This window comes from Uloborus diversus, chromosome 4, assembly GCF_026930045.1.
Source record: "Uloborus diversus isolate 005 chromosome 4, Udiv.v.3.1, whole genome shotgun sequence".
Taxonomy (NCBI): Eukaryota; Metazoa; Arthropoda; class Arachnida; order Araneae; family Uloboridae; genus Uloborus; species Uloborus diversus.
In genome coordinates, this window is record NC_072734.1 from 97,388,194 (window position 1) to 97,532,372 (window position 144,179).

Here is a 144,179-nt window from a genome sequence, read left to right on the forward strand (position 1 = left end):
GTATAATAATATCTCTCCCCCGCTCTTTCTCTGTTTATTACGTTGTTCAGCTGCATAAAAACTAAAATACCGTTTTTTCTTAACTTTAATATGTATAAACTTAATACGCAGAAGTTGGATCCTTAAATAAAAGAAAACTCTGGAAAACACTTGTTTTTACGAAAACTATATTTAATTATTCGTCTCTCTTCTTAATATTCTCCTTTTTACGTTACTTTAGTATTGCTACCTTTTCAGTTTTCTTTATTATCTTTATTCATTAAAGTAGCCCCTCACTACAGCGTGCTTGAGGGGACACAGAAATAATCCGAAAACGTGAAACGTGAACCATAAGTCACAAGATTTTACTTATACTATATCCCTCAAAATATTGCACTATTAATAATAAATAATCTTAGTAGCTTCAATATTGCCGAATTATACATAGTAAGGTACCAGGTGCTTCGTTTATTTCATTTTTGCAGTCTACGAGTATATAAAATACTCCTCATGAGCAGAACTGTATAATCATTGATGATTTATAAAAACATTTCAATAGCATAATCACATCGCGTTTGAAGATAATAGTTTAATCACCAGTTGCTGTACTAAGTTTTTTTCCTTTCTTCAGTGAACTTTAATTTAAATCTAGTAATATTCATTAAAGCGAAAAGGCACTGAACTTTAACTGGCAAAATCAAAACGGAATTTATCCATTTCGATCAAACTCCGAAAAACTATAAATTAAAAGAAGCAGGTCAATCCGGTTCCAAATTTGCACACTAAATTGCTGGACTCATTTTTATTCTGATTATTTCCTACGTTTTTCGTTGAAGGCGGGGACTTCAACCTTTTCCTAATGGAAATTGCGATCCAAATTGCTCAAGATTTACATACGGGGGTCGAACCAAATGAGTGAAAACGAGCAGGAAGGAAAAGGGGGAGTTTGAAATGGATCTTTTTCCTTTTCCGAAGTCGGGGAATTAAGGGTTATTCTCTATTGGATTTCGGCTTAAAGTGGCCTTCTTCTAATTTCTAATAAAATTTATATAAAGCTGATTTGAAGGGAAATGAAAGGGTTCTTTATAATGGAAGCTTATTTTATGGATTTGATTTCTTTCTTTTGCCTTGTACAATATTTTTTATTCTTCTTCTTTTTTCTTTTTTTTTGTATATCGCAATGATTTTCATAGTTATTTAACATTATGACTTCTGCATCAAATTAGATTTGGTCACTTCCTTTTCTCAATTTATATTTTTTCTTATTCTTTCCAATGATTTTTCAACAGAATTCATCGATTTTAGTACATTAATATTGCCACAGATTTTGTAAGCAGATGCTATACTCTTGTTTTTATCTGGTAAATTCCTTGTAATTTCACTAAATTTGGAGATCAGTACACAAAATATACAATAATGTCCCAAAATAATAGGCTTTAAAAACAGCTTTAGCAAATATAAAGCTTTTAATAACATAATAAATAACTTTATAATTTTCCATTGAAAATAATATTTTTTAATCGTAACTAAGGTAACAGCATCAGTAACAGACAAGGGTCCAGTAACAGGCAGTCATAACTTTGGATTTAAGTAATAAAAATTTTAGTTGGGTAAAACTGATGTTGCTGTGACCCATGAATACGTTACAACCATCTAGTGTTATTAGAGTGAATTTTATGAAGCAGTATTTATGAGGCAGTGGTGGAAGGTTATGAACAGCCATCATAGGGCTGCCCGGTTATTCATATTCATTTGAACTTATTAAGGTTTTAGATATAAAGAACTTTTGCACATTTTGAAGAGAAAAAGGAATTTCTGTCCAATACTCATCCTTTCCTAATCCTATCTGTTACTGGGTATCATCAGAAATGTCGGTATCTGTTACTGGGGAGAGACCTTTTTTCGAAATTGAGCAACTAAAAATAGAATTAACTAACTCAGAGGATTAAGAATCGGAAAAACGTTAGTTGGGATGTAGTTGCAATAGTTTTAAAAGTCTAAATACAATAAAAGGCTTAGAAAATTGAGTTAACCTGAGAACGATGTCTTAAGCATGTCTGTTACTATTGCCGTTACCCTAAATAGGAAGAAAAAAAAATGAACAAATGCAGTCTCAGGTACAACTGGTGTTTCTCAGTATTTACATTTGATATGCTTTAAAAGATTTTTCAATATTTTTAAATAGCTAAAAAAAATGTTGGATCATTCCACGTCAAATCGCCTAAATTAAACAGTCGGCCATGCCATCATGTCTCCGATTTTGTCCGTTATTTTTTTACGAAAGATATCTATGAGATGAGCTCAAACTAATTTTTTTAGATTTTTTGAATGAAAATTACACTTTGGAGAATTTTTTAAAAAATTCGACTTTTGATCATTTTTCGGAGTCACCGTTTTGGTATAAATTTAGAAAATCTCTTTAATTTCTTTATTTTTCAACCAATTAAGCTGAATTTGGTATCAATTTCAAACTAATACTTTTCTCTTTCAGTGTGAAGACAGAAAGTATTCTGTGAATAGTTGGATGTTGCCACTCTTTATCTTAAGTCAGTTTTTATGCTTTTTCAATTGGAAGATGAAATAAGTCATATCTTAGAAGTACCTGCTACGATCTGCACCAAATTTTTTTTGTAGCGCATTTAAATAATTTCCTTGCTATGTAAAAAAATAGAAGGGTGTTTTTTGTTGTTTTGGAATAAAAAATAAAGTTTGTTTTGCAGATGATGCAAGTTTTCTATTACTTTAAATCCCTTTTAAGCTTAAAAAAGCCCAAAAACTTTTTGGAACAATTAATGCTGGACTGTCAAAGGATAAAAATTGATTTTTATCAATAGTTAATCGCTAAAAAAATGTTCACTTTGGAAAAGAATTGTGCAAAAAACTGTGTTTCAGACTTCAAAAAAAAACGAGCTGATGTGTGCATCACATGACTTCCTTTTACTCCAATTTAATGCTATTTCCCTATTATTGCAATTTTAATGGGATTCTCTCTCTAATTCTTTAAATATCACTAGCAATGGCCACATTGAAAGCAGATTTAAAAAAAAAAAAAAAAAAAAAAATCGCCAAATTTTTCGCCAAGTTGGCGACAAAACTTGGCAACCAAAAGACTGGCGATATATCGCCAAGTGACCGCCAAATTATAACACCACTTGAGTTTGCATCGAAATTAACAATGATTTCCCCCCAAAAAGGTGCAATTGACCCCTTTAGAAACACCCGAATGCAACCAAAATAGGAGGTGCACAACTAGACCCCACTACGAGTCTATGTACCAAATTTCAACTTTCTAGGACATACCATTTTTGAGTTATGCGAGATACATACGCACATACGCACATACGCACATACGCACATACGCACATACACACATACGCACATACATACAGACGTCACGAGAAAAGTCGTTGTAATTACCTCGGTGATGGTCAAAATGGATATTTCGCGTGTCTATACATTCTTAGGCACTTTTCCGCATGTGGTCGAATCGAAAAAAAAACTCAACATTCATTTGGGGGTGAGCAAAATGGAAATTAAGGGCGATTTTTGAGTGAAAATTTTTTCGCGAATACAATACTTCCTTTTTTGTAAAAGGAAGTAAAAAAATCATAATAATAATTTGAATTTTGACATCTTGAATTCAAATTATGTTTGTCGCAGTCACGAGTGTGTGTGTGTAGGCGTGTGTGTTTGTGTCTGTGTCCAGCCATGAGTGTGTGTGTGTGTAGGTGTATGTGTGTGTGATGGTGTGTGTATGTATTCGTGTGTGTGAGTGTGTAGTGTGTGCATGTGTGTGTACATGTGCGTAGGTGTGTGTATCTGGGATGGTGTGTGTGTGTAGATGTGTGTATGTGTGATGATGTGTGTGTAGGTGTGTGTATGTATACTTTTGTGTGTAGGATATCGATTGATTGGCGCAACCTGGAGACTTAGCTCGCTATAGGAGCAGCATTGGGAGGGGCGGGTCGACGGTGGTGATGTAAAGGGAGGCGGGGGGAAAATAAAATCAAAGGAACGATATTCAAAGGCCAAATGAAAACAATAAGCAATGTGATTGCTGAAAAACAAGCAAACAAAAAAACTTTTAATTGAAAGTATACTGAATATTAAGAATAATAATTTGAAGAATAGTGTAAAAAAATATTTCTAATGGCATTATTTTGCTTTTTTTTTTTTTTTTTTTTTTGACATTGAAAGATGCAAAAAAAAAAAAAAAAAATACTACTGAAAAGTTTTCATAGCATAAATTTGTTTGGATTACGTTACACCTGACAATGATCTTCCACACTTATAATACTCATGCAGCGCAACTATAGATTTCTCAGAAGAAGATTATTTTTGCTGATTGAAGTATATTTCAAAATCTCTTCGAAACTTATTGATAGAAATTCTGATTTTCTCCTCTTTTGATGCAAAGGAAATAGTAAATTTTAAAAATAAATGCAGTCCGCACAAGTTTGCTTTACACTTAACGTTTTATAATTGACGAAAGCTATCTGTCGATTCACTTTAAAAGCGAAAAAAAGAATGATGCGTATTGCATCAGTAGTGTAAGAGTGGAAGATCATTGTCAGGTGTTGTGTAATCCAAACAAGTTTATGCTATGAAAACTTTTCAATAGTAATTATTCCTTTTTTTTTCGTTTGTCATTTAATGTCGACAAAAATGCAAAATAATGATATCAGAAATATTTTTTACACTATTCTTCAAATTTTTATTCTTAAGATTTAGTACACTTTCAATTAAAAGTGTTTTTTTTTTTTCGTTTTTTCTTCTTTTTTCTTTTTTCTTTTTCTTTTCATTATTTTTATTTTTATTTATTTATTTTTTTTTTGTGAAGTCTGAAACTTTTTTTTGCACAATTCTTTCCCAAAGTGAACAACTTTTAGCAATTAACTATTGATACAAATCAATTTTTATCCTTTAAGAGTCCACTATTTATTGTTCTGAAAAGTTTTTGGGTATCTTTGAAATTGATGCCAAATACAGCTTAATTGGTTGAAAAATAAAGAAATTAGAGAGATTTTCTAAATTCATGCAAAAACGGTAACTCCAAAAATTGATCAAAAATCGAATTTTCGAAAAAATTCCACAAAGCGTTATTTTCATTCAAAAAATCTTTAAAAAAATAATTTGGGCTTTTCTCATAGATAATCTATTCGTAAAAAAAAATATTAGACAAAATCGCAGACATGATGGCACATGGCAATAAGCGAATTTGACGTGAAATGAACCTGTTTTTTTTTTTTTTTTTTTTTTTTTCCTCGGACGATTTATTACTGCATAGCCCGGTATCACATTTTATTCAACTCCATTTTTTTTTTTTTTTTTTTTGATGCTCGTACATTTCATTGCTTCAGTTCAAATTGAACTCTGATTCTAATGACCGATTAATATTTAACTTTTTCCAAACAATATAGACCAAGAGCTGAGCCCCCAAAACACGATTTATCTCTTTTATGGCTTGTGACCGGTTAAAATAGTAAAAAATGCAATGAAAAAACTTTGGCTCTAATGCCCCCCACTAATTTTGAGTCACACGGCTGTGTGGGTGGATGAAAGGTCAAAAAAAAAGAAAAATATTAAAGTGATGAGTTAAATGGCTAAAAATTATATAATAACATTAAATTAATAAGAAAAAACACGTAGCAAATTTCTCCCCCAGCTATGTTGGGGCAAACGTGGTGCCCCCCAGGGGTAAAGTATCGATTATTAAACTAAAAAAAAAATGATCACTTTCGTGGGGGGGGGGAATTTTACAGGGTATTAGTTTCATGATTTTGATTGCCAAAAAAAATTCCCCCCCAGTAACTATGGGTCAATTTGTCAAAAAAAATTTTTTTGTTCCTCTTTATTTAGTCCAAGTCGAGTATTATTTGAACTTACGCATGACTGTTTAAGTTGCAAAAAAAAACCCAGTTTGAACGTTTATTCGTTAAAAAAAAACTCGTAGCAATTCCCCCCCCCACACACACCCCTATGGAGGGGGTTGCTACGCGGTGCGCGGTTTTACAACGTGGTGCCCCCCCCCCCAGGGGTGGATTATCGATTGATTAAATTAAAAATAAATGATCACTTTCGTGGAGGGAATTTTACAGAGCATACATTTAATTGTTTTAATTTCAAAAAGAAAAAAAAATCTCTCCCCCTCCCCCTCCAGTAACTATGGATCAATTTGTCAATTTTTTTTTTTTTTTTTTTTTTTTTTTTTTTTTTTTTTTTTTTTTTTTTTTGTTCCTCGTTATTTGGTCCGAGTCGAGTACTATTTGAACTTTGGCCTGACCGCTTAAATTGCAAAAAAAAAAGCTTGGATGTTTATTCGTTAAAAAAAACTCGTAGCAAATTCCTCCCATCTATTTGTGGGGGGGGGGGATTGCTACGCGGTGCGCGGTTTTACAATGTGGTGTCCCCCCCCCAGGATTGAATTATCGACCGATTAAATAAAAAACAAATAACTGTCGTGAGGGAATTTCAGAGTATACATTTAATTGTTTTAATTGCAAAAAAAAAAAAAAAATCTCCCCCTACCCCAGTAATTTTGAGTTTATTTCACAAACAAAAGTGATTTAATGTTAAAATTGCAATAACGATTTTTTTTACTTGTAAATTTTAATGCGTTAATCCGATTCGTTAAAAGAATCCTTATATATTATTTCTGTAACCTGTTTTTGGTTTCTACGCGAGATTTTCCTCAATTCCTGATCGATTTCTTTGATTTACACCTTATTTTAAAGCTTATCGTGCAGGCTACTGACGAAAAATAGACCCACGGTCTAAAAATTGTTTTTTCGGGCAAAAAAACCTGTTTTAAAGAACCAGAATGAGGTTTTCGGTTAAATTTATAACTTTAACTTGCACTGTTATCGACAGAGCTGAATAGCTTGATCGGCAGAGCGTTCGACTGGTAAGCAGGAGAATGCGTGTTCGGGCCCACGTCCGGACAATCTGCATCAAAAAATTAGAAAAATATCGCGCATTACATAACAATGAATAACAAATATGAGGGAATGCATGAGGTAGAAACGCTCCTAGCTGTTATGAAAACTTGATGCAACACGGAACTAAATTGATACGCGATTATAAGGATTTTTTTTTTTTAAAGCTTTGGCTCCGGGTAGAAAATTAAAGCATAATGTAAGCGAAAATATAAGTATCAGGTTTAAGATTTTCAGACTACATTGGAATTATTTTTTGTTCGGCAAAATATAATAAATCGTATGTTGAAATACAGATTCTTCTAATGAATATTTGACTCTTTGTACAAATAAAAAAAATACTACCTCAATTTAAAGGGTAATATATATATTTGTCTTCTTTTTGCAAAAAAACAAATAGCATATCACATGTTTACTACCTTTGAAAAGCTACGCTTAAAAAAGAACTTAGTTCAAATTATTTCATATTTCAACCGTTCTGTTAAATGATGAACACGTGCTGCCATCTAAGTCATAACGGTTCAAACAGCCTGCGATAACAAATTGTAAAAATTTTCAAAACTAAAAACCCTTCTCGACAAGAAAAAAAAATTTTAAATTACCTGTGGGTTTTTTTTTTTTTTTTTTCCGGTAGAGCGTTCGGCAATAAACTGTCTGAACTTCGGGCCAGTTCGGGCTGTCCGACATAATAGCAAATTTACAGTAAGATATTAAGCATTGCATGTACGTATAACATACAACAGATAACACACGTAATAAAATAAATGCATTGGGAATGCTATTTGGTGTTTCGACTCCTTTATGCAGGCTACAGTTATCATTCAGATAAGTTGACTGCTAATCGAAAGGTTTTCTTCCTTTTTTTTTAAGCTTTGACTCCGTCCAGACCACTGAGCATAATGTAAGCATAAAAAAAAGTATTAGTTATACCTCAAGGGAATCCTTTTTGTGCAGAGAAACATTTTCATTGTATGCTGAAATGTAGATTTTTCTAATAGCAGTGTTCGAACTTTCGTACAAATGAAAAAATACTACGCCAAATTAAAACTACGAGTTTCAACCAGTAAATCTTTAATTATTTATTCGAATACGATATAAAACATTAAAATTATTATCAACTTCATTAGCAAGTAATCATTTTCTACTCCTTTGCTTTCGGCTGAAAAAAAAAAAAAACATTTTGTCTACGTTCGAAAAATTACACTTAAAAAAACGGACTCAGTTCAACTGGTTTTGGTTTTGAATTTTAAGTGTACGATTAAAAGAAAAACAAGTGCGGGCTTTTAAGCCGTACAGGTTAAAGAAGCCTGCTATGGGAAATTGTTCAATATTCAAAAATAAAAACACTTATTTTTTCTACCGAATTTATTTCTTCTCTAGAATGTTTGTTTCAATCGCTAAGTGAGATCTTCTTCATTCGTTAATCAAATTTCATGTTTTAAGAATAATTTTAAATCGTATCATGCTGGCTAATGACAAAACATAGGCGCATGATCTTATTATACTTTTTTCGACGAAAAACTTTTTTACTGTGTTTTATTAAGCATTCCTTCAATGAATAGCATTCGAAAAGGAAGGCACAGTTGCTAAGTTTGTTGGAGCGTCGTACTGTTAATCAGAATGGCGGCAGTTCAAATCCGTGCCACTAAATATCTCTTTAATGTTTCTTTTTTTTCCGTCAGATGCTCACATGGGCAGGACTATATTTGCCACAACCTGTTTTTTCACATGCAAAATTACTGATTTTTCACATGTCACTCAACCACACTTTTAGTGATATTTAAATTTGCATTGAAAATACGTACAACTAAAAGGGGAGCGATGATCAAATTATCACAACGTTGTATTTAACGAGGTTTTGTTACTGATGTCTTCAAATTACATGCCTTCTCTTGTGCGCTTACTTTTTTCCGTTTACTTTTTTCGGTTTTTCTTCATAATATTCTTTCTTTGAAATTTTTAAAGACCGCAATGCCTTATGAGACGATTCGAAATACAGTGCGGAGTTCTGCACGGGTCGACTAGTTTTTAAAATAATAATTTGGTAATTCATATAGATTTATTTACCTTCATCATATTGGTTGTGATAGTGCCTATCTAGTTTGATAAAAATGTTCCTACAATCTCGATGATCTGCTTCTGTTAAGAACTCGGAAAAATCTAAATCACGGAATCTCAGTTTTCAGTGTTTTCGAATCTTTGAAACTTTTATTCCTTCAAATAAAGTTTCTGTCAAGACATTCAATCTTTTATCTAATGGCTGATGGCTACACTTAAAATTACCCTTTAAAAAACTCATAATATAAAAACATCAAAATTTATTTTTGAAAAAAGGATTTTTTTACGTTTTCAGTTAAGGATGCGGTACAGCGTGCTCCGAAAAGAAAAACCTACAGCTATAACGACTTCACTGTGTTGGCTACAGTTGAACACTGATTTACGGACGATGAATTGCTTCCTTTCATTTCTAATTTAAATTAAAAAAAAAAAATTTTGGGGAGGGGATTTTTTTTTTTTTTTTTGCTACAATCAAATGTAAACTCTGAGAAAATCCCCCCTCTCTACGAAAGTAATCTTTTTTTTATTTAATCAATCGATAATTCACTCCTGGGGGCAACAAGTTCGCCCCATAGCTGGGGGGGGGGGGATTTTCTACCTGTTTTTTTTTTTTTTTTTTTTTTTTTTTTTTTTTTTTTTTTTACCGAATAAATGATTGCAATTTTCTTTTGCAATTTAAGAGGTCATGGGAAAGTTCGAATAGTACTCGACTCGGACCAAATAAGGAGAACCAAAAAAATTTCTTTTGACAAATTGACCCATAGTTACTGGGAGGGGGAGAGATTTTTTGGCAATCAAAATAATGAAACAAATACCCTGTAAAGTTCCCCATCCCCAACCCCACGAAAACGATCTTTTCTTTTTTTTTTTAATTTTAACAATCGATATTCACTTCTGCGGGGGGGGGGGGCTCCCACATTCGCCCCAACATAGCTGGAGGGGGGGATTTGCTACGTGTTTTTTTTTTATTAATTTAATGTTATTATATAATTTTCAGCCATTTCACTTATGTTAATATTTTTCTTTTATTTTGACTTTTCATCCACCCACGCAGCGTGTGACCCAAAAATAGTGGGCGGGGGGGGGGGATTAGAGTCAACATTTTTAATTACATTTTTTTATTATTTTAATCGGCCACCTGCCATAAAACAGATAAACCGTGTTTTGGGGGCTCAGCTCTTGGTCTACAGGGACGATGGGTTCGAACTGAAAAATTCATTTTGTGTGAATTTATATAATTGTATAAAATGTTTGGAACGCCGAATACACGTACATTTTTGAGGTAGACCGTGCAACGCCGGGCAATGCAGCTAGTAGACGCATAATTGCTGTGGAGGGGAGATTTTGTTTTGCAATTAAAACAATTAAATGTATGCTCTGTAAAATTCCCTCCACGAAAGTGATCATTTTTTATTTACTCAATCGATAATTCATCCCTGTGGGGGTTGGGCGGGCACCACGTTGTAAAACCGCCGCTCCATAGGCGTGTGTGGGGGGGGGGAGGGAATTGCTACGAGTCTTTTTTAACGAATAAACGTTCAAACTTGGGGATTTTTTTTGCAACTTAAACATTCTAATAAAACTCGACTTGGACCAAATAAAGAGGAACAAAAAAAATTTTTTTTACAAATTGACCCATAGTTACTGGGGGGGGGGATTTTTTTTTGGCAATCAAAATAATGAAACTAATACCCTGTAAACTTCCCCCCCACGAAAGTGATCTTTTTTTTTTTAGTTTAATAATCGATACTTTATCCCTGGGGGGCACCACGTTCGCCCCAACATAGCTGGGGGAGAAATTCGCTACGTGTTTTTCCTTATTAATTTAATGTTATTATATAATTTTTAGCCATTTAACTCATCACTTTAATATTTTTCTTTTTTTTTTTGACCTTTCATCCACCCACGCAGCCGTGTGACCCAAAATTAGTGGGGGGGCCTTAGAGCCAAAGTTTTTTCATTGCATTTTTTACTATTTTAACCGGCCACAAGCCATAAAAGAGATAAATCGCGTTTTGGGGGGTCAGCTCTTGGTCTAATATTGGCTCTTTGGATTCACGTTTGTGTTGTGATGTACTGTAAAACAACATGCAATCTTAAAATAGATCTGAGCGATTCACAATTAAAAACTTTCGAAGATTCAACTGACTTAAGTAACAAAATGAAATTTGAAATAAACGCTCTTAAAGAAACTTTGACACAGCTTGGGAGTTACACAGCTCGAAAAATAATTTATTGGTGGGATTTAATTTGTCCCTTAAAAGTAATGTAGTGTAATGACAAATTTGTCAAGTATTACATAAAAAGTGTTTTGTTTGCGAGTCTTCGAAATACTGTTCAATTAAAAACAGCGTGGTGATTGTGAAAAAGTTTTTAAATGCTAATTAATTAGCTTTCGAAACTTCGCCCCAACACAGGTTATAAATTTTCAGAATCAGTGAAGTGGTCCGTATGTTCTAAAGTTGAATTAGAAAAATCGATTTTTGAAGCTGTGAAACGTTAAAGATCCTATATTCATATACAAAAAAGCTTGGAAAAAAAGCTTGGAATTTCAAAATAAAAATATTATTTTCTCGAATGTCTTTTTATCCAAAAACTCCACGTATTTTTGCATTTTCCCCCTTGCCACCCCAAAACAAAGAGCATGAAAATTTTTGAGCGATCACACCTGCTTGTTGTTTCTCATTCTTTCTTCTCTTCATTAGACAGCGAGTCACGTGGCTTTATCGTGGTGAATGGACCTTAGTTAGATCTGGCGATGTAAGGACTAGTTCTATTATCTATGTGACTGGTAGATAGCAAGTCACATGATCCAATAGGGGAGAGTTTTTTGGACACTTTTCATATTTTAATTTTTAACGTTAATTATTTGAATGAAATTTCAAATCTAAAAATCACATTAAAATACCCAAACATACTTCTGTGCAATATATTTGTGCAATATATTTTCAAAATTCAGACAGTTTGAAAATAAAATGTTGCCAGCCATTTAAAGTAAAAATTCCAAGCTGTCCCAAGGTACAACATTCTATGGTACCATTGGACAAATCCTGTTGTATACTATGGGAAAATCTTCATGAGTAAGGAAACAGCCATATACTTAAACCAATTTTGCACCAGAAAACAAAATAAAATATTTTTTTCATGGTAGTGAATTAAATCATGAATATTTGATAAGGAATTTTGAATAATGAATTGTGAATTTTTATCTAAGATTAAATGTGTTTAAAAGACTAGATAAGATCAGAGAACATTGTTCCATGCTCCTAATCACATCTTAATTATTAAAAACCATGCATATGTTGTACCTTGGAACGTGTCCTAAGGTACAAAATGTTTGGCTGTCCCAAGGTACAATCACCACGTGGTTTAAGGAAAAACTAAAATCATTATTTTCTCATAAGCAAATTATTTTAAGTACTTCTCTTTTATAACAAAACAAAATTCAGTTGATTAAAATTACAAATTTAAAGACAGGAAATGAAATAAAAATGAAGAAAATATTTACACCGTAAAAAATTTCCGAAACGTTACTGAATATTTCCGTGTAACGTTTCGGGATTTCAAAGGTTTTTATCCCATGGTTGGCACGTTTTTGACAGTCGGAGGTTTTATTCGGTTTTAACCGGTTTTTACTGTCATGTCAAAACACTTTTTTTTTTTTTGGCTCGGTCTTTGACAAAATTGTCAAAAACTTAAATTTGTGTCCAAAATCTGTCTACACTTGATTTTGATTACAAAAATACATTAAACAATTCATCAAAGTTTTATAGTTTTTGATTTCAGACACTAGAATACATTTTAGGAGTTTTAGAATTCTAAAATGATGCCCAGTAAACAATCCCAAGCATAATTTTAATTCAACAGGTGCTCGTCTGTAGAGAAAAAGAGAAATAAATGAAAGAGTTATCATAATTATAGAATGGAAAGTAATTATAAATAGCTAAAATTAAACTTAATAACTCTTAATTTCTTTAATTTTTCAATGCTGTAAGAAGATTGCTCATTTATCTAGTATACTTTCAAACCAACGGACTTAAAAAAAATAGATATATTTATTTAACTGTCACTTATTTCATTTAGTCTCATTCTAAATATTTTTTTCCCTTGCAGAATGCGATAGAAAAATACCAGTTTTGTAGCCTTTTCCCTACCAAGTTTATTTTCTAAGTTTAGAGTGGATCAGTTCAAAACTAGAGAAAATCCTCTCAATAAATGCTGAACAACATGGGCTTGAATGTAAATGCTCCAAGAGTTGTACAAATTTGACAGAAATATTGGGTTTTCTTAGATCTTTCCAACCTTAATGTTGCGGAGATATTCTGAACCGAGAACTAATTTCTTGGATATGATGCAGATTCAGCTTAGAAAGCTATGATTTTTTGTGTTAAGAGTAGTTTTTATTACATAGTAATCTATATTATTTTGCTGGAGACGAACTCTCTTAAGACCTGCACCTTTTGATGGAAGACATTGATTTTCTTCAACAAAAGTTTTTTTATTCTAGATTTACAAAAGAAAAAAAATTATTAAAAATATTTAGCTGACTTATAATTGATCATTTCCTGCTAATCGATTTAGTTTTGCTTTTACTCAAAAGAAAAAGGATATTACATAAGTAATTACATAGAAATATTTTTAGATAGATAAAATTACTTGTAACTATAATTGTTAGTTATTAAAAAAATAAACAGAATCACTTTAAAAACTGGATTTCAGTTTTAATTTAATTTAAATGAAACTTTTTAATTTAATTTTTATTTTACTTAAATGAAAAAAAAATTTTTGATGAAATCATGTTTGATGATGAGGAATCTCATATGTTAATAAAAAATGTCAATATCGGCTGTATTTGAGTTTTTGACGTTTTCGACAGTTTTCGTCAGGTTTTTGATAGTTTTCGACAGGTTTTTGACATACGTCAAAAACTGGTTTTTGGCGTCAAAAACACAACCCTGTTTCATCCACTTCCTGGAAAAATCAAGTATCCTTGTCAAAAAGTTTCCTGAATTGCTGCAAGTTACACGGATGCAGATTTCTCACAGTTGTGAAAAATATTTTTAGCTCCCAGTTTAAAGATTAACTGAGCGTATTAATAAACTATGGGTTTCAATTCGATTACAGTTAGTGCATGCAGATTAAGCTCCCGAAGGAGACGAATAAGTATGGCCTAAGTTGCTTGGCAAGAACTACAGGCAAGTGAAATTCTCGACCTTCTTGCAATTTTGGCTTAACTTTGGCCATGTTCGCAATACTACTTTGGGAACTTTCTCAATAAATCAGGAAGGTGCCAAGTTATTACATTATATCCGCCAAGTTTACGCTTCCAATAACACGGCTGGTTTCAAACGAGAAGATTTCTGAATTTTTCAGGAAGCTTCTGGGATAATTTCAGGAAGGTTACTGAATTTTAGCGGAAAACGTTCCTGGTTTTTGTGAGGTATCTTATTGGCAGAAATTGGGCACATCAGCTGCCCATTATTTTCCAGGAACGTTTCTGAATCGTTTTTACAGTGTACTTCTAAATCATGAAATTTTCTTTCTCTCACAAAATCGTCAATTTTACTCATTTGAGGCCGATTTTTACTATGGCACCATTTAGTGGTGGAGGTAACTATTAGAGATTACAAAAACTTGTCTGCTAAAAATAGATTCTTAGAAATTAGCAGTGTCCAAAGGTACAAACGTCCCAAGGTACAACACTCTCCCCTACTTCATGCGTGTGGCTATTTGTTTTCCTTTTACTTTTTCTTTTTTTTTTTGGTTTTCGTTGGTTTTTTTGAGCAATCACGATTGCTAATTGTTTTCATTTGACCGTCCTTAACGTTGTAGTTCCTTATCCATCTTGGACCGAGAGCCTCTGCAGCACTCCCAACCACTGTCCTCTGCAGGAGCGGCTCCTCTGGTTCTAAGCAGTGTCCCCCGGAATCCGCTTTTCCTGGGCGGCGGCATCCATGTCCTACAACACACAGGCTCATACACTCACTCTCACACACACACACGCTTTTACACACTTTCACACACGCCTACGTGAATACACACAGTTCTACGCACACAAACAAGCCTACACATGCACGAACGCGCACCTACACACACACACACACCTATACATGCGTAACCGCCCCGGAGGAGGGGCAGGTTGCGGGGGGGGGGGGGGCAGGAGCCGTTTCCAGAAACAATAACTCCAATGAATAGGGTCCTGTTGCAACTCGTGGCTGCGAAAAACATAATTTTAATTCAAAAATTAATTTTTCTTTTCTTTTTTTTCTTTTTTCTTTTTTTTTTTCAAGCGATAAATATTTCTGCATCTTACAGCAATTTTTTATTTTTCGTATTTATTTCTGCAGACGATAAATCTTATTACCACTTATTTATTTCTCCTTTTTTATTTATTTAATTTTTTTTAATGAATAAAAGAAGGTAGGGTTTAGTTAGAAATAAAATTAAGGGCTTTCATTCCGAAAAATTTTCAAAGTTATGATTTTGAAAACGAAGTTTTGGACTATCTTTAGTTACTTTTGGTCTAGGGCGAGATTCAAAGTTTATCCTCCAGCAGTTTTTCAAAGTTTAAGCTTCAAAAACGAAGATGTAGATTATCTTTAATTATTTTCGAATTGAATCCGCAATTTATGTCGATCTTCACTGATGTACGCAAGATGGGGGTGGGGTGCTCCGCCGGGAAAAAATTCAAGTTGTAGCTTTCAGGGGTGTTTTGAATTTAAATTTAAGCATCATTAAAAGAAAATTTACAATATTACACTACTGTCTCCAAATTTTCATAATTTTCAGATCAAATTTGCCAAATTAGGTCACTTTTGGAGGTCAAAGTGACCTTTCATCGGGGCACCCCTAGTAGCTTTAAAGTGCAGGTTCAGACAGTATTTTTGAATGTTAGTAGACTGAGTTCTTTCCCTTTGAAATGAGTTCTTTCCTCTTGATGGGAAAGTTCATTCCAAAATCAAAATTTCATTTCCCATCAAGGGTTAATGCCACCCCTTTTCCGAAAAAGTGGGATCAGCCGGGGTGGGAACTCGTGTCTCACCCCTCCTGAATACGCCACTGGTGTGTTGTGTAGGTAGATTAAATTGACCCAGGGAATTCACAGAGATGCAAAATCTCTCCTTTTCTTGGATTGATTCATTTTCACTTCTAACTGTATTCTTGTCAATTTTTCTACGAAAAATTGGTTGTATTGCACTTAAAAATCATATTTTTCGAAATAATCTGATCCAGTTCCCCTCCAAAAGACCAGAAGCCCGCCGAAAGGCTAATAATATTAACTGTTAACAATCTTCTGAAGGGCTAAAGAGGTGAAAAGTTCAAGAACATAATTATTTGGGGTAAGGCGGGAGACTTAGGGGGTACTTCCCCATTGCGAAGAGGTAAACTGAAAGGAGTGAAGACTTAATTTCTTGAACCAAAGAGCTCAAGTCACGTGATAAGTTTTAAAGCTAAGCATGGGAAGAAATCAGGTTTCTTTCGCTAGTTTCACGCAATACGTGTCAACCATTCCTCGTTGTTGAGTCACGTGGCTTGGAGTCTTAATCTCAGCTTTTGCTAAGCCAATGATCGGACTTGCTCCTTCCATTTACTAATTCCTGATCTAAGGTTCCCCCCCCCCCCCCTCCCCCCAAATATTTGAAAATTCATTAAAAACGATCTTCTTTTCCTTTTTTTAATCATTTTTTTTCTCTGGTAAACCAGAGTATATCGATTTCAGTCGTATAAATCTCGTATCTGATAATATGTTCACGTTGTAAAAAATAATAAAATATTGGAAGTGTAGCATGTTGCATAAAAATCGCAATGTAGATCTTTAGCAAAGAAACTTCCATTAATATTTGTTGAAATAGTAATATCATACTGCTAACAAGGACTTTTTAAGGTTAATTTTATCCACTACAAACAAATTATTTATTTATTTATTATTATTATTGTATTTTTTTGTGAATAATGGTTTAAAAATTTGTCCCCCCAATACTCCTTTTAATGTACGTTTTACGTTATTCTTGAACAAAAATTATTTGGACCTTTTTTTTTTTTTTTTTTTTGACTAGACTGTAAGAAAAATTGAAAAGAGAAAAGGTACGAAACAATTCTTCAGCATTTTTTTAAACTTTATTACCTAGCATGCTACACGAAATTAAAATGAAAACTCAGTGCAAATACCTGAAATATAAATTATTTTAATGTTATATTCTAATCACACTTAATTCATTTTCAATCTTAATTACATCTGTGAATGTGTATAACCTTTTTCACAGGTCTGCGATGTGATTCATATGCAAAGGCTGACGCTTCCAAGATTTTTTCCTTTTTTATTTTTTTTTAATTCCAGTTTCACAACGTGAACATGTTTTCAGTTCCGGGACTTAAGCGAGTGAGACCAGTACTCTGCTTTTTACACCCTTGAAAAAAAGAAGAAAAAAAATGTTTTAAAAAAAGCTGCAAAAACGGGTTTTTTGATGATCTTATAGATATTTTAGAGTGGGGAGTTAGAGTGCCCAGAGCTGCCAACTTTTGAAAATCCAAAATCGTAGCAGCATTTTGTGGCGGGGTGGGGAGGGCGCTGCGACAGATTTAAACAGTATTGAACTGTCAACATTATAAATAACAAAAACAATCATAATTAACAAATTTCAAATATGACACAGAAAGTATTAATACGGAATGTATACAGAATAATTTAAGACTATACAATACTGATTTTAAAACTCAATTTTTGATTATTAGCTGTACCTTTCACCCGGTCATCATGTCTTTTTGAAGTAACATGCTTGCGGCAATCATCACGACCACCATGTTCAACTGAAAAATCGCTATTGCAAATAGTACATCTTGCATATCCCGTCTTTTAAGATGAAATGAGGAATGTCCAAATGCTTTTACATTATAATGTTTTTTCCCCCCGTTCTTGGGGTTAATATAACGCTCCCTTACCCTCCTAACTAAAATAATGCCTATGAAAGTGCCGAAAAGTATAAAGGAAGAGAGAGCTATTTCCAAAAAGTTATGGGTGATGGGAAAAAATCTTGGTGATACTTGGATCCAGGAGGTCATTTTTATAGCAATCAGCACCAGCAGGAATAGTATCAGAAGTATTTTTGATGTTATGCAGTGTCATTAATTTGCTCGTAATGAATATTTTATGCTTAACTTTTTTTTTTTTTGGGGGGGGGGGTATGCGGGAGACCGAAATATTGTATAAGAGAAAAGCTTTTTCTTGAATAATAACATTCAACTTCAAGTTTAGATCAGTCAAATTCATAATTTTTTGGGGGAGAGTTAATTATTTTTCGATTTGAATGAAAAATTTGTGTGGCACACGTGGATCTGTTGGAGCAACTTTTATCAATCTAAAGTTTTAAATTCCTCTCCCCCTGTCCCCCAAATAAAATCCTTTTTGATACACCCTGATACTATACACACCACATACTTCAATAATGAAAGTATTGGCTAAAATCTTCTCTATATATACAAAACACAAATCTCAAATTTCTACGTCCGAGGTAAACTCGGAAACTTCCGAACCGATTTTGTTGAAATTTTTACGGTTAATAGATATGTCGATAAATAGTTCCTTTTTATTCGAAGTTTAAATTTTTAACCAAAAATAATTTTTTTCTACTCGAAATAATTATTTTAAAATAATTTTTTTCTATTGTTAAAAAGAACGCATGCGATTAATTGAGGAAAAAAGTTCTTTTTTTTTTTTTTTTTTTGACATTTGCATCGTTGCCATTTTTCAAAATGTGCAAATATTGTATTTAGTGAGATTAGGTTTGAAAAGGTGTACTCCGGATCGCTTTTTGTTTTGTTTATTGCGCATATTAATTAATAAAATGCACGATTATTTCTGTTATTTTTCTGACCACGAATTTGAAAACGGTTTTCAAGCGTCCCACGGAATTCTTTTTTTTTCCCCCCCTTTCTTTTTTTGTTTGTTTGTTTTTTTTTTTTTTTTTTGAAACAATAACTTTTGGTTTTCCTTTTCGTTTCGCTGAATTTGCAATGAGGATTTTAATTTAAAACTTTTTTTTCTTCTGGGGGGGGGGGTGAGAAATGATTATTTTACATAAAATGCTTTGCGTTGTAGTGGTTGTGCATTTGAGTTGAATTTTTTTTTTCGACGGGGGAGCGGTATTTCCTTTTTGTACTAGATGTAATGTGTGTGTGTGTATTTATTACGTTCCTTTTCTGCAAAGGAAGGTGAAGAGCGGTGTTATCGTTTAAACGTTTTCGTTAGAAAGATCGGATCGCTAATCGATTGGAGTTCGCGTGGCTCACTAAACGGCTGGGTTACGGTAGCATAGTCGCTAGGCGAATTCGACAAAAAAAATATACTGGAGTTGCGGAATTATTTCACATTTGAAAGCTTTCAGGGAACTTTTTTTTTGCCTTATCCTTTTCTTAAACGATAGCCTTTCGACATTTCCATTTTTTTTTCTTACGAGGGACGAAAGAGCGGGATTTCCCTTTTGCTCTAGATGCGTTTTTAATTATTCTGTTTTTCCGCTGGGGAGGGGAAACAGCGGAATTTTTGTTAAAACGTGTTCGCTTTTATTATTGGATCGCTTATAATCTGTGCAACGTTTCCCATAAACAACGTTTTTCTTTGTAGTAAGGTCAGGGGGTACCTTGAACGTAAATTTTTGAGTGGGGGAAAATTCTCAATGAACCGATTGAAGCTCCAAATTTCACTGTACGGTGAAATTGCGAAAAAAAAAAGCATTCAAAAATTGTACTGTTGCAAGTCTGTCTCTAAATTCACCGAATCGTCAGACAAAAGCTGCCGAATAAGGACTTTTTGGGAGGATAAAAGGACTTTCAGTGACCTCCCATCGGGGCGCACCTGTTTCCAGACAGGTGACAATTAAATATTTAAATATACTAAGCGGTAGTAAATTTTGTCAAACGTTGAAATTATCCTTGCTCGAAATGGGAGATCGGTCTTATTGACAATCATATGGCAACATACACACAATGGTAGCTGATGTTCATTCGTTTGACATAAATTAGTTAATCAGTATCATGAGTTATGCCGATGCAAAATTATCGGATTTTAATGCAAAATTCTTGTCTCTTTTTAGTAAAGAACCTTCTAGTAACATTTACAGGTTTTTTGGTGGTATTTCTCACCGGCCCCTTTCAAACACGCAATATACCCCGTACGGCAGATATATCTGTACTTTGAACAAATTTTCCTCGGGTGTGCGTTAACGAGTTTTTAGAAATTTATTTTATTTTCTATTTATTTATTTTTTTATTAATACTATTTTATTTTTAATTAACTGATTTGCCGGCAGCCTTGTCTAGTGGTCAGAGAAATCTGACTGCGATGGGGAGGTCCCGGGTTCAAATCCCGGTCTGAGCATGAATGTACTTTCTCTGTTCCGTTCTTGTCCTTCCTTTGTGTGAATGTGTTGTGCTGTGAATGGTTGCCTACCCTATAGACGGGTCCGTAGGGCGTGTGCGGTGTATGCACTGTTAAAACCAGGGGTTCCAGACGAGTGAAAATATTCCCTCTAAGGTGAAAGCATAGTGCCTGAAGGTGCAACAAAGGCTAGAAAATAGAGCATAGGAGCCAGAACATCATGCAATCGCAGAAAGACTCATTGCGCATGCGCTTTTTGCCTTAGACATACATTCAACCACCTCAATATGGCGGACAAATGATGATTGCGTTTGTGTGTCTTTCACATTGAATGAAGTACACTATTGGATTAAAACCCAACTTTTCTAGGATTAATTATCCGAAATTACAAGTAAGTACAGCTTTTGATCACTTTGTAGCTTTTAGGGCTTTCAAACATAGTTAAGTGTTTAAAAGTGCATTTATTGCTTTTCAGTAACCGTTAGTCTTCTAGTTCCCGTTTACCGTTACATCGTGAACTTTCCATCATTCAAAACGCTACTAAAAATATCTGTCATTATTTTCTTGAATACTCGATAAGCAGCTTTTATTAGTCACCAAAAGAACCTTAATAAAAATGTTTCTTGTGCTTCGTAGATTATAACATAAAGCTAGAGAAAAAAAAAATCTCTCTCAGTCTAGCTCTTTTTTTCTTTTTTTTTTGCTTTTTCATTCAAGTGTTAGAATCATTTCCTGTTAGCGTCCTCGAAAGCGTTAGAACTTTCTTTTGGTTTTTTATTTAACTGTTGAAAAACTTTATGTGCATTTTCTTTTGTTACTCTTGATTAACGTTTATGAAACGATTTTGTTTTTCCGTAATTGTAATATCCCTGAATATTTTTGGCTAATCATTTAAATAATCCATAAGCACAGCTATGCTTCATTTTCGGAATACGTCAAGTTTTAGTAAATGTATAATTTCTCACATGTTTTAAATAATTACTCGTTTTTAAATTATAACGTATTTGTGATAGATCTTTGATACAAGTGAAGGGATAGATATTTATTGTTTTATTAATTTTTAACATTACTTTTTGTAAAAAAAAAAAAAAAAAACATCAGAACCCTGAATTTTTCACATGTTTTTAACGACCCCAGAGTTATTATTCATATTATTTATTTTATGATTCTTTAAGAAAACGATAAAGATTTCACCGGTCCGCAAAGTTTTTCATTTGCTTTTACCGCACCCGTGGGTCAAAAGAGGTTGAGAAACACTGAGTTAGAGCACGATCAGATGAATTAACGCTATGAGCACTTCTTAACTATGTTGAAAACTCTGAAATATGATCAAATGCTGTAATTACATGTTTTAATCATTTCCAATACCAAGTTCAATGTGAAAAATGTCCAAAACGTAGAATATCATAAATCAAAACAAAACTATAAAAAAAAAGTACACACTGTTATAACCAGAGGTTCCAGACGAGTGAATATATTCCCCCTAAGGTGAAAGCATGGTGACCAAGGGTGCCATACTGGCCAGGAAGTAAAGCAGAGGTGCGAAAGTAGCAGACAGTCGTAGACAGGGGTGCCAAAATAGCAAGCAATCGCTAAATGACTTGCTGACGCATGCGCTACCGGCATACATTCACCATTCAACCACTTCAATATGGCGGACGAATGATAGGTTGCACTACGCGTGGCTTCTACGTCTTTCACATTGAATGAAGTACACTATTGGATTAAATCTCAACTTTTGTAGGATAATTCATTAAAATAACAAGTAAGTACAGCTTTTGATCATTTTGTAGCTTTTAGGGCTTTCAAACATAGTTAAAAGTACGTTTAATGGTTTTTAGTTAACCGTTTAGTCCGTTACGATACCGTAGTACCGTTAGTTGTTTATTTTCAGGTTACCGTTACTGTCGTGAAAATTCCATCATTCAAAACGCTACTAAATGTATCTATCATTATTTTCTTGAGTACTCGATAAGCAACATTTAATCACCGAAATAGTAACCGCAATGATATTTGCAATAATCAACAAGTGAGAGCCTAAATAAAAATGATTCTTGTACTTCGTGTAGCGAGCGCAAAAATAAAAAAGAAATCTCTCTCCGTCTATCTTTTTCTTTTGCTTTTTCGTTCAAGTGTTTGAATCATTTCCTGTTAGCGGTTATTCGATAGTGTTAGGAATTTCTTTAAATTTTTAACTGTCGAAAAATTTTATGCGCATTTTATTTTATTGTTATTTTGATTGTAATTTTGAACGTTTGAGAAATGATTTTGTTTTTCCGTAACTTTAATATCCCAGAATATTTTTGGCTATTCATGTAAATAATTCATAAGTACATCTACACTTTACTTTCGGTGCGGTTATTTCTCACAAATGATCATTAACTTAACTATGATTATTCAAATAATTACTCGTCTTTAACTTGAAATATATTTGTGACAACTCTTTGATACCAAATAAAGTCTGTAGATATTTATTGTTTTATTCATTTTTAATATTACTTTGTAAAACAAAAACAAAAAAAAATCATCAGTACGCAGAATTTTTTCACAAGTTTTTTACCGCCCCGAGAGTTATTATAATTATTATTATTTATTTTATTTATTTTTAAGAAAATGATAAAAATTTCACAGGTCCGCAATGTTTTTCATTTGTTTTTACCGACCCGTGGGTCAAAAGAGGTTGAGAAACACTGATGTAGAGAACGATCAGATGAATTAAAGCCGTGAGCACTTCTTAACTATGTTGAAAACTCTGAAATATGGTCAAATGCTGTAATTACAAGTTTTAATCATTTCCAGTACTGAATTCATGCAATGTGAAAAGTGTGCAAAACATAGACTATCATGAATGAAAACAAAACTATTAAAAAAAAGAAAAATACACAACTGTATTCAAAAACGCACACAATACGGATGAGGGGGGGATCTACAGTAAGGGTGCCATTTCTCTCTCCGAAGGTTCATTCTTTTCACCCCGGCTGCCTATTTTTTAAAAGGTGCCTGTTTTTCACCCTATTTAGAGGTGCGATTTCGGCTCCGTATTGGGTGCCGCTGGTGAAGAAGCGTTTCACCCCTGAAAGGTGCCGAATGCATCCTGTAGTTTTAACAGTGCACAACTGTATTCAAAAACGCACACAATACGGGGGAGGGGGGAGGAGGATCTATAGTAAGGGTGCCATTTCTCTCTCCGAAGGATCCTTTTTTTCACTCCGGCTGTCTAGTGTTTAAAAGGTGCCTGTTTTTCACCCTATTTAGAGGTGCGATTTCGGCTCCGTATTGGGTGCCGCTGGTGAACAAGCGTTTCTCCCCTGAAAGGTGCCGAATGCATCCAGTAGTTTTAACAGTGTGGAAGTCGCACTTCACACCAAATCATGGTACAGTAGGAAAAGTGATGCAGCGCATCTCAAATTGCCAGTTTAGCTGGTAAAAAACAACAACATTAATTAACAGAATAATAAATATAAAAAAATGTGCAACACTAGGACGCTCGGCAGAAGTGAAAACTTTCATAGGATTAAATTATTATAATTATTTAATTCTATGAAAGTAACAATTGGCTTATAGTAGCTATAATAAACAACGAAATTTTTGCATTGTGTGTTATCTAATACGTAAGAGAGAGAGAGAGAGAGAAAAGCGCTCGCAAGTTCGATTTTTATTTAAAAAAATTTGAAAAAAAAAAAGAATTGACTTCAAAATTGCTCTAAATGAAAAATAATTTTACTCTTTGATCACCATTCGGACTACTTTTAAACATAAGTTTTGATTTTGGCGCAAAAACAATAGGTTTTAAATGACGCGTAATTCTAAATATTTCGTTTATTAGAAATAGCACTCAAACTTACGAAACATTTTAAATTTTACTCTGTGATGAACAAATTAAATGTTTATTTATTATTTTTGTTTTCTCGGTCGTCTTCAACGCCCGCGTTGCGGAGTCTGCGGGGATGAAGTTCGTTTAAAATATATACACCTTATCACAGTTCAAAATCCTAAATGAAGCGAGGTATTTTTAGTATAACTAATCGCAAAAATGTTTTTGTTTTGAAAATAAATTTAAAGATTAAATGCTGTTTTGAATATCTATTGTTTACAATGTTATTAGTATTATATTGTATTATTAAACTCACCTTTCGTTAGGAGATTGCGTTATGTTGCGACGATCATCCATCTTCTGTTAGTTTCATTACTTTTTCTACTATCCCTTAACGCTTAAAGCTGACCCAAGGAGTAAAGAAACAAAATTTCCCCGACTATGCGCGCTTCTGTCGTATGCGCGAACGGAAGGAATACCAGACGAGAGTTGCGCCGTTACGCGCGTTATATCACAAATCGGTTTACCCTTCCATAAGAAGTTATCACTCCAGTAATTAATAACATGAATTATTGCTATTATTATTGAAAGAACCACTTAGTTAGTTATTAAATTTTATTTATGATTTGTATTTTTTTTTTTTGCATTGCATCTTGCATAATTTGCGAATTTATTTTCATTAAAAGACTGAATTTAATAACAGAAGAATAAACTGTTCCTCAAAACAATCATAGTACGTTTTATTAAATTCATTAAACAAATTCTGCTGAGAAATGTTAAATTAGCACAAAAGACAGGTGATTCATTTGATGTTCATTCAAAAAAAATTCTTTCAAATGTGCTCTGTAGGAACCACAAGTCACATAATTATCGTTATTGTTGCTGTTATCATTTTCACAAACCGGATGTTATGGAAGTTTACTTTAAAAAATGGCATTGTTTCACTTGATTGACGTCTTAAAGTGCAAGCCTTTTCTTGATTTAAATTTAAACTTCATTCCCTATTTATTTATTTTATTTATTTATTTCAGCTTCTTACAGAGTGTTATCTGCCCCAGCATGTTCCGAAAACGCATTCGGAGAAAATAGCAAATTATATTTAAGCGTGCCTCGCAATCTGCGTTATGAACAAATCAAATAAACGAAGAAAACCTGAAACGAGGAAGAGGAGAAGAAGGAGAAAGAAAAAACACACACACACATCAAAACAAGAAAACCATGAAATAAAGAATGCGTCTCTATGAATGATACGCTTTAGTTTTCTCTTCCCTCCCCCCCCTCCCTCACACACCTGAAACCGCGATAACTTCACGAAGCCAGGCTCGAAGGCTGATACCCTATAGGTGGCGCTGTGGCTTCATCCTTAGCGCGAATGGAGTGCGAAAGCAATTCAACCAATCACAAGCGTCCGCGGCTACGGACGAGACCACCCCGTTCCTTCTGTTCCGCAGCTAAGTAAAAAGAGTGATAGAACGTCGAGGAAAAAATATAAAAAAAAAGTCAGTGAACATCATTTTAATTGTTGGTCAACAAGGTCTTTTTTTCTCAGCATTGTACAAACTTTGTGATGAGAGAATTTTTTGCCCATTAGAATAGTATCAGGCGAGTCATCACGAGCGCTAATCGAAGTGTGCGTGGTAAAAACCTTCATCATCACCACCAGACGATAGAATTGCCCCATGAGATTCGAACCTTCGGACTTGGGGATGGCGTTCCACCCCTTCTTACTTCCGCCCCGGCCGAGCGACTTCAGCGTGAGTTCCATCCTAACGCCGCCGCATCCCTATTTACCGGCGGCGCCCTTTCACTCGTTGCCACCGCCGCCCCTCTTCCCGAAGCCGCCCCTGACAGCGGAAGACGTGCTGGTGCCCCTCAGGGGCCACCCCCCGCTCAGGGGCCTCGAACCACCTGAAGATGATGGTGTCAAAGATGACCCAAAAGTGACTCTAGAATCCAAAGATCTCTGGGATCAGTTCCACACCTTTGGAACTGAAATGGTCATCACCAAATCTGGAAGGTAAGTCAAAACTTCTTTTGACTCTATAGAACATTTTTTTTACTAGTTAATAATTCTGTTTCAAGACAAGAGTATCTCCATTTTACCTTTTCGATTAATTTCTCTTTCACTGGAGAGCAATTGATAGTTTGTATTTATATTACTTTGGATAATATTTAGTAACTTTGGTTCGATTATTATTGTACTGTACTTTCATTAGAGGGTATTTGATACTGAGAATAAATGTTTTTTTTTATCGCCTGATACTTTCTTTAAGTTCGATAATATTTAACCTGTAATTATTACTTTTATTTTAACCCGATATTATTTAATAATGGTTTAGCCATGATTCGAAATTACAAATACTCTACTAGAAAAAAATACTGAAATTCTGCGAAATCTTCTATCAAATTTTCAAGCAATATTCCAAACCGAAACTTTTTTTCCCGAACTGATATTTTTTGGTGTCAACATGCTGAATTAGTTTAAAGACATGATACAATTAAATTACTCAAAAAAAGAAAAAAAAAAAATATATATATATATATATATATATATATTAATCGGTTTAAAGAAAAAAAACCCCTAGAACCCTAATTTTTTACAAGTAGATAAACTAATAAGTAAATGAAGCAATTTTAAGTTATAGTCCTCCTCACTAACGTTGACATTCGACGCATCACAAAAATCAATTATTTTAAAATGCACGCTGCTTACAAAATTATAAACAAACAACAATGCTTCCAAAATAAAAAACTTTTATCGTTGCTGCTTGATTTTAGTAAGCATGTATTTTTTTAAATAGTTTTAAAATAAACTCGTCGATAGATGAATGCTAACAATCCTGAGGTAGAGTATATCAGAAATTGGAATCCATTTTGGTTTACATATAATGAAATGAAAAAAAAAAAAGAAACAATTTTGATTTCTGAGCAGAAAAAATAAATGAATGCAGTTCACTCGAAAATAATTTAATGTGCTGTTGGAATGGCTCTGGCTTTAATCACAACATCCAATTTTAGACATGAATTTCACAGGATTATGCTCTCCTTCTTTTTGTGACAAATGTTGAGCATTGTTCCCTGAAACTCGTTTTGTTTTGGAATGATTTTGACACGTTTTTAAGGGTTTTTTTTTATTTTGTTTTCTCTATCTCTCTTTTTTCTTGTTCTTCTGATACCTAAAAAATGATATCAAACTTTTCAAGCGTGTATCACTTTTTACCAATACTGCATAACTTCCAAGTCTAAAAAAAATACTTTTGACCTAAACTGAAAGGATTCAAACGCATGAAACTCAGCCTAATGTAACAAAAAACATTTTCTTCATTAAACCGACTAAAATTTGAGCAAAAGTAATTGATGTTCTGGCAATCTGTCTTTCGTCATAAGTTTATTTGGATTTTAAAACATTTATTTATCTTCTTATACTCTATATCCATTCCTAAGCGTTTGAATTTATAACTGAACCTATTGTATGATGAGTCGTTTCATTTTCACTTCGAATTTATAAAACTTATAAGATTTTTAAACAATTTCTGAAGCCTCAAAAGATAAGCTAAACACAGTAAACGTCTAAGTTATTTTAGGCTAAGCTGCACGAAACTTCGATATAATTAATACTCTTTCGTAGTAAGGATGGGATACTGATTAAAACTTCTGGACTTTAGTTTGATTTACAAATATTTTCTAACATGCTGTAAATTTTACTTTAAATTGGTAAATACTAATCAATTTCGTTGGAAGTTAAATTTTTGACTCATGGTGGAGTCGTTTGTAATTTCACTTTAACTCGATTACATTTGTACATCTTAAAAACATTCCAAGAGTTTGAAAATTGCAGCTCAAGAGATCAGTATTTTAAATTCTTTGTAACTAGATCAACTACTAAAAATACATAGAAGGAGCTTTTACATAAGTAACTTCATTATGATTAATTTACTTCAGTTGGTTAAGGATTTATTTTATTTATTTATTTATTTATTTATTTATTTGTTTCATCTGTCTAAAAGTGTATACAGAATACAATAAATTATTGTACAAATTCAATAAATACCTTTTTTCATGAAAAGTAAAGATAATAACAACGTCAAAGAGCACAAATTGCAGTTTAATGCAGACACGTGTTTCTGTGTAAAAATGAAGGCCTTAACATAGTGAGCTTTTGGATGCAAATACATCTGGTAAAAGGCTTGTTTCAGAAAAATTTCTCTTAAAGTGGCACATGGTTAATGTGATGATTCAAAACTTAATTTAATAATTTATACAAACTACCAAAAAATACTTTTAGAAATAACCTCTTTTAGCGCTTGATCTTGCTTTTACTTGAAAAAATTAAGACGCAATTTTGTTTAAATAAAAGAGCTGAACCAAGTTATGGTGTCATTTATAAAGCTTTCTGTTCAAAATTTTAGTTAGTATGACATAAGTGACTTTGAAAAGTAAGTTAAGACATTTGTGAGCCATTTAGAGTAATTTACTGCTTCAACCAGTCGATTCCGGATTTTATTTAGAAATTTGTGTATGGACATTTTTGCTTTAGCAGCTCCTAGTTTTGACGCAATTAATAAGTTTTCAAACTAAAGGTAAGAACTGTATGTCTTCATAAAAATCGCTCAGAGTAAATTCACTAGTAAAACTTGAGCTTGCAATGATTCCTTGAGTTTTGGCTATTTTATATTACTGCATAGTAACATGGTTTCTGCGTAGTCCTATTACTTTCTAAAAACCAAAAAAAAAAAAAAAAAAACAGGGATTTAGGGTTTCAGAGATATAGACAGGGGTTAAATTTGCTTGGAAATTTACCGATGCTTGGTTCCCGCACTTTTTTGTGTTTCTCACGAATTTCTCTACTTTAGACGGAATTCAATCTATTTTAGCATTAAAATAGCTTTTTTCTGAAAATGTAAGAATCCCGCTAATTTTTTTTTTTTTTTTGTTGTTGTTAGAAACTAAGCCCTGGACATAGGTAATATTGGCAGGAGTTTAAATCATTATACTGTGATGAAATTACTGTGACAAAACAGTGAAATCACTGTGACAAAATGTATTACCTTATTTTGATAAAATATTAAAGAATCTAATAAATAGAATTGACTTTGAAAATCCTGATTTGATTTATCTCACAACAGTCACTCAGCACCGCTGTCAAAAAGTCTAGTCAGATTTAGTTTTTAAAGATCTGTTGAATTAGGTTTTTGTGAGTCGCTTGGTTTAACTCGCTTCATTTCAATGTTTAGTTTTCTTTGATAATATCCAGTGAGTTGCTGAAAATCTTTCAACATTTACTAACACTTTTAAAATCCAAGTGGGGAAAAAACGGTGATTTTAACTCTTTCTAACATAGAATGAAAAAAAAAGGGGGGGGGAGGGTGATGCATAATGAATTTCAAAATTATAATCGAAGAACATGTGAAACTTCTTTAAATCCTTCAGAATGGTCTCTTTTCACTTGATTTATTATCTTTTACAATTAACTTGAAAAACTTGTAATCAACTTCAAAACCTCCTCAAACATTAAGGTGAGGAAATATTGGAACTGAGCTAAATAGCAATCTAGCTTCTTTGGAGAAGAATGATGACAGCAAATGAAAGAAACTTTTGTGAACATTCAGAATTAACTCCTTTCTAGTTGATCCAACATTTTGTGCCCTTAACCCAACAAAATTTGTTAATTACTTCAAAACCTCCTTAAACATTATGATAAAAAAATATTGGGACATAGCTAAATAGCAATCTAACTCTTTGTGAAAGAATGAGGGCAGAAAATAAAGAAACTTTTGTTAATCATTCAGAAGAAACTCTTTTCATTTTATTCAACATTAAAAACTCTTAACGTGACAAAATTTGTTAATAACTTCAAAACCTGCTTAAGCATTAAGGTGAAAAAATATTGGAACTGAGCTAAATAGCAATCTAACTCTTTGTGAAAGAATGACCACAGAAAATGAAGGAAACTTTTGCAAATCACTCAGAATTAACTCTTTTCATTATGTTCGACATTTAGTCCTCTTAACGTCACAAAATGTGTTAATAACTTCAAAACCTCCATAGCTAAATATCAATCTAAATCTTTGTGAAAGAATGATAACAGAAAATGAAGAAAACTTTTGTAAATCATTCAGAATTAACTCTTTTCATTTGATTCAACATTTACTACTCTTAACGTGACAAAATTTAATAACTTTAAAACCTCCCTAAATATTAAGAAGAGTAAATACTGGAACTAAACTAAGCAGCAATTAAACTCTTTGAAAATTTCATTGGAGATATTGTAACTCAATTCAGTTACAGTAATAATCTTCCTTAAAACTTGAACTGATCTCGTGTGAACCAATTAAAACAAATCACTTCGCTTTTGAAATCGTCTGTTGTAACTCATTTCAGTAATATAACCGGTACGAATTTTTGAAACTTTCGTGTAGCGTTTAAACTTATTAAAAAATAACTGAATAGTCATTCTTCGTTTAAAAGGAATTGTATATTATAAATAGAAACAATTATTTTTGATGCTCATTAATAGGTGCCTAAAATTAAGATGGAAGAATAGACTTCTGTGTAAACCATTTCAGATTGCTAAATAGTTTACGTTTGATAATTACAAAATAATTAACTGAAATCTCTTGTAATTTTTCCAGCCGTAAGATCTATATTCTTTCTAAATTTAAAGAATACTCAGTCTTTCAGGGAGCTGTCATTAAATTCGCATTCTGATGCACCATGAAGAGCTATATAGGATGTCACAACCAGATTTTTATTTCTCCCTAAAGAAGTGCAGGAGCCCTATAGTCTCCCACAGCTCATTTTTACACGTAAATAGCCCGAATTGTGCGTAAAATGTTAACAATTGCATACAGTTGAAAATAAGTTAAAGAGTTTCTATACAAGGTAAGCACTAGTGCATAGCACATATTTCTCAAGACAGAACCGTAGTGAAACAAGTTAATGATGAAACCAAAATGTACAGTTTGATTAGTTAGTATGCAGACAGACTGTAATGAACACTAGTTTTTTATTGGTTTGGTTGGGCTCTAATTTTATTATTTATTCAAAAACAAGAAATTCCACGAATTATACAAACTCGTCCCTTATATCTTATATAATCAATATTTTACTCCTAAAATTTAAATGTCATACCTGTTGGCAAGAATTAATCTCTACCAAAAGAGGTGCAGGAGCTCTATAGTCCTCACAACTTATTTTTACATGTACTAAATAGCTTGAATTTCGTCTAAAATGTCAAAACTAGCATAAAATTTAAAAGAAGTTAAGTAGCGTAGCTTCTGTGAACTGCTATGCAAGTTAAGCCGTGCCTGCCTGTTGGCTATTTACGTGAGTTAAGTCATACATTTTCGAACAATATTGGCTGGAGTTTTATCTCTATCCATTTATTCATGATTTCTTTAGTTCATTTTCCCGCTTGATTTTTGACTCGGCCTGAAAATTTGATTCAACGAATGCTTGGGATACCTTCCTCAATCAAATTTAAACTTTTATTCGCATTCCACGAAAGATTAATGCTTTGAGCGTCATTTTACGATCTACACTCCTCCTTTATTAACCCTCCGACACTACAAAGAAGGGAGTTATAAGTTTGACGAGACTAATTATAGATCTCTGTAATTCTACATATCTATCTGATGTGTTTATCTGTATCTGTCGGTGGTAGGGAAGCTCCTAAACCAATTATTCAATTTTGATTATTCGGTTTTTGCTAGAAAAAAGAAAGATTGGTAGCGTTCTTAGCTGTCTAATTTTTGTAGAACTTTAACTTTTAGATATTAATTAAAAACCAAAAAAAAAAGCACTGGAGAAAACTTATTCGCACTCGTAATATAAAAATATCAAACGCAAGAACTACATAACTGCGTCTGATAGACTTTGTTTCGAACTTCCAAGTTACATATATGATTCGAAATAGCATTTTCCACTAAAAATTAAATATTTTTTAAGGATATTACCCGCTCAATCGGCAGCAATGTCAATAGGGCCTGATTACTGAATAGACCAACTAGATCATGGGATAGGATTACCCACTTCTTAAGGACCCCCAAATATCAAAAATTGTTTGAGCCATTGACTAAAATTGTGAGGTTTGACTACATGGGGGGACCCGAAAAAACTATTGATTTGGGACCTCCCAATATCTAAACCGGGTCCTGCTGGATGTCACTGTTGAACGGCAAATAATTAAAATACTTATTTCAGCATATAATGTAGGCTTTTTAAATTATTTTTACAATTTTCTCTCTTAATTCTACTTTTATGACAAGCAAAGTTACTAGGTGGGATTATCTTTCCTTTTCCGTTTTTCCCGTGTCATTTAGGAAAAAGTTAAATCTATTCAAATTTTACATGTGTTCTCCCCCGTGACTCTCATCTTAACGAGAAGTCGGCAACCAGGGTCGAGCGATTTTAAATTGAAAATTTAATGTTAGTTCTTTTCTATTGCTTGCTCGTCTGAGCACGAAAAATTACCATGGGCAGGTAAACGGAAGTATCTGCAGAAATGAGTTTTCGAGAAAATTGAAGATATGCGTTTTGGACTCAGTACTAACAATAGTAAAATATTGGAATTAGATGATTTTTGAAAGTTTTTTTTCAGCAGAAACCAAATAAGCGAGCTTGTACAATAAAACAAACGTATAATAAATGAAAAAATGAAAAAAAAAAGCAATTACTGCCCTTTACCTGCACTTGGCAGCATATAATAAAAAAACGCCTTTATACAACAACGTAACATTCAAAAAAACAACTTTGCACAAATGTGAGATAAGTTGCAGATATCTACTTTGAGGTTTCAGGAAACCCCTCTTTGTTCAATACGGTGAAGCGAGCATTTGAATGTAAAGTCATCGGATAAAACATCTTTTGTCGGACACTTAACTTGCACAAGAACATCAAGTTAAAAAAAAAAAAAAAGACGAACGAAGTAAATAAAAAAATTAAAAAATTGCGATCTACGTCTAGTTTAAGTCCAGAAATAAATAAAATAAATGAAAAAGTGTTGAGACATAGACATAATACCATTGTACCTTGCACACATACACACTCATATACATTATGTATCTGTATATCCGTGATTCTGTACATACGACTTTTTGACTACTTATACAAACTTATCAATTCTTTGTTTTCTTTTTCAAAGAAATGATTTAAAAAAAAAAAAAAAAAAAAAACGAACAAAAGAATTTGTTCCTCCTAATTGAATTGCAGAGTTCAGTTTCTTTCCTGGAAATAATCATTTTCCATTCTCAATTGTCTTTTACTGTGCAGGAAATGACAGGTTCGGATTGAAAAACGGCAGAAATGGTGTCAATGTTTCTAACCTTCCCGAAAAAGAGCTCACTCCTAACCTTAAAAAAAATTGTTCTCTTCATCGACAGAAGAAACATCGAAACAAAGAACATCGATTAAACTTCGATCGCTTTTTTTTTCCCTACATGAACTTCGTGATCCTCAATATAGCTATCAACAGATACAGCATTTCGTCCTAGATTTATAGCTAGGCCCCGTCAGTTACCTCAATTACCGCAAGAAAAACACATATGAGGAAAAATATATAAAAAATGAAATCTAATTACCACTGCAGCCAGCCCACTGTGTTAGCCAGCTGCCTCTCCTTCTATCGCCCATGTTTGGATATAGCTTAAGTGGGTTTAACGGAAAAAAAAGTAGATTCGTGTATCATGTGTGCCCTTTAGCTTCGTTGTTATCAAGATGAGATTCTGAAAAAGTAGAAAATCTAATTAATTTACCAAACTTCAGGATTTTACTTGATATTTGAGCTAACGCAGTAAGATTCGAAAGGAAATTATGCATTTACTCTTTTTACTTTCACTGCTTATTCATAACTGCAATAAGCTGCAATTGTAAACAATATTAGTTGTATTCTTAATAATGTTTCAAAAAATATATTATAGGTGTAAGTAATTAAGTGAGATCAACACAATAAATGAAAAATACTTCCCTAAGATTAAACGTTTCACAGAACTTAATGAATAACAATGCAGAAAAGCTTCATGTTCATATTAGTCACTTTAACATTGAAAACGCAACTAGACTTAAAGCTTCAGAAACATTTGTTTGTTTCAAAGAACAAACTTGGTTGCTGAAAAAATCGTATCGAATGATCAAACTTCTGGATTTTGTATAATATTTAAGCTAGCGCACTAAGATTAGAAGGGAAATTATGCATTTACTCTTATTGCATTTACTGCTTATTGATAATTACCACAAGTTGCATTGTAAACATTCAATGTTAGTTGGATTTCTAGTATCTTAAAAGGTATACAGGTATAAGTAATGAAGTAAGATTAGCACAAAAAACGAAATAACCTTTCTAGGTATGAAGCTTTTCAAGTAACTTCATCAGTAAAAAAGCAGAAAAGTTTTACATTCATCATTGTTCAATTTAACATGAAAAACGAAACTAGATTTAATGCTTCAAAATATTTGTTTGTTTCAAAATAAGTGACAAAATCGTATAAACTTCTAGATATTGCATGATATTTTAGCTGACGCACTATGATGCGAAAATGTAATTTTTATTAAATCCTGTTACGTTTTCTGCTTATTAATAGCTACAGTAAGGTACAATTATAAGCAATCAACGATAACTGTGCTCTTAATACAGAAAAATAATTATAGGTTTAATGATGTAAGATCAACACAATTACCGAAATAATTTTTTCTAGGAAGAAACGTTTCAAGTTGCTTCAAAAATAAAAATAGAAAATAATTTACATTCATTGTTCATTTTAGCTTGAAAAATGAAGCTAGTTGGAATGTTTCAGAATCAAAATTTTAAAAACGTTAAAAAGGAATAGAGGGGAGAAAAGTTATAAGAAACTTAACGTAAAAGAAAAGAGTAAAGAAAATATAAAAATAAAAACGTAATGACGAAATAGAGTTAAGAAAATGCATAAGAAACATAACGTAATGAAGCAGGGGTGCCCACCAAGGGGAGGGGGGGGGGCATGGCGCAGACTGCGTCGACATTTGTAACGACATGTTTTAAGGGGTATTTTTCCCTTTTTTGGGGAGGTCTTGCTTTTGGGGGGTCGTCGCGATATTTAAGGGGGTACGCCCTTGCTCTTAGGGGGAGGGTCACCCCTGAATAAATGAATAAAGTAAAGAAAATGTAAAGAAAGAGTGTATGTCCAAGACCTTAATTCAGTAACGATGAGAAAAAGAAACAACAATTTTACACATCACTACGCTCGTAGCATATTTATCTTCAAACGGAGGATCATATAGTAGTCTTTGCATTTATGCATATTAAATTATTAGTGTAATGGGGGTGCAATTTTGTAATAATGCTAATCACGTTTTTGTAAGATAAGTTTTGTTTTCATGAACTACTTTGTTTGCGCAACAAGGTTTTTTTTTTTTTTTTTTTTTTTTTGGGGGGGGGGGGGGGAACAAGATCAACTGCAATTTAATAAAGAGCATCTTGGAGCACACAATGTTATTTACCATCATATATATTCTCTTTTTTGATAACTGAATGATAAAACCATGTTTTCTTCATCTTAAATTTAAAAAATGAATTTAATATTCTTTTTTTTTTTTCTTTCTTTTCTTTTTTTTTTTTTTTTTGTAAACTCAACTTGAACTTAGAGACAACCAATTTCCATTCACACAACGCGAGCTTTGAATAAAGTAAGTTCCAATTTACAAATGTTAAAAATCCAATCTTTAGATCATGATTTCATTTACAATTAAAGTTAATCGACTGCAGTTTAACGGCAACAATTGTTTTAGGGATTTTTTATTCTGTTTCAACTTTTATGTATATCCATTATTCAATCTGTATGCATGCATTTTCAATTGCACATGGGTGTTTTGCAAACTCTGCATTTGGTTTGAAGAAAAATTTACATTTGTCATGACGTACATCTAAAGATCGGTCAATCTTTAATTAACTCTCATTTTTGGCTTCCATTGTATCAGTATGCCATTAAATTTGATTTAATGTTTAATTTTATTTAAACGTTAACTTTTAAAATATAGTCAAACATTAACTCAGCTCATCTTTTTATATATTTTTTTTATTTTTCTTTATAACAATAAAATTAATTAATAGATGTCTAACTCCTCGATATGTTTGAGCTATTTACTTAAACTACATTCATTCGAATATTGATTCAAGTTTAACTAAGCAAGTAGCTTTTGGTTTCAGTAATTTTGGAAAGTTTTGCAGGTGCTGTAAGAAAACAACGAAATTGATGAACCAATGAATTGACATAAACTCCTTGTTTTTATGTTCCGAAACGTCTTTTTGTCTTCGGCAGTCTCGAACACTTTTCTCTTCCTTTGAAAAACACTGTTAAGTGACGTGTTGTAAATGACCGTTTCTAAACAGTGCAGTACCAAAATTGTTAATAGTATATTAAATTGCAATAACGGGGGAACTAATTATGGGGAAAAATTAAATTGCTTTAATTATAAGATCCATTATATAAGAATCTTTCGTGAAGTTTTTAATAACTCAATGTGAAAATGTTCACCTAAGTATACATTTGAAAAGTGAGATCACTACCGCAATAGGTTTACAGCTATACACACCACAAAAATAAGATTGTGGGATAAAATGGAAAGTACTAAGCCTCATGTTGGTGGAAACTAAATGATGTTGCTACCATTAGGGACCTTATTGCGAAACACCACACACATGACATACTGTGGTAAAGATGAATAATACTAAATATCACTTTTATAGAAATTTAAGCGGATCATTCTCATAGTAAGCTTATATTGAAAAACCACAAAGTGTGGTAATGATAAAATCATGCACACGAAGCTATAAATTAAATTTCAGTAACGAAGAAATTCATTAAAAGAAGTACCTGAAATTGAAATAATGATAATACTTTTTGCGTAAGATTGTAAGCGATGATATCAAGAAAATTCGCTGCTAAAAGTTATAAATGAGGTTTTAATGTCGACAAATTTTCTGGGAGAAAATACTAGTATGAGTGTAATGATAGAGGGAAAGAGTGGAGACGAAGTTTTTATTAATGATGGTATCTTTAATGACAGCTGTTAATGAGACTGCATTGAAATTTTTTTGCGACAATTTGTGAATAAGATTGCATTAGTGATAAAAGCTCTAGCAAAATGCTGTGATTGAGATTGTTGAAATTGTATGCTACCATCGAGAAATTTTGTAAACCAAAATTTTAGCGTTAAATAAAACTCTTTCGAAAATTTTAAATGAAATAAAGTGCTTGCACCGATAATGATTATAAATACGATTATAAACTAAAGGATACTAACTTCAAATTTGCATAATTTCGATTTTAATGATAGAGTTAAAGCGTGGAGGTGAAGCTTTATCAATGATGGATTCTTTTATGGAAGATGTTAATGAGAATGCAATGAAAATTTTTACGCCAGTTCGTGAACGAAATTGTATTAGTGATAAAAGCTATTGCAAGATGTTGCGAAAGAGATTATTGAAATTGTATACAATCATCGAGAAAGGTTGTAAACTAAGCGTGTAACTTTAACAAAATCTTTTCAAATAATTTGAATGAAATTTAGTGCATATACTGATAAAGACTATGGTTATGTTTATAAACAAAGGATATTCACCTTAACAGAACTAAAGAATTACATAATGTCGTTTTTATTATTATTATTATTATTGTGACAAGTTGTGAATGAGACAGCATTAGTGATAAACATTTTACAAAATGCTGTGCATGAGATTTAAAATTATGTAGCCATTGATAAATGTTGTAAGTTAAAATTGTAGCGTAAGTAAGATTCTTTTAAAATTTTTCAGTGATGTTTAGTGCACACCGATGATTATTAATATGATTATCAACTAAAAGGTATTAATTGCAAATGAACTATAAATGTATATAATTTTTTTTCCTTGTTTTTTTTTTTTTTTTTTTTTGCAATTTTATTTTTCTAAAAATTACATTCACATATCTATTTTCATGACTTTGAAGCCTTAAAATGATACTATATTATGTTATTTCATATTCATAACTATGACTTTAAATATATTTTGAAATAAAACTTAACGAATTGCTTGAAACCTCATAACTATTATAAGGTTAAATCATTAATGAATATCATGTTTTAATAATTGATGTGCATGAGATGTAAGCTTGAAAGCACTACAGCATAAAGTAAAACAATTTCTTTTATGAAACACAAAAAACCCGATGAATGAAGGATAAACTGACTATAAAGTACCAATTTCTGCATTGCACAGTAGTTTCATTCAGGAGCTTTTTTAACAGAAAAAAAAGATAGAAAAAGAAAAAAAAAAGAAAAAGAAAAGACAGAAAAAGAGAAGATTGGAAAAAGAAAAAAAAAATAAAGCTAAGAGTCAACGAAATTTTTCGCTCATAAATATCCTGAATTTAATCTAATGCAAAAATTAATTTAAAATTTTAAAAACGTATAATAAGCTAAACCCGCCAGATTCCATGTAAATTTAGTCCTGTTTTCATTAAAAAATTCATCACTTAAACAAAAATTGATGTATTACACACAAAATGCTTGCATAATTGCTACGGATTTAGGCATCACTTTTCGTACTAAGCTTGATTTTACGCAACATATTAACAACATTGTTTCAATCAAGGGCATAGAAGGTTCTGGGTTTTTTTTAAACGCAAGACTAAAGATTTTTCAAATGAGCAAGCACTTAAATTGTTTTATTTTTGTCTTGTGAGCTCCAAACTCGAGTACTGCAGTCTTATTTGGAATGTCTATTACAATAACAAAGTTAAAACTCTTGAGCAGATTCAATCCAAATCCTTATGTTACGGAACTAATAATCAAGATTTGTAAACTTATTCTTACTCTCATTAATGTAATATTTATAATGTTTCCACTCTTAAATCACGCCGTGAACTTTTGTGTCTTCTTTTTTTCTATAAGGTTCTACATAATTTAATTGATTGCTCATATATCGATAATTCGATACAACTTGCTGCCCTAAGTAATACTCTTTGGAGTCGTTCTTCTTTTAATTTTTTTTTAACAGACGGAACTATGTTGAAAATTTTTGTCTTTTTAAATTTTACAAACTTTTTAACATTCATAGACGTGATTTAGATATTTTTAACTTGTCATTTTACAATTTTAAGTTTTTATGTTTTAATATTTTAAATGTATAATTTGTTTTAATTGCTATTTTTATATTATTGTTGCCACTTTAACTGGATTCTTTCTGTAATGTGCAATACTTTTAATAAATAAATAAATAATGGAAGTTCTCAGCATGGCATTTAACGAGTAAATTTGTTATTATTATAAGTGTTATAACTGCTTCATTTTTATATGAAGCTTGAAATAAATATGTGGAAAACTAATTATCACAGCTCATTCGCATTATTGCAATCAGAATTTTCTTACACCTACAACAGTTATCTGAAACTGGAAATTGATAAACAAGTAGTTGGAAGCCAATCTTCTAATTACTGTTAATGCTGTACTAATAATTTGTTGATGCAACTATAACCAGGTTTAGTTCTCATCTTAATTCACGCATACTTTTCAATTTTATGAGAATTTTTACATATTTACTGGATTCAGACTATTTATGTATTCAAAATATTTTTTTTGACTATAGGGTTCCCGTACTTCTTGCGCTAAAAATATCCTGACTATATAACTTAATTCAGTGTTTTCTCTGCACATCAAACTAAGAAATCTAATCTGCGAATAACGAAATAAACTACTGTAATATTTTTGTCTTAATTTTAATTAATGATTCAAACTTGTGACAAATAATGAAGAAAAAGGCAAGGGAATGGAATCCAAGGAAAGAAAAACTGACATATAAACCACACAACCGGTGCACCGCCATATTCATCATTTCAAAAACAAAGAAAATGGTTGATGTTGCTCGCTAGCGAAGACTGTAAAAGTTTTATTATCTTTCGTGATGAATTTAACGAGTGAGGTGGAAAAGGTGTAGGACTATGATAAAGTAGCAAATCTTGAATTTATTTTTATTCGTGGCGAGATTTATAAGGCAAAAATTAATGTGATTTTTCTTTCTTGCTGTAGTCTTTGGATTTTAACTATGCTGCGGATAGCTATCTGCAGCATAGTTGTATGTGTGAGATTTTTTTCTTGTTTCATGCATTTAGTACCTTCTTCTTTTCTTTTCTTAATTTTTTTGTAGAATGCCTGAATGGGATTTTCTTTTTCTTTTTTTTTTAGTTTAAAGTTTCGATTTTAAGTTTAAAGTTTTTTTTAATCTCGTCCAGACATCATCAATGTAAACCTTTACAGCATCTGTTTTCTTTTTAATTACGCTTTTATCTTTATCAAACTGGACCTTTCTTTTACTCGATGAAATGCTACTTATATCTTTTGTTTATAAATGTATAATAATAATAATAATAATAATAATAATAATAATAATAATAATAATAATAATAATAATAATAATAATAATTATTATTATTATTATTATTATTATTATTATTATTATTATTATTATTATTATTATTATTATTAATATTACAATTATTATTATCATCACTATCGATGCTATAGAAAGCAAATGTAAGCAGTATTTTTGTTGTTATTATTATTATTACTATTAAAACAAGTATCTGCATAGTGTGCATTATGAGTTGCCACTGCTATTATCATTATTGAAGCGAGAAAAGTACTATTCTTATTAATAATAGCTATAATAACCTACACAAAGCAGTATGACTGTGTAAAACGAATAGTGCAAATATTTCTAAAATGAATATGAATTTCAGAAATAGCTTAGAATAGCTAGAAGAAATAGCTTTCAGAATTAGCTAAGGTAAGCTAGACAGTTGCTGCTTGACGGGTTATATGGTATCAACAGAAAATGACTGTTGCAAGTCTGTTTTTTTTTTTTTTTTTTTTACAGTTATACTGTTTCTGCTTGATCTTATTTTACCGTATCTTATAATATCGAGATTTATGAAACGTAATTTTGTTTTCACGAAAGTGAGATAATTATGACTTAAAACCTCTGTATTTCTTGAGTGTTTGCGCAAGTGACATTGTGTATAATTAATGTATTTGAAACAATAGTTAAGCGTTATGTGTTCTTTGGGGTAAGAGTGGGGGGAGGTCTATGGGAGAAAACCGGTCAGGGTACAATTATGCTTAATACCCTAATAATTTATCAACGCAACAAACTTTTGACTTTCGACTGAAGGTTTTTTTTTTTTAACTCATGCTATATTACGTAATTTTTTTAAATAACTATTACTTAATTATTAATTATTTTAACAGTTAATAGTTCAAACATTCTAATTGCAGGGACCCCTGACAACGTTCATAGTTTTTCTTTTCAAATGTAAGAAATATTCCTCACAGTTATGATGTTGGAATTTTCCGTTTCAGCACTAAACAAGAAGTTTCCATTGCTATCACTACTGGACGAACGCGGGACATAAACGTATTCGATATACGTTTTGTCCACACCCCGGGGTGAAACTGAAAAAGCTAATAGCTTTGTACTTGCTCTAAATTTCATTTTGTATCGCAACTTTCTGTTACATTTGTATTTTTTATAATAATAATGCATTTATGATTAATACAAATGATACATCAAAGCCATTTATTTTTTCTTAATTACTGAAATATGTGATGATAAAATTAGCTAACGTTTTAGAACAGGTTTCCCTTAGCATTATTGTTAAAGCAGCTGCATTTATTGAAAATGACAAATGGTTCATTTATCATAAGACTTTCAGCAAAAATACCTCAAAAAAATTACGATTTTGCTGTTACACTGGGGAAAGTGGTGAGAAAGTTTGAAACTTGAAAAAGAAATATAGGTGCAGGCTTTTCTATGGGTCTGTTAATCAGTTTGCTTAAACTAATAATGCACCTACTTAAATAAACTTCAGAATAATTAATAATTAACTACCACTAACCTCTTCTGAACGTTAATTTACGTTCAGTTTTTTTATTTAGAAAAATGATGCACAACAAGAAATAGATTTTTTTCCCCTGGGAATAAATGTCAAAAAGTTACACTCAATTTAAATCATCTTTTTAACGGTGAGTATTCGTAAAAACATAGTTTAATAAAGATTTTGACAACTTCACTGATTATATTAGTAAATAATCATAATGCTCACAATAGATTAGATACAAAATGTGTTCTGACCATCTGTTGGAAAAATGCAAGAGAAAAAGTACAACTTATTCCTATGTTTTGAAAATAATCACACTCATTAGTATTAACTGAAATTTTTTGATTATTGTGAAATGGTAAACTACTGTTTCAAAAATAATTTATATTGCTGATGTGTTTGAATGAGAAATGAATGTTTGTCAGTAGATCTTTAAAAAATGCACTTTTTTTTTTACTTTGAAATGCATGCTTGCATTTGCAGCAAAAATGAATTTTTAACTAGAATTCAGAATTTTCGCGACATTGCTCAAAGCCCAGTGAGTTTTTTTTTTTTTTTTTTTTTTTTTGTGTGAATACACAGCAAACATTTAATATTTATTAAAACGGTTTCATAGAATGCTGACCGTGCTAAAAACGCTTTAGTTTCAAAATAATACAGCAAACTAAATCATATTTTTCTTTAGTTGGTATGTCCGTATTACAGCTCCTTTCCTTTCATGTAATATTGGTCGGAATTGTGTCATTCTTGCACAGAACTACAGATAACATCTTTCTTTGTATTTATCAATGTAAAAAAAAAAAGAAAAAAGGAAAGAAATGGAGTTGTTCTATTTTGGCGCTTAAAAAGAAATTACACTATAAATCCGGTACTTTCTTTAAAATTAATTGTTATTATTAATGTACAGTTAAAATAAAATACATATTGGAAACAAGTTTAAGTAACTGCTTTAAAAAATAGCTTGCTTGGATGCATCTTACCAAATAGTAACCAACAGCAGTTTTACGAATGATAAAACCACCAAATTAGCCATCTATCAGCTTTTGTTCCGAATTACTTTCTAATAACAGATGACGGTAAAGATTGGAATAATCTGCAAGTTAAAATTAAATAAATATTGGAAACAAGTTGAAGTAATTGCTCTAAAAATTAGCTTCCTTGGATGCATCTTAACAATTAGTAACTCAGTTTTACGAATGATAAAACTATCAAATAAACCATCTGTAAACTTTTGTTTTAAAATATGTGCTTTCTAATAATGATTATGGTAAAGAGTGGAATAATCTGCGGGTTAAAATTAAATAAACATAGGAAACATGTTGAAGTTACTGCTCTAAAAATTAGCTTCCTTAGATGCATCTTATCAAATAGTAACCTACAGCAGTTTTATGAATGATAAAGCCAGTAAATGAGTCATCTATCCGTATTTGTTACAATATACTTTATAATAAATGATGACGGTAAAGAGTGGAATAATCTGCGAGTTAAAATTAAATAAAATAAAATGAAATAGTTAAAATTAAATAAAAATAAATAAACATTGGAAACATGTTCTGCTCAAGTACATGTTCAAGTCGCTGCTCTAAAAAGTAACTTCCTCAGATAAATCTTACCAAACTGTAACCCACAGCAGTTTTACAAATGATAAAACCATCAAATGAACCATCTATCAACTTTTGTTTTAAAATAATTTCTAATAATTGATGACGGTAAGGACAGGAATATTCTGCGGTAATATCTTCCACGCCATGCCGGCATTTCTTCTTAATTGTTCCGGCACTGCTACCGCAGCAAGTGCGGCTATTTCTTTCGACGGCTCAACGACCTTGTGTCGGGTACAAGCTGCTGACTCGGAAACGTTTCTATTCCGCACGTCGCTTTGTTAGGTCGATCCTGTCTAGGTGGAGAAATCCCCGTTCCCCCACTTCGTGAAAAGTGTATGAAGCTACGTAATGCAATTTTACAAACTTGCAGGAAACGAAACGGGACATATGTATGAAGTCAAGGAAACGATGAATTTATAAGATATGAAATCGAATTTGAAACAAATAAAACGCATTTATGAGGCGTGTATAGCCAACAAATTTTTAGTAAACAAAATGAAATAAACAAAGATATATATTACGATTTTTTTAGACATGAAATGGATTTTAGACGAAGTGAAACATATTCACTAAGCGTGTTAAGACAACAAATTTGCAGGAAACGAAATCAAATTTGAAACAAACAAAAGGATATTTTACGAATTTTCTGGACATAAAATCGAGTTTGGACCGAATGAAACACAATCTTGAAGCTTGTTAAGACAGCAGATTTGCAGGAAACGAAATAAAATTTGAAATAAATTAAAGTTTACGAATTTGCAAGACATGGAATTGAATTTGTAAAAAATAAAACGCATTTATGAAGTGTTAAAGCAACAAACTTGAAGGAAACGAAATCAAATTTGAAAGAAATAAAACGACATTTTACGAATTTACAAGACATGAAAACGAATTTGTATGAAATGAAACACATTCATGAAGTACGTTACGGCAACAAATTTTCAGGAAGAGAAATCAAATTTGAAATAAATAAAAGGAAATTTCACGAATTTGTCAGCAATGAAATGAATTTCTGAAGTTTAGAGACAACACACTTGCGGGAAACGAAAAAAAATTGAAAGAAATGAGAAGTTTTGCTAGTTTGTTAGATATTAAATCAAAATTGAAAGAAAGGAACGCATGCATGAAATGTATAAAGAGACTTAATAGCTTTGCTTTTAATGAAATTATATTTGAAAGAAACAAAAAAAAAAAAAAAACCTCAAATTTTAAAGAAATATAACACATCTCTGAAGCATTGTAAGGACACTTCACAAATTTGCATCAAGCAATACATTACAATTTGAAGGAAACAGAAGAAACTTTTAAACTATAACAAAAAATCGTAGATATAAAATCAAATTAAAAAAAGGGCAAGTAATGCATAAAGTGTGTTAAGGGCATAAATTTGCACGAAACGAAATCAAATGTGACACAAACAGTAAGAAATGTTTCAAATTTTCCACATATATCCAGTCTGAAAAAAAAAGGACACATCTGTGGATTCAAAGAAATAATACTAGTTTTCTAGACATTAAATGGAAGTTGAAAGAAACGAAACAGAAGCATGAAATGTTTAAGAAAATTTTATAAATTAGCATAAAACCTATTCAAGTTCGAAAGAAACGTAGGGATGTTTTACAAATTTACTAAATATGAAATTGAAAGAAACGAATATTGAATTTTAAAGATACGAAACATCTGCTTGAATTTTGTGAAGGGACTTAAGAAATTTGCACGAAATAATAACAAACTTGTATAAGGAGAAAAAAGAAACTTTCCCAAATTCGCTAGACATTAGCAAAAGAAGTGAAGCACACGCAGGAGTGTTAGGGGTACTTTTCAAAGCCAAAGATTACCCCCCCCCCCCCCCCCACCGTTCTCGCTTTGAAACCTTCAGGTATTTTTTGATGAACTCACAATCATCCCTGTATAATGCAAGCACAAAGTAGGATTTTTTTTTCAAAGAAAAGCACACGCAGGAGTGTTAGGGGTACTTTTCAAATTTGAAAGAACCAAAATAGAGTGCAAGCACAAAGTAGAATGTAGGATTTTGTTTTTCAACTCTGCTACATGAAATTGAATTTGAAAAAGAACAAACTCATTCTTAAAGTGTGTAAGGACACTTCTTAAGTTTGTCAGAAACGAAATTAGACTTCAAAGAAGTAAATTCAAGTTTTAAATTTAAAAATAGGCACAAACATAAATTTTGACAATTTTCCAGAAATGAAATCAAATGTCCAAGGAGCAAAATGAAAAACGCGCATGAAGAAGTGTGAGAAAACGTTGCAAATTTGAGAGAAAGAAAAATAATAGCTCACAAAACTAATAAAACACGCGTTTGTAGCAAAATGAATTAAAAAGTAAAAAATAATCTTTGTATGATAGTAATTGAACAAACACTTAATTTTAATGCAATAAAAAAAAAATAAAAACCCGTGGGGTGATGTCTATTTACCTTTTTGGCATGGACAATAGGAAAAACTTCAAGACAACTGATAAGACCCCCTCCCCCCACGCTCTTTGTATAACGATAAAATAAAGTGTTTGGTCAATTACTATCATCCAAAGATTATTTTTTGCTTTTTAATTCATTTTGCTACAAAAGCGTATTTTTTTTAGTTTTTTAAACTATCATCTTATTTTCCTGTTTTTAGTTTAGCTTGTTTTACGAAAAATATTCATTTCAACATAATTAAAAATCTTTAATATTCATGAAATCCCCCCCCCCCCAAAAAAAGTGACTAAAAATCTCGGGCAGCATTCGAAACGCGGCCTTTCGAACTCCAAAAAGAATTACTATATCCCTTAAAGTGCAATAGTCGAGCTCTAAAACATTCAACTGCGCTGATAAATTGCCTGTCGAGTAATTGTATAATCCAGCTAAATCCATTTCAGTCATCGATGTATGTGTGCAGAAACCATATTTACATCACTTTGAAAATTTGAGATAGATTTAAATAAAAGTATTGTTCAACAATGGCCTGATCAGCAATGAATTATCACCTATAACCTCAATGAAGGCTCACCTACATTTTGGTGTGAAATTAGTTAAAAACAATAATAACTCTTGTTCTAATTACCTTGAAACAATGGCACAAAATTTGTGTGATGCGGAAAAATCAAAGGTTTTTTATAGATATTTTTAAATATTTTTGCGAGCATTTTTAATGTAATTTTTTTTTAATTTCTTTTTCACATTACTGGAAATTAAACCAAAATATTGATCAAAATTGGAATAAAGCAACAATTAATAGTTAATTGATTAACTTGATTATAGAATACTGCATTGTCATCGGGTCTGACGTAGCGCACCAAATTTCAAAAGAATCCGATCTTAAGAAGTGGGCGAAATTTGAGTTGCAATATTCCGTTACAATATACATACATACATACAGGTGAAGCTAATAAAAGCGTGTTAAAAAAAATAATTAAAAAAACTCAATTCTGCACTCGTATGACATAGCGTATATAGAAGTTTTACAAATTTGCAAGAAACGAAGTCGACTTTGCAAAAACTAAAGCAGAGCGAATACATGAAATAGTATATACTCAAATTAAGTAGAAAGAACATTTTGAGGTTTGTGTTAACATTAAGCTATGTGTAGAAATTAGAATCCTGTGTAAAACCTAAACTGAAATTCGGAATTACTTGCAATAAAATTTATCGGAAAAAGGTATGGAAATTTGAACAATTATGAGGGGTGCCCCCCCCCCACCCCTCCCAAGTTCAATGGCATGCTTTTTAGCCTGCTTTTATTTTTCTTTTCTAATATTATTTATTTATTTAATTATTATTATTGTTATTTTATTACAAAAGTTGACCTACACACTCATAAATAAATGAAATAAAATGCAAGCAGAATAAAAATAAATAAATAGTTTAAGTTAAAAATAAATCAATAAATAAATTTAAATTAATTAATTAATTAGTTAAAATCTGCCGAAAAACTGTTGATGGCACAACTTGCGCCATAATCCCCCCCCCCCCGAGCAATAAAAAAATTAATGTTAGGGTAACACTCCCCGTAATTGGTAAGTCACCTGTGATTGGCACTTCCAACAAATATATCCTAAAATAAGATTCATATCCAATCTTTTAAAAGTAGAAGGCTATATACCAACTGAATGTACATTAATTTTAAAGATTATAACTTTAAGTGGGTAGAAGTATAATTTTGTCCCCTTTTGGATTTTTGAAGTAATGATGGATGCCATTTAGTGGTGCTTCAGTTTTGCTAGTCCCCAGTAATTGGCACATGTGGCAATAGTACTAATGTATTGTGCAATTTGTCATTAGTTTGATTTCTGATACTTTGGTAGCAGTAATATCATATAGGTTGTATTATTTATTTGATTCCTACAGAATCTGTTAAATTTTTAAGAAAAATAATAATTAAAAAAACATTATGTTTGGCCATCACGGTCAGGTATTGCGACTGTAGAACATTGTTTCATTTTTTATGGTCCCTTAGTAATGTTATTTTTTCTGTGGAAACCGCTATAATTCATAAAATCGAAACTGCATTCCGACTGATGAAACAGCAATAATCTCAATATTTTTTCCATGTAATACTCCAAATTTATTTTTAGTCCTCTAAAATACTTTTTCAATGTCAAAATGTGTGATTTAACATTAATTTATGTAAAATTACCTACTTTAAACTAACATTAATATGTTTCATATGATATTAAAATTTGTATGTAATCTAAAAGTAAAAAATAAAGTGATTTTCCAGTTCTATTAACACGACTAATCACTGGATCTCAAGGTGTCATACACTGTGGTATCAGGTGCCAATTACTGGTGATTTTTGTAACTTTTATACATATATTTTTATAAAAATAATCCTTCAAATATTTTTGCTTTCTGTGAACTAAATAGATGCACAGATGTGCATTTTTTGATACAAAAATATATGCAAGTAAATATTTTTTTTCTGAGTATTAAAATCAGAGTTAAGTTTAAGGACGAACTCTTAAAGTGCCAATTACTGGGGTCGTTACCCTATAACTTACACGAGGAATTCTAATTATTTCGCATGAAAGTTTTTATCGTTATTTTGGCAATAGCAGTTTCGCTCGCAGGAAATGCCATGTCTTTATTTTAGCAGTGTTTGAAGGAACTGCTGTTTATTAACAGTATTAATTAATAAAAACCAAAAATTCAAGAAAATGCAAACGTTATGTATTCTTAACTTATCATCGGTTTTGGATAAAACACGACTCAAAAGCACCAAAATTGAGAAAGGAAACGTACTTTTGAGTTGAAAAAACCCTTTTCTGAATAGTTATATTTTACATGATCCAGTTCACAAACTGAAAAAGGGGCATTTTCTACTTTAAAAAAGAATTAAAGGAATAAAAATAGAAATAAAATTATGAGTAACATGCAATGCCTACTTCTCAAGGAAATTAAGTTTTTCCCGCTATTTTCGTTCATTTTTATTTATTACTATTTTTATTTTTTAATGTCTATGAATACTAACATTTTGTTCATTGATAAACAAGATGACTCTCGAAGTAAAATATAAGCTTCAGCAAAACTAATTTCAGACTTCTATATAAAAATAAATTATAGGTAACATGCAATGAATACTTCTCAAGAAAATTAAAATGTTTTTGTTTTCCTCTTTTCTAGTTTTTGAAAAAAAAAAATATGTCTATGAACACTAAAATTTTATTCATTGCTAAACAAGTTGACTGCCGAAGCAAAAGATAAGCTTTGGACTTCAACAAAACTAATTTCTAACTTCAATATGTGTTTCAAAAGATAAGGGTGATGTTAAAGATTATAACTATATCCACTCCATATTAAAGACCACTTATTTAGTGGTAAAATTTCCATCTCTTCAACTTTTACGACTTTAGTACCCTCCATCCCGCAGGGAAGGAAAAGGAACTGTTTTACGTGCACTTTCGACAAATGTTGTAAAACTAATCTTTCGGGTTTTACAGCTGAGTTTTATTTTTATTCGTCGGTTGAATAGTAAAGTAACTTACATCTATACAAACAAAAGCTAATCTCCTTATCACGCGTGCAAACATTTTGGTGCTAGTAATTTTGAATATGCATGTAAATTTAAATACCCCGAATGAATTTTCAAAGCACTGATTTAAAATTTTTCAAAGTAATTTATTTTCTAAGAAAATCAAAAATTTCTGCAAAATGCCATTTATTCAGAAATTAATGGCTCCAAAATAACAAAAGCACAATCGGGAAACGTAAAACCACCGGACTTTGTGTTATTTTTCTATTACCTAATTAACGTACGGTAAACACAGCCAGTGCGTATTTTTTCTGAGAGCTCGCAATTACTCATTTCCACCACTTATTTTCCATTTTCTGTAAATTTTTACTCATTAGAAGGAACTCAGGCTACTTAATATGAGCCGTTGAGAATAAGGTAAGGTAACCACACATTCCCGTACATCAATTGTAGGGCAATGTGGGGGTTACCTTATTTTTTCAAAAAGGAAAAGAGCAATGTATTTTATAATAAAACTTGCACTAAAACATTGCTTTTAAGTTTTGGCAGTAAACTTGTATCTTCAAAAAAAAAAACGTTTAAAATTTTCTTTTATTTCAATAGGGTATAAAATAAAACATTTCTTTGAAATATTTTCTATTTGGTTATAAAAATATTTTTGATCAAATGAATGAGTAAATAAAGGAATGAGTTAATAAAAAAATATATAAAGAAATAACAAGCGACTAAATAAATAAATTAATTAATAGAGGAAAAATAAATCAGTAAATAAAGTAAGTGAATGAATGAATAAATAAATGAATAAATGAATAAATAAATGAATGAATGAATGAATGAATAAGTGAGTTATTGTGTGATGGAAGATTAATAACGTAAATAATGAATGAATACGTAAGTGATTTAATAAATGATTGAATAAGAAAACGAAATTAGCTATTTCACATTGTCCCTTCCACTTTGCTACTTGACTAATTATGAAAACATTTAAAACAAAAAGTAACCTAATATTAAATATATCAGTCCTGCACCGAAAATTAGAAGGTCACAATTTTAAAAATCGAAATAACAAGAACAACGAAATAAGACATGGCATACACAGTGCAACTCTTTTATTATATTTTACACTATTCATTCTTTGAAAAACAAGTAAAAAAGGCTCATCCTAATACGTTTCTTACCTTCCAGAAGCAAATGAAAAATAATCCCTGCCAAACCACTTGACCGCGCGATTTCTAATATAAATATCGACTTGGGAAACATTACGTAAGAATGGGTCTGCCCCCCCCCCCCTCCGACAGTAAGGGTATGTAGAAATTTTTCCAACCCCCTCCCCCTTGGGACCCATACGTAATTCATGAATGCCCCCTTATACCAGAAGGCGTAAAATAACGGTTTTGGATATCCTAAAAAAAATAACCTTCTTTTTTCTCTCTATGCATACTCATAATAAAATTTATTAGTTATTTTAAAATTTTATGTCATTTTTCTGTAATTAAGTGTTTGTTTACTGCAATTTTATCCATTTTCCTAGCACAAGTAACAACTGAACAATGTCAAAGTGCTGTAATATAAGTGTTGGTGTGATATCACTCCAATACAACTCTACACTTTAATGTCTTGTTTAAATTTCATGTAGATTCAATATTAGTTGACGACTATGCACTACTAGTTAGCTCTTGTTTTACACTGACAAAGGGGTTTCCTGTAGCTCGAAACAAGTGTCTGCAATACGTATTGCGATTTGTGCACTTCAACAGTGTTAAAATGTTTTAGCATACAAACAGTAGCTTCATTCTTCGATCGTGTCTCATAAGATGATTTATTATCTACCATTAAACTTTCTATCGATTCAATGGCAGTGCGTGTTGATTTACTATTAACTTGACTTTCTCTTCAATTTATCATAAATAAGTACTTCCTGTGTGCTTAAACTAAAAATTCGCATCGATTTTCCAGCCCATAAAATAAGTGCCAATTACCCATACCATTTTTAATACTTAATGTCCTCTCCTTAAGAACCTTATGAATTAAGCACCAGACAGATCACATTAAATAAAAGACCGAACTTCAAGGTGCTGCGATAGCAGTCATAGCTTCCCAAGTCTGAGAATAGTGGTATCGTGTGATGCGTGTGATAAGAAGGCCCTTAGGTGGAATCACGCCTTTAGTCTAATCTTATTTTTGCCGGCCGCGCCTCTGCTTTATTTCCTGTGATTTTCTCATTAATAATTTTTTCCTCTACACACCACTGACACTGGAGAGCATCTTTAGGAGCTTAGGTACTTTTCATTGGTAATCTGGATAAAAGGTACTCAACCTTTTTTTTTTCTCCTTAGTCACACAAAAGTAAATTGATATTCGTTAAAATTTATAGAATATCCTTGTCATTTTAAATTAAAAAACTACTGAAATAGAAAACCTAAAAATTTACACTTAAAAGTACTAGTACTGGAATGCATATTTCCAATACTTTTAAGTTAAAATCACATTATACTGTATAATTTCATTGTAAAAGAAAAACTAACACTTTCATCGATTGGCGCTACAATCGTTCACTCTTCTGGAATAATTTGGTGTAAAACTTTCATCGTACTATGAGCAGGGCTTAATTTTTATCAAAAGTATCTTTGATTGTGGCCCATAGTCTACATATAGCCATAAAAGTGTGGTACTCTATAGTCGTCACACATTGAAATAATCAATGCGTAAATAGTCTGAATTTCGTCTAATAAGTAAAACTTCTAATAAAATTGTAAAAATTAGGAGCTGAGCTTCCGTTGGCTTCCATGAAAACGGTAAATTGAACTGGAAGCACTTTATTTTGCAGTATGCAATGTTCAGCTTAAAATTTTACTGTATTTTTTACTGTGTGATAGCAACTTCTTTTCGGCACTTCATATGCAGAGCTTGATCACTTCATACCGCTAATGAGTTTTCATTTCGTAATTTTATTGAATTTATGATCAAGAACAACTCTAACTTTGATCAAATCTTAAGAATTTTTAAGGGGAGTTAGTACCCTCAATTCTTTCAAAAATTCGATGTTTTGATTTTTATATATTTTGAAAATTCATTTCAATACCTTTTTAATGTTACAAACTTCTTGATCGTGCTCATATTAGAAGTAAGTTAAAATAAGATTGAAAAAAAATGTTAACATATTTTGATGAGTTATGATTTTTCCCCTCAAATTGCAATATCTCGAAATGGTATTTTTGAAACTGAATGTTCCTTTTTCTCAGAAACTGAATAGTGTTAGGCTTTGAAATTTTTACCACTTACTCCATACACCGAATTGCATATACTGAACTAATTTTTTTTTCATTTTCCAAAAATATTTTTGTATAGAGCTGATTTCGTGTTGCAAAAGGGCATTTTTTGAAACAAAAAATAAAATACTGTGACTAATACATCACATTAAAAAAAACCTAAGCATTCTGTCTGTAAAATTTTACTTCAGTATAGAGAAAAGAGTCTACTTAAGTAACAGAAAAAAAATCATAATTGTATCTTTGATAGATTTTCAGAAAAAGGTGCATGGACCTGTGCAAATTAACATTGACGGTATAGGGGGTACCGACTCCCCTTAACTTATAAAAAATAATTTTTACGACATATTTCTAAGACGAATTAAACCCAACTGGCACGGTCTATTTAAAGATAGCACTTTTCATTTTATTTTACTTCATTATAATTCTGATGTATTGCTATAAATTATAACTCTTTACACATTATTCAAGTGCAATTTTAATAAGTATGAAGATTTATATGATTTCATTGGCATAGGCGAACATATTTAGGAAGTTAAAAACTTTTCGTTTCTGTTTAAAATAAAACAGGCATTTGTACTCCCTCTAAGTCACAGAAAAGGAACTTAAGGTTGGTAAAAATGTACAGAGTGTTCTTCGCATTTTAAAATAAATAACAATGATGCCATTTGTTTTCGTGCCTCAAGTGCGCTTTTGCATAAATTATTTAAAGTTTATGATCTGAACAAAACAACTGTCGTCCCATTTTTTACTTGCCATGTTAAAAAAAAGGGAATTCCTGGAAAATAATAAGCAGCCAATAAGATGTCTAGCAAAAACAACAGGAGTATTTCCTGCTAAAAGTTAGTAAACTTCCTGAAAATAACTAAGAACATTTCTAAAAATTCATAGACCTTCCCAATAATAGCAAGTAAAGGTGGGCAATGTCGTTCTTTTTAATGATCCGTTCTTCAGAGGACCGTTCATTCTTTTGATCCGTTCATTTAACTCGTTCATTTGAACGACTTCGTTTATTTAAAAATTTATAAGTAATCCCTCTACACGACATACTCACGTACATTCGAAATGTTTCATTCGATCAGCAATATTCTTTGGAAGAAAAATATTTTTAAAATCATCTAAAAGTACGAAAATATGGCTATGAGAAATGAATCAAAAAAACTTTTTTCAGGTTTAGATAGTTCATTTTGTAAGATATGTGTCAGTTGCTGAATGGTAAGATATGTTTTCCATTCCAAAAATCGCAGGTTCCATTTTAGGACGTCACAAAATCAAGCTATTAAATTTTACTATATAAAAATATAAACTGTTGTTACAGTAGCAAATTTGCAAAATTGAAATTACGTGAAATAGTGCTCTAATTATAAATAGATATATCATATCTCCAAGCGTAGTATGGACACAGGTGAAAATGAAACAAAAAATAATTTTTAATCTGTACTTTAGGTTACATTTTTTAGATAATGTAAATCACGAAATAAATAACAGAGAGAACTACGGAAAAGAAAAAGAAAGAAACAGGCTACAATATGAAACACGAGCATAAAGAATGTTTATTAAAACTATGCATCTTAAATAACATAAATTTAACAAAAGTATTATAATCATAAAACGTCTGCTTTTTACATAAATAATGGCCTAAGTTGTCGAAACTGACCTTTTTTTGACCACAAAACAAACATCTGTCAACCATGTTCTACCCAAAAGAAAGAGAAGTGCTGTCCTCCAAATATTTTTTTCCAGCTACACTACTGTATACATACATAGCCAATTACGTTACACCAATAGGTATAACGAAAAAAGTAACAACAGATAAATTGGTAGTACCGCATAATTTAATTTAAAAAAAAGACTCACCTAAATATTAGGGAGCGTCAAAACTATTCCACATTACCAATGAGAACAGAAAAACACACACACACAACACTTTTTTAAATGGGGGGGAAAACTAGACAGTAATAATCCCAATTTAAAACCTTTGGATAATGGAAATGGAATTCAAAATTAAGAGACTCGGAAGTCGACAAGCAAGTTAAAAATAAAGTCAAATCAAGAGAGATGGTAGTTGATAGGAAGGATGTTATAGAAGACAAAAGGATCAACAGAAAAGTGATAAAAGGTATTTTTAGAAATAATTTTCGTGACAAAAGTGAGAAGGACCAAACAAGTCACACAAAACATTGCTAATGGATACATAGGAAAATTGCAAATGAAGAACTGCAACGGTTGAAAAATGATGAATAAAGCAAAAAGTTAAAATGTTCGATCTGAATATATTGTACTGCACTGACAAAAAGGAAGTTTGAGATTGTTTAATGAGTTCAAAATTTCAAGATGAATGTATTTCAGAAAAAGAAAATGCGATTTTATCACTAGTGCATCAATGCAAGATTCCAAACTGCTCACGGTTCAAAAGAACAGTCGTTCATTTTTTAGGTGAACTAACGGATCCGTTCATTTTAAGGATTCGTTCTTTTTGACCCGTTCGTTTATGAACGATACGTACCTAATAGCAAGTACCTACTCATTAGCTTTCAGTGAAAACTTATATATGTATATATTCATAGCTTGACACTTTCTTGATTTACCAGAAACGCTCCTGAAGCAAATATGGCCGACACTTATACGGTATTGTAAGCAATTCCTTCAAGGCTACAAAATCCAGAGTCTGCTTTTCGCTCTTAATAGAGGTTCAGTCAATCCGAAGGGGCCGTAGCTAAGATGTAGGAGAAGCATTTATAAACAAAACCTAATATATTTTTACAATGGTAGCTAAAAAAAAATTTCACCACTTCAAAAAAACGGTCTTCATGGAACTTGTTCCATTTCGAGGAAATATTTCACAGAAAAATTTGTTTTTCACAGGAAGCTGGTGTAAACTCTTGAAATCCCAAAACGTTATCCGGAAATAATCACTAAGGATTCGGATTTCTTTTACGTAGTGGCTTAGACGGATTACTTCGACACAGGCTAAAAATTTATTTCAAATGAATTTCATAATTATTGTTTCTTAAATTTGCATTATTATACAATTCTTCAGTGTAATAATACCAACAAATACAATAAAATATGGGTGGGGCAACTCAAAATAGAGAAAATGCGACTCAAAGTCACCCTGAATAACTGAAACAGACGTAGAACATGTTAAAACGCGGTAGAAAAAAAAATCGTCATTAAATCAACTCCCATTCCCGTTGGCAAGTTTTGGTCGACAACTAAGCCCATGTCGCTCTTCTTTAAAACTTCTTTCGTCCTTCAAAATCCAAGAGTTTGTTTGTCGGATTACTGTCGCGTCCGCGACTATTTATGACTAGGAAGTGAATAATTTGTAATCCCGTTCTACTCCAAAATGGCTGCAACATTTGGGCCAAGTGCAACATGCTTAATCCCTTGTAGATTTTGTACACTTCCCATTGCAAAAAAGCTTGACCTCCGCGCAGCAGGTAAACATATTCCCATCTCCCTGACAAAGCGACAAACATCGAAATAATGTCTTCCGCGAGTCTCGGAAGGACATGTCGTCTGATCAAAGGGGTGACCTTCTCAGTTGACATTTTTAAACGATGTCGAATTTCGTTTTCAGATTACCTCTTTTACTAACAATGTTCGCCTTTTATTGTATTATAATGAACCTCAGGGATTATTGATGTTTCTAAAATGTGTTTGAAGTGTAGTCTGTGCTGGAATTGAAACCCAAGGGTTACTAGTTGATATTTTACTGGAAATATGAGACTAGTTATGAAGGATTAAGATGTTAATTTTGGAGGCTTTACTTGTGATCTTTTAACACTAGAACTACGGCGGTCTTCCTATGCCTAGAAATACGGCGGGGGTCATTTTGCCCTTTAAAAAGAAATCTGAATTGTCCCCTACATAATGTTAATATTTGCTAAAATTAATAAAAACTAAACATATTTATAACAAATGCAGTTTCTTTAAAATATGTGGAAATTTTCAGGATGTATAATTAAGTATTTTTGAAAGTTTAAATTACCCTTAAAATAGCCTGCGCTCTTTCAGTTGCATTTCAGAAACTAGAGGCTAATGCTAATGCTTCCTTTTATGTTCAAAAACATTACGAATGCTTCAAGTTCTTGCAACGATATGTTCTAAGCATAGCCGGCCTTAAGCCGATTAGAGCAAAAGAGCCCAATGGGGCCCCGTGCCAGCAGGGGCACCGCTATAAAAAACTTTTTTTCCCTCGCAAAAATAAATAAGAAAATAAAGAAAATAAAAAGTTCAAATGAACTAAACTGATAATAATCATAATATACTTAACTGATATTTAAGCTGGGGGTATGGAGCTACTTTAAGTGTGATTAAGGGAGTAGGGGGTGTTCCCTAAGACTTTTAGCATCCCTATTAAAGTAAGCATTAAGCAAGTATGTGTCCCTAGAAACCTATCTGAAACTAGTAGTATCAGATGAATTTCCAGAAGAAAAAAATAAAACATACATCCAGTTGAACATTTTTAAATCCATAAGGCCGTACCCGCACATTTTTAAATCCTAAGGCCGTACCAGCTGTACCCTATAACTTTTGGTCAAGAGAAAGGAACTAGGTAGTGGGGAACCAAAGAAATTTTTTAATGATTATCAGCAATTAATACGGGCCCCTATCCCAGGATCTTACTACCACATTGGCAGTGCGGAAACTTACCCCCGAGACTCCGCAATTTCAGGAATCTCCAAAGCTATCTTTTTAATTTATTTAATTTATATACTTACTTTTATTATTTTTTTACTTTCTTTATTTGTGTTGATAAAATCTTAAAACTCAGCAGCAATGACAGTTTTTTTAATACACAATTAACACTAACGTAGAAGCGATTCTGAAAAATAAACAAACAAAAGATACTTCAAATACTGTGTGCTTTTATTAGCGTAAAACATCTCCATATAAATTTTATAAAGCAAATTGCCATTAATCTTCTAACGTTTCTACATATAGCCTGGAAATAGGTTTTTAAATCTTCAAGCCCAAAAAATTTCTTGGGGCAGACACCAAACCCTGATATATCTCCTAACGTGACTGAAGATGCGTTTTTAAAATTCAATTTCAAAAAATTCAGGAGGAGGTTACTCAAATGCTCACCCTTACCTCAACTTTATTACAAAAAAAACTGACTAAAATTACATCCTTCAGTTTCAATTTTAAAGGATTTCCAAGGAAGGAAAATTCATAAATTTCACCACCCTCCTCCCCTTCTTCTCCTCTAACGTCTCCAAAGCAGGGGCGTGCACAGAAATTTTGGGGCCGTCACAAATGACTAAATGACTTTTCCGGGCCTCCCTTATACCCCTATATTTCAACCCTAGTTTAAAAAACATTGGGCCCCTTTCAGGCTCGGACCCGAGCCAACAGGTGTCCCATCTCTCTCCCCTGCTCCAAATGCAGCCTAAAATAGTGTTTTTAAGATTTAAATTTCAAAATACAATCTGGTAAAGGTCTCTGAAACCTTTTTCCTAACTAATGACCCCTTTCTTTAGAATCAGAACAATAGCTTAAAATTTTCGTTTTAGAAAATACTACTACGATAGAACCCTCAAACCCCTCTTTCTCATGGATAGCATAAAATTGATTTCAGTTTCGAAAAAAAATAAGGGAAGTATCTCTTCCCTTTTCCTCCATCGTTTCCAAACAAAGCCTAAAATTGAGTTTTTAACACTTCAATATCGACAAATTTTCGAAGAGTCACTGAATTCCCTAACGTCACTAATGATAGTCTAAAATTGCGCCTTAAAGCCCTCGATAGGAGATCACCAAATTCTTCTCATCTCCATTTTCATCAATATCACCATGGGACTAAAATTTCGGAAAAAAATTCTGAGAGGAGCCCTCAAATTCCCGAGCCCTCAGATTCCCTATCATTACCAAAATTCATCAAAACTTATATAAATTTTAAAAATAATTCGGTAGGCGAGGAACCTCCGCCTTACTCCTTTCTCTTTTAAACAGAATTACAGAATTGTCCAAATTTGCGATTTTTTATGGGTGGATTGATTTATTCCAAGAAAATAAAATTCTAACTTAATGGACTTTTCTAGTGTTATTTCATGATAATCGAACTTTGAATTGGAAGAAGAAAGTCTACGGTGGCCATCCGTCCTGGTTTTGGAGGCCATATTCCACATTTTTTGGAATCAATTTAATCAGTCATGTTAAAATCCCACAATATCGTCCAATTTTACAAAAAAAAAAGGAACAAGAAATCAGCAGCCGGGGCGCCGTTCCCTAACCCCCACACTTCTTTTCATCCCCCTTTTCTTGTGCACCAAACGCATGTGATTGAGCATAAATATTCTCAGAGCTTCTTTCTTACGTTCTTAAAATTTACACTTATTTTTGTGGTCATTCATTCATCCATTTCTTTAATACAAATAAAAAAAAAAAGAAATGCAAAAATCTAATGTGATATAGAAATTTGTAGGAAGTCTGACAATTGCGGCAGTTTCGAATCCTTGCCCGAATCAGAAAAATCAGTCGGCACTTCTCGAATTTGTATCACCATTTTGTAAAGGACCCCGCCAGATCTCTCCAATCGGGCCCCCCATCTGCTAAGGCCGGCTCTGGTTCTAAGAATCACTTTTGAGTTTCTGCTCTGTTTCAGTATAAGTAAATGTATTTGCATTTCTTTTTTCTCAAATGGGTCAAAATGACACCTATCCACACTTTCAGGTATAACCTTTTAGTTTGGGTTTAAAAAAAAAATCAATTTTCGTAAAAACTTTATATTGTTACATCGCTAATTTAGGTGAAGTCAAGGAGGGCTTAAGCTTTTTATGAAAATACAGAGGAAAAGTTAGCAAAAAACGTTAGTTTGCTTGTGGTCAAAATGAATCCACCCTTAATTCTAGTGTTTAATTGTAAAATACTGCCAATTGTTTGTTGCCTTGATTAAAAGTTGCAATGTGAAAAATTTAAATTTTTCTCACATTATAATTGAATTATCGTTCAATCTTACCTAATAAGCTGGTTGCCCTTTTGAGAGCTATGTTTGAAAGAGCATAAACATGTTCAGAAATTGATAAACATTGTTGGAGTGATTATGATACGAGTCCTTATCTTCATATTTCTTTTCTACCTACTTAAAACTCTTGGTAGCTAAAATATATTAAAACGTACTATCAACAATTAAAAAGAATAATGAATTTGATATCGATTTCACTGATACTAATAGCTTTGCATTCGAGACATGTCTTTTATGTTAAAAATAATAATATCAACCGATGAAAGGAAAATTTGGACCTGAATCCGAGTGATAATTAATGGCAAAAATGCGATTCTAATTTACATGAAAAAAAGATTATTTTGTGACCTTGTCGTAATTGTTTTTAATGTTTCGATATACTTTCTGTCTGTTTAATCATGTGTGCTAAATTTTTATCATTCTGCATTATTTTATGTGGTACTGATTTTCTAAATGCTAATTAACTTTTGGAGAACTCCAATATATATACATACATATATATATATATATATATATATATATATATATATATATAGTTGAACTCGGTTAATTCGAAATGTCAAAAGTACACGAATTTATTCGTATTAGTCGTTATTCGTAACAATCGTGAATGAGTGATAGTGTGATAAAGCTGAAGAAATGCTTATCTACGTATTATTTAGAAAATATAACTACCAATACACACATTGTAATCTATTAGTACATTCAGGGAAAAAAACACTTTTTTCTTATGAGTGTTTTTGGAAAATATTAAAGAGGGAAGATGATAATCGACAATCGCGGAATAGGTTGTAATCCACAATGGAAGATGAAGAGTTTTATTTCCGAATAAATTGAAATGTCCACGGGTAAACAAATGTACGGGCTTTATTTTCTATGCAAAGTATTTAATATATTCTTCTCATCACACAATGGGACTTTTTCTAACAAAATGATGAATAATTTCTAAAAAAGGAAATTACAGTATTCAACATGAACATTTTAAGTAAAAAGAGGTCAGAAATTTTTATTCGTCTTAGCCGAGACTTTCAATTTACTGTACGTATTATACGTGAAATGTTTAGTGTAATTAGATAGCAAATCAAACTTAACAAACAAAATTTTCGTTTTAGCCGTGATTTCGTAATAAACAGGATCGTATTAAGAGATATCAACTGTATATGAGTTAAGAACAGTGAGTCATGGGAACTTTGAACCACAATTTTTGTCATGAGCTAACATTTAACTGTATTATTGTTATTATATCCATTTCTACAAAACTGAAGAAAATTTAAGAAGTATTTATGTGATGTAAAATAATTATTTTCCTAAAAATTGTGCAACTTTAAATGATAAGAATAATATTATTAAATATTTGAACACTCCCCGTTTTCATTGCATACATCACAAGATTTTCATATTTTATTATATTGCAAGGAATATTACAATGTTTTAAGGGATAGTTCAACAACTGCTATTTGGCATTTAGGAGTAGCTCCCATACACTGACATCAGAGTTGTTGGATCAGGCAATCAACTGTGTATATTGTTGTCAACTTAGTTTTTAAAATTAATAGTAGAAAATTGATATTGTAGCCTTGTCAATAGAGTGCAACATTGAGCCCGCCAGAGTTTTTTTTTTAAAAGTAAAATACACTAATAAATGTGAAATTGCAAACTTAACTCATGTGGCTACAAGTTATCCCAAATGACTCTACACATCAAAATGTCTATACATCTTTTCGATAACCTATTGTAATTGGACGCAGTGATTACAAATTTTGTTTTTTGCTGTTGTTGGTGCCTTAGTTTGGCAGGAACACATGGTGATGCTGTTCGAAAAAACATTTGGTTTGCTTCAGTAACAATATTCATAATGTTTAATTATTATATTTCTTATTGTTGTAGCCATCCAGTATAAAAATAATTTTCAAAAATGATCATAGCAGTAAACTTCTTTACCCTTCATAATTCTATTTCTCTACTAGCTTTACAAATTCATACTTTTTGAAGTCAGCTTGTTAATTCTACCAATAGCTAAATCATGAATCTATCTAAGGCATTATAAGCTACTCTAATTCTTATATCTTTGGCACTATGACAGTGCCACTCAAATATAATGCCAGTAAAGTGGCAAAAGTTATGAACTGCAAAATATAATAATAGTACGTCACGTGACTTTCACGAAACTTTGATTCAGTATCTTAAAATTTGTTTTTATTATCATTTATGAGAATGAAAATTGTATTGTATCGGAAGAGAGACAAACAAGACTGCAAGTAACTCTTGTAGTTTTAACAAATATTTTAAGGAGGTGTTTTTTCTCTAAGTAAAAATATTGTTTGTAGGAAATTCTGATAATAAATTGAAAATTCAGTTAGCAACCGCACAATATAGAGAGAAAAGCAGTGCGTTTGTATTTTCTCAACCTAATTTCAAAAAAGTATTCAGAGACAAGTTTCGCGCAGAATGAAGATTTTTTCTTTTTCTTTTGAGCTCCTTTAACAAATCTATAAATTTGTTGAACTTTGCAGTCGATTTCGTCTGAGAACCCAGAAGTTCTACCGTAAACTCTTTCAAATGAATCCTACATATTCTTCTGCATAGTCTACTTACGTTGCATGAAGCTGAGGCAGAGGTAAAAATAAATACTCGAAATCAAAAAAACTCATTCCGACGTTTTATTCGTCATTAATCATTAAACACAATCCAGAGCGCCCGGAACAAAATATTCACGAATTGCAAAATGGTACCTTCACGGCTGAAGAAGCCTTTTTCCCAAATCCTAGTATTTATTGCGGCGCCTGCATTCCTACCCCCTCCAAGTTCTCATCATTAGCGGAATCGTGGCCACTTTGATCAGTGTCATTTGTCCCCGCCAGATGGCACTGACATTTAAATTGGCGTGTCCTCATGTGTTTTAGGGTTCAGAACAAATGGAATGGAACTGCCACCACTGGTAATGGGCAAGTCGACGCAGGCTAGTTGCTTCAGATCCAACTCCAACACAATAATGAAAGAGTACAGCTTGACGGTTGACAGATGTGGTTAGAGGCATGAGATTGAAATGGATAAGATGACATCTTTCTTGGAAAAGTTGTCTTAATTTCTCTTTCGGTTTACACATTGTATCATTGTTGACTGCTTTATGCGACCAACTAAAAGACATCAATTAAGATAGGGGAGTAGTTTTTATTGCTGTATAATCTGTGGTAAATCAAATTCGATTGAGATTAAAAATTTGATTATTTGAAACATTACTTAAAATCTTGGAGCAATTTTTCATTGCTGCATGTTCCCTGGAAAAGCAAATTGAGGTTAAAAATTGATTTAATTGAACCATCCTTTGAGATCAAGGAATAATTTTGTTTTATTATTTCTGTACATTTTCCATTGTAGCAAAACGGATTAGAGATTTTTTTTTTCGATGCAATGAATGTTGTAAAACTGAATTTAAAAAAAAGTCTTCGAATGCATCTGAACTCATTTATGATTAGGAGAAAGACTTTATTCCTAAAAGTCTAAGCGGTTGATTTTAAAAGAGGCTTTTACCACATATAGTATAAAATCCAAACTTTTAGCATTTATTTCTTCTAAAGAAATCAATTCACGATAAGACACAAAAGTTTGACACATAAAATTAATTCTTTTACGATTATTATTTAAAACCTATAAATTCTTGAACCCACAACTTGAAAATATTCGATTCAACTTATACTAGTTTGTACTATAAACACCATTTAATGATCTCGAGCAAACACATTTTTTTAAATAATTCCACCATTTACAAAATTAAACAATTAATTGTTGGATTTTCAAGCTATTGAAATTTTAATTGAGTTAATACTGTCTTAACTAATTTATTTTCATACATTTCTTCATAATCAACTTTGTTTCTCTCTCTCAATCAATAAATTCAATCTTAGCTATTTGTGCGCAGATACATTACTGTAATTATTACCATAAGATTCACTTAATATTTCTTGTCGTTTTCATCCTGGCATTGAAATACGGAGCCTTAAAATTAAATATGAACCCGAAAATAATGCTCTTAAACGTGTTTACTATAGCATTTAAATGTTTTATTAAGAATTGTTTTTGAAGCAATCTACTAGCAATTCAAATTTTTTCATTGAATTTTCTTTCAGCTAAATTTTTGTAAATAACTTAGCTTGAAAACAATTACAAAATTTTACGTTAGGGAATGCAAAAGAAGAAAAAAACAAACTTGGTGGAATCCCTTCCAATTACACATTTTCGGAGTTTTCCCGTTTTTTTTTTTTTTTTTTTTTTTTAATTGGAAAATAGATAGAAAACTGTATTTTTAAGCTCATCAAATTTCAGACTAATCCAAATGATTCTCTATACTGCTGTTTCCTATCTAATCCAATTTGTACCATGCATTGACCGATTGAACTTACGATGAAAATCCTTTATAAGTCCTAATGAAGATATATTAATGCAGTAACATACAGTAAAATTCATTCCTCCGCACATTATATGTGTTAAACAACTAGCATTATAACATTTATCAGAACGTGGCATTGAAATCTTGAAATTTGTCGCTTCAAGATTATGTAAGAACTTCTAATGAGCAAAAGCAACATCTGCGCTCATACTTAACACGTGGTAATAATACCTGTTGCTTCCTTCCGACCATAACATGTGTCTAAATCTCCGCAGACCTTATTACACAATTCTCTAAAAAATTGCATTTATTCCCACCAGAGACTACACCACCTTTAATTGCATTATTCCGGGTGGAGTTGGCAACCCTCCCTCAAACTCGAGGTATTGTATGGGGAGGTTCTGTACACGGGTTAATGACGTGGTGGGGAGGAAAAAAGAACATTGGGGACGAGAGCGGATGTTTTCGATGTTGCTCATACAAATTGTTGCAAAGTACAACCAACTCTGCCTCCGTTGGAAGACACTATATTTTCTCCATTGTGTTGCTCCAGCTAACTGCTTGGTAGATATTGCCCTTGCTTGCTAATGATACTCGCTGTTAGTAGTTCTGCTGCAAATGGCAGACTCTGATGTATCTTCTCAGTCTTTTGGTTTGGAACGGGGGCAGAGGGGTCGAAAAAGATTTGTTTCGAAGAACTGTTATTGGAAGTGGAAAAGATCATGTCTTTGTCCCTATTGGGCACGATGCGAGATTAGTGTGTTCATCTGAAATCTGAGAAATCTGACAGATGCGTTTTGGATTACAAAAACAATGAATTTCACTTTGTCGAGGAAGTCAAGATTTTTATAATGATGTGACGTTAACTGGTGTGACATCATCAGAAATTTTCGTCGAACATGTCAATCAATTATTCAAAGGTAGCCGAGTTATTGATAAGATGAATTGAGGCAGTGTGAAGCAAAGGGGTTTAAGTGTACTTTTTAAAGTTTTGAGTAGAACGTATGTAAAGTAGAAACAATAGATAGGCTTTCATCGGCAAGTTTTAGCAGCATCTATCAGTAAGTAATATCTCTTGCTCCGAAATAGATAAAAATTTCCTCTCCCAATTGTACTTTCTCACCCCTTTGCTTCTATGTTGCCTTCAATTTAGAGAGAAATATCGTTTCGTCTAAATACAGCAATTAGCAACGGGGAGAGTTCTTTTGAATCATAAAGGGGAATTCCTCGTGTTGTAATCAAAATCCAATCTTTTTTTTTTTTTTTGAAAATTAACGGTTCTAACTACGTGTCAGTTTCTGTTGAAGTGGAAAGTTTCGATTGCAGCAGTGTGTTGCTATTATAGTGACAAAATTCATTGAATAAATAGATGAATAAATAATTATAGTTACACTACAAAGAAAAGAAGTTGATTATGTGTTATTAATTGTTTACAAAATTTTAACACAAAATGTGTTGCTTATATAATTAGTTATTTAGTAAGCTTGAAATACATATAAACAAGTAAAAGAAAATAAAATGGTTCAAGATTTGTAGCAATGCTAAGGTGTTATAAATTCGATTTATAAACTCATCATTAAAGAAAAACCAATATCAAGAATAAAAATGAAGTATGTACAATGAAATGTAAATTCTCTTTTAGTCGCTGATAAAACTTATAATTTATTTGCGCTTTACTTTAGGTAAGTAATTACAAATACAGTTAAGTTATACAACATTTTAAGTTTCACGCTCAGTTTTTTTTTTTTTTTTTTTTTAACGAAACATTTACAAGGATTGCTAATAAAGACATTTGTACACGCATAGATATTCCCTGTAATGCAAACTTATCAATTTTCTACCTGTAATTATATTTTTTATTGAAAGAACTATTTAAAAAACTGCGCAATATTTTGTTGAGTATTCAAACACTATTTATAATTAATAAAGTGTTAATGATTAATCAGTTTGTATACAAGATTTTAATTCAAAAGATACATTAAAATTGACAAGTTTTCTAATATATTGTTCTTTTCCATTCTTGGTTATTCACTCCCAAAGTGAAGTAAGAGGAACTGAATTACAGAGTAGAAATAAATTTTCTATAAGAACATGCTTGCACTAAAATGCAAAGTTTAATAAATTAATTCGAAAAACCGTTGATTTTCTTTTAACAAAGGACGGAATTATGAAATCATAGTATTTCAGCGAATGTATTTTAGAGCATTAATATTTTTTTTTAAGTAATAACAATAACAATTTAACACCTCACGTTAGTGTCTCAATGTTTAAATACATGTGTGTCTGAGTTAAAAGTGTATTTGTATATCAAAGTCATTTATTTGCCAATAATGCCAACTTTAATGTTCTTTGACTAAAGTATTCAAATAAAAACTTCGGAGAGGAAATTACACGCATTGTACTCCCATTAACTTAGTAGAAAGCAGTTAACGATTCACTTCCTTTCTGCAATCTTATCTATTCTTTACACGTTAGCCCACAAAAGTAGCAGCTACTTTTCTCAAGAATTTCCAGTGGGGGTAAAGATTATAGGTTCTCTGCCCATCGTAAATCGTCCAGGTACATCCTGCAAAACCCCCGCACAAACTGGAAATTATTGTAAACGCTAATTTTATATTGTTTTCACTACTGCCTCTATATATAAACGATAACGAGGTCATAAAGAAAAAACAAAGCAAAACAGTTCTTCACATTATTACACAAACAAGTCATAAAAATGTTAAACTTTAAAGCCAGTTATTGGTCGATGTTATCATAATAAATGACACTTGAAATTCGTTATATGTGTTTTTGGACAGGAAACCTGATAGGCGGAGAGCTAAGCGTGTGCTATAATAACCTTTCCTTTATTTGTTTTATGTGATATTAATATTTATAGTTGGACAGCTGTCTTGGAAAATGTGTTCTCATCGCATTTGACTACGGTAGCATATTCGCTAAAATAAAACATCTGCTGCCATCTTGAAATCGTTAAGGCAGAGTACTTGTGCAACTAATCACAATCGCTTGGGTTTTTTTTTTTTTTTTTTTTTTTTTTTTTTTTTTTTTTTGTACTTGGGGAGTCATAAAACGATTTATAATATTTATTGTTACAGGCAATTTTGTTTTCACATAGCAATACCGGAAAACATTTCTTTTCAAATAAGATAAATAGCCATTTTGTTCATTTGTTGATATTGGTTTAGGGATTTTTCCGCAGTTACTCCTATCCGAGTAATTCATGTTAGTATAGTTTAATTTTTCGTACATGCTATCGAACTCTAAGCTGCGATACATTTTCTCGAAAAATTGAGAGCTCAAGTTAGCCGAGATATTCTGTTAAAACCGTGTAATTTGATTTGCATTTATTGTATTCAATGTTGTACTTTTCAATAAAAATCCAAATAAATCCAGTAAATAAGCAATTTGCTACGTTCGCAAGGAGTTTAATCTATTCTCGTGGTTTTCATTTACCTTTTTTTTAATTTGTCCATCACTTTTCATTCCATTAAATTTTATTAGATGATTAGTAATTAGAATATTTAACCAACAAGCAAACTCACCCAGATAAAACTTAATATCATTAAGTAATATTGTTAACATTTTAGCTTTTATTTGTTGTCAGTCCTATTTATTTATTCTTGCTTTCACTTAAAACTTTTTTACTTTACGAGTTCTTTCGTAAAATAAAAACCATTTACCTTCTTTATAAAATGTAATTCAAAAGATTTTATAACATTCAAGTAAATTAAACTTCTTTTCACATGTGAATGTAGAATTTATTACAAAAAGTCGATTTTTCTCTAAATTGTAAAAGAAAAAAAAAAGAAGAAAAGATTCTTTTTAAGTAAAACAATCATGAAGTTTATGATAAATAAATAAATAAGCAATAACAGCTGATACACATAACACTATTATTTTCTGTTACAAAGCGGTATCAATGTATTTTTTTTAATACGGAATGAAAAATGTTACATTTTCTGATCACGAAAAGGTTTATGAGAACTCCTTATTTTTCTCTAAATTGTAAAAGAAAAAAAGAGAAAGAAAAGGTTTGTTTTGAAACAAAGAGAAATAAGGAGTTCTTAGAAACCTTTTCATGATCAGAAAATGTAACATTCTTCATTCCGCACTGAAAAAAAAATCCCAAAACATTGATACCGATTTTTAACAGAAAATAACATTGTTATGAGTATCAGCTTCTATTGCTTATTTATTCATTTATTATAAACTTTATGATTGTGCTACTTAATTTACTTACGTAATTATTTATTTGTATATCCATTTTACAAATAAAAGGAAACAACGGCTTGCTGAAAATAAAATAAATGCATTTACTTGTCATGATTTTTTTAATACTCAGTACTTAAAATCAAAATATACAAAGAAAAATGAATATATTTAAAATCTACTTGCTCTAGCTTTAACACTTAATAACTATTATAAGCAATTTTCATTGCCTGTTTGAATAAAATTCATCATTGAATTATACAGATCCACCCTCCCACCAGATTTCTGAATTTAATTTAATTTATTCTAATATTATTTGGGAAAATATCTTAGAAATACAATAATGACTTAGGGGGAAAAATGTAGTTACAAAACGAATACAGTATTAACAATTTCTTTATTATTTCAGACGCATGTTCCCAGCTTACAAAGTTCGGGTAAGCGGCTTGGACAAAAAAGCAAAATACATTCTTTTGATGGACATCGTGGCTGCAGACGACTGTCGTTATAAATTCCACAACAGCAGGTGGGTAGTGGCGGGAAAAGCTGATCCGGAGATGCCCAAAAGGATGTACATTCATCCCGACAGTCCATCCACGGGTGAACAGTGGATGCAAAAAGTTGTCTCTTTCCACAAACTAAAGATCACCAACAACATCTCAGATAAACATGGATTCGTAAGTATCTTTTAGATTTGTGTGTGTGTTTTTTAAGGAGAATATGATGATAACTTTCTCAATATGATTTTCTTTTTGACAAGGTCTTCATAAAACATGTTTTAATGATAATTTACACATCATATGTGGGTAAATTTAGCGTCATTTCATATTTCATATCTTTTGGTTCACTGGTTCTCAACTTTTTCACTACTGCGGACCACTTGATACAATTCTGAATCCTGACTGAACCGCATACGGTAGAAATAATATTTTCACAACAATTATAATAAGAGAAATGAGATAAATCCAAAAGTTTTCTTTGATTAATTTAATTACAACTATATCAAGTAACTAAAAATAAAAAATTAAAAATAAAAAAACGATTGAGACACAAATGTAGAATCAAGAGGAAAAATTGAAAACCCTTTTAAAAGCCATATACTATTAAAATCAATTACAAGTTTTATATTTGTGAACAAATAGAAACTGGCAACAGATAAAAATTTTAAATCATTGCGTTTGATTTCCTTGTCGGTCAACAATGAATTTCGTTACCAATTGAGTGAATAAAAGCTTAGCCGAATTTGAAATCTACTTTGAAAAAAAAACGATATAATTCGAATTCTATATGACACGGAAATTCCAAACAGATTCTATCAGACGCAGAACAAAATTCTCTTTATTTTGGAACTAAATTTTCAAATTCTTAAGCATGATTTTACTGCATAAATCGCAAAAAACTTTTAGAGGTTTTTAATTAATGTCTTCATTAATTAATGTTATCCTAAGACGCAACTTAGCTAAAAACGCTCGATCAACTCTCCTTTCGAGCATTTTTTTTTCCACAAAATCGGCCCATTCGCTTAGGCGCTACAGTGCCACAGACAGATACACAGATTGACAAACACGTCAAATTTATAACTCCCTTTCTTTGTGCGTCGGGGTTTGAAAATGATACAGTTTAATTTTCACCTGCTGTTCGCGGACCACAGGTTGATAATCAATGTTTTAGTATTCAGTGAAATACCGTTACAACGAACAGGACCGACGCCAAAGGGGGAGGTGAGGGGGGCTACCCCCCTTCCCCCCTGTTTTTAGAAACACGGGGGTCGCTAATTTCCTTTTAGCGATTCAACAAACGAAGAAAAAGGAAAACTCTTCGTTATTTAAAAAAAAAATAGTAAATATAAATGAACAATTGAAATAATAGTGACAAAAAGTATTTTTTCTGTAAAATTTGAATGGAAAATGCAATTTTAAAATACAATTTAGGAACATCCATAATTTTCTTTTATTAAGATTATCTAATTAACGGTCGCGGAAATGTACGCTACTAACATTTTTAATGCAAAAAAAAAGTATTCAGTGCACTACGCACTAGGCCGCAGAGTGGGTATGTCTGCCTAGTCGGAAACTCTGGGCCAGACTCAAATTAAAGTATTGTGCATATAATAAAATTAGCATAATGGGATGGAGGACCGGCGACAAAACGTGCACGCCTTATCTTTCGGTGGTCCTGGTTATACAAAACCATCCTTCATGGTTCTCCAGTTAAAAAATTTAAAAAAAAAATAGATTAATAAATAGGATGGCTTCATAGGGACCATCGGAAACATTTCCATACGTAATTTGTTTTTGATGAAAAATATTGTCCTGAAAATCGTTGCTAAGTGGAAAAAAAATGCATGGGTCGCCAAAATATATTTGAAACAGAGAGAGAGAGAGAGAAAAGAAAAAAAAAGTTTAATACTAAGAGAGATTTAAAGAATTGTGATGAAAACTCACACCAGTAGTTCTAAATGTTTGAACGTAAAAATCGTAAGTAAATCAAAGCTTAATCAAGAGATGCATTAGCAACATTTAAAATAAAATGAAGTGGAATAAATCGGATCCAAGGTATCACAGAAAACTAACAAATCGATTCAAAATGTTAAAAGTTCTTTTTCTGAGACCGCAGGAGCTTGTATTTCGAGAAAACAAAAAAAATGTTGGAAATTGAAAATTTTACTATGGAAAATCCAAGCAAATAACCGTACTTGGCAAAAGAAAAATTGGAAGAAAGTATTACCACAATATATTTGTATCAATAATTAAAGTTTAAAATGAAGATAGGGACGTAGCCAAACTGAAGGTAAGAGTGGAGAACTTCAATTCCTTCTTTTTACGTCCCCAAAGCTGGTCTGGAAGTGAGTTTTTAAAACTTAGGTTTCGAAAAAAATTCTGGGAAAACGTTCTATAACCTCACCTCTTTCCCTAACGTCATTACAGATGGCATGCACATAAGTATTTAAGACTGCAATTTCGAAAACCATGAGAGTGCTCTCAACGTAATCCCCGAGAAACGCCATCTCAATTAATTATTCATCATCATTCACGGTTGAATAAATTTCGTCTTTTGGTTGTTATTTAAAAAAACTGCCTGAAGTCTCATGAACCAGTCCTAATATTACCGAAGATCCTCAAAAATTTCATTGCTAAGGCTTCAAAAAATTGTTCGGGGGAGATCTGCCAAACCCCCTACCCCTCTAACAGTATTGAAATTCTCCTACGATTGCATAAATTGAATTTCAATTTTGAAAATTTTCCACTGAAGGACTCCCAATCTCTCTACACATTAACATTACCAAAATTCTTCTAAAACTGCGTTTTCTCCCTCTCGCCAACCTCATTGAAAAACGTTTTAAATCTCGTTTTTAGTGCTTCAGTTGCGAAACATTCCTGTACGCGAGCCCCTTCAAACCCTCCTCCCCCCCCTCCCTTCAGTGACAGTTGGTTTAAATAAAGTTTTCGAAGCTTTAATTTCAAGAAACTGGCAGTGCATTCAATTTTAACAAAAAAGCCTACTACCGCGTTTTTAAGGCTTCAATTTAAAAAAATTTCGGGGGATGGTGCCCGCATCTTTCTTCTCCTTAATATCACCATAGATCGTCCAAAACTTTATTTTTTTAACCACAATTTTCAAATTTTTTCCGGGGTCTATCCCCCGGACCCCCCCCCCTCTCCCCCTTTATCTGTTACAATCAAAAATAATCCGCAATTGTGTTCTTATAGTTTGAAGTTTGAAAATTTATCGGGGAATGACCCCCAGTCTCTTCCGTCCTTAACATCACTATTGATCGTCTAAATCTGTTTTTCAATTAACAATCTTGAAAATTTCCCGGGGGAGAGCCCCCGATACCCTTTTTCTGGGCATAATCAAATATAACGTACGATGTTTTTTTGGGTTCGATGTAAATTTGGGAGGGGGGGAATTATCGGGGAAGGCTATCGGACCTCCTCTTCCCTTTATCCCTAACTTAAAATATAGCCTGAATCTGCGTTTTTACATCTTCAATTTCAAAAAAAAAAAAAAATGTCAGGAGATACCCCTCGCATTTTTTCTCCCACACCCCTTATTTCAGATTGAATATTATCCTTACGATTAAAATTATATTACTAGTACTAAGGTCTAGTAATCTGACTCTCCCTGCTAAATCAGAAGCTAAATCTACTCTCTGTTTCTCTGCATATTGGAACATGCGTTTGAAACAATTAAGAGGCCGCATATGCGTACCTCCTCCCTCCCCCAGTTTTTTGACCTAACTACAGCCACGACAACGAATACCAATGCAACGAAATGTCCGTTTTAAAGAAATTAATTTTCAGTCCCGATTTAATAACCATTTGCTGGAATTCCATTGCAACAAAATTTCCGTTACAACAAACAAAATTCGAAGTCCCTTAAATTTCGTTGCAACGAGTTTTCACTGCATTTGACATTAAAAAAAAAAAAAACTAAATGCCCATTGCTGCATTCTAATGGCAAGTTTGTTATGAAATCAAATTTCAACTCTTTGTTTTAGAAATTTTGAAGCTGCGAATATTGTGCACAGCTGATTACATCATTCAACAATTTTGAAATTTTTGTTTCGAAGCTGTTTTAGTAGCAGTTGAAATCACTTTTCTTGCATTGAAAAACTTGATAGAGTGTTATGAATGGGATGTTGAGAAGCAACAAGTGGAAGTTAATGTATTTAGAAATTTAGTTACTGGTTCAAAGTTGCATTATTTTTACTAAAATAAGTTATTTTTCATTGAATTTCTGACATGGCTCAAAGTTAGCTAAAGTGCCGATAGGAGAACGTTGCACGAGGCAAATAATTCATTTTCAATGGATTCCATTTCTAAATTTTTGAATTGTTGAATAAAGTTGCCCAGAACAGCTGTCTAGAATGAATATCCGAAGCTTAAATTCCGGGAAGGGGGGATTAATGTTTTTAATCGACATTGCACTAAATTAAACGTTAGAGAATCGTACTGTAAGTATTTGGTTCAACCATTCAACCAGACTTGAGTTACAGAATTTTCAAGATTTTTTTTTTAAGTTATAAATATTTATCACAAACAATATCGAATAAGTACACTTTTATTTCAAAACAATCTCATTTCACTTTAAAAAAAAAACTATAGTTCCGGTGTTTCTGCCAACAGCGCTTCATACATTTTCATTTCATGCTCAAAAGTCATCGTACAACCTAAATTTTTAACAGTGTACTGCAAATTGTTTTAGTAATTAAAATTCTAGACCAAGCAATGCAAATACATGTTTTGAAAGTTTATTAATGGAATATCAAGACAATAATTCCTGATTTCCTACTGTTTATTTAACTCCCTGTTTTGGAAATTAGTAATTAGAACAAGAAATTCGAACTGAATTATTCAGCTTTTCTATTCTGAGTGAAAATAATGTATTCAGAAAAGAAAGTTTTATACATACAAAGATATGCAATAATCACTATCTTATTTACAACTATTATAGTAGCTTTTAAATCCATTACATCTTGTTCTATTCGCCGGGAACACGCAAAAATAAAAGTTTTTTAAATTACACATTAGATTTGCAAATTTTCCAGATGATTACAGCACTCAAATTTACATAGTGGCTCGGTAACGAAACAATGGTTTTTAAAAAGCACAATTTCAATTCAATTCATACAACATTTCGAATGCTTCCGATTTGAATCTATAACATGAATAATTTATCGAATACGATTGCTGCTTTTCTTCAAGACTCAGTCCATTGATTTACATTTTTTTTATTCATAGAGAAGTAAAGAAATTTGTGAGCATAACAAACAGAATTTACACGCAATTGTTATTGAATTATGAGTCAAGAGTAGTTACTTTATGAATTTATGTATATATGTGTTTCTTTTCCTGTAATAATGGCGCGACTTTTCAATTCAAACACTGTGTTTATCCGTGGTATGCAAATTTAAAATGATAATTTAGAATGCCATAGCTATTAAAGAAGAGAAATTAGTGAGATTTTTTTACACAAATCTAACAAATATAACGGAATATAATTAAAGAATTCAGCATTATTCATTTGGGGCTTTCGCGATAGTTAAGACCATGGATAATAAATTAATTTGCATGCCAGAGATTTAAATGTGATTTTGAAAGTTTTGACTACTGGTTTTATAAATTAATTATATTTTAGAGAGGAGTACAAATGGAAATATGAAATTTTTCTCTGATCTTATTAGTTAAACGAAAATATTCAATGCAAATTTGGAAAATGGAGGCATAAATTAGTAAATCTGACTGCAGAAAAAAGGAAAAAATACCATTCTTTCTTGCTTCTCAACCCAGTATATGCATTTTTTTTTTTTTTTTTTTGCATGTGATTAGATTTAATGTGAATTACAGAATGATTTGATATTATTGGAAAATAACTTTGATTTAAAAGACGTGAGTTTATATTAAAAAAAATTCCCTAAAGATCTCTTTTTACAACATTACTAAAGTATATGTCTAAAAACATTAATTATACATACCGAGACACAGGGGCGCTTCGAACCTAAATTTTTGGGAGGCCGGAAATTCTCAACTCTTAATTTTTCCAAATTATCCTAATATTGCCGAATAGAACTTCAAATTTCACCGAATGATGATAATTTTGCCAAATAAACTCCAACTGTTGCCGAATGATGATGATTTTACCGAACTGTTAGACAAAATTTGTCGAATAAGGATTTTTTTTCGGTCACAGTAACCTCCCGTGGTGTTCCATTGGAGTGCCTCTACTGATACATTAAAATTTTACTAACACTTTTTGGGGGAAGGGTGATACATAAATATCGCCTTTTTATTAATCATTAGCAGTCATATCGCAAATTTTGAATAAAGACTTCCCTGAAACAAACAGGAAATTAAGTTAGTCCCATTGCTAAATTTCATTCAATTTCGATATTAAACGACAAACTCCTGTGCTCGAGCTTTCTCACTGAGATGTATGTAAGGAGTGTACCACATACTCTACCTTGCGTACTTATTTTATATTTACACCGCTAAAAAGAAAAAAGTAATAACTTATTTTTAAATAAATGAAAAACGACTTCAAAAAACAAGGAGGAACTAAAAAGTAGAAAATAATTGGTCATACTTACATACGATTTCCTGCGCAAACGTATAAATCAAATTTATTTTACAATTTCAGTGCAAAAATCAACTAAAATAAACACCCAATTATAAAATAAATACTAATTTTAATTACTATACGATGAATTATTTTAATACCTAACTAATTATATACGATCTCATAATTTTTAATAACCATTTGAAGTGCGGCCTCTTATAAACTACTGCCTAACGTAACTGATAACCCACCAAATCCTTATTTAAACACTAATTTAGCAAAACGTGAAAGTCTTTAAAACTAAACCTACTCAGTTACGTTAAGTAGTAGTTTATAGCAGGCCCCGACTTCAAATGGTTATTAAAAATTAAGAGATCGTATATAATTAGTTAGGTATTAAAATAATTCATCGTATAGTAATTAAAAGCAGTGTTTATTTTATAATTGGGTGTTTAGTTGATTTTTGTACTGAAATTGTAAAATAAATTTGATTTATACGTTTGGGTAGGAAATCATATGTAAGTATGACCAATTATTTTCTACTGTTTAGTTCCTCTTTGTTTTTTGAAGTCGGTTCTTTTTTTATTTGCTTATTATATCATTTGCTTATTACTCATTTCTTTCTTTCTTTTTTTTTTTTTTTTCGTTTTCAATCGCTTTATCACTTACTCCTGTTTTTCTTCATTTTTTCAAAATTATTTTACTTCCATAGATTGTCTTTTTCCCTTTTTTCCTTTTCTTTCTTTTTGGAATTGTTACTAATTTACCCAAGAAAAAAAAATGAAACCTTATTCAGAGAAAAAATCTTACGAACTATTCATTAACTGGGGTGTGTTCATTCACTAATCGGACTAACCTATATATTTACCCAGGTCGGACTACTATATGTATGTATGGGGTAGCCAGTACATGTTGCAATACATTAAATTTAACCATTTACAGCTATCATTCAAAATATATACATGTATATATTCCCAAAATTAACAACAATTGTTTATTGATGCAATCTTTAGGCCACGTACAAGAGATAAGTTTATGTCTTCATTTTATAGACTAAAAATATACATTCCCAAAATTTACAGCAATTGTTGCTTGGTTTAATCTTGAGGTCACGTAAAATAGAGGAGTTTATTCCTGCGTTTAGTAGACTACTAAGCAAATGTTTACAAAGATACTGCCCTGGCATTAAAACTTTTACATCCATTCACACTCTACTCTTGGTAGTACAAGATCGAAAGTCATGTGGATGTAGAAGTTTCGCTGTAGGTATGAAGTGTCTTATGTGTCTAACTGCACACACATGGAGTTACATCTGTCTAATTGCGTAAATTTTAAGCTTTTGCATTTGTCAAATTGTGCCTGTTTGTATGTTTATTCAACTCATCACTGAACTGAATGCAATTTACTTTTGTTCGCTAAACTTCATGAGTTAAAAACTCCATTGAGGATTATCATTGAATTTTTCATCAACGCGTTCGTCAATGATATAAGTGCAAGATCACAACATATTTTTCCCTTGGCGTATGTTTGAATGCACGCATCTGTTTAACTGTGTGCTTTTGCATAAGTCGTAATTGAATTGAATGCAATTCATATAATTCAGTGTTTAAAACTTAACTTTATGCATTAAAAATACCAGCAAGTACTGTCACAGAATCTTTCGTCAACGAATTCCTGTAATAGACAGATGCAAAAGCACAAAATGGTCCCCTCCTATACGCAAACAGCTCAAAGGAGTTGAGATGACAGTTGCTTTCTTTTCTGTCAAATTCTATTTTGCCGTTGGGTTGAGCGCTGACAGTTTGTAGCAAGCAAAATGTTTTTCGTTTTTTATTTAGAAATTTGCTTTCTTTTTTTTTTTCTTTGTTGCTGGTGTGCATTTATTTTATCCATTATAGCTGCTTCGAACAAAAGCTGGATAATTTCGTTGTCAGTTCCGAATTCTTGTGGCACTGAAAGTGTGGGCGTAGTCAAGAAAATCTGTATCTTCTGGTTTTGACACGAGCTAATATTTTTCTTTCACAATAAGTACCTTTGGGATGAAGTTTCCAACAGAAATGAAACGGCTATCAATGAACAATTAATTCTGAGGTAAATATAAGGAAATAGAATTAGTTTTCGATGAATGATAATCAAAGTCCAAATCAAATGTTGAATTCATTTTTATAATTAAATTCGATTTCATACGTATAGTATCAAATTCTGCTAATGATGGTAAACCCTCCCACACCCTTCGATTATTCTGCCAAAATCATTATTTATTTTCGTTTTATTGTTATTATTATTATTATTATTATTATTATTATTATTATTTATTAATTCATTTTTATTTATTTATTTATTTATTTATTTGAAATATTCAGCTCACATAAACTCATTTCAAACTAGTTGAACTGTTCCTATTCATATTTACCTAAATTACAATAAAAATAAATTCATAATTACATTCTGGGTTCTACTTTTTAAACATATACTACAATTAAGTAAGAAAAACAACGTCCAAAAAGAACAAATTGCAGATTACTGCAGACACGTGTTGGCACGTGGGCGCAGACACGCACTCGAAAAAAGCTTTTTTCGGATGTCTTTTCATCCATAAGCTCATTACTTTTTGCATTGAAAAAGGGGTTCCCTGTAACGCCGAAACATGTGTCTGCAGTAATCTGCAATTTGTGCTTTTTTCACGTTGTTTTTTCTTACTTTACTTTTCAGCACCAAAAAGTATGTATTTATCTTATATACTACAATTATTACGCTACAATGCTTTCACATTTGAATGCAGCAATGAAACAACGCCTTTTTGTTATTTCCAAAAAGGTTGCATTGGATAAAATAAGTATGTTCTGAGCGTTATTTTAAGCACAAACAGAAGTTATTGCAATCAAAATTTCTACATTCTGGGCAGACTGCCAGTTTTATATAATTTAATTTAAAATAATTATTGGGAAGGAAATAACTATTGCATAAGGTGCTAAATGTAATTTAGAGATAACTTTGCTATGCTTTGTTATTTACAAGAAGCATTTTCTATTCTTACTGGTAGATTTAAAATTGTGAAGGCTGGGATTGAAATTAAATTAAACTAACTGACATTTTATGCGTTACATTAAATATGATTTTTTCTGCAACAGATAGTTTTAATTAATTTATCATTTTCCAATTTCTAAGATGAGTTCAGTTTGTTCACTTTTTGAACTGTTATTACACTTTATGTTTTGAAATCCATGTATTCCTTTTTCATAATTATTTCAATTTAACCTCAGTTTTTATTTAGGGTTAGCTTGTATGGAAATTATACTCTAAAGCTTTTAACAGTTGCTGTATATTGTTGGTCTTATATGAGACAATTTCCCAGTCATTACCAACTCAATGACTGCACAAGTGATCAATTTACGCAGAATCATGACGAGCTACTCGAAGTTTTCTCTTTCAAAGTTTAGAAATTAATTCTCTAAAATCATACAGGCTGTTTCATCCCAAAATAACATTTTAATATTCTAAAACTAACTTAATACGTATGTTTCAAATGATAAAACCCAACCCAAATGCTAGTTACGGAATTTGAAAAGTGGTAGATTCAAAACTAAAGGAACACGTTTAAGGATCTGCCGGATTAATTTACTGGACAACAGCAGTCCTTTACTGCTCCGAATGATGTAAAAGTCACTTTCTCCTTCTTCAATTATCTTTTCGGGCAAATGCGCCGGTATGGCACACCGACTAAACGTGTATCCGGCTTTAACCCGTTCACAAGATTCCTAATAATAAAGGCATGCTCTGGCGAACAAAGTCGCATTTTGTTGCCAACTTCTCACATGCCACGGGTGTAATCAGGGCATTATCCAGGATGAGTTATGGAGTAATAATAAAGCCCCTTTGCAGCGAAGTCTGAAGCTGAAATTTTAATCCCGCTTTTATGGTCATTGCAATTGTTCAGGCGTTCATGTGTGATGTAGTAAATAGAGAGGACATGTTTGTTAATGTCTTGCAAGAGGAACGAATACGATTACGGATTATTGGCATTGAAATATAGACAGAAGAATGCAGGTTTTCAGATTATTCCTATGGGACTTTTAATAGAGCTATTTTTACAAAATACTTTTCTGTATCAAACGTTTCCGTGGATTCGGACAAATAAGCATACATAGCGAGGAATAATAAGCATGTGAATGATATATGTTATACAGCATTTTTAATATTGCATGTAATTTGTGAAAACTAAATATTCTTACATGATTTAAGAAACAGCTAAATAATCACCCTAAGAAACTTTTTTTTTTTTCATTTCGTCCAAATTTAAAATAGATGTATAGGAGAATGTGAGGCAAAGTGAATTAGTTAAGATGACTTAGCTTCTTGAAAATGAACGAATTGGAAATTTGTTTTGAAAATTGCAGTACATAAAGAAAGAAAAATATATTTTTTGATAAAACTTGAATTGATTTTTTTTTTTTCAATTTTGATAGTAAATTTGAACTTGCAAAAAAAGGGAAATATTTTCATTTTCTTTTACATATGGGAAAATGAAAAAGAAAATTATTTCCTAATGAAATATTTTCCATCCGATTGGAAAAAATATTTTTGATTAAATGACGGAATAAATAAAAGAGTGAATGAATAAATTAAAAGATAACGAAACATTTAACTAATAAATTACTTAATTAATCAACATATGAGGAAAAGTAACTGTGTGAATAAAACAGTAAATAATTAAGAAAATAAGTATGCCCCGCATACACTAGACACATTATGCAAAATATTCTAAACAATAAAAAGCGTAAAATTAACTAAATAAATATTACATCGAATATTAGTAGGTTTAAATTAATATTTAAAATGTTAATGACAAGAATTTTATCACTTGGTAATGAAAAAATAATTTTTGACTTACTACAAAATATTACGATTTAAGTATCAATTTTTGAAAATTGCTTGTATTATTATATGTTTTGATCTTCAGAGGTAATTTTTTTTTCCGATTGCAATAGACTACACGTGCACGCTAAAATATTACCAGATGGGTGATCTAAAAGTAGAGTAAATATTTCAACATTTCACTTTGCTTCGCGCTTTCACTTTGCCCAAAAAAAGTTTCCCTTCTTTTGATTCATATATTTATTTATTTATTTATTTGTGCGTGTATCTGTATGCATCCGAACGTTTCACAAATCTTAATCCGAATAACGATATTTAGTTGATGAACCTAAACATCATTATTTCATTTGCTTGGAGACATTGACTAAATTGGATCAAACACAAATAAATAAATGTATCGAAGATCTTCTTAGTCACAAGGTCTGTGTTTTGTTGCATGAATTTTTGTTATTTACTGTTATTAGTTCTGATTTATAAATTGTGAACATTATGGTACCACATTTAAAGTAAAAGTTTTATTTATTACAAATGTCATTCATAATTAATAATACAAACTATATTAGTCTTCCGTATTTTCATACTGTTTTCGTGTTGTGTCTTTTGCTGATTACTCAGACGATCCTGAATTCTATGCACAAGTACCAACCCCGGTTCCATCTGGTGCGGGCGAACGACATCCTCAAGTTACCCTACTCCACGTTCCGAACGTATGTCTTCAAGGAGACCGAATTCATTGCAGTTACCGCCTACCAGAACGAAAAGGTATTTTTGTTATTATTTCGAATGAAAATATCAAATTTTCGATAAAACTTCAGTTACGAAAAATTTTGGTGGCGTTTGGAATCTTGATTCTTTGGAAAATTGATTTCTTGACCGTTAGTGAGGTTGCTAAATTTAAATGTTCGTCAGCAAAAAATTTAGCGAGAATACGAATGTCGACAAAAATCTCCCACTTCTGAAAGAATTTCAGTTCCGTTTTTAGTTAAAGTATCTTAGTTTCCCAGTTTTAGTACTGTGGCCCGACTTCCTGAAAAGTTGAATTTCAGAAGATAAGTCAACAGGGCTTAAATTTCACGAGAGCTCACGAGAGTTAAGTTCTATAAAATTCTTTCCGATTTTGTATGATTTTTTACGTATTAGACCAGTTCAGAGAAATTACGAACGAAAATTAATTCTGAAGGCAGCAATAGTTTTGAACGTTCTGAAAGTAATTCCGCGTTATGATTTTCAATTCTTTTAAAATGTTTACGTGTTAGGTACTACTTTTATGATTGCGGCTTTCCGATGTTTATCAGAAAGTTTTGATCAGCATTTTGTATTGATTATTTCTCATACGTATAAGGCTTATCTATTTTGAAAGATTTTTGAACATAACTTTAACTAAACCGCTGGAGTTGTGTATTTTATTCTTCCTTCATCCCCTGCTTATAATTGAAAAAATAGTCTTCGCAATGTATTTCTGCGCGATATTCTACGAGCCTGAAGATGAAATCATATCAGTGACCACACCACATCTTAGAATTTAAGATTTCTTATTCTAAACAGTTGCATTGAATATAATAATTCTTTTTCATTGCAAAAATATTAACTATACCTTATATACTGTGAACTTATTTGATTATATTTAAATATTCGACAAAAATCTTAAGAGGACTAACAACAAAGTATAAATCATAATTTCAAGGAAACATTACATTAAATTCCTTAAATAATAACTTATTCTGCAAAAATTTCCATCATATTTGACTCTCGCTCAGCAACATAAATTTTTATTTTTATTTAGGAATTCGATTTGATTTAAATTTTTCTTGAATGGGAAAAAAAATAACATTCCTAAGATTTTTTTCCTTCCGGGAAGAATCCTCGTCTACCAAGTGAAAACAATCAAGAGCATAATTAGAATTAATCATGGAAGATGAAAATTTAGCCGCTGTACCTCCGCCGTTTAGTAATTCTAAACTAATGAAATTGAAAATTAGGTCCTTCTCCTGCAACGCTAATTTTTCTTCAAACATCATTTAAGTCAAAAATGACAAACGGTGCATGAGATTTAATTGAATTCGAAAGCAGAGGACTGCAACTTATTGACTTTACTCTCCCCCTGCTTCCTCTAATCTTCTTTTCTTCCTTTGAAAGAAAAATGAAGAAGAAAACGCAGGGAATGAAACGTACGTTGAAGAAAAACACAAAAAACTGATATCTTATATTTTCTTTTGTTGTTCTTATTTGTATGCGTTCGGTAGCTTTTGAAATGCTCCGATTAAAAAAAAATGTTCTAATGGGTCTAAAACTCTTCAAGCTCAACATAGCGATCTGTGATTTAATGACCCAATCAAACATAACGATTTACCGACGAACTGCTAAAATCTTCCTTAAAGCAGAGAATTGTCCATACCTGATACATCAGCATTTGCAACAGCAGAAAAATTGATGAATTTGCTGCGTTTGTGTAGTACATGTTGGCCCTTAACGTCTTGAAATACAATAACGCTTTACACAATTGAGTGGAAATGTGGTTAACAACTTTGTGTCACATAATGAAGGTTTCGATGTGTTCGAACAAGGGTTTTTCACAGGGCAAAAACAATTTATAGACCTTCTTGGATCCATGAATCAACCGTAACGAAGAAATTTTTCATGGATGGGATTTCATTTAATTTTACATCCACACTGAAAGATAAAGAGATAGACATTATAAATAGACAAATGCACGGTTAAAATTTTGGGTCACCTCTTACCATACCTCACCATTGTGATTTCACCTCTTTGGTAAAAACTTTGTAGCACCAGCGGCATAACCTGAAGGGTGCCATATGGATTCAAATGGCACCCTTAAAGGGTTGACAAAAAATTCACTAAATGACAGATTAAAAGTTTTTATTAATTTTTACTTACTTTTTTAATGTTTATTTTTATGCATTTTTTAAACATTAATTAACTAATTAAAGGGTTGTTATAATTTAATGTAACTCATTTTTCATGAAAAGTTTTTAATTTTTTAATTTATATATTTACTAATTAAATTTAATTCTAATTTATTTTGTTGTTCTTTCCAGATAACTCAACTCAAAATCGATCACAATCCATTTGCCAAAGGTTTCAGAGACACCGGTGCTGGAAAAAGAGAAAAGAAGTAAGGAGTGATTATTAATTGGTTATTATGCAGTGCAGTTAGAGTACAAACCGGTTTAAAATTACTGTAACATGAATTTGCGAAAAATGTGCTTCAGATGTAGAACATAGCAACTACTTATAGATACACTTAGTTAATAAATAAATGGTAAAACAAGCCACCACCACTGATCCCAGGGGGGGGGGGGTTGAATAAAAAAAATGTTTATTGAGAACTTATTTGTCAATGGTCATTCTACCGCCATCTCAAAAAAAAAAAAAAAAAAGAATGACTTCAAATGCACGAAGGCATTAACTACCTGGAAAAATCTTTTCCACCAAAATCAAAACGCAGCTTTTTATGAAGTAATTTATTTTAGCCATTTTGCTTACATTAACTAATGTATTTAAGGATTAACTTTATCAAATTATTTAAAAAGCCTTTTAGCTCTTTAAGTTTTTAAAAAAAGCTTCGACTAATCCAAAAAGTGGCTATTAATAATATTATTTCTACCGGCCAATGACGACTAAGGAATAAAAGAACTTTCAAAGTTTTGCTTCTGGCTGGCTTCATTTTTTTTAACTTAACTTCGCAAACTTAACGGTAAAACTACAGAAAATATTTTGAAGGCAGAAAAATATGGTTAACGGAAGAAAATTTCTGATTAACTTACGTATTTGCATCACTACTAAATCGTTGCCATCTAATTTTTAACACTTTTTCGCTGGGCTTATCCTACATTTCGCCGACATTTAAATCCCCCCTCCCCTCCCTTTAATATATCTAAACGTAAGGTTGAAACTGAAGAACAGGGGGGGGGAGGAATTTCAAAAGTCAGCGAAAAGTAAGGTACACCTTTCTCTAGCCATAATAATGAAATATGTAAGAAATTATGTTATTTTTAATATCTTTATTCTTTAAATAACAGGCTTAACTCCTGTTTATATATTCTTTACAATAACTTCTGAAACAACTAGTTTATTTATCTAAAAACAATTGTTAAGTCACAAAAATTTACTGACTTTCGTTATGGAAAATAAATTTGCAAGTTGATGTGCTCAAACATTATTTGTATACTAATCGGTTTTTGATTACAGTAAACGAAGCATTAATTTAAGGATATTTTTCAATAAGTGTTACCGGGATTTTACTTTTTGCTACAAATTACAAACTTTACGAATTCTTCTGTAAGAGTAAATAAAGTAACCAATCTATACTCTGCTAACATGAAAATGTGTCCAATGGGAAATATTTTCTGGATCGCATTCAATAATTGCAGTCAAGTATTTTCAGAACAAATAACTTTTGTTTAACTTGTTTTTCTACATTTTTATTAAATTGATTCATGCTTCATTCTTAGACATCGTTTATAGAAATTGAAGTTTTCGTAGAAATAATTAGAATATTTATTAATTTACACTGAATTTTGTAATAAAAAAATTTCGAAAATGCAGGGATTTTTTTTTTCTTTCTCTTTTTAAAAGAAGTGAACGTCTATTATAGATTGCACGAAAACCAAAGATGTAGTTTTGCAAGGATAAAAGATTTGTACTGTGAGAGTGGATATGAGACTGTTCTTTAAAATATGAAAATTAGTAGATGTACTCTGTTTTGATTTACTTCGGAGTCTAAATTTTACGAACGTAAAACCAGTTTATTATTTTTTATTTATTTTATTTTTTTTTTGGTATTCTTATTATTTTCTTTTTTACAATTAGCGTATTTGTTTGAACTCTATTTTTCCAGTCCACTTCTTCAGAATTATACATAAACTAATTAAGCTTTTTCTTACTTGGTTCAAATGGAAGCCACGAAAAATTGAATTAAAACGAATACTCTATTCATATGACGAGGACAATTAGCTTACTTCTGGCACAGGATGTTGAGATACACCTAAGTGAAAAAACTGAAAGAGCGGAAATAATTTATCATCTATCAGCCCGCATCGAAAATTTGTATACATTAGAGCTAACGACTTTTTTTTTTTTTCTGACAAAATGTATTCAAACAACATGCCAGTTCGTCTAGATTTTTATCGTAATCGACAAGTTTGGCGACAATTTTCGACGTCACAACCAGGTGTTAAATCCACGCAATCGAACATACCTGTTTATAAAAAAAAAAGTTCGCGTCCTAAGCAATCTTTTCGAGAGACAACCCTACCTATTTTTCTTGTTCATGACTTATTATTTTAAATACTGTTATTAAGCTTATAAGTCAATTTGCTCAACGCGGATATTTTGTTTGGTTTTAATCCTTCGCTGCGCGATAGAGATTTGGATTCTTTTCCACTACGCTTTATTATGAAGCTATGCTGTGAAAGTCGAGCTTGTTGCCAATAAAAGGATAAAAATATGTTGTTGTGGTGTTGTTTTTTTTAAGGAAACGATTTGTTCGCTCGTCTGCTCCGTTAGAAATATTTTTGTATTCTGTGATTGTTTTTTTTTTAATTTAGTTTTTTTTTATGGTTATAGATACTTTTTATATTTTATTTCAGAAAAACGAATTTTTGCACTATTATGTCACGATAAATAAGCTGTATGAGATAATTTCATTACTTTCACATTTGTTTAAAGAGAAATATTTTATTTTTCACTTAATATTTTGGATGATTTTATCTGGATGGTTTCGGAGAAACCGTACTTTATCATTAGTATAAATGACCCGCATTCAATAATTGCAGTCAAGTATTTTCAGAACAAATAACTTTTGTTTAACTTGTTTTTCTACATTTTTATTAAATTGATTCATGCTTCATTCTTAGACATCGTTTATAGAAATTGAAGTTTTCGTAGAAATAATTAGAATATTTATTAATTTACACTGAATTTTGTAATAAAAAAATTTCGAAAATGCAGGGATTTTTTTTTCTTTCTCTTTTTAAAAGAAGTGAACGTCTATTATAGATTGCACGAAAACGAAAGATATAGTTTTGCAAGGATAAAAGATTTGTACTGTGAGAGTGGATATGAGACTGTTCTTTAAAATATGAAAATTAGTAGATGTACTCTGTTTTGATTTACTTCGGAGTCTAAATTTTACGAACGTAAAACCAGTTTATTATTTTTCATTTATTTATTTTTTTTTTTTGGTATTCTCCTCAAAAAATAATAAAATGCTTATGATTGAAAATTATTGTACAAAAACTAATCCTGATACATTATCATCAAGTTATCTAAAATGATTTAAATGACTTTCAGATGCAAAACTTCTGTTACATTCAATGACTTCTTATCCAGTCAAACACTTTGACGGAAAAAAAAGGAATAGAAGGGATATATTTCATTTGTATTTATATATATTTAATGAAGGAAATTGAGCTAATTTTATCGGGTGACTTAGTCAAATTTTACCTCCGTAAAAAGTATTTATGGATGGCTCTATAGTTTAGTATCCTTTAGTTACAGATTTTAAGATTAAAAATCTTATCCGGAAAATTACAAAATTTTCTTCTCTGTATTTATAGCATTGCTATTGTAACTCATTTCAGGTCATTGTGCACAAAATAAATTCAAAATGAATGAAACACATAAAAGGGTTTCACTTCATTACTTCCTCTCTTTATTAAGGATTTCTTCTTCACAGAAGAAAAATGACTTAATTAATTCGCATCAAAGAAAAAAGTTTTAATTCCTTAATCACCTTACGAACTGCTGAAGAAAACTGGGAACTGCCGCTACCAAATCCATAAAATACTACCTACTGCAGACAGTCATCATTTAAATAACTTTATTAACACCCAAACTGCGAATACAGGCGCCAAAAGGTTCTAACACACCGATGTTAAGCTCATTTGACGTATCCAATATGCATATAACAGGCTTAACAACGCGCCAAAGTCTACAAAGCGTTGGATTACACCAACCTTTATTCAGTCAACCCTTGAATTTTATGATTTCATATCAGGACTAACACCAAAATACTAGTTGAAACCAAGATTGAAGAGACTTTTTTATGACTTTAGCTTACGAATGGTGGATTAGGTGTCAGTAAATTAAGAGTTTTTAGTCCCACACTTGCAGCGTGAAATTTTTATTACTTGCACTTGCTTCTTAACTATCGCTCAGTTGCATAACATTAGTGGTAACGAGGAAGTGAAAATAAATATGGAGGTGGCTGTGGTGCTTACATTAGTGAAACGGCACGCAACCTTTCACTCGGAGCGTGTGTGAGACCTTATTCATTTATTTATTTATTCATTTTCTCAATTTTTGGAGTTAATATCGTTGCTATACCAATTTTTGAGTAAATTATAAATGCTTAGTGAATGACATGACTGAGATTTAGTTCTAAATGCTTTGTGATCAAACTGCGAAATTTGCATTGCAAATATCGGTGTTGATGTGTTGTTTTTCATTAACTTAGTATAACTGGGGTCTTAGAAATTGATGGTGAATTTTCATATTACCATTTGCAACGTCACGCTATAACGTTTAGCGACTTCACGAGACATTTTTGTTGACACTGCCACACATTTTTGGCGTCGTCACGAAATACTTTTGCAGAGATAACCATCCACTTTGGCAGCTTCACCAAATACTTTCAAGAAGTTTATATTCATACTGATCTCAATGAATATTTTTGTACAGAAGCATGGTCTAAAATCAATAATCTAAAGTGTTGCACTCTAGACCATGTTTTTGTACAAAAGACCTTGCCATCTGCAGCGTCGCCAAACAATTTTGAGCAACCTCACGAGATATCTTGTTGACAGTGTTGTATTTGCTTGCCACGAAATACTTTTGGAAAGATTTCCATAGACTTTTTACAACTTTGTCTAGTACTTACGCGGGGCTTTTTTTTTTTTTTTTTTTACAGATGGCACTAGAATTTTTTTTTTTCTGACACTCATGATCACTTATTACAAAATGAGCCCACGGACTAAGAGTGTAGTCCAACACCCTTAGCATCGGAAATGTCGTACTATAATTTTTGGCTACTTCACGAGATACTTTTGCTCATACTGCCATACATTTTTACCGTTGAAACGAGATGCTTTTACTGAGGCTACCATAAATTTTCGGCAAAACTAGCTTTTGGAAACTCGTAACAAACCTCGCTGTAGCGAAACCTCAACGGGCCGGCATAGAAGGGCGCTATATTCGGGGGCTTGCTACATCCGATTTTATTAAAAAAAAGAAAAAGGAAAAATTCTCAACTTACAAGATACTTCTGTAATGAACACATGAATTTTACGAGATACTAATAAGCAGAAACTATAAAAATGCATCTTTTTTAATTCATCCATTGTGCGAAAAAAAAGATGTTATTTTTGGTTGGAAGATTTTACGCACATTTTGTCAATTTTTATTGTGAATGAATTTATAACACTTTCTTTCAGTTTCTTTACAGTAAGACACCAAAAAAGTGTTCAAAACATTGATAGTTGCCCAAAAAATACGATTCTTTCAGATAGTAGCGACAGTAAATTTCTAAAAGTAAAATTAAGATTGAGGATTGGCTTTTGCGGCTTTTTCCGAATCAATTAATTCCGAATCAATATCCCTAAAGGATATATTCTATATCCTTTAGGGAAAAAGCTTATCTATTGTCAATGCTTATAGCGAAGTAGACAGTATTATCAGCAATAGAACAAAAAAGAAGAGGAAGAGCGACATTAACCGCGTTATTTGACCAAAAAGTAGAAGAGCGACACTGAAAAAAGTTGAAATGGGTTCCACTTTGGAGAAGTAGTTACTTTATCAAAGATGAGGAGTATGGTTTGTACAATAACGTTTTGGTGAAAAAGGGATAACTATTTCAGAAGATGGTACTCTCTTAGGGAACGATTGATAAGGAAGGCTGCTAGAACAATTGCTATAAAAAAGTTGAAATTTCTGAGATTTTCGGATCTTTATAGCTTATTCCTTAGCTTTTGGTGCACATTACAACCGTTGAAAAATTCATTAACCACATAGGATTTCAGTTTGGAACCCTGAAAAATATTCGCTCAACCCGGATATCGTTTTATCTCGGGTTCGCTAAAGCAAGTTTCCAGATGCCAGTAGATATTTCTGGATACTCTCGCTCGTTATCAAAAGCGTGAGGGTAGGGTGAACCTCCAAAAGCACTCTTATTGTGGCTCTAAAATAAAAAAAAAAAATTGCAAATTTTAGTCCACATAACAACGATACAACAATACAAAGATAATATCCAAAGTTAGACAGCTGTAAGGTAAAAATTCAAGCATATACTAATGAACTGTTTACAAATTAGACTCATTTATACTTACTACTTGATCACGTATAACACCAAATTTCGTTACATAATGTGATTTTTTTCCCTTTTTTGGCAATTAATTGAAGAGAAAAACAGTCTCATTTAAATTTTAAATATTATTTTACCGGTAAAGATTTAATTCTTTAATCTCAATAAGCGGTTACAAAATGATAGCAAGGAAGAAAAACAAAGAAAGGAAAAGCCAGTTTTTGGTTTAAGAATTTACGCATGGGAAAATGAAAACCAACTTGAAATTTTCAAGGAAAGTTAGCTTAAGTTCTGGAACTAACTTGTTCTTGAAAGATTTTCATAAATTCAATTGTTTTGCGTTTTTACAAAGTACGTTAAAAACCATTTCACAAGAAATTATTTAAAATAAATTAATAAAATAAAAAATTGACATGAAATAAAATGAAAGCAAGAATTGCATCAGCAGTTCAGCTTTAGTAAGACTAGAATAGATGAATTAAAATATGTAATCAATAGGTGCAACAAAACATTGAAATTTTTAATAAGTATTTATTACTGTAAAACCTGTTATTCATACTAAACTTAACGATTTACTATTTATTATGCCAATCATTTAATGATTATTGAATAACGTTGCATTTAAAGGAGCAAATAATTATTAGTTTAGAGAAAACAGCATACAAAATACCACGCAAGTCAACATTATGCTTTTGCGGTACATTAAGGTTTTAAAGGTAACGTTTTTCCACTTTAGGAAAAAGAGTTCAATTCCGTCGTTAGAGGTTTTTCAGGTCAAAAAGCAGAACTTTAATGATTCGAAAGGAAACCAAATAGTTTCTTCAGACAAATAAATTGTTTGGATGTCATATAAAAGCATGATAATACGTTACTATTGCAGTTGACCTTATAGCTAGTGATTAAGTTCATTTTCCGAGTGACGGAAGGAGATTCGAAGTAATTGGGACGGGGGTGGGAATATTGCATTCTTGGGTCTTAGAGCTATGTTCCACTTTATCTAATAATGAGATACTTTCAGTTAGTTCTGTTAAAATAGTATTGTATATTTTTATGAATGAAGATCTTCGTCCTGTTCTGCTTCGAGATAATCGAAATATTATTCTCAGTTTCTCAAAAGTCATTGCTGAATCTCAATCAGTTCCAATAAACATAGCTGAATCTCACTTAGTATGTTTAAATATACAATGAAACCCTGATTTTACGTTCAACAAATCTACGTTTTTCCCTCATTTTTCGGCTTTTCATTGGGTCTCATCATCAGTTTTGCTGCTGTGTACTTCCCGTATTTTACGTTTTCCTGAATTTTACGCTTTTTTGACCAAGCCTTTTGAGAAACGTAAAATTAGGATTTCGCTGTACTTATATTTTACCCAAGTGCTTAATAAACGTAAATTTTAATAAGGAATGTCCATTAAGATTCCACACTTTTTCTCATTATTTTGATCTCTCTCTCCTCCTTTGTCACAAAGTGTCACACTTCACCATACCCCTTTGTCACATATCACGCTATTTTTTAATTAACATATTCTTATAAAAATGTGTATCTTTTTACCCCCCCCCCCCTCTTTCCTTGTCACAAACTCACAATTTCATGTACAGTCTCCCTCTCTCAAAGCGTGACATCATTTGCGGACAAACCCAAACCCATAAATTTCCCTAAGCCCACAAACAATGCTGAACTCCACAAACATAGAATAAATAATGTCATTCAATTTAAGAAGTAAAGTCGAATATATTTTAAAGTCATTCATATTTCAGTATAATATCGTAAAACTTTGCTTTCCAGGAGGCAAACGATGCTTCTCTCACAAGATGGCAGTTCACGTGATAAAACTGGCATGTCAAGTGATCACAAAATGGACGATGACAGCAGTGACGAAGAAGATGAGAAGGTAGACGTTGGGGGAGTAGCAGACCTTCAGCCCAATTTCTGCTTCTCAGGAGACCAAGAAGGTGAGGACAAAGTATTATTCTCGCATACAATCTGTACCGGTTGCAAGAATTAGTGAAAATTATGAAGCGGAAAGATGAATGAAATGTTTTAGAGTTATGTTTAGAAATTAGAGATTCCACCTAAATACTCGCTCTGCTCTTCAAACGGACTGAGCCTGCTAAGTGGCCATGGGTGGCGGCTGGCTGCTTAGACAACCGACTGGGGGAAAACAATACCTTGCAAAATCCTTTTGGGAAGTTTTAGTCCATTAGTTGTAACTAATGTAATTTTTTTAAAAAAAATCGGTGATAGTCATGTGACACTTTTCAGAGCTGCCTCCCTGATTTGAAATGGAATGACTCTAGGACTGTTGACAACTCGGTGATTTTGCGTCAACCCGTAGAAGATCCGTATGATAGATGCAGACATGTCATAATTCCAGACTTCAGATAACAATTTCATTAATTATAACCTTAATTTCTTGAAAAACAGCAAAAGGACTTCCAAATGCGCTTCTATTTTTCCTGATTTACTTCTGATAAATTTTTCCGTGAACGAAAATTCGTTAATGTTTTCCTTTTACTCAAAAGAATTTTTGTTTTTTCATTTTTCTACTTTAAATTCTTTTAACTTTGTTTCTTGTCCTTATTATAATATAACTGCGTCACTCACAACATTTTGACGATTGCAGTATCGCACAGTTTCATAATTGCTTTTCAAAACTTCGGAATGTAAACATTTGCATGGTTTAAAATGTCTTAAAGCAGGTTGTTAAGCAGGTCCTTTCTTCGAATAGAGTAATCATTATAATGAACAGAATATATTATCCACATCTGGTAATGTTCAAATACTAGAAGATAAGGAAGAACGATTTTTAATTGTATGAAAATAACGGGCTCATATCTAATCCTATATCTCTCTTGCGCAGAACGTTTGAGATAGATCAGCTGCAAGCAACCTCAAACAAAATTCCCCCTTCCTAAATATTCTCCAAAAAAGAAAAAATAACATCATAATTTCCTTCTTTGATGACGTCTACAGCACCTGAAGTCTGAATAGTGTTTTAAAATGAAACATATATATTCCTAAAATGGTCTTAATAATGTTAAAAAATGATTGAGTAGTTCAGTGGTTCCTAACCTGAGAGTAATTGCTCTCAAAGGGGCGATTTAGGAATTTTTTCAATTATTTCATCAATTATAAGAAAAATTATGAATTTTCATTTTTTTTTTTTTTTAAGTGTTTGTGTTTCTAATTTTCTCAGATTCCAATTTCAAAAAAAAAAAAATCATAAAAAATATAACTTTTGTTGTTAAAAAAAAACATATAAATGGTCTAAGTTTAGTATTTCCCTTCCAATACCTATCAGTTGAAAACGGGGGGGACGTAAAAATATACTTTTATTCATTTATTAAATTATTCAGTTTTTAGATTAAGAGTGTCAGGAAAAAAATGCATTATTATCTACATATTACTGCAAATTAAAATTAAAAATTTTCCCAAAATAATGTCGATGCTAACTGCGCCAACTTATGATTTTTTTCAAAGAAGCAAAGGGGAAGGGGTGGTGATTGGCTCCATTCAACTTTTAGAGGGAGGCAATAGGCTCAAAAAATTTGGGAACTATTGCAGTTTATTTGCAGTAGAGATGCAACACCGGCATTTTAAATTAAAAAAAATATGGCATCAATACTACCATGGACAAAAAACATCAATGTTAAAAGTAAATATTCAGAGTTTTGTAACTCAAAATTACAGAATACTGCAGGCACGTGTTTCTAAGTTTCAAGAAACCATTTATTCAATGCAGAATAGTAAGCTTTTGGATGCAAAGACATACAAAATTTACGGTTTTATAGGGTGTCGTTACCTTTTAAAGCTCACTATTTTGCATTTAAAAGGGGGTTCCTTGAAACCTGGAAACATATGTCTGCAGTAGTCTGTAATTGTGTGCTACAAAACGTTGATTATTTTGTTTTACTTCTTTGCACAAGTTTATTTATTTATTTCTTATCAATGTCCATATTTATTTATTTTTAGTATGTTAGTCATTCAGCTTTGACAATTTCGCTTGGACTGAATGTCATTGTTATGAGCTGTAAAATCTAAGGTTGACTTGATTTTTCTGATATGGGATATTGCAGAATGAGATCAGAAAATTTCCCCAATAATTGCCTTAACGAATTAGCAAATTCTTAAGTAAATATAAAAAGTAAAAGTTTCCTAAACCATAGCTAATAGCGACTTCGTGAGTTAAATACACGGATGACAAGATGTTTGCAATTTTATCTATCTCTGTTATGAGTGTATGGATTGTGTGTGTGAAATTATTAGTATTCTATTGGAAAATAACTGACACATTTTTTTTCTCCGCAGTACCCAGTGACGGACTTAATTCCAAAGAGATGAATGGGGATTCCTCGAAACGTAATCCACTGCCATTGAATTTCGACAAAACTCAGACATCTTCGAAGCCATCTTCACCAGTCATCATTAACGAAAGTGGGCCAAGTGTCAGTATATCTTCTTCTTTTCCTCCATCACATATGATGCCCTATCTTTACTCATCAGGACTGTATTTACCACCTCCTCCACCGGGCATGTTCCTTCCAGGAAGCAATCCCCCACCGTTCCCGCTACCAGGACCCTTTAGTCAACCTCCATCCACCTCTTCGTTCCATCCTAGTTTACTCTTCAACGCCCACATGGCTTTGTCTCAGTCCATCTTCAACCAAAGTTACTCTTCTACCTCAGATCCACTAAAGTATCATCCACAAAGGTTCTGGCCTTATCCCATCGTGTCCACACCAGGATCTCTCCCTGGATCAATTCAGTCAGTAGTCTCACCAATGTCCACCAGTTCCCCATACGATGGAACTCATTTCAACAGGTCGTCGCCAGGCTCCGATGGTGGAACTAGTTCCGTTGGCTCATCTTCGAGTGATCTAAAAAGCATGGAGAACATGGTGAACGGCTTGGAACGACAACAAAGCATGCCGGTAACGTTGTCAACTTTGAGAGACAAATAGACGTTTTGTTTTTATAACTTGAAGAACGGTATCGAGTGCTTCCTAATGGTGTACATGACAAGTTATGTTATAAAGTTTCAATGAACAAGTTATTAATTTTGTGTTATTTCAGTCACTTTACTGTCATTCAATCGGTCAGAAGAGCGAATATTTTTTCTTTTGCATAATTTGCAATATGGACAATTTCAACACAGAAAAAAAAACAGCAGAAAAAGTTTTTTAAAGGCAGAAAACAGAGCAACCAAATACTTTTCAAAAGAAGAATATCGAGGAAAAAAAAAGAAGAACGTTCCTTCCCAAGAACTTTAAATTTCAACAGAGAAAAGAAATAAAAGATTTCCATTATCATTTTTGTAGAAGTTTATTACATTTTGTTTTAAAAATCTTTTCGTTTTGTAACTCTGGGAGAAAATTTTGATACATAAGCAAAGAACTGGTTATTAAAGATATATGCTAGAATACGATCGTACTTCATACAGTGCTGTAGCCGGGGGCATTAGAGGAACCCCATTCTTCGCAATATGTGGCTTGTTATTGTAAAAATAATGTAAATTGGAATTAAAGTGGCCTCAAAACACTTTGAAGCATAAATGTCTGTTTTTTTTTTTTTTTTTTTTTGGAATAATAAATGTCTGCTCTTAAAATTAAAGCTGACATGCTTGATCAAAACTAACCACTTTTTTTCTCACAAAACTCGGCAACCAGGACATCTACAATATACTCCTATAAAGATGCGTTCCTTCTTTTTCCCCCAACTGCAGCACTCATTACATCCACTTAAAAACTTGAAAATTATCCAATTTCTTAGTTAATTATCAATTTTTCATTTATTTTGTCTTACTAAAATAAGAGAATTTTATCTATCTCTCATATGCTATGCATATCCAGAAAACGAGAGTGAAAGAAAGGGAGTAATAATCCCTAATTTCATTTTTTTGTTTTCCCTCAATTAATATTTATCAACTTGACTGCATTTTTTTAATGAAATATTTATACATTGCCAACATTTCAAAGACTTGTTGCTTCAAATGCTTTGATTGTGTCCTTCATCTGTTGTATAAGTGCAAAGTATGACCTTAAAAAAATATTTGACGTATGACACATGAAATTTGTGGAAAGTGCAATAAATCGGTTAATTGTTTTTTGAAGTACTACAAAAATTCAAATTTATTCAATGAACATTGAGTATTAAGTTTTTGTTTACGTCTGAAATGATTTCGAAGAGAAATCTTCGGAAATTATTCATATGGGGTCATTTACATTTTCATGAATGCAAGGTTTTATAAATTGTTACTATATTGATATTACACTGCCAGTAAATAGTTTTCAAAATAAATCCAAACAAGGTCTACAAAAACAAAATATACGATAGTATTTGGTAATTTCATACAATCTATGATGAAAATTCAAGGTAAAATGTTAAACTTTTTATCAATTTTTAACAATCAACCGAAAAATAAATGAAATAAAAAACATGAAAAGCAGTTTTTAAAGTTTCATTTTCCAACTTAGGGCATTTATTTATTTATTTTAATTTCTTATTTGCTTAAAAAAATTTCTTTCTCATTCATCATAGTTTTAAAAAAATCTGCTGAAAATGTTCGTGAAGTTATGTCAAAAGCGTACACTGGTCTTGAATGCATGCACTAAATTATCGATAAAACAGTTTCCTTGCCTTAAACGGGAACGGTTAACCCTTATTGGGGGAATAAAAACAGGATGAGTCAAAAACAAAAAGTCATCCCTATGAAAACTGGGCTTAACCGTGCGGCTTAAAACTTGGTTCATGTGGTCTGAACCTTTTTTTTCCCCCATATCTCTTCAAACCAAAAAAATTTGAATTCAATGAAGTCGTTTTTTTTTAAATTCATATGTTTAATCGGGTTTTTTTAATTAGATATTTGAATGAAAATGTAATTACATGACATTACTTGTGTTGTTGTACATATTTTGTAAATATACAATTTGCTGCTTTTCTGTAAGTGATTTCATACATACAGAAGCGTGAAGTTTGTCTGTGATATTTTTTTTTAACTATTATAACGGTACCAAAAACACAAAGAGAGAATTTTCAATTACTTTTTCTTCTTTCTCACTACTGTACAAAGCAAGTGTTGATACTTTGTTTCATGTTCTTTGTTTTAGAGAATATTAGAGTAATTTTTATTGCAGTATGCTTTGTCATACTCCAAAGAGATTTTATGTTATGTAATTTGTACCCAATTTTTCACCTTTAAGAATGTGACTAGAACGAAGCAAAAGATTTTTGTGAATGTATGCTTTTTGCAGTGTTTTGTAAAACACGTAATTTAGCTGTTTTTGTTCACCGCACAGGGTTTTTATGTTTCAAAGAGTGATATATAAATAGATAAATAAAAATAATTTTTAAGACTTATTTGGATATTTTCAATGTGTTGCAAATTATTTGGATACTCGTTTGTATGATCAAAATATATATATTTTTTTAAACATCAAAGTAAGTTTTTTTTTTCTTTTTTGTTTTATTTATTTATTTATTTGACGTGTATACATGTGAACAAATTGGGCTGTGATATTTCGAACATTGTTTTGATCATTCCAAAAAGTGAAAATCGCTATTAAAAGTGTTACTAAAAAGGAATCCCTTTTTTTTTCAAAGAATTCTCTTTTCAATAGCCAGATTGGGGAATTCTAGCATCATTTTTCGTTTTTCAATGCCTTTCATCATTTACAGCGTTGTTGAATCTTAGAGATGGTTAATATTAGCTGTATACGTTTGATCAAGAATTTTGCACAATTTATGTTTCAGGTGAAAGTGCATCGGTAAGCAGCTGCAGCTAGGGGTGCAGGCAAGATTAATACCATAATGCCAGTGATGACAAAAGCAGCAGGGGACAAATATAAGAACAGCTGGTTTCCGTTAATGAGGAAGGGCACTTTAAAATTCGTGTTTACCACTGGTGCTAGACTCTAGTTGCGCCCGTATATAAGTTTCTTTCCGGTAAATACAAGTTTGGGCCGCATAACAAGAAACGTTAGCACTTACGTCACAGCTACAGTAAAAAGATCCATGGATTTACCGCTGGTGTCAATTTTCATATATGTGATTATTAACCGTGACCTATCTAAAACACACACTGGATGGTCTATGACCTGCAAGTCTGGGAAATAATTGCTATCGTGAAAATTGTTGGCAATATTACGTTCAATCCCAAAAACAGTGCTGGCATCACTGATCTTTTTAATAATTTGTTAGTAAAATTCTGCCCTGGGAAGGTAAAGCGCAGTATCTACAGAAATATTTTTCTGAGCTTATTGGAGGAACGTGTTTTGGATCCATACTAATAATAGGGAAATGTTAGAATTTGACGTGTTTTTTTTTTTTTTTTTTTTTTCGCTCTTTATTTCAGTTGAAACCTACTGAGCAAGATTTCACAACAAAGCTTAAGTTTTATAGGTAACAAAAATGAAAAAATAAATAAAAAAGTAAATTATTGCTGGCATCTTCCCTCGGCAGAATTTTGTTAGATTGTACAATTCAGAAAGGTAACCAGTTTCAACAGCTGTATGCGTTCATAGCTTACTATATAAAAATAAAATAATAAATATGATTTTTAATCAAATTATTCACTTAATTGACCAATACATATAAATTTTCAAAGCTTTTAGATTTACGGGCCCAGTATAATTATAGCTAGACGATGACAATGACATTACTCCAATCTAACCAACAAAAACCAGGAGCAAGGGTTGCATTTACTAAAATATTCATGGAATGATCAAATTTTAAACAAAACATATTTTCTTGCATTTATTCTTAAAAACATAATTTACATCATTTTTTCAAATAATAATAATCTCATCAAAAACAACCCTGTTGTAAACATTTCCCCGCCAAGAAAACCTTTAACTTTTCCGCACAAAAAAGAAAACCAGCCTCCTAAACCCAAAAACCCTCAACCGTAAAAAGTTATGATATCTAGTTTGCCCATCAAGTATCTGACAAACTATCATCCTCCCTCTTCTCCTTTTTCATCACAGCCACTTCCATTAGAACCTCCACCCACCTTCAACTCCTCAGAAATATGGATAGCTCTTTTAAATTGTTTATCTTGTTTAGCGGAAAGCTTTTTGCTCACCAAGCAACCACTTCACTTTGAAAAGCTTCCCGCCAAACAAGATAAACAATTTAAAAGATCTATCCATATTTCTGAGGAGTTGAAGATGGGAGGAGGTTCTAATGGAAGTGGCTGTGATGAAAAAGGGGAAGAGGGAGTATGATAGTTTGGCAGATACTTGGCGGGCAAACTAGATATCATAACTTTTTATGGCTGAGGGTTTTTAGGTTTAGGATGCAGGTTTTCTATTTTGTGCGGAAATGTTAAAGGTTTTCTTGGCGGGGAAATTTTTACAACAGGGTTGTTTTTTATGAGATATCACATCTTTTTGCATTGATATTATTACTTTGTCTGTATTTTTAGAATTGAGAACTTCAAGTCAGAAAATTTTCAATTGAAACAACGGTGTTTTTAAGGAACAATAATGGCTAGCCTATTTTTTCGTTCAAGTTATTTTCTGACTATTAAGATTCTATGTTCATTTTGCGAGAATTGGGCGGTTTAAATTTTATTGCAATCCTTGTATCCTCTCTGTTGCAAAGAAAACTTCTTGGATTATAAAATACTATATTTTAAATTATATTGTTTTCGAGTATTTTTTAACTTCGCAATAAATTCTATTACAGTTTCTTTATTTTACAGATTATTCAACATTTTCATGAAGGTTTCTTTAAATCTTTTACAGCTTGGGGGCTATTTTAATCTAGCTTTTCACTTTTTGTTTAATTACATTTTTTCTCAAATCGTGGATTATTTTACGTTTTATGGGATGATTTTAATTGTTTGGTAATTTATCTTTTTCTTGATAGAAGTCATTGTCTTTTTTAATACCTAGTTTTGTTTAAAAGTTCATTTAAAAAACAAAATAACGCATGCTATCACCAAGCAAAAAAAAAAAAAACCAGCCATTAAATATTTTAAATTTGAATGTGTCAGAAGATCTATACAACTTTACTCGATGTCAAATCGCGGATATCCCAAATTTGCCATAGAGAATGCGCATGTTGCGCGCGGACTAAGCTCATTAAAAGTCTTGCTTAAATTAATTGCAAAATTTTTTTAGCTAACAAATTACTGCAAAGCACGGATATCCACACACGTATTTCATATATTTTCAATTCAATATGTGTTGTTTTTGAAAAATCCATTAATTAAGAAAATAAGCAAATCAATAAAAAAGTGCTATTTTTCGCTTTCAATTAAAATGTTATATGTGCCGTATTCATATGCGTAGTTTCATATAATTTATCACGTAAAATATTGTAATGGTTTAACCCCAGTTTCACGCCGACATTTAAAATTTCTTCCCTCCATAAATATATCAAAACTGAAAAACAGGGGGAAGGAAATTTCGTATCGGCAAAACTTTGTGGGGGGGGGGGGGAGGACAGCATTCTAATCTCATTTATTAATTTGTTTCTCTGCTTCAGTATAAACAAACAACATAGAATCTGAAAACAGAAAGCCCAATGAGATAAGTCTGCGCGCATGCTCTGTCGTTGTGGCAAATTTGTGATATCCGCGATTGAAAGTCTAGTTGCAACTGTTGGATATGTTTTAGTCTTGATTGAATTTCATTTCCTAAGACAACTTTGGAATAACTGTTAGATCTGTTCTAACCTTGCAATTGCAGTCCGAGATAAACAAACCCTATGAGCTGAGAGTAAATACATAAGAATTTAGTTAAAATTAGTGATTTTCGAACTTCAATTATACCCCGGCTCATGATGTCCCTGTGGGTTGAATTTTTGTATATGTACTCAATAGCCCCCCAAGAATATGTATACATAAAATCATTACCGTAGCCCCCCCCCGGGGGGCTGTGATAGAACCCCGGGAAGGTACAATTTGGGGGGTAAGAACGAAGGGGGAAGGGGAGGGGGTCAAATGGCACAAAAGGCACATAAGTAGGGCACAAGGAATGTGTGTGCGAACTTTCAGTTTGATTCCTTTTTTCGTCTGGGCTGTAGCCCTGTCAAAGAAAGCGAAAACTTTTTTGAACAGCGATTTTATAACTTTAATACCTCCTCCCCCTGATGGTCCAGGGGATTGTATTTTAGTTTACGGCGTAAGGGGCCACTCGAGATTGAGTATACCAAAAATCAATTCCGGGGTCTTCATGGGGCTGAGAAACAGAGGAGTGAAAAACCCAAAAAACCCCAACTTGTTCTGTCGTGTAATCTTGTTCTTGATCGCTTTTATTTTCTTTCGTCTTTGGCGGTGGATTTGCTTCTGTTGGCTGCTGACGTTTGGTTTCCTTGGCGGGGCGGGACGCACCCGCGTCCCGTGATAGTTGTTTTCGCTTTGAATGTCAATAACCCATTGTAAAACGTTTAACTATTAATAAAAAAAATTCAAAACAAAATAAATAAAGTTTATTTATTTATTTATTTTTTTAAAAACTCATGATTTCGTAGTGAGCAATTTCGACTTTGACCTGTCTTTTCATAGAGAACAATAATTTTAAGCGTCTTTTATTCCCACTAAAAAAAGAGAGTTTCTGTAGAATAGGTTTTGAATGGGATGTTTACGAACATTTAATCTCGTGGGCCACATTTCATCTCGAATACATATTCAAGAGAAAGTTTTACCAAACGCTGTTTTTACTGACTAGTAGCGGTACACTCTTTCGAAAATACCCTCTGCAATAAAAATGCTACAGACTATCCCAGACATTGTTAGAACAACTCATCTCTTTTTTGAATTTCAATTTCGTTTCGTACTTTGAGGTTTATTTTTCTGCCAGAATAATTGTTATTATAAAAAACTGATCGCTTGACGCTGGCCGTAGAGAACTTCATCTTTAGGATTATTTTCAATTTATAATGTTTTCTTTACCTAATTTTTCCCCCTCTATTACTATTCTTCCTTACAATTGACATCTAGTTACAAAACATGTTTTCATTACAAAAGTCTCTACCGCTTAGACAATTTGTTTGTGTAAATGAAAGTTTTGTTTTTCTGGTTGCCTTTTTATTGTTTTCCATTTCGTATTGGGCAAGAAAAAATTAATCGTCCTGAAAATCGTATTTATTACCTATAGGGAAAAAAAGAGACAGAAAAGTTGTTATCAATTTTCGGTTAACATTGCAATGGATGAAAACGGCAACTTTGACAAATAAAGCACCTAAGGGTCTAGGGGTCTAAGTCTCGAAATTAAAAATTTGGAGTTGAGAGATATCTAAAAGATATCCTAGAAGAAACTCTTATACAATATGGGACAAGAGATGGTACTAGTAACCCTAGTAAAATACTGCTATACTGCATGATGTGAAAAACTTTTAAAGGAAGCCTCCTGCAACTTTCTAAGGGTTATCTCTTCCAAAAGGATTTTTGTCGCTAACCCAACATTCCATTCAAATCCTTTTCCTATCCTTATTCCTATTCTAAACCCATTCTATCCCGTTCCTTATACTGTCCCAATAAACTTTCTAATGTAAAGGATATTAAGGAAAGTTTCGTGCTGGTGACTAATTTTGGTGGTAATTCCAGGTAATTCTGCCACTTTTTATTTCTGGAAGCTATTGTAGAATCGACAACAGCAGTGTTCATGATATAGAACAGTGGATAAAAGCTATAGCCGTTGCTTCTGCTTACTTTCCATATGTACCTTCTTTTGAATTTTTCATTAGCTACATCTTTAGTTTATTCGTCATGACGAATAACAGTGCAGTGTTATTACATTTTTAATTTATTAGTTTAGTTTTTTTTTTTTCAACACATACTTTTCTTGAACGATTTTAAAAATAATAGTGTTATTTAAACGCCATTAGCATAAAATAAAATAGTTTTTTTATGAAATATCTGCCATTTGAATTTAAGATTATCCCCCATGTTTTGGGATTTTTTTAATGGATATACTTGACACTTGTATTCATACGAATACATCACTATTTATGAATAAAATTCACTTCTAAAAATGTATTTTAAAAATCACAATTTAATCTGAATAAAATCTTAATTAATATTAAAAACTTTTACGTCAAAAATCCAGAGCACATATTTTCTCGACGCCGTACAAATACTCAAGCAATTTTTTCGCAAATTCGGAAGTATATTTGCTAAGCATTGCGCGATTACCAGTTCAGAAATACAGAATTAGGTTAAAAAAATGTCAAGAAAAAGAAAAAAAAACATGATTCTCCGAAATATAAACACAGATGGGAAAACCCCATTGGAAGAGAAAATAAAACCCGAGTCTCATTCTTCGTCTCAGAACATTCCCTGATGAAATTTCATCTCCGAGTGAAGTTTCACTTGGGTGTATATTGCATTTCATTCAATTCGACGGCGTGAAGTCTTGGTGTGTCTTCCAACTCAACAGTAAGGAGCGGCAAATGCATAACAAATTCATGGAATCAATTTAATCAGAATAAATAAAAGCAGAATAACTAAAACCGACTCTCTTCTGACGTTTCAACTTTGGGTTACGCTTGGTTGTGTTCACACACCCAGAGCATACTCAATCGGTACAGTTGGCAGTTTTTGTGATGTTATTTGCATCGAGTTCCTGATCTATTGAGAGTGGGACATTTTATTGAATATTTTGCCTTAAAGAATAAATTTGAAGTTATTTACTGGTGTTTGGGTGATTTTTCAAAATACTAGCAACATCATGCAATATATTTTTAGCAGTATCATGTCCGGGAAGAGTAACGAAAAAGTTACATGGCCCAGAAAGTTGTTTTTGTTTTAACTGCAAACACTTTTTTCAACTTAATTTTCACTCATATAAAAAGTATGGTTCTTTTTTTTTCAAAGAAATTTCATAAGTTACCAGGAAGTCCGGCCTGTCCGAATCTGTCACAAATGTACTTGAATTAGTTAAAAATTTTGTTGCAACGTTCCACAAATTAAATGTGTAGGGGAAAGGGTGGCGCATGTGAACATGGTATGTCTTATAAAGATAACTAAGAGCAAAAAATATTGAAAAATTCACAAGAAATAGCAGTACCAGTCCTACCTCTTGGCCAAAATTTTAGATCACTGGGTCATTTTATGTTTTTGTGATGACAACTACACTGCTTTAGCAAGTATGTAGCACATAATATTATCACATTATTGCACATAATATTATAACTGTACATATTTTAAATCTATCACTTCACATGAAAACATATTTTAAACTAACCAATAAGCTGAACTTAATTATTGCAAACGGTTTTATGAACAATCAAATTTATGAGTGCTTAAAAGTTAAGAATCATTTAGTTAGTTCTAAAGTAGATGATGAGGCAATTGCGAACACAACATCTAGGAACACACAACGAACTGAGCAGTTCCCACATCCTCTCCGTAATACTAATATAAGTGTAGGATATCATAAGTGTTAAAAATGTGGAACTATTCATAATTACTATTTTTATATAACAAGCTTTTAAATGCATTACTAATTATTATTGTTGCTAAATATTTATTTACTTTCAGTTACCAAACAGTTAATAAACAATTTAGTGTACAGTCGTGTAGTTTAGTAACACTTACAGGAAATAAAAAGACACAAAATATTTTCATTTCATTAAAAACTGAAGTTTATATTCCTTTTAAGGTACATTATCAAACTATGTAGGAATCTTAAGAGCAATGTGTAATAAGTATAATCTTTACATAATAAAACATTCTTTACTATATAGCCTTATCAGTTATATTCCTTTCTATCCAGTGTTCAGTGCATGCTACGACACTAAAATTTGAGAGTGAGCAGAATTATATGCTTGGGAAAAAATGTTTTGTTAAGGACACAATAACTGCACAATTCAAACTGACACAGTATTGGTTATAAATCCTTCAATGTAATTGGTACACTGTAAAAAAAATCCGGAAACGTTTCTGAGTATATCGTGCAGCTGTGGTTCATGAAAGTTTCAAAAACGTTTCTGAGTATTTCGGAATCCTCTTTCTGTAATGTCCAGAAACGAGTCTGAGTACTTCGGAATTCTCTTTCTGTAATTTTCAGAAACGTTTCTGAGTATTCTGTGCAGCTGTGGTTCATGAAAGTTTCTAAAACGTTTCCGAGTATTTCGGAATTCTCCAAACAATTTTCAAAAACGTTTCCGAGAATTTCGGAATCCTTTTTCCGTGATTTTTTCTAAAATATAATTCTTTATTATAGTATTGCATACCATATCAGTTTCAATTCTTTCATATCTAAGAGCAATAATACAAGCAATTTTAGAATCATTCGTGGTTTTTTTTTTTTTTTTTTTGAATTTCTAATGACAAATAGCATCGTTAACAGCATAACATATGCAGTTATAAATTTTTGAAAAATTATGAAATAATCTAGTAGTTTCATTCCTAATCACAAAATCGTCGGGGAATTGGAGGGGGGTACCTTCTGAAAAGTGTTGATTGTTTGTTAAACAATCTTAAACTTCAGTTTTTCTCTCAATATTTTCAAGACAAAACTATCAACATATTGTATTTTTAATGCAGAACTTAAAAACATATCTTGTATCAAACTTGATAGCTTTTATCTTCGGATAAAATTTGACAGGACTTACCTACCCTTCGCGTTCCGGAATTCGTTCACCTCAAGTCAATTTCTCTGACGAACAAAGTGTACCGAAAAGTACCAACAGAGAAATTGATGAAATTAAATATGACACTAAGTCCCCCTGCTGGAACCATTCGGGTTGATTCTTCTGTTCTTGCCCTTTTCCAGCTCATCACAAATATAAATACTTATTCAAAATAGGTTACTGATTTTATTTTTACAGTGTGCGCAAAATGCAATATATATTTTATTTATTAAAACATTGAACTCTATTACATGATTATTCCATTTCATATATACGAGAATCCCCCCCCCCCACCATAAGAGTGATGATGCACCCATAAAATGCTATAAAGCGCCCCCCCCTTAAAAAGCAACCCCCTGAAAATGTCAATGGCACAGTCTGCGTGGTGAACGCCCCTCGTCTTCTCCCCATATGTACATTGTATATTAATAACATAGTTTTTTAAAAATGGTCACTTTTAAAACAATGACATGAAATAATATTACTTTTTATTTTGGCATGTAAATGCAGCTGTGCCATTTTTGCCACTGACTCATTCCTCCTGACTGTCCTACATTAAACTAGTATGCATGCAGTAGGTACTGTCCTGAGGAAGACAAATTCTAGGGCCTTGTTTCTTAATTTAGCCGAGGTAAAAAAAACCCTATTTTTAATTTTAGGTTTAAGCTCTTGTTTATTGCATATAGTTTAGCTTATGGTGCGTTTGTCCCAATGTAATGCATATATTAGAGCTTAAACACTCTCTATTTAGTAAGTAGTTTAATATCTTTTGGTCTTTTGACCATATTTATCGAATCTTCCACGGCTGATGAGCTCCGAATTCAACCTTTCAACTTTATTCTAATAATTGCTACTTTTAATTTTCTTTTTCTCATTGCTTTCATTGCTTGTGTATTTCATATATATACAAAAATATATTATTGAGAAATAATTCTTGTTTGTTATATTTGCAGCTTCTTTCCCTTAAGGGCAGGTACATAGCAACTAAAATAAATCGTGCTAATGAAGCTCTGCTGAGATAAATAATATTTCATGTATAATATAAATTATAAATCAAAGTATCATATACATTATGAATCAAATTATCATATAAATTATAAGTCAAATACTTTAATATGGTGTAAAAATTCAAAATTATTTATTTTATTAAGTCCTTTTTTTTTTTTTTTTTTGCTTTTGGTAAAATTGAGGCTCGTAAAACGAAAAAAATGAAGACACTTTTAAATACATATATGAATCTATTTGTTAAAGAAATTAATACACATTTAACTAATTTAAAGCGTTTCGCTAATGCAAATATTTAAAGAGATATCGTCATTTAGATAATACTGAAGCACTATGTTCCTAATTACAAGAGATAGTTTTTTTTTTTTTTAACTTCATACAATCTAGCTACTCTGTCTACAAGAGAATGAAAACATGCAACCTTAAAGACGAACTATCAAACCTGACAATTTGCATATTATGACATTTAATTCATAATGCTTGATACATAAATGTTCAGCCAAATATTAACTGAGATTGACACATAAAAACAAAGTACACAAAAACACTTATTTAAAGTTTTTTATAATCTTCAATTCATAAATTTTACAGAATAAAACTAGACACACTTGCACTTTAAATATGTGTTCTATGTAATGTAAAATATTTTCAAATTGCAATAGTTCACAACGAAAAAATGATACTGAGGAAAATAGTTTTTTTTAACGAGATTTATATGAACTAAATCACTTTAAAGTAATAGAGTTGCAAAGCGACTTACCTATTCGTCGGTGGGTGGTCTTTTGCATGCTTTGGTCACCAAAAAGGTGCTTTTATGACAGAATAAAATTCTGCCTACACAAATAACCCATTTGGTAGAAAGAAAAGTATCCAAGAAAAAAGTAAATTACCTACACAAGTTATGCATCGCAACGAATTTCATGGCGTCCTCTCGGCAGTTATTTGGTTTTTAATTTCAGTTTGTATTCCTTCCGCGAGCATACGTCGAGAAGTTGCTCTTCGTACTTAAAAATAAGGGACCATAGCTTCAAATACAATCTCATGACGATACATTAGCAAGAAAATATAAGACTTTGAAATTATCTTCAGTGAATTCATGCGAGGAACAAAACTTCTTCTAATGGCCTTGATGAGTGTTACTTCGCACATGAGTCATTGCGTGCTTTCACGAGTTTCAGTTTGGATTTTCTGCTGGACTATAAAATTGAAGCGTGAGCTGCGCATGCGTCGACTCTTATTTTCTTGTTAAATGGGAAATGTATTTGATAAGAGCAGAAAACTGCTGCGGGCGCACGAATCTGTGTATTACGGAAAGCTTTTTTGTGTATTCAGAGAGTTTTCCGAGATTTTTTACAGTGTACATGCATATTTGTTTCAAAAAGAAAAAGGTCTTGTAGTTTCATTAAAAAAAAGTTTCTTTCTAAAAATTTTTTTCTTCAAATATGACACCTGTCCTGCCTTTTTCGATCATGTTGATATGTTCCACGGACGTTTTTACATGTGCCCCTATCATAAAGCGAGGAAATATGTATATATATATATATATTAATCTCAAAAATATCCATGACACCAAGGAGAGGAAGTGTTTTTTTTTTTTTTTTTAATCTAAAAATATTGTATGACACAAAAAAAAGACGATTCAATCATGGGGACATTTTTCTCTGAGAAATTGATTATATTTTTCGAAAAACAAAGAAATTAAAAATTTTCCTTCTGGTAAACTATGTTTTCTTAAGGGGATAAAATAACATTGTTTTAATCTTTTTAATTATTTAAACCATTGAAGGTTAATATTTTGTTATGTCCATTTTGAAGTTGGTTAGGATTTTCTCATGTCACTCTGCTGGTCTCGGAATGTATTTAATAATTATAGATAAAAAGAAGGGATTTTGAATTTGCTGTATGACAGTAATGGTTTTTTTTTTTTTTTTTTTTGGTTTTACCATGTATTTTGTAGGTCTGATTTTCCAGGTATTATAGTTTGGAACTGAGGTATATAACATTTAAACAGTCACTCTCCAGAGCAGCATTTTTGTTTTGTATGAAAAGTTTTTTTTTCTTTTAATTATGCTTCTTATGTGTCATTTAATAAAGAGGGAAGAATGAAATAATAACATTTTTAAATACTTCTGCCTCTGATTAACATGCTTTATGTAAGGAAATGTCCCTCTCCCGGCTTTTTCCACCCCAAGAGAGCATAGTTAAAATGCAATGCGTTTAAAGTGAGTTCCTTTTCTTCTTCTCTCACTAAGTTAAGTCAAGACTCATAAAGACTAAGAATATAGTTTTAAAAAAATTTTAAACATTTTTATTTTTAAAGATTTTATTTTTTGGTTATAAAATGCTAGAGTTGGGGAGAATCACCTGTTTACAAACATAGCATCAAAACGCTGAAAATTAGTTCTAACGCAGTCTTATTGGTCAAGTGTTACTGTAAACTATGCACCTAAACGTAATTAATGCTGTAATTTGTCACTAATAATGAAAGGAATAACGAATAAATACATTTGTGCTCGAAAATTAAATGAATCAACTGACCAGCATTTTGATGCACAAAAATTGCAAATTACTGCAGACACGTGTTTTGGTATTACAAGGAACCTCTTTTTTAATGCGATAAGTCTAAGCTTTTCGACGAAAAGTCGCCCGTAGAAAGCTTTCATTGTAATAATGAAACATGGGTCTGCAGTAATTTGCAAATTTTGTGCATCAAAACGTTGCTTAATTGATTCATTTAATGAAAGAAATGTTTGAAATTATACAATCTCGTATCAATTGAACGGCCAATTTCAACATTTTCAAGGCGGTAGGTACACTAATTGTCACCAAACGCAAATGTTGTGAAATATTCGTAATGCAGGTGAGTCGTCAGAAAATGTTTAGATTTTAGAATGTATTACTTAAAAAACGATTGAATAAATGTTCCTTCCATTGAGGTGTAATGAGTTAGAAAGAGTAAGCTTTCTCCATCGATTGAATCAACACCCATTTCCACAAAATATGTTTTATCTCGTGATTATGGAACATCTCTTTCGATTGGAGTGAAATTTAGCAACGAGTTCACCGCCAGGGATAATAAATCCGAAAGAAAAAAGAAAGACAAATATGTCAGAGTTCCTCTTTTTCATTAAATATAAAACATTCCTCCTCTCGTGTGCTATATTATGAACTCTCTTTCTTCTTCGTGAATGTATTGCAATGCTCCATCTACATATAACTATTCTTTTAAGGATATTTCAAGCTATTTATGTTGTTAAAGTTCAAATTCAGAGTCTGATAACTACTACTTGGCGGTATTCGAGAACAGTAGTACAATGAGACTCTCTTGTCACAACAAGCTAGATTTAAATCACAGACTGATTTCTATAAAAAAATTATGTGCATATACACACTATTGTTTTATTACCAGTCTGATATAACAACGGCTTCAGATTGCTAGTTGGATGAAAGGACGGTAAACGGGGGTCTACGATCTTAATGTAGCATCTTCGTAGTATCAATATCAAGCATCTCAAAAAGCACAAGCAGACAAATGATAGGAAGAAATATGGTATTCGTAAGAAATGTAGTAAGAAATGAAATGAATAAAGTAAATAGACTAGTTGGTGAAAAAAAAAAATGAAGCATTGAAGAGTCTTTTTTACTTTGAAATTAGTGTTGACTCAACACTAATTTCAAATGTTCAATAAATTACTACAGGCGTGCTTGTGGTTAAAGATCATAAGAAATAAAAAGCAGCTTTGTTATTGGTCCTAAACTCGAATAATTCCGTTTTTTTTTTTTTTTTTTTTTTTTTTTTTTAAACCACTGAAATAGAATAGGTTCTTTCTGAGCAAAACCATTTTCTCTATCAAATTTTAAGATGAGAAGCTGTTTTCTTAGTCTGTTCTTACGATTTCATACTGTGATTTTTTAGCTGACTTGGAAAGCTAAGGGATAATTCACCTTCAGGTCGCCTCCTCATTTACTGTGCTTATACTCCTTTTAAACATCACCTCCTGATATAAGTCTCAAATCTCTACAACAAAATGATAACACTATTAACCCGATAATACCACTAACACAAACATTAATTCACATCAATAGCTAATATACGCGAATTCTCTCACGGAACCTATTCAGACGTAACAAACTTCCGTTAAAGTGTCAATTAAAACCCAGTGTGGCATTCCAAAACCATTATTCACCACTCCGGGATGTTACTCTGGCAACTTGGGTGGATTGCTTTTTCACCATTGAAGACGGCAGCAGCAAAAAAAAAAGAATCCGTAGTATCCGTAGAGACCAGACAATTCAACAGTCAGAAGAAGCGATTACCTTCACTGGAACAACGTCAGATCATTGAAACTGACAAGAATTCTGGCGCCCGTTTGTCTAACGCCTTGAGGCACCACATACTGCACGCGCTGAAGAACTCCGCCCCCGTTGTTAAAGAAACTTCACTCGCCTCTTTCTTCACTTCATCTTTACTTTCCTTCTTGCTTTCTTTATTATTTCCATCATGCCACTTTTTTTATTCGTTTTTTAGGGCCGACCACCCTCCCGGAATCGAGAAAGGTGGCGAATGCCTTCGCGTGGACGGGATGGACTGTTCATTAACAGCCAGAGGAACTACTTCTCCGTGTGCTTGATTGTGGTTTGGAGGAAACCTTTTAACACCAGAACCGGAAAGTAACGTAACCTTAGGGTAATTAATCATCAGTACATCAGAATTTTAATCAACTTGTATGAGATGGTCTGTCTTTCTATGAGAAGAATAGTGCTCTGTATATAAAGCTGATATTTTCATTTATTTGCACTTCGTTTCGCACTTAGTGGCGCACAGGCAGGAATGTGTCGAAAGCTGACCCTTCATGTATTATATCACTTCAATACGCCACCAAACGTGTTCTTTTGATCTTACCAACCGTCGGGAACAAAAAAAGAATATTAAAAATAAATCATTGAATCATTAATTAACCAAAAGAATTATTAACTAATTTACCAGACAGCACAATAATTTATGTATTTATTCTTAGTAATTCAAAAATTTAAAAAAGGCGAATCATTTGTTTTAGACTGAGAATCTTCGCTTACTTTCAGAATAGTCTGTTTTTTATTTCCACATACGTTCTTAACAAAAGACATTAATGTTAATTGCTTACTTTTATACCTTTGATCAGTCGTTTTTACAATAAAATGTAAAAATTATAGTACTACTACTATACTAAAAACCAAAATGGATTTACGATGCATCGAAAGAATATCCGCGTTACATAATCATATAGAATCATTAAACACAAGTAATGAAAATATTTTTGATTTTGCCGTCCCGTGGGATTACTACAGGATGCATGATGAGATGATTGCTAGATAAATAAGATTATAGTATTAAAATAGAGTTAAAAACTCTATTTTAATACTTTATCTGTACTCAATACACGTTGTTGTCATTTTACTCATTCCACAGTACAAAGGTTTCGTCTGCTTTTTACAAATAGGATTATAGACATTTGAAAAATATCGAGGGTGATATAAGGGTCCGGACCGCCTGTGCGCCACTGGTTCTCTACTTTTTTTTTTTTTTTTTTTTGAATTTTGAATCAAATCGATCTTTACGGAACAAAAATCCGGTTTTTAAGATTTGAATATTGGCTGGCAGTTTTCTCATTTATATCACGAAATATCAACTATCAGGATGCCAGGAACGTAATTCCCTTAAAGGGAGTGATGCTGGAATTATAATCGCAAGACTACGACCGTTGAATGAAAAGATACTCGTGTTACAACTTAAAATATTAAATGAAAATTCCAGTGTATAACAAATAAAATATTTAATGTAAAATATCGGTGATGATATTTGTTAATGAATTTTTCATGTTTCTACTAATTTCTAGTAAAACATACGATATTTTATTTAAATGATATTAATAATATATATTTCTGCCATAGGAAGTATGTCTTTTAGGAAACGGATGAATATATCAGGGGCAATAACGCCCGGGCCCAATCTTGCCTTGTGGGTCCTTAGGTCCTTGCCTTGTATGCTCTTGTAAGGTAGGAGCAAGGCAATAGATTTAGAATAAACTATGTACTTGCGGCCTATTCGATAAACTTTGACTCTTTACTCATATTTTAATTGTTGGTTTTCATAACAGCTATACAACTCGATTTTTTAAAAAAAATTTTGTGTCCTTTTTCCGATGCCTGAAGCATCAATTGTTTAACCCGTAGAGCATAATCCTATTTTTGAACACTCAGAACGATTGTCAATTTAGCATGTTTTGAGATTTTGGATTGCGTTTGCGTTCCGATTTTAATATCAATTTGTGAAGTAAATTACGAGGCAAATTAAAAATAAATCGAACTCAACAAAATTATTCCTCATTAATAAAATCAGCACAACTAGCAATGATGTAAAGTAATTTTAGGTGAATAATATATCTAGCATTACATTTATTTATTTTTCAGGGGAAAAATTGAAACAATGCATCGTAAATTACCTTACTGATAATTTGCGTCACTAAAATCATAAGAAAAAACCGCTGTAGATTTTCTCTTCGCGATTAGTATTTTTTTTCTTTCTTTCTTTTTTTCCTTTTGGGAAGAACTTATTTTTCTCTGAAAAGGGATCACGACTTCTCTGAATCCCTATCAATACCCCATTCTTTCGTGTTATAGTTCCTCCTAGTACAGGGGTTCCCAAACTTTTCTGACTCGCGGTAACCTTTGAAGAATTAGAATTTTCTTTCGGCATCATAGTCCGTCTCTGTTATAATAAGGTAAGTCAGCAAAATAAGGCCATCCTAAGGTTTATAATCTAATATCTTATTGATTTGTAATTGAGCTGTATTCAGCTTTTGCATATTCATCAGATGGCTCGTAAAAATAAGAAAAAAAAATAAAACCAAGTGATACTTTAGGTGTCAATTTTATTTTTCAGCAGTTTTAAACCAAGAAAGATCGTTTGGCCTCATTACGAACATGGCCTTATTTGGTTCACCCACCGAGCTACAACCATTTATGCTATGGACACTTTGTGGCACCCCTCGCCTCTTCTTACGACACCCTAGGGTGCCGCATCGCCCAGTTTAGGAACCCTGGTCCTAGTACAATAGTATTCCAATTCCATGTATTATAATGTAGCATTTTTGCTAGTACAAAAACTAACACAGTGCAATTAATGCAACTGGTTTTCTCTCCTCCCTATAAAGAAAATAGCTACGATTATGCATCTAAAGATGCTTCAGAAACAGATGTTCCAAACTTTTACTATTTTCTTTCACAATGCATAACATTGACGCTATAAGAGAAAGTATAGTGGTGCTACCTAGACTTTTCGATGCCACTGTTTCACGTACTGCTTTCGCCAATCAAATTTGCAGATTTGATATTGATAGCTTCGTTTTCATTTTATAGATTATGTTAATTATTTTTTTGAGGAAAAGTTTCCTTTGTGGGACTTTAAAGGATCGCTTAACATTCTATAAAACAAAGAACATTTACCCATTAGGGTAGTTTTAGTTTTATAATTATAGGTTGTCTGTCATTTATTAAGCAAAGCTCAGTTTAAAAAAATTTTATCCTTTTCATTACAGCATTAGTACTAAAGAGATTCCGTAGTCCAGACTGAGATCCGATATTGGAAATTCTCTTTTTACTAATGTATATATTTCATACAAAAGGAATCAAATTACTGTTTCGGCTTCAATGCTTTTATTAAATGATTAGGAAAATTATGCAGAAACTTCTGATTTACTTTGTTGTTTGTTTCGATTTTCTTATTGTATAGAATATCTGCTAATTCTGAAGCAATTTTTGTTTCCGATAACTTTGACTTTGGTTTTGTTAATTCTTCTGTGTTTTAGTCTACGAAGCAAAGCCTGATTTACTTCTTCTGATATTTCCGATTTCAGTTACAGGAAATTTCTGTTTCGAGTATAAATGCAAATACATCTTTCGTAATCAGGTTTCAAAGTAATATTAATTTTAGATAGTATTTAAGCAGAGCGTTAAAAAAAGCACTGCACTAAATTTCTTTGTCTGAAGCAAAATTCTCATTGCAAAAATTGGTAGTTTCGATTTCATTGTCATCAGAAGTTTATGTTTTGAATATAAAGAAAAATCTATTTTTCCGGCATCAGGTTTTAAAGTAACTGAATTCAGTGGTGCCACAGCTCATGGAGGCCATTGCCTAATCTGCCCCTTTCGGTTTTCGAGATCAAGGGATGTGGGGTGCAAGGCATGTTCCGATTAGGTGATCAGTCGAACTCCCATAAGTCCCAGTAGTCCATAAGGCCGCATGATACTCACTTTATCGGCAAACTGAAGTGGATGAGAGGTTGAGTCAACTGTGCCCAAAATGGGAACCGAACCCGAGTCTACAGCGTGGAATTGCGAAGCCCTACGACTAAGCCATTGGCGTTCAGGTTTTAAAGTAACGGATTATTCAAACAGTAAAATCCTTACGTGTTCATATTTCAACATAGTAGGCTTGGCAATATAGCTCAGAAAACATGGGTTATAGGGGATTAAGCAATATCTCCCCTTGCTGCGTTTCTGGTTAAGATATATTAATTATGTTGAAAAAAAAAGTTATTTTCAATTCTTTTTTCAAGACTCTTAAATGTTTGATGCTACATGATAAACGGGATATGTTTTTTATAAATTTTAGAAAGCATCCAAAAAAGTATGAAAGCATGGTAACAGTATGCAATGAAAGTATGGTTTGAAACAGGGCTCTCCAACCTATGGCACGCGGAAAACTTACAGATTGAAAACTTTATTTTTTCCTTCAAATTTGATTTTCAATTTCTCTTTAAGCATTTTGGAAGAAAACTAACCCAAGAAAATAACAAAAATCACTACTAACCATGATCTTAGCCAGAGGGGAGCAGGAAAGGACGACTGTCTCCCCCTAGAGGAGAGTCTTAACTTTCTACTTTCTCCCTAAAACCACCAAATAAAATTGAAAATTGCATTTTTGAGACTTCAATTTCAAAAAAATTCTGGAGGATAGTCGCTTACACATTATTTTCTCCTCATTTGACCAAAAATATCCTTAAATGGTAGTTTGGTGACTTTAATTTCAAACAATTTCCATAGAGAGGTTCCGAATTGTCTTTTCCAAACATCTCAACATAAATAGTTTAAAATTGTGTTTTTAGCCTTTTTTCCCAGTAAAAGTCAGAGAAAGAAGAAAAAAGCATGAAAGAAGGCTTAATGCATCTTGAAAATATTACAAAAAAGAAAAAAAAGAAAAAGAAAAGAAAAATAAAAAGTAAAAAAAAATAATTAAATATCTATCGAAAAATTAACAAGAAGATCCGTCTAGAACTAAACGAGCCTACTTTCCCGTGTAACCCTACTACTTTCTAGTACCTGATCAATTTTCTCAAAAATAGCTAAAATCGCAAATTGTTTCAAACATCTATATATATAAAACGCTTATGCGTGGCGCAAAACGAGCCTTTATTTCTTTCTCTCCGTTGGCAACGATCCGCTTTGTTTACGATCGCTGTTTACAAGTGATGCAGACTCGCTTCTAGCGTTAGATGTCTAGCGTTAGAATTTCGATTTTTGAATGAGTGTTTTCGATCACTTGAATATAATTTAAAAAGAAAAGAGCAGTGTTGCTTGGGAGTCTTTAGATGAAAGATTTAAACGCTGATCGGTAAGAAATGCTGCCGATAGGATTAGGCGCGCAAACGCACGCCGTGAACCGCGAATTGCAAATCGAGTGAGTTCTGTAAGTGTTATCAAACATATTTCCAGTATAATCATGCACTTTACCGGAGAATAGAGTTGAAATGACAGTGATAGTAATGAAACTGGAGAAAAATATTATTTTATTTAAAAAAAAATGCTAATGATAACACTGATACTTATCCTCGAATGCCACTTATTTTATCCGATAGTAACGTGCCTTTTTAATTCAAACGTGAACAATTTCCTGTTAGATTAGCCTTCCCCTAATAACTATAAATAACGCACAGAGTCAAACTTTTGATAAAAATTTTTTAGATTTGACAAAACCACTTTTCAAGATTATATGTAAGGCAGATGACAGATATGTAAGGCATTCAAGAGTCATAGTATCTGAAAACCCAGAAATTTTCTATCGTGTATGCAGAGAAGTATTATGATTTTCTTCTCGGAACTACTTTGATATACCCCCCCCCCCCCCCAAATCGGAAATTTGGCGACTTTTTTTGTTTTTGTTGACACAAAACTTTGTTGCCACAAAACTTTTAAAAAAACTCAAAAAATGGTACAAAATACATGAAAATACTAAATTTGGCAACAGTAAAAACCTAAAAGCTGAAAAAACCTAAATTGGCAACACCAAAATAAGGAACAGCAACCCTAAAAAGTCCGTAGGGAATGCCAGATTTGGCGCGTAATTTTTGGGGGTGTATATCAAAGTTATACCTTCTTCTCTTTTTTTTTTTTGAAATCCTTTGCAAAGTTAATCTTGATGTCGAAAGGTTTTTCCCTTAACCATAGTGCTTACAATAATTAAAGTTCCCTGCTTACAAGAGCTGCAGAGTCGGAGGAAAAATGTCTTACTCTGACTACAGAATTTTTAGAGACTACGACTCCTTTACCCAAAATTAGTCTCACTCTGGCTGTGACTCCTCAAATATTGGGAGAGCTGCGAATTTTGAGAGAAAATTACTGACTCCGTCTCTTGAAATTTTAAACCTTCGACTCTGACTCCTTTACCATAAAACCAGTCCGACTCCACAGCCCTGCTATAGCTTACCACAAAAAGAAGGTGGATGATCTTAATGCAAAAACATCATTTGTAATAGGCTGTTTGTTATTATTTTGGAATAGATAGGATTAGCGAGACCATGCCTCTTACTATTTGGTGCTTTCTGGAAGATTCTAAGTATTACAAATGATGTTTCCCTTCAAGGTCATCCGCCTTCTTTTCGTGGTCAAGCTTAACTAACTGCAACCTGTAAATACTGAATTTTTTTTTTGCAACCACATTTTTTTATATACAGTGAAGCACCGCTTATACGTTTTTAAAGGGACTATGGAAAAAGCGTACAGATGAAAAAATGTATAATTTGTAAAGAAAATGTATATTAGACCCTCCAGGGACAATTTAAAAAACGTATAATTGATAAAAACGAATAGAAGAGAAACGTATAAACCGTGCTTCACTGTATTATGCTATTCCACATAGACTAAATGAATTTCTTGGACAATTCTCATTGCAAAATATGTCACTTAGTTTTGCAATGCATTGAAGTTAAGAACTGAACAACAATGACAAAGTAAAGCAACAAATTGAATCGTGAAGACCTGAAGAGCGAAACATTTCACATACTTTTGCAATGGCATTGATGTTAAGAACTGAGCCACGGTGGCAAAGTAAAGCAACAAATTTGGAAACCTGATTTTACTGCTAATATGTTTTCACAAAATCATTTTGAACATCTGCTTTATTTATAGTCATTAGGAAGGCTAATCTAAAAGGAAATTGTTTACGTTTGAATTTAAAAGGCATATTGCTATCGAATGAAATAAATGGTATCCGAGGTATGAGAAATATTAGCGTTATATATAATAATCAATAATTTTTTTTTTTTTGCTACAATAATATTTTTCTGCAGTTTTATAATTATCAGTCTTAGGTCAACCCTTTTCCTCCAGTAAAGTGCATGATTAGTCCGTAAATGTATTCGGAAACACTTGCAAAATTCTCTCGATTTGAAGACGGTATAAATTTGTGCACCTTAGCATATCGGCAGCATTTCTGACCAATCTGCGTTCAGATCTTTCATCTAAAGACTCCGTAGCCCACTGCTCTCTTCTTCGTAAATTATATTCAAGTGCTCTGAAGCCCAGAGGCTCACTGGTAGCCCTTCCACGCTGCAGGTCCGGGTTCGATCTCCGGGCTGGGCATGATTGATTCAGCTGTTCATTCCTTCAGTGGGTCGATAAAATAAGTTCCAAGTATGCTTGGGAACTAAACACCGGGGGTTCCGCGTTAGGCTGACCTCTTAACCGGAACATCTGCCTACCCCAGAGCCCTTGGTTAGAAGGAGGGAGATGGGTACAGTAGGCCTTGGCCCTCATAAGCTGTCGTGCCACTGGATTTGGTTTCTTGACTTTTAAAACACTCATTCTAACATTTTTTTTTACTAAATCACTGCTTTCAGAGAACGTCAGAAGTTGCTTGCTCTTTGCAACTGTTAGACATTTTGAAACATATATAAACACATATTTTGACACTGAACATAGTATAGTTAAGACTATGAAATGTTTTTAAGTGTGTTAACATTGTGGGGGTTTTTTTTTTGTTGCAATTTCTTTTGCATTCAGTAAATGAAGGAAAGAAAGATTATATTATGTTTGCAATTTTAGTACAAAAATGTTCCTTTGCACACTTCTCTCAAAAGATAATGGTATTGCAAACTTTTGCTTTATAATAATCCAATGCACGAGTTGCATGTCAAAGTAATTGTCCCCTTTTAAATATATGAAAATCATAAGTGTTATGATATTCATATTAAGAAAAGAAAGACTACTTTTTTTTGACAGATAAAGCTAGACCAATATTTGGGGACCGGTGAGCGAGCGTAGCGAGCTCGGATCGCGTAGCGATCCGAAGGAACTGCGTAAGCAGCTCCGGGGGTTGGCGAGCGTTAGCGAGCAGAGGGCGATAGCCCCCTAGTATGTTTTTAATATTTTAAGCTGATTTCTAGGAATAAAATATGTCTTACTCATCTAAAAAATTAGGTGCATAAAAAAATAATAAATAATCAAACAAATTAAATAGCAGCATCTTTTAAACAAAAATAACAAAGCAGCTAATACACTTTTTTCCATTAAAAAAAAACAAGATCTTTAACCGCTTCCAAAACAAAACAGAAAAAAAAAATAATTATTAAAACTAATTAGCTTATTAAAATAAATACATCACATCAAAAAAAAAATCGTTTCTTTTGTCCTTGTTGCCAAAAATATTTTTTTAAATGAATTAATGCACTTACCAAAATAAATAAAAACAATAAAATGTCAACTTAAAGAAGTAATATTCATTGTCAAAAGAAAAAAAATCGTCTGCGCATATCTTTATGTAGAAACATAAATGACCTGGAGTTTATCCGCCGAAAACTGAATACATTAATTAAAACTCTAGAGGGGAAATAAAAACAAGTCATATTAACAGCAATTATTTCGCAGTTAAAACCATGACTGCGGAGTCGGAGTTGGAGTCGAATATCCAAGAATAGGAGTCAGTTATTTTTCCTCCATGTATAAATTTTTGCCAAAGCTACCAAGTCAGAATCGAAGTCATGGAGTCGGAGTCCGACTAATTGTCGGGCACAAGAATTGGAGTCAGGTACCCCTAAATTCTCGGAGTCGGAGTGTGGAGTTTGTTGTCAAGAGCTATTTCCAACAAAATTTGTTTGAAGTTGATCCGCCTTCAAGTACGGAATCTACATTGACTTTCAGTTTCTCCGTAGGCGCTAATGTTAAGGGTTTCTTCAAAATTGAATGGAAAATTGTTTAAATCAAAAAGATATTTTATATTCAAGTTTTTCGTCGAAAGCTTTTTCCTACAAAGTTTGTTTGAAGCAAATTCACCTCACTGTTCGGAATTGCCTTGAATTTCCCCTTAGGCGCTAATGCTAAGTTTTTTTGAACTGTTCAAAATTGAACAAAAAAATAGTTCAAACAAAAAAGTGAAACATGGGAATGAGGACTCCTCGCCGAGATCTTTCGCGCAAAAAAGAGTTTGTTCAAATCGGACTATTCAGTCAAAAGTTATTAAGGGGGGAGACAGACAGACAGACCGACAGACATTTTCCCCCGCCTCATCCCTACTTACAAATTTTTAATTTTTCGATATTTATTTAATTATTTTATTTATTGAGCAATCACGATTGCTTATTGTTCTCACTTGACTGTTTTGATGTCCTATCATTTTATTTTCCCACCGCGACCCTCTGCAGCATCACCGTCGACCGGGTCCTCACGATGCTGCTCCTATAGCGAAAGCCGTCTCCAGGTTGCGTCCATGTCCTACACACACGCGCATACATACACAACTACACACACACACAAACACATACACCTACACACATACACACAACTACTCACACATTCATGCCTGCACACAGACACAAATACATATGCCTACACACACATACACGTACCTCCCCCCCACGCACACATTCATATACACAACTACCCACACACTTATGCCAGCAGAAAGACACAAACACACATGCCTACACACAAACACACATGCCCCCCACACACAAACACACACGCCTACATACACACACCAGTGATTGCGAAAAACATAATTTGAATTCAAGAGGTCAAAGTTCAAATTCATTTTTTATTTTATTTTGATTTTTTTATTTTTTTTCGCGATATTTTTAAGATGCACTAAGCCTTTTTTCATGCTTTTTTCTTCTTTTTCTGACTTTTACTCGGATAGTAGGCTAAAAATTGGAAAGTAGGGTATTACGATGGGGGAAAATGTCTGTCTCCCCCCCCCCCAATAACTTTTGAGTGAATAGTCCGATTCGAACATTTTCTTTTTTTTTTTTTTTGAAAGATCTCGGCGAGGACATCTCATTCCTATATTTCACTTTTTGATTTGAACTATTTTTCGTTCAATTTTGAACAGTTCAAAAAAACTTAACATTAGCATCTACGGGGAAATTCAAGGCAATTCCGAACTGTGAGACGAATTTGCTTCAAACAAACTTGTAGGAAAAAGCTTTTGATACTTGTATATGAAATATCTTTTTGATTTGAACAATTTTCCGTTTAATTTTGAACAGTTCAAATCCCTTAACATTAGCACCTATCGGGAAACTGAAAGTCAATGTAGATTTCGTACTTGAAGGCAGATTTACTACAAACAAATTTTGTTGGAAATAGCTCTTGACGACAAACTCCAGACTCCGACTCCGAGAATTTAGGGACACCTCACTCCAACTCCGACTTCTGTGCCCGACAATTAGTCTGACTCCGACTCCTCGACTTCAACTCCGATTTCGTAGCTTTGGCAAAAATTTATTCACGGAGGAAAAATTACTGACTCCGACTCCTTTATCCCAAAATGAGATTGACTCTGACTCCGACGCCATGGTTTTAATTGAGAAATAATTATTGTTAATATGACTTGTTTTTATTTTCACTCTAAAGTTTTAATTTAGGTATTCAGTTTTCGGCGGATAAACTCGAAGTCATTTATGTTTCTACAGAAAGATATGTGCAGACGATATTTTTTTCTTTTGACAATGAATATTAGGGTCCGGTGGGGTAAAGTGGACATAAAATCGTAGGTTTTCAACTTAGGTGGATAGTAAATACAATAAATTCTTTAAATACTTCAATTTTTTTTGTTGTTATTTTACATTGCATTATTAAAGAACACAATACATTGAATTTTAGGAAGAAAACTATTGATTTTGGTAGTTTTATAGCACTTTCTTTTCCCTATGTTTTTATGACCACTTTACCCCATGGGGGGGGGGAAGTGGTCATAGCATGGGGTAAAGTGGTCATAGTTAGAAATAGATGCAAAACCATCATAAATAACCCTAATACTTGCATATTTCGGTTGTTTTTGTGGTTACAAGTATATTCACGAGTACATGCGTGTATACACGAATATGTACGTATTGTGTTATACACGAGTAAAAACGTTCCTATATGAGTAGATACATGTATACATGAGATACATGCATGCACGTGCCTACTCAAGTATATACGTGTATTCGTGTATATAAGAATGTGTATAAGCATGTATACGTAATTACCTACAGGAGTGTATACGTGTCAACATGAGTACATACCTGTCACATGTATATACGTGTCACGTGTATATACGCGTATAAACGAACATCATATGCTCGTATGCACTTGTATCTCGAGAAAATATGTGCATATTTGAGTATATACGTATATAGTAGTTGTATATACGCATATATAAGTGTACATACATACATACATATACGGGTATACACGAGTTAATTCGTGGATTAACATAAGTGCGTCTTTGGGGGTACGTGTCTACTCACGTATATATAATATGGAAGCATGAGTATATACGCATGAATATGTGTAAACACGATTATATACCTGTATAGACGTATATACGTACATTTACGTGTATACACCAGTGCATGTATGTATACACGAGATGTATGTATACATACATGCGCTGGTGTATACACGAGAATATACGCTTATATACTTGTTGGCCTCCAGAGTGAATCTAAGCTCCTGGGTGTGAGAATGGAGGATAAGAAGCAAAGAATCATAAGGAAGTTATAATCAGTGACGCGCTACATGCACACAAAGCCAGAAACTGATGGATGCAAAACAGGGCACAAATTTGTTGCACAAAGATGATTCTACCTAGAGCAGTTGTTAAAAGTTGCGACCTGTAGTATCTCTAATACACGCATCGCAACAAAGGTGCAGCAGCTGATGAAAGTTTTTCAAAAGTCTCGTTACAACAGAGTATTGCAATAGAGAGCGATAAGGGAATGCGACGCATGTATTACAGTTGCAGGCCGCAAATTTCATCAAACGCTTTAAAACTTTTCTAAGACCTAAAATGCTGTGTAAAATTGTCTTTGTATAATAAATTTGTGATCTTTTTTGCATCCATCAGTTTCTGGCTTTGCGTGCATGTAGTGCGTCAGCGTTGTGTTTGTGACCATATGTTCCTTATGTGATCCTTACTTCTTATCCCCCCTCTAACACCTTTTAATAATTTGCTTAAGAGTTTAAACTCACCCTAATATGTAATATACTTGTATTTCTTATGCTTGTATGTAAGTGTCTACTCGAGTACGTACGCATATATACGTGTCTACCTGAGTATATAAGTGTTCGTATATACACGAGTATAAGCGAGCATATACGTGTATAGTAGAATGTATAGCTGTATGGATAAAATATACTTGCAGATACCCATCTACGTATTTATTGGTGCATTTATGTCAATACGTCTATGTACATGCCTACACGAGTATATATGCGTATATATACGTATGTACTCGTATATTTAACCCCGTTTCCTGCAAAAACAATACATATTAAGTAAAATTAATATTTAATTTGTATCTGTCATATACTTGAAGATTCAATGACATTAGAAGAACAATATTGGTTAAGCCTAAGATTGTTCTAAAAAATTATCTAACATAGATTCAGTTAACTGCTAATGAGTAAGAGTTCTTGAGACATGTAGGAAGCTTCCTGTGCAGTCAATCTGTTCATGATTCTAAACAACAAAATATCCCAGGGAAGTTAAAAGAGGTGTTTAGATTTTTAAAATTTTCATATTCAAGCAAAATATTTTTTTTTACCAAATAAAATTTTGCCAGTTGTAAAATGTTATATTCAAAATGTGGTTTCCAACTGCCTTACTCGAAAATAAAATTTTCACATTCTTTCGAACATTTTTTTGCAAGCTATTGCCATTTATTTGACGTATGACCACTTTACCCCATTGACCACTTTCCCCCACCAGACCCTACTTCTTTAAGTTGACGTTTTATTGTTTTTATTTATTTTGGTAAGTGCATTAATTCATTTAAAAAAATATTTTTGGCAACAGGGAAAAAAAGAAACGATTTTTTTTTTTGATATAATGTATTTATTTTAAGGAGCTTATTAATTTCAATTATTATGTTTTCGTTTTGAAAGCAGTTAAAGATTTTTTTTAATGGAAAAAAGTGCATTAGCTGCTTTGTTTAGAAGATGCTGCTATTTTATTTGTTCGTTTATTTATTTATTTATTTATTTTTACGCATCTAATTTTTTAGATGAGTGAGGCATATTTTATTCCTAGAAATCACCTTAAAATATTAAAAAAACATGTTTGAAACAATTTGCGATTTCAGGTACTTTTGAAAGTATTTATCAGGTACTAGAAAGTAGTATGTGCATACGGGAAAGTAGGCTCGTTTAGTTCTAGACGGAACTTGTGTTTAAACTTCAAACTATCAAAAAAATTCTGGAACAGGTCCTGAATTCTGAGCATTTTTTTAACGCTATCAAAGATCTCCTGAAATGCATTTCTAGAAATTCCTTCCCAAAAAGTTTTTGAAGAAAGTATCTGAATCTTCCTCATTTCCTTAACATCACAAATCACCAAAGACAATCTAATAAAATTGCGTTTTCAGAACTAATTTGTAATTAGGGAAAACCTTTGACTTTAACCAAAGATACCCAAAATTGACTTCATTTTTGAAAAATAATTTTTGGGGAGATAATTGCAACCTCTATTTCCCTCAATTTGACTACAACTGCATGAAAATGTGGATTTTTATGTGAAATTTGAAAATGTTGACGGTGCTCCTCCGACCATCTCTAAGACCACCAAAAATTGCCTAAAACTGCGTTTTTAAGACTTCAATTTAGAAAAATTTCCGGGTGGATATGGCTTGATCACCTCACCGCCATTCCTCTTATTCAAAGACAGCATATAACGTTTTAGGGCTAATAACTTTTGGTATATATCTTTTCTTCAAAGCAAATACATTTCATGAATTCACACATTTCTTTTTTTATAAAGTAAAGTTAAGTGTAGGAAATTGAAGCAAGATGGGTAAGAGCGGCAGCATCAAGTTATTGCCTGGTCTTGAAAACTGGCACTGGATGAAGGGGCAAGTAAAAACCACGATCTTGGCTTGCCCGTCCCTAACGTGAATCCTGGTTACACTAATGCCACTAAGCGCTTATTCAAAAAAAAAAAAAAAAAGTGGGTGATGGTAGTGGAGGAGAGGAGAGCTAGTGTTAACTAAATCATCTAAATTGAAATCTTTTTGGATTGTTGGCGCGCTTTCATTGCCTCCAAAAATTTACAATGTGGTCCTTGAGCAAAAAAGGTTGGAAACCCTTGGTCTAAAATGAGTGGATAAACTAACAAAATTAATGCAAAACTTTTTGATTCATTAAAAATTACACACTGATAAAACTTGAATAAAGATACTTTTACTCAGGTTAAAAATAGAAATTATAAACTTAGGCTTGAATAGCAAGTCATTAGCGTTTAAATTTTTATTGCATTAATAATAATTGACTCATATACAAACACTTTGTATTTAATTATTAATCATATACTTTTTTTAAAAAATTTTTATTAGTAGCAACAGTAGCAACAAACGCTTCCCATAGCTTCTGGACATGGAGATTAGCTCTATCACCAAATACATCGAGTAAATTGAAAACTTATTTTCAATAATCATGCATAATGGAAGCATTTTTTATTCACATATTTACACAGTGATTAGCAAAAATTAATCTCGCCTTGAATTTTTTTGTAAAACTTGCTCATCTCGATGAGATTATAAAGTATGTGGTTGTATACAGAAGTATAGGTCAAAATCATTTCATTTGAGTAATGAGAAAATTATGGTAAGATCGATAGGTTTCTTGAAAATTAATGGTGAAACAGACATATCGCTGTTATCTCCATTGATTGCTAATTACGTTCAATTATCCCAAAAAAATAAATATCGTATTTATTATTCGGACACTCTAGGTTGCGCAATGGTAATATTAATTTACCTCACTCAGTTTTTAATCTAAATACCAAACAAGTGTGAGCTCATATTAAGCTGTCGGTTCAGGACATTTCAAGGTCATGTGCACATATAGTTTTGTTACACCCGTGTAGTTTTCTTGCAGTCAGTAATATACCCGTAAATTTTGAAATTCAAATCAAACAAGGGTTGATCTAAGTGTACTTTTCCTTTCTGGTTCTCAACATTTGACAGTTGTCTTCTGTGCAATTAGATGAGGCAATCCTTTCCTCTCAACAGCAGTTTCTGGAGAAGGTTCCAACCCACAAATGAATATTAAACACGCAGGAGCTCAATTACCAACGATATCCTACGACAAGAGGCGTAGAAAAATCGTCTTCCAAGAAATAAAATAAGGAAAATACAGTGCCTCGTCATCGTTAAAATTCCCCCATGCTCATCCATCAATTTGTAGGATTGGTTAATGACACTTTTATTACACAAGGTGATATCCCCGTTTGGGTTTTTTTCTCGTTATGCTACGATATTCCCTCTTGAGATACCTTTTCACTGAGTTTTTTCTTTTCTATCCATTAGGGTAGTAAGCAATTCGTGTTAATTGCCATTTACGTCCGGATAATGCAATTTGATTGTTATGCGCATAATTGCAATTGCTGAAATAAATCTATATATCATGCTCACTGGGAGTACTTTTCTATAAGTAGTATTGTTGTACGTCCATTATTTTATTTGATCTATTGTAATAAGCTAGTAATTGATCAGTATTACAACATTCGATAGGAGGTATGAATATGCAATTAACTTTTTTTAAACAGATACTTAATTTTTCAATGTTACAAAGTTGACGAAGTCAAATAAAATGTCAAATGAATTCAACTCTGAAAATAATAATAATAATGTAATTCATGAGTTTAATAAAATCAAGCAAATATATCTATTTAAAAATGTTGAGTATTATAAAGATCAACACTTTAAAATCTGGTTCGAAAGAGCAATTATAATAACAAAATTTATTCGATTAAAAATTTAGTTTGAATCAAAAAATAACAACAATAACAAATAAATAAATAAACCGTCTCATTAAAATTCCTTCGTTTACTGTTTATTGACCTTAAAATTGCAACAGTAGTTCTGTATAGTATTTTTCACACAATAAAAAGAAAACAATACATCGGCTTTATTTCTATTAAACTACTTTTAAGTAAAATTAGTAGCTTTTGGGTGTTTTTTTTTTTTTTTTGAAACAAGACTGCGAGGAATAATTGTATGATATTGAGAATGTGCAAAGGTCTGTCTGCCCGCTGCGCCACTTAAAATACTACTACTACTACTGCTACTACTACTACTACTACTACTACTACTACTAATAATAATAATAATAATAATAATAATAATAATAATAATAATAATAATAAATGATGATGATGATGATGATGATGATGATGATAGAGATAATAATAATAATAGTGATAATAAAATAACAATATTACTGATAGTGACAATAATAACAATCGAGATAATAATAATAATAACGACAATAGTGATAATAATTAAAAAAAACAGTGATAACAACAACATTATCAATAATAATAATAATAATAATAATAATAATAATAATAATAATAATAATAATAATAATAATAATAATACTGATTTGTGTTAATATTTTATTCCGAAACACCTTTTGAACTATTTGTTTAAGCAGATATAAGTTTTCTTGAAAACTGTTACCGGAAGTGTGAAACAACTAAGAAAAAGTTGGGATCATGTTAAAAAAATAATGTTTAGCAGTTTGATGATTAGTGTTAAATTTCGTCCAAAAGCTTCCAATTACGTATCACATTGAAAGAAATGCAAAGTTTTTCAGTAAAACTTTTCTATGTTTGAATGTACGAACTCTTAAGTTCTAAGGAGAAAATCTTCTTTTGGCTGAACTCATTAAGAAGTTATTTAACCTTTCTTCTTAAAATGGTGTTAACTGATTATTAGTTCGAGCTAATACCATCTTTCTTCTGAAGTCACACTGTTAGTTTTAATTTATTACATTTATCCTTATCATTTTTATGTGTTTGTAAATCAAAAGTCCTCAAAGCTGTAATCTATTACTATGTTCATTAACAGCAACTTTGAAAAGAAAACATTTCCTTTCGTTTTATTTATTTATTTATTTTTTTAAGAGGCAGAGAGCGAAATTTTCAATTTAAAATTCAGACTTAATACAGCTATTCAACATTATTTTTTAAAATTCCTCATAAAAATTATCTCTGAATGAGTCAAAAATTAAACTGGTAAATATTTTTTCTTCCTGTTCTGCGCAATGTTTAAAATTATGTTCTTTTTATTGAAAAATATATGAATAAAAAAGCAGTATAATAAAGGATTTTCCTTTATTTTATTTTCGTTTCGTTTCTCTCTCTCTCACACACACAGACACACTTTTTTTCTTTTTTTGAAGCGGAGAGAAATTTTTTAAACGCAAAATGTAAAGATGAACGCAACTTAATTTCTCATTTTCATAATAATTATTCAGAAAATAATAAATTTACAACTTGCTCATTAGTTCATTTTGTAATGCGTTACATCATATGCAGTGTATTTTCTACAATGCAACTCTACAAAGAAATTTTTTATTTGAAGTAGAGAGAGTTTTTTTTTTTTTTTTTTTTTTTAACTTTATGTATAGGATACAATGTAACCGTGTTCATCGTTTCAAAAACTATATAAATACCTGTGATATATTGTGAGACTATATTATTCACTTTATTCCCCTTATAACTTGATTCAACTACACTTTTTTGTAACTATCTACACAAATTAAGCAATATTAAATTACGGTACCAAACAAAAACAGATCTTGGAAGAACATTGACGCAATTTACGGAAATACCCCAAAGCACGGAGTCCTCCGAAAATTGTGAGCCCGTGTCTCTCTCATTAAACCTAAGGCCCAAATTACACCGTGACAAAAAACCTCGAGCATACGTTATAGCTGCCAAGGCTGTGGTCACAAGTACCACTCATTGCACGTATTGCCATCATCGAGGAAAAAAAAGCATTAAAAAAATCACGGAGGAAAGAGCAGAATCTTCATAATAAGTAAAACAAACAGAAAATATCGCTTAGTCTTGGGTTCAACACTGATGGCTATCAAGACCCGGGTTCGGACCCTCCCACCAGCGAGCCACTGATAATTAGGATGATCCTGAGGTGATTTATAACGGAGGTAAGAACGTCCTGACAGATGCCTGTTTGAACAACCCCCATGTGTTTACCCTCCCCAGTTTTGACTCGATGTTGGTTGTGTGAGGTTCTTCGCTGCCTGATTGCCTTCGTGTTTGGTCCAGGTATGCGAGTTTTAGGAAGGACATCGGTGGTAATCTGGATGTAGATGTTAACTGCTTTTTTCTCCGATCGTGAGTCTTAACTTAGGAAGGGGGTGCTTTTCTGGGACGGACAGTTTGCGTTTTATCCCGAGCATTGAAAAAAAAAAGTGTTTTTCTTTTCTTTTTTAATAAATGGCTGACGTTTTTGTTTTCGAGGTACTGCTGAAGCACCTGGGGCAACTTCCCGATTTGATATCTTTACAAATGTACAATAAGACGCTGTTTATTTCTTTCGAGTTTCATGAAATAAGAGTAGGGAATCTACCAGACCGGTCAATGTGCCGAGTCTCAAGCTGCATTGAAATCTTAAGGTCATTTGGTATTAAAAAAATAACTTTTTTTTTTTTCAGTGTGTAATAACTGGCACTATCTTCGTCACTATAATGAAGAAAGAAATATATAAAGCAAATGGAATTTTGATTGATTAATGTATTCATTTATTAACTGAAAAAAAAGTTGCACGAATTCTGCCAAAGACACATTAAGGGATGCATTTAGCTCTACAGAATTAGCAAACATTATAGAAACGAAACACAAGGTGGAGAGGGAAAATTAATGAAAATATAATCATAAATTAAATCGCACCAATTTTTAAAATTTTAAATTTTGATTCTTTTTTTTTTTTTTTGAATTTGAAGCTTTTCAAAAACTTTCCGGTATTTTTGCGTAATTTTAGTTGAATCAAAATCCAATGTGGGCTTGCAACTCACCAACAATGTAAGGATTAACGGACATATAGTCTCTTTGAATCGAACTTTCAAAGCTGATCTGACGTCTGACCTATATATAGGATCTATATTTGCTCTATAATTGCGTTTGTTTTCTTCAGTTACTTTTTGGCCCAAAGGTATTTATATATTTCTCTGTTCATTAAAACAAGTTCTTTTTTTTTTTTTTTTTGTACGATTTCTTCATGCACGGTGTGTGCAAACTCCAATGAAATTGGGACTCAGATGACGATAAAACACTAACGAGATAGTATATTTAAGTGACAACAGGTTCAACACGATGGAAGGCTACCGTGATTTCCCAAAAATGCTCTTAATTTTGTCTGATTATTTGGCAAAATTATCATTACTTGGTTTACTTTGATTTCGTTTAAGGAAGCAATTCCTAGTTATTTCGTAAGTTTTTGGGTTATTTTCTATATGAGACATTTTTTATGCGGTTCCTATCCACCGCATAAAAAAATATTCTTAACTGTGTTACGAAAAACATTTTTATTGCTACTTGCAAAGTTTCGAACGATTTTTTATTTTCATGCTGCCCCAATCCACCGCACAAAAACAGATATGAGTGAAAAGGAAAGTTCACACGGCAATTAAATTTTCAAGTTATAATATTGTTCAAATGCTGTAGGGAATCTTTTGAGAATGGAAAATTCAAGCTAGTTAACAGCGAGAAATGCAATTAAATTCCAGTATAACTAACATCAGGGGACTGCGAATTTTATTTGTTGTTACGAGAATTACGCTGTAATGGAATTAAAGCAACATAATGGGGACTAAAACAAGACTGAATATTTATTTCGTTAAAACGGACTTTTCGTTGTATTGGCATTCGCTATAATGATATTTCACTGCACAACCAAAATGTAAAATAATTTTACAAACTAGAAAATGATGTTAAAACTACATTGGCTATACTAGCTATATTGATTGGAGATTTTAGTAAAACTGCTATATTTTGTTAGAAGTACATTTTGGTGAAACTTCTTTCTTGCACAATGAGTGAAATACATATAATAGTAGAAGAGTGTGAGGATAATCTTTTTCATGAACAAAGAGGTTGAGCTTTTTCTATATTTTACCATGAAGGTTGAAGGATGGAGAGACACACATGAAGAGGTAGCAAGACGAAGAAGATTTGCAATTTACAGCAATTTTAAGGGCGTTTTTTAAAGGGCCCCAAAGACGACCTTGAAAATAGGATCGTTGTTATTAGAAAACTGAGTGTGTGCATTTTTACACAGAATGCAAAACAAATGAAATGTAGACTATATTTGACTGATTTTTGCCCATTTAAAAAAGTCGGTTGTAATGATAACATACAGAAAATATGACTTTCAAAATTTAAAACAATTATCACCTTCCAATATTGTGTATAAATGTCACACAAAATGGAGTTTAGAAAATTTCTACAACCAGATTCGAATAAATCTATCATCTAATCAAAACAAGTAAATTCTTGAATTTATTGGGAGAACTGAAATTCAGAAAATGTTTATTTATCTCCTAATCAATGAATTTTGAAACAAAAAAGTCTGACCACAAATTCAAAATACTTCAATAAAACCGGAGACATGTAAAATAATGTACCTATCTTCAATTTTTTTCATTTGTCACAAGATTTTTTAAAATCAGCTAAGAGCAGATTAAAAAAAAAAAATAATGGCTTCATCTCTGCACACAGGGCGTTGAGCAACGTAATCTAACTGCGGACTCATGAACTAAAAGATTTGATACGTTTATCCAATAAGGCTTCAAAATCAATAATAAATATATGTTTTGCCAAAGTATTGGCTTTAACTTATGGTAACAGTTGAGAAAACAACTTCATTCACTTCATTAAGCTTTGGAGACATTACGCGAAACACAATTTTTTTTTCTTTCCCCCACCTGACCATGCTTCTATATTATTCATCATCACTTTGTATTAAGACAATTGAACTCTTAAAGATCGACATTTTTCCGGATCGTCAAATGTAGAATAATCAAACGTAAAGGGATATTCTTAAGGGTCATTCTCCAGAAAATGAAACTTTTGAACGCAAATATTTTTCAATTTCGAAACCTTTTGTTTTTCTTTTTTTTTTCATTCTTACATGTAAGTGTTACCTACTAGAAGTAACCATAAACAATGGCCCAGCTAAGTTCCAATTATTTTACTCATAAATTAAAAAATAATAATAAAAAACTTCTTGTTCACGGAAATTAAAAAAGAAAAAACTTTTAATGTTTAAAAATAGAGATCAGTTTATTATCAAAGTAATTTTTGTAAATTGTGCATACAATGAGATATTTTAATGATCAGTAGGAATCTAATACTAAGCTCTCTTAATCAAAGTACGGCTTAATTTTTAGTTATCCTTTTAATAGTTCAAATGTGTGTTAAAAATAGTATTTAGAAAACAAGAGAATATACTGGCAATTTATAATTTTGGTAGAATTCCTAATATTGACGTATTTTCCCTCCATCATTTATTTTCACCTCAGAAATAATGACATTGATAAGGTCTGTAACGAAGGTGAGATTCACTAAGGTAAGGAATTTTCCATTGATATAGGCCTAATGGATGCATTTCCCAAGAAACTATCTTTTTTTTTTTCTTTGTTTCTACAATCTGCACTTGTTAAACATATGAAAACATTTTCACTTCTTTTTTAGATTAATTTACATCCCTGAAATTCAAGTTCACGGAGGTGAGAGTTCACAATAATCACTTAGTTTTTCAAGCAAAATCTATCTTCTTGTTTTTCGATAAAAATCTCACAACTTCTTTGTCATGATTCCTTATCATACTAAAACGAATTAAAACACAATATTAGACAATTAAATATAACTAAAAAATTAGTATTTGAGACACTTGTGAAAGGAATAATAAATAAATAAGTACATATTTTTAATTAAACAAGTAATTACGCAACATCAACAGTCACGTCAGGTGTGCGACATGCACACACTGAATTCACATGATGTGGACCAAAAATATGTTAAAATAAAAATTATTATTAAAGAATTGCTGGCAGGTTTAAATAGATATGTTTTTGCTGGAATTAAAAAGCATTATTAAATTAATTGTTCATTAAAATGATTACAGTAAAAAGCGTGTGATAGAAAAGTTACACTTTTTGAAGAATGATCCATAAATACTCTTCTCCCTCGAAAAAAAAAAAAAAAAGAAAACGACTGTATCCTCCCATTATACATGGATTACACTCTATCAACTAAAATAAGAGGAAGTAATGTACAAGTTCAAGGAAGATTTCAGCGTTTGCACCAATGTAAAGAACATTATAATAAAATACACATAAAAATGTAAGGGATCAAAAGAAGGAATTTAACAGTATAGTTGTTGCTAAAGAATTTTATAACCATTAAATTTTATTAACTAAAATTGAACAGGAAAAATAAATTGGTGAAATGCGAAATATTTAACCGAAGCTTTGTACTCAAATCTTTGAAGCAAAATTGGTTAAAGTTGTATCCAAGAAATTTTTAAAAAACTCCTTGTCAATTGGCGAACTGTGAACGATATCTTGATTCTGCGAAGCACATCACGGAATACAAAGATTCCCATGAAGAAGTCTGACCGAAGAGTGAAACTAAAGGGCAAGCATTTTTTTTTTTTTTTTACTGGCACGAGTTTCGAACGCTCAATTATCGAAACAGATCTACGCTGCACTTGTAATTCCTGATTATGTGTCAATTCTAATGATAATGATTTTAGATCCAGTCGCTGTTTATTATTTCCCTGATCGGTGATCAAGTGATCCATCTTTTATAATGTCAGAAATGAATGAACTTTCAAGGATAGGGAATCGGATTACTCAGAACTTGAACTTTTAGAAATGGCCATGAAAATTGCAGTGAGCGCTCATTTTCACACCCTTATTTATGACAAATATTTCTACCTATTCTAAGAATTTTCTAAGCGTTATTCAATTTGCATGCAAGAAAAATGGACTAAAATGTCTTTCCATTGTACTTTAATAATCAGGAATAATCATTCCTACGTCAATAAATAATACCCGACATTCTTTTTGGTGGAATTTCTAACTGATATGATTCAAAACAAAAAATTTGTTTTTAAAAAGAAATAAAATCCAGTTACATCAATTCATTTCCAGAACATCTTCTCGTATTTGAGAATACGTCTTCAGCTGTTGTCTATAATTTGTCATACCATTTGAAAAGGTCGGAAATGTAATAAAAACTGAGATCTTTTAAGAATGGATAACAGTATTCCATGGAATGTTTTATTTTATTTATTTATTTATTTTTTGTTTATTATTTCATTTATTTATTTGAAGAAAAATAGCTAAGTTCGACATTTATTATACTTCGTTCATTATTAGAAGCAAACTAAAAATATTAAGGATCTCTGAATAGCTAGAAATTTCAAACTAATGATGCGTTTTGTATAAATGTAACTCAATTAACATAAAATAAGTATTTGCTGAGCATTTTTTAGCATCTACGCAGAAAATATGTATGAAAATCGTGTGATGAATTTAAGCAAAAATAATTAATTCTGTAGAACACATATTCCAAATCAAATTCTGAAAAAAAAAACCCCATCAAGTATTGATGACATCCCATGGAATGTAAAGTTACATCAATGCTACACGCATTTATACCTACCTATCTGTCTTCTTTCTTCTTTTTCTCTTCAACGAAAATTTTTTGAGTCTTCTCTTTTCTTTCTCTACTGATCAAATGATCAAATTTGTAGAATTACTTCGCAAAACATTCTGACTATCGGATAGTTAGATTTAAAACAAATAAACCATGAACATCAAAGCAAAGAATTGCTGTTCATGTAATACGCATCAACAATGAACACCAGTTTCGAAATGATTAATCATATTTGTTATTTATTACATCGCACATAAATAGCTCTCGCTTTAGGCCCTGTGGGGTAATGCCACCACTACTACATAATTCAATCTTAAGTAGGTATAATTCATTCCACTGCCTAAAACAATGAACAAATCTTTTCCGATGGCATTTACAGAAGTCAAGAGAAAATTGGGCAGCTGAAATGGGAAGAAAAAAGTCCTTATTTAAAATACTCACACGCATTCTATAGGCGCCGTCTACTGTCTTTACCACGACCCCCCGATGATGGGAGAAAACGTTTTTAAAAAAAAAAAAGGAGGAAGGGGGGTTGTAACTGTTGAGTTTAAATCTCTCCCCAATATTGGCAGCTCGCGCCAAGCCGTAAATTAACCCCGGTGGTTAGAGCTTTGTTTGTTTTTGTGTTGACCCCTAGGGTCTTTGCGTTGAGAGGAGGGGAAGTGAAAGGGTCTCGTGGCGCCCGTCGAGGGTTGCCTCCTGCCTCGATCGTGTCAACGTTGCGGAAGACAGTAACAAAGGTGAATTAGGGAAGGCGGTGCCGGCCATTGTGCACACATACTACTTTCGTCGTTCCCCCCACTTAATGAGAATTCGATTTTTAACCGCTATCAGAAATCGAAACTCGGTCAATTAATGGTTGTGTTTTAAGTAGATGAATGTGAAAGAATATTTCTGTCTCGGGTTCCACTAGTAATGGGCAAATGAAATTTCAAGAAGTTATCTGCATTCCATCAAAGGGTTATTAAAAGTTTCGTTTTCGTTAGTCAACTGGGAGATAGGACCATCTTAATGGAAAAAATGTATTTAATGAATAAAAATTAACCAATAAAGATAATAACTAGTAATATTAACTCTATGGGAGTTTGCTAGAGCAAACAGAAAAACAGTTCAAAATTTGGTCACTAGAAACATCTGATGACGATCCCCAAGCCCTCTCCACACATACTGGTTCATTATTTAGATTTCATAATTTTTTTCCATTGCCTTCACCAGATGAAGTTCCTCCACACATTAGTCTTCATGTTAAGGATGTCCTCATGTCCTTTGGTCACAAGAGGACTTTCCACCCTTCTCCCCACGCACGCTGGTTCTCTATCTAGATATCACTCTTTTTTTTCATCGCCTTCACCAGATGGAGTTCCTTCATAAATTACCCTTCCTTCGTGTAAAGGATGACCTCAAAAATCACTTCACCTAAAAATTTGTTATCTGTCGCCACTGTCATGATTTGTGGTCCTTCAGTTCCCCAGACGTCAAATCAATGTCTTGGAAGTATTTGAAAAATCTTGTAAATCGTGATATTCCCAAAACTTCACTTGAACTAAAGGACAGTATTTCACGACAGGCTCGTTGCATATACCAGAGCAAACTGCGGTTAACTATAGAACAAAGTTATCTTATGTTTCTAATAGTAGGCTGCCGAGGGCCGTGGCCTGATCGGTAAGACATCGGACTCGTGACCGGAGGATTCCGGGTTCGATCCTAGCCGGTCGAAGATCCACCGTCTTCATTAATGGTGACTGGGGGACGTTAAATATGCTCGTAGTCACAAAGTCTTCCAAGTAAAACGATACCTCTGGGAATGCTGGAATTGCTCGGTTTCTGGTCTGGATCAAAAAATCAGAGCCGTCTTCAGGGTCCCATCCAACTGGTTAAACCACAAATAGTCGTAGGTACGGGGGACTCTGGAGTGAAAAGTGAAAAGTAGGTTTCCGAAAATGATGGTCGTCATGTTGAATAGAGTTTACACATTGACAAACTTTCCACAACGAAATTATTATACCTTTACTGCTTAGATGGCGGCACAGGCCTGCCTTTTAAACAATGCAAGCTGAAGTTTATAATTAAACTGCAAATCAGTTGAATTTAATCCGATTTTATGAGTGTAAGTTTTTTGAAAGAACATTTTGGAATTTTTGCGTATTTCATGCTGATAGTAGAAAACATAATCTATAAAATAGTAATTTACGCATGAAGTTTGATGAAGTATTACAGAAATTATGGCGTATCCACGAAAAAAAAACACCCATACGAATTTTCTAAATAAATTCGCTCCTTCACTCCTTGTACTGTTCGCACGTTCCTGTTAAAAGGAAAATATTAAAATGCAGGAATACGCTAATAGGAGAAGGGGACCGAGATGTTTATCACCCCTTTTGCTTCTAAAGTGAAATACGAAAAGTGACTGTTACCCCCCCCCCCCCATTTCAAAATGCAATTTAAAAACAGTTTAGAGAACTTTTAAATTTATGAAAAAAAGAGCACCTTTGATAAAAACTAATTTCTAATTTTCTTTCCAGAGAACGAGACCATACCGCTACTAGAAAGCATATGATTGTTGCGTTCTACACAGGTAAAAAAAAACAATCTGTAGATGAGGTGAATGCGGCCTTACTCCCTTAGTTTTTTCCCCCCTGATTTGTACACTTTCTTTCAGTCTTGACAAAATCACCGAGTGGTATTTGTACTTCGTTATTCTTGACTCGGTTTGAAGGAGCGAATTTGTAACTAGGTATTGGGTATTAGTAGAAAAATAGCCCGAAAAAGAAAAGACGTTTTTCAAAAGTTGTGACGAAGTTATCGAAAATAGCAAAAAAAAAAAAGAGTTGAATTCAAAACCTTGCAAAGTAGTGCTATGTTATGATAGAGGAAATAAGCCATCATCCAGCTTTGCAACCTTTAAGAGAATTTAAGGTATCCCACTCCCCATCCAGAAGCCATCTCGAGGCATGCTTTCATAATCATTAAAAGAATTTTAAAAACTTGGAAAATTAAAACATTGTCTATGCAAACGCACACAACACACACTAATACGTACATGGAAGCGTGTGTGTGTGTGTGTGTGTGTCTCAGGGGCCAGGACACACCAGAAGCCATTTGGGTAATGCTTTTTTAAAAAAAATTAATTCCTCTTTCACATAAACTCGGTGATCATCACGACTCAGGATTCAATTATTTCTCATGGCGTTCCGCATTCCGGTTCTAGAAAATTTACAAATTCATCCCCGGTGTATGAATATATCGTCACCTCAGAGCAACAGTAAGATATCTAATCCCAGAAATAACTCTAAGATATCGTACTGTTGCTCTGAGGCGACGATGTAGTTACTATAAAGATTTTACTCAAACCTCTCAGAATATATTTCTTTCACAGCTCTCCACTCTTCCTTAGATCCTCCAAAACAGTTTCTCTCCGCAAAATTTAGCATATCGATCAGCGGAATGTCACCAAAACTGCGTTAAAATACAAATGTATGAATTAAAATTTTGTACAAATTGGAGCTAAATATTTGTAACTTTCTTGTAAAAATAGTAAGATTTCTGCAAATGTTGGAGAGAAGTTTCTGTAAAAAAAGGTGCCATTCACAACAAGTTGATGGTTGCTTTGAGCTCAAAATGCAAGAAGAACCTGACTCTTAGAAGTTCTTCAGTGTTCAAAGCCATCATCTTCTTTTCTTTCTCTTTTCTCCCCAATTTTGATCCCCTCATCACTAAAAATCAGCACTAACGGCTACCAAAGAACAAAATAAATAAAATAAGGAGACCTCCAATGATTGATTGAATAAAAAAACAGACACTCCCTCCCAGAGTTGGATTAAAAAAAAAAGGAATCGAAAAAGTTTTCTCCGTGAGCATGTTCATTGAATTATTCATCGGGAAACGATACAAGACTATCGGTTCGTGGGCAAAATGTAAACGGGAAAAAAGGCAATGTCAAATAGATAAAATGGAGGAAAAAAAGGAACGGGAAAAAATTGTGGGGCAAGGAGACAATGAAAAGGAGTGTTTCCGGGCACTCTGGGAGGAGATGATCTTAATTATGCCTTGTGTCCGGGCTTGAAAACTGAATCACGCTAGGACGTTCACTTCGAGATGAAAGCATCTAAATTCACTATCTCTTTACACTCAGAGGTGGATTAATTTTATCAGGATAACTATTCTGCCGTGGGAAGGTAGAGGGCGCAGTACCTACAGAAAGGAGTTTTTTAAATATTTGAAGAAACGCGTTTTGGAGTTCATACTAACAAAAATGAAAGGTTGGAATTTGACGTTTTTTCGTGATTTATTTTCAGTGAAGACCAAATAGGTAAGCTTTTATCATAAAGCTTATGTACGATAAATGAAGAAAAAAAAATTAGAAAGCCTAGGTCATTGGTGCCCAACCTACACAGCCGCGGGCCATATGCAGCCCGCGAAGCTGAACCATGTGGCCTGATGTGATGTTCAATGCTACAAATCGAAAATTCTGTTTCTGTTATGGAAACTAAATTTGGATATATATAAATATATATATATATATAAATATATATAAATATATGTCTATATCTATATCTATATCTATATCTATATCTATATATATATATATATATATATATATATATATATATATATATATATATATATATATATATATATATATATATATATATATATATATATATATATATATATATATATATATATATATTAGGGTGGTCCTTATTTTTGAAGTTGAAGATATTTTACACGACGCCCCCTCAATTTGTTCCATTATACAAATATAAATGATCCATGCAAAATTTTAAGTCAATCCATGAATATTAACACGTGCCCCTAGGGCCCCTTTTTTTTTGAGTTTTGAAGAAAAAATTGCAGATTTTCTCATTTTTATGTAAAAATATTCCTAGGTTTCATATTGAAAGTAATTTTGAACCTCAATAGATGTTGCTACTTCCACACCAACCATTCTCTCACTTTCATTCTGTAAAATTTTACATATTATATAGGGTACATGTACACCAATGGCCTTGGGACAGGCATACCGCTATTCGCGCTCGTTTCAAACGAAGCGGCAGGGGAACATTTCTTTCCACCAAGATGGACACAATGGATTCTAAAGACCATTAATGAATGGCCTATGCAATAAATGAAGGATTTTTGACAACAAGAAAGTGCCTCCTCCAGGCTTTGGGGGTGTTGATTTTGAAAATTTTCTGTGTATGTAATAGGTGTGGCAAATAGAATCACTAGGTTTCGGCTATAAATGTTAGTAATGACAATTATATTTTAATTCGCTGTTCTTTAGTTATATACTTAAATGTTTATGCATTCTTATACATTAAATTTTGAAAAATCCTCGATTACCCAACCATAAAAATAAACTCTATTTTCCATATCTAAAATATAAATTTAAAAAAATTCCAGAATTTGGAATAATGTAAAAATCTGTACTTTAAACAGTCTTCTATTTCAGCACATAGTCCTTTATTATCATCAAATTCCTCTTCCAATTCACAAGATTTAGAAACCGAAATGGGTATCTATCCTAACCTGTTGAACCTTTTTTCTATATCTGGTCTACCGCAACGCAAAAAAGCTTGACAACTATTGAGATCTTCTCGCATTTCCTCAACGTTACACAAATGCCATATTAGGGACAAAGATTCTGCTCATTTATTAACAGCCTATGTAGATGCAGTAAATTTAATTCCAAATAACTTTATGATCAATCGTACATCCCTTAAGAGAGCAAGAGAAAATCTTCGAGAGGTAAAATCAGATTTTATGAATTTAAATTTAGATTTTTTAGTTATTTCCTGGGATACAAAGCTACATCCAGATGTAACTGGAAAAAAACGCCGATAGGCTTACCATGATAGCTTCAGGTTCCAATGTTGAACAGCTACTCAGAATTTCTGAGATATTTCTTCAGTTGTATATGATATCTTAGATGATTGCTCTTTATTGCTAACTGTTCAAGCTGTAGTGTTTTATACAGCGGCTTACAATACCGGCCGTATAAATTGTGCATGCAATTTTTTAGAGTAAAAGCTGAACGGTGATATATTGCATTTGTATTGATATCATCATGCACTTAAAATCGTACTGTAGAGTGTCTTTAAAGAAGTTCTTGCCTTTCTTAGTTCTAGACTCGATATTCCATTATTTAAGCGCTTCAACATTCAAAAATTACACATACCACTTAAATTCTAAAAGAAGAATTTGATGACATATTATTGTTCATAGAAAGCGGAATTAAGAAATATTACAGAGAATTACGTGTAATAATATTTCTTTTGAAATCCTCCCTCCTACAGGGATACTCGCATGTTTTCGGCAACCTGGAGCTTATCTGTGAGCCATCAGATGGGTAGCAAAAGGAATTTATTGTTTGAATATTTATATATTTAGGAAACAATTTAAATTGACCTTACATGAAGAGATTGCTCGTAAATGCTGTTTTACAGTTAAATGTTGTATGAAGATATAGTTTTTCGCAGCAACCCATTCTAGGCCTTTTAAATTAATATAAAGTCTAGTGTCTAAAAAACCTGCTGCGTACAAAACGATGACAAACATACAGCAGAAGCAGTGATTGAAAAAATCATAAATCACTTATGGTACTTAGGGGATGAACTAGTAGCTTTGTACGTACTGGATGAAGGAATTAACTTTGAAGATAGGAAAAGACTACTTCAAAAAAATGCTTGCTGAATAGGAAGACGTGTCTGATGACTATAAAAAATTTCAAATAACAGTAGATGATTTGGAATACTTTCTTAGTAAAGATCTTCCTCTTCATAGAATCAATTACAAGTCAATAAAACTGTTTGATAAGTTACAAACACCAAAAGATGTTTTCCTATTTGATCCTGATTCATGGCAAAATGAAGGAAGCTATTTAAAGGGAAGAGATATCTTTAAAATGCTGAAAGTTGTGAATGATACAACTGAAAGAGGAGCACAATTAATCGAAGAATTTCGCAATCAATTTACCAAATATGAGTCACAAAAGCAATTTAGTATTTTACAGACACTCCAAGACTATCGGGAAAAAAATGCACACGTTTGAGATACATTAAGAAAAGCGTACGATTAAGGTAAAGTTTCTAAAGCAATATTTCATTCTTATTCAATGTAAAATCTTTAGACGATATGATGTAATTAAAAAGATTAATTTTAGGCTACCTCGCTGTAAAAATATTTTGCAAACATAGGAGAAATGATGTACGGGGTCTGAAGTAAAATCTCGAAGATTTGTGGGAAAATTACCAAAAGTGTTAAAGTTCAACGTCCTAGGGGCACGTGTTATTATTGACCGATCGAGTTCCAATTTTCCACCGATTACTTTTTATTATAGTGTCACAAAACTAGGGGGCGTCACTTGTTGAATTCCGAAAAAAAAATTTTCCCATATAAATAAGGACCACCCTAATGTGTGTATATATATATATATATATATATATATATATATATATATATATATATATATATATATATATATATGTGTGTGTGTGTGTGTGTGTTACTTCCTTAGAAGTAAATCAACAATATATATATATATATATATATATATATATATATATATATATATATATATATATATATATATATATATATGCAAGTCAATTTTACTATACCTTTTTGACTGATATTTGCTGATTTTGGAAACTTTTGTGTTCATTACAAATCACACAATGTGACAAAGACCACTGTACGATTTTAAACGTAAGACAACCTCCAGTTTTTAAGAAAACAAAAATATACCTCTAAATTTCTTTTTTGAGGCTTCAGAAACTTATCACTCTCTCACGTAACAACAGCTTAAGAAAACATTAAGGAATATTTAACTTTATCTTTTTCTCTAATGGGAAACTTATGGACGTTTATTATCAGATTCTAAAATCAAATTTTCTCCAGTTTTACTTAGCTTTGGTGCAAATGGTCGTAAACCAATTTAAGGTACTTTTACTCAGAATCAATAATCGCTCTTTTTTCAGCTTTCAGCAAAGTTTAATGGACTGGAAACAGCAAAAATGCCTTTGAAATCGAAAAAAAAGTATTAAAAAAATATCACATTTACAGTTCGAGAAGTAACAGAGCAAAAAAAAAAAAGTCCGAAATAAAGTGATCAAAAAATCCATGGCAAAAAATCAAACCTCTTCCTTAGACAAACATTCAAAATTAAAGTCCCGTTTCTTTTCCTAAGAAAAAACAGCGATAAAAAAATGAGGGGAATGTTTTTATAACCTTCTGCCTAAAAACTGTTAATTTATTTTGCGCAAATTTAATTACAGTACTTAGAAAACTGAGATTTAGAAAAACTCCGCTAGCAAAAAATACTCGTTGAGACCCTAATTTAATTTTTTCCCCTTTTTTTAAATGACGGATTAAAAAATAACTTTTTTTACTTCTACTTCGAAAGTTTTTGGAAAGAAGTTTTAAATTATTTGACTTTGAAACTGTTATTAGAGATAGATTGCTTGAAGACATTCAGTTGGATTAGAAAGTTAAATGCTATTTAAGCTGTAATTCTATGTATTTAAGCGATAAGGGCATAAAATTGTTAAGCTAACTGAAGTAAATCAATTAAAATTTTCTACAATTATCTTTTAATTCGCATGTCTTTCTTTTTAAAAGTCACCTGGTTTTCATAGCATTTTTTTTTTTTTTTTTGCATTACGCTTCAGGTTTTTAAATTAGTTTCTAGTCTAGTTAGAAACTGTATTTAAATATAAAGTTTTAAATAGAACATTGAATAGATTATGACAATATCAAAAAAGTTCATTAACCAAGCAATACCAATATTATCGAGATGAATACTTACTTCCTTTTTGTAAATTTCTAAATCAATGGGCACAAAACTTTTACTTGGCATTTAAATAATGCTCATGAGATCTCATGCTACATAAAACAGTCTAATTTTTAGTCCGGGGTTGCAAAATTGAGCCTAATGTTTTAAATTTTAATTTAAATTACGTGACATTGAGTTCGGAGTTGGAAAATGTAGCCTAATGTTTTAAAGTTTAATTTATAAATTACGTGACATTTAAATAATGCTCATGAGATATGATACGACTCATACTGCCGTGGGCAGGTAAAAAACAATTTTTTTCTTTTTCAGTTTTTCGCATTTTTGTCATCTGTTGTATGTTAGCTTTATTGTACAAGCTTTCTTATTCGGTTTCCGCTGGAAAAAAAGCACGAAAAAATCGTCTAATTGCAACGTTTCCCTATTTAATCTAGAATCCAATACACATTTCTTCAAATATATCGAAAACTCATTCCTGCAGATACTGCCGTTTACCTGCCCACGGCAGTATAATAGTCTAATTTTCAGTCCGGAGTTGCAAAGTTGAGCCCAATGTTTTTAATTTAAATTTAAACTGTGTAACATTTAAATGATGCTCTTGAAATCTCAAACGACTTTTCTCGTCTAATGTTGAGTTCGCTTTTTCAACTTAAGCTTAATATTTTAAATTTTAATTAAATTCGAAATATATTTCGAAGCAGTGTATATCCAGATGTGAACGAGAAACCCAGTTTTTCTACAACGTGTCTGTCAATCTTTTATTCAAAAATTAAGGTACAGCAAATTTTTCATGAAAAAGCCGACATTTATATAACAGTGATAACAAAAGATTG

At 32.1% G+C, this 144,179-nt stretch overlaps 1 protein-coding gene across 1 annotated transcript; it reads left to right on the plus strand.

Moving 5' to 3' along the window:
* The first annotated feature begins 25,674 nt into the window (after positions 1–25,674).
* LOC129219906 (T-box transcription factor TBX3-like) lies at positions 25,675–94,665 on the plus strand. The gene is made up of 6 exons (XM_054854221.1): positions 25,675–26,177; positions 68,860–69,127; positions 81,000–81,146; positions 83,441–83,517; positions 91,490–91,656; positions 94,013–94,665. Exons 1-6 carry the CDS (start codon positions 25,840–25,842, stop codon positions 94,663–94,665), a joined length of 1,650 nt encoding a protein of 549 aa, XP_054710196.1. The 5' UTR covers positions 25,675–25,839.
* The last annotated feature ends 49,514 nt before the right edge of the window (positions 94,666–144,179 follow it).

What these genes read in the sequence shown, in the direction of transcription:
- LOC129219906 (XM_054854221.1), top strand. Translation starts at nt 25,840, where the DNA reads ATGAGATTCGAACCTTCGGACTTGGGGATGGCGTTCCACCCCTTCTTA. An exon ending in GCTGGAAAAAGAGAAAAGAA is followed by an intron (nt 83,518 to 91,489) that starts GTAAGGAGTGAT and finishes TTTGCTTTCCAG; the next exon opens with GAGGCAAACGATGCTTCTCT. An exon ending in CTTCTCAGGAGACCAAGAAG is followed by an intron (nt 91,657 to 94,012) that starts GTGAGGACAAAG and finishes TTTTCTCCGCAG; the next exon opens with TACCCAGTGACGGACTTAAT.